The 144,179-nt window shown below is 37.2% G+C and overlaps 11 protein-coding genes, 1 non-coding gene and 6 pseudogenes across 13 annotated transcripts in view; 10 read left to right on the top strand and 8 right to left on the bottom strand.

Annotated features, from left to right (window-relative positions):
* LOC137733358 (glucan endo-1,3-beta-glucosidase-like) overlaps positions 1-1,315 on the top strand; it is a 2,732-nt gene extending 1,417 nt beyond the window's left edge. Inside the window, exon 2 of the mRNA XM_068472510.1 lies at positions 815-1,315. Within this exon, the coding sequence (XP_068328611.1) occupies positions 815-1,159 (345 nt within the window). The 3' untranslated portion in view covers positions 1,160-1,315. The remainder of the gene's footprint in view (positions 1-814) is intronic.
* A 4,034-nt stretch (positions 1,316-5,349) lies between these two features.
* On the top strand, positions 5,350-7,812 carry LOC137735210 (glucan endo-1,3-beta-glucosidase-like). The gene is made up of 2 exons (XM_068474614.1): positions 5,350-6,427; positions 7,090-7,812. The coding sequence occupies exons 1-2, from the start codon at positions 5,408-5,410 to the stop codon at positions 7,546-7,548; spliced, it is 1,479 nt and encodes a 492-aa protein (XP_068330715.1). The 5' UTR covers positions 5,350-5,407; the 3' UTR covers positions 7,549-7,812.
* Positions 7,813-12,306: 4,494 nt separating this feature from the next.
* LOC137735416 (glucan endo-1,3-beta-glucosidase-like) lies at positions 12,307-14,887 on the top strand. Its single transcript, XM_068474838.1, has 2 exons — positions 12,307-13,370; positions 14,485-14,887. Exons 1-2 carry the CDS (start codon positions 12,351-12,353, stop codon positions 14,656-14,658), a joined length of 1,194 nt encoding a protein of 397 aa, XP_068330939.1. The 5' UTR covers positions 12,307-12,350; the 3' UTR covers positions 14,659-14,887.
* A 3,992-nt stretch (positions 14,888-18,879) lies between these two features.
* LOC137733219 (uncharacterized) lies at positions 18,880-19,783 on the top strand. Its single transcript, XM_068472373.1, has one exon. It carries the CDS (start codon positions 18,947-18,949, stop codon positions 19,622-19,624), a length of 678 nt encoding a protein of 225 aa, XP_068328474.1. The 5' UTR covers positions 18,880-18,946; the 3' UTR covers positions 19,625-19,783.
* Positions 19,784-21,718: 1,935 nt separating this feature from the next.
* TRNAK-CUU (transfer RNA lysine (anticodon CUU)) lies at positions 21,719-21,791 on the bottom strand. Its single transcript has one exon. It is a non-coding gene; the product is annotated as a tRNA-Lys (tRNA).
* Positions 21,792-21,869: 78 nt separating this feature from the next.
* On the top strand, positions 21,870-25,242 carry LOC137735011 (uncharacterized). The gene is made up of 10 exons (XM_068474364.1): positions 21,870-22,091; positions 22,193-22,241; positions 22,442-22,548; positions 22,713-22,758; positions 23,021-23,155; positions 23,282-23,371; positions 23,503-23,631; positions 23,734-23,817; positions 23,996-24,060; positions 24,680-25,242. Exons 1-10 carry the CDS (start codon positions 21,973-21,975, stop codon positions 24,864-24,866), a joined length of 1,011 nt encoding a protein of 336 aa, XP_068330465.1. The 5' UTR covers positions 21,870-21,972; the 3' UTR covers positions 24,867-25,242.
* A 3,086-nt stretch (positions 25,243-28,328) lies between these two features.
* LOC137733943 (actin-like) lies at positions 28,329-31,263 on the bottom strand. The gene is made up of 5 exons (XM_068473164.1): positions 31,121-31,263; positions 29,951-30,020; positions 29,421-29,814; positions 28,628-29,241; positions 28,329-28,527 (listed from the first exon to the last, which is right to left on the bottom strand). The coding sequence occupies exons 2-5, from the start codon at positions 30,008-30,010 to the stop codon at positions 28,462-28,464; spliced, it is 1,134 nt and encodes a 377-aa protein (XP_068329265.1). The 5' UTR covers positions 30,011-30,020; positions 31,121-31,263; the 3' UTR covers positions 28,329-28,461.
* Positions 31,264-32,287: 1,024 nt separating this feature from the next.
* LOC137734858 (very-long-chain enoyl-CoA reductase-like) lies at positions 32,288-35,452 on the bottom strand (annotated as a pseudogene).
* A 4,504-nt stretch (positions 35,453-39,956) lies between these two features.
* On the bottom strand, positions 39,957-41,903 carry LOC137734434 (heat shock cognate 70 kDa protein-like; annotated as a pseudogene).
* A 6,472-nt stretch (positions 41,904-48,375) lies between these two features.
* Positions 48,376-55,419, bottom strand: LOC137734432 (heat shock cognate 70 kDa protein-like; annotated as a pseudogene).
* A 19,535-nt stretch (positions 55,420-74,954) lies between these two features.
* On the bottom strand, positions 74,955-76,876 carry LOC137735523 (dof zinc finger protein DOF3.6-like). The gene is made up of 2 exons (XM_068474950.1): positions 76,622-76,876; positions 74,955-76,442 (listed from the first exon to the last, which is right to left on the bottom strand). Exons 1-2 carry the CDS (start codon positions 76,673-76,675, stop codon positions 75,423-75,425), a joined length of 1,074 nt encoding a protein of 357 aa, XP_068331051.1. The 5' UTR covers positions 76,676-76,876; the 3' UTR covers positions 74,955-75,422.
* Positions 76,877-90,271: 13,395 nt separating this feature from the next.
* On the top strand, positions 90,272-92,936 carry LOC137735281 (heat shock 70 kDa protein 4-like; annotated as a pseudogene).
* A 1,422-nt stretch (positions 92,937-94,358) lies between these two features.
* LOC137733798 (heat shock cognate 70 kDa protein 2-like) lies at positions 94,359-98,802 on the top strand (annotated as a pseudogene).
* Positions 98,803-113,082: 14,280 nt separating this feature from the next.
* On the top strand, positions 113,083-114,476 carry LOC137735381 (heat shock cognate 70 kDa protein-like; annotated as a pseudogene).
* An 8,980-nt stretch (positions 114,477-123,456) lies between these two features.
* LOC137733271 (heat shock cognate 70 kDa protein 2-like) lies at positions 123,457-126,416 on the top strand. Its single transcript, XM_068472416.1, has 2 exons — positions 123,457-123,802; positions 124,468-126,416. The coding sequence occupies exons 1-2, from the start codon at positions 123,589-123,591 to the stop codon at positions 126,204-126,206; spliced, it is 1,953 nt and encodes a 650-aa protein (XP_068328517.1). The 5' UTR covers positions 123,457-123,588; the 3' UTR covers positions 126,207-126,416.
* A 418-nt stretch (positions 126,417-126,834) lies between these two features.
* On the bottom strand, positions 126,835-130,367 carry LOC137733273 (uncharacterized). The gene is made up of 9 exons (XM_068472417.1): positions 130,198-130,367; positions 130,048-130,109; positions 129,488-129,578; positions 129,148-129,234; positions 128,873-128,926; positions 128,100-128,284; positions 127,599-127,681; positions 127,403-127,503; positions 126,835-127,308 (listed from the first exon to the last, which is right to left on the bottom strand). Exons 1-9 carry the CDS (start codon positions 130,243-130,245, stop codon positions 127,093-127,095), a joined length of 927 nt encoding a protein of 308 aa, XP_068328518.1. The 5' UTR covers positions 130,246-130,367; the 3' UTR covers positions 126,835-127,092.
* Positions 130,368-132,388: 2,021 nt separating this feature from the next.
* On the top strand, positions 132,389-135,526 carry LOC137734966 (geranylgeranyl transferase type-1 subunit beta-like). Of its 2 annotated transcripts, none has more exons than XM_068474307.1 (11): positions 132,389-132,762; positions 132,847-132,922; positions 133,053-133,117; positions 133,273-133,415; positions 133,511-133,566; positions 133,635-133,738; positions 133,858-133,903; positions 134,107-134,231; positions 134,474-134,541; positions 134,622-134,709; positions 135,139-135,526. In XM_068474307.1, the coding sequence occupies exons 1-11, from the start codon at positions 132,604-132,606 to the stop codon at positions 135,286-135,288; spliced, it is 1,080 nt and encodes a 359-aa protein (XP_068330408.1). In that variant the 5' UTR covers positions 132,389-132,603; the 3' UTR covers positions 135,289-135,526. The 2 variants fall into 2 exon arrangements, with proteins under 2 accessions (XP_068330408.1, XP_068330409.1); XM_068474308.1 differs by having other exon boundaries at positions 133,662-133,738; positions 135,139-135,394.
* A 1,529-nt stretch (positions 135,527-137,055) lies between these two features.
* LOC137735325 (uncharacterized) lies at positions 137,056-138,817 on the bottom strand. Its single transcript, XM_068474744.1, has one exon. It carries the CDS (start codon positions 138,182-138,184, stop codon positions 137,342-137,344), a length of 843 nt encoding a protein of 280 aa, XP_068330845.1. The 5' UTR covers positions 138,185-138,817; the 3' UTR covers positions 137,056-137,341.
* Between the last annotated feature and the right edge of the window lie 5,362 nt (positions 138,818-144,179).

Here is a 144,179-nt window from a genome sequence, read left to right as displayed (position 1 = left end):
ACGCCTGAAAAATAATATAATTCATCCGGTCTCACCAAATAACGTGTAAAGTGATCAAATGATATCAGTTTTCAGGCGGATATTTTTGCTGGCCATTATTATTATGGTGCATGTTTATCATGCGCCTAACCATTTATCAATATTCTTTCATTTAATTTTAGTTAATTTTTATATTAAATGTTATTTTTTTATTTTAAAAATATTAATCTTAGTTAAGTAAAATGACACGGGATAGATAGTGTATGATAAGTATACTCAAAAGTCTGAAGTGGTGAGCAAAAATGTTCCTGGTTTTTAGTTATGATTTTTAGGAAAATCTTAAGCCGAACGAGGTGAACTTTTTTGAATCACAAAATAAAAAATTACACCTAGTTAGAGAGACATAATCAGTTTTCGGTTATTAATTATGTGTAAATTTCTAATTTAAATGTAATAACTATGTGTCAAGAAACAAATAAAACATTGTCATATTAGCTAAATATAGTAAAGAGTAGTGTCATCGGTACTACTCAACCTTATTTGTTGAACAAAATTTGTGGATGTACAAGTAATCACACAAAAATGTTAGAATGTGAATCGCCATTTGATGCAAACACATAATTTTAGTAGTTACTTCATGTTCTTTGTGAGGCTACATATTAACCAAATTGAATTGTCTTCGTACAAATTTTGAATTTGTACCAAAGATGTATTTTTATCGATATTTCAAAGTGGCGGACATACCGTCTTAACATTCTGACTTAACTCACATATGCTATATTGTTATGCTAGAATTACGTTAGTCTTATGTATGCTAAATCGTTGTGTGATTTAGGATGGTGCAACTCCGGGAAAGCCTGCCGGACCAGCGAAACCATCAACACCAGCGACGCCGACAACACCGGTGGCAGGAGGCAAGAAGTGGTGCGTGGCAAAATCAGCAGCCAGCAACCAAGCATTGCAATCAAACATTGACTACGTCTGCAGCACCGGCGTTGATTGCAAGTCCATCCAGCCAGGCGGCGCTTGCTTTGATAACGACGTTAGAGCCCGCGCGTCTTACCTCATGAATTCTTACTACCAGGCTAACGGCCGTCACGACTTCAACTGTGATTTCTCTGGGTCCGGACAAATCACCACCACCGACCCAAGCCACGGCTCTTGTAAATACAACGCTTGAGCTTGAGTAGATGATATGAGGAACGGAAGATATGTTGTTGACCGTGACTTTTTTTCTTTCTAATTTTTTTAATTTTTTTGTGGAATGTTGATGATTATGGTGTATTTGGAATTTAATTAGCATATGATGGTTAAGAGTATTGGTTCATGCGCATGAGATTCTGTGTTTAAATCTTAGTTCTCGTAGTTTAAATGAATTCAATATAATTATCTTATTATTTGTCAAAAAAATAAAGGAAAATTTTTGTTCTGGACCCTAATTAGCTAAAATAGGGCTGAAATCTTTTATTTTTTTATTTTTTATTTTAAGAAGATTAAATAAACTGTGTAACAAGTGAGTGCAACATGCATGTAATTGCTTGTGTTTTGATATTTAATCATTTGATGACTTTGTTAAATCTTTACAATAATATTTTGGTTTACCAAATTGATTTGGTTAAATCTTCACAATAATATTTTGGTTTATCAAATTGGACTTTCCATTTGCATTTTTCCTATAAGTGATAGGCTCACATCAATACATTTTGTTGTAAATAGTTTTTTGGCAAAAAAAAAAAAAAAAAGGTTCTTATATTTCTTTACAAAATCAAATATAAAAATTTGGGAGAACTAAATAGAATATATTGTCATGGGAATTAGCTTGAGGACAAAAATGGTACCTCTAAAGTTGATTATCTTGATAAAATTAAAGATGGAAATTATTGCCCTATTTTTTTTATTTTATAATAATGTTTTCTTGGTATAACTAAATACTTGAGTTTACAATTAAAATGCCATAGATCATGAGTTAAAATCCAAAACTGAGTACAAATTCGAGATAAGGAAATAATTTTTACCCCTGTTTATTTTTTATAATTTAAATTAAATAAATAAAAATTAGGAGACTCAAATAAATAAAAATTTACAGAAGAAGAAAAAGTGTGCAAAAATAATTACTTTTAATGATATTGTATATATGTACATCAAAGAGTTGGGAAAGGTATTAGATATCAAATGATAATTAACAATTCCGAACCTGGATTTTCCTTGAATGCTTTTGTGGATCCACATATTCGTCCATTGTTTTTTTTTTCATTACTTTTCCTCTTGCTTCTACAACTTTTCCCCTCAATTTGTTTTCCCAATCGTTTCACCAATGAGTTTTTAGCGTTAAGGTGTTTGCGTAAATCATCAAATTCTGTCTTCGAATCAAACATTAGTATGTGCTTGTAGTGCATAGGACCACACCACCGCAACAATTTTAGAGCTGGTTTGGTATTGCTGTGCTTTGAAAAAAAACTATTTCTGCTATGCTATGAGAATAAGCAGCTGTGAAATAAAGTAGCAGAGTGTTTGGTAAATTTTTTTGTAAAAGTGCTTTTGAAAAAGAAAAAAAAAAGCAGTATTATATTGTTTGGTAAACTTTTATGTAAAACAGATGTGAAAAAAAAGCCGATTTTTCAAAGCTGGGTTTTGCAGTTTCTTGTTTTTGGCTTTTTTTTCATCCAAAACTGTGAAAAAAAGCTGAAGTTGAATGTTTACTAAACACAAAAACAACTTCCAGCTTTTTTTGATACCAGCTTTTTTTAGAATCACCTCAGTACCAAACCAGGCCTTAATAATCAGGTGAGAGAGTTAGAGTGGTCGGAAGGGTTATGATGCGGTCCTTATATATCATTTTTCTCATGTCTATTTGTCACGTGTTATTCATGTAATGAGTCTATTGTTAGTGAAGGATAACGAATTCTTTTTAACTCATTATAGATTTTTTTTTTCTTTCTGAATCAAGCTTAAGACAGTAATTCTTTTATTCGACTAACCAAACAATCATTTTGTGTTATTAATTCACTCATGTAACCATATAAAATATTAACATTAAAAAAGGACTATAGTTTTTTTTTTGTTGAAAAAAAAAAAGACTAGTTTAATGGACAAGGTTTGGTGTAAACCATTTTATCTTTTTTTTTTTTTGTTCAAAAAACCATTTTATATATAACACAGAGAAAAAGGACTATAGTTTAACCATCACAATAAAATGATTCCAAATTGCTTACCTATGGAATGTTTTGGCCCTTTTTTTCACTTGGAGATTTACAAATACACATAAAGAAGAGGTGGTTATCTCATCCACAAGTCACAGGGGCCACTAATTATTTTTTTATTTTTTTTTAACAAATGATATCATCTATACTAATGAGGAGGGAGAGTGGACTTAGTCTTATAATGGGTTTGCAATAATGTGGTTCAAATTCGCCTTTAGCGAGAATAAAACCTAAGACCTCTTATTTACAGATAAAGAAGAATACAACTAGACCGTAGTACTAAGTGACCATAAATTATTATTGAACTCACTCCAAACATGATTATTGATAAATAAAAACAAAAACTAAATCTTTAAAAGATACACTGCTCAAAATATTATGACGGAGGTAGACAAATAGAAAATACACAAACAATAAGAGTAGGTGCCTTGTAGTCTTGGTGTGCTAGAGCATTCTCAATGGGTGCTTTATCCTTCTTAGAGCTTTTATATTTGAAGTATTATAAAATGAGCAGAAAAATAAGACTACATCTGTCACATAATTTTGCAATTTTTTTACTTGGGTAGTAAAAATTAGGTCACGTCTAGCAACAAAAATCAGTGAGTCAGGCCATACTAAGGGCCCAATCTCTATTTTCTTTGTTTTTTATTTCATAAATGGGACCCGACCTGTGTGTTCTTGGACACTGGCCCTCACCTTCACGAGAAATTATTAGATGGTAACCGTATCACCAATTGAACGGTGATATTTTCATTCAAAATCCAACGTGTGTATGTTATTTTAACAGCTGGATTTGAAATTCATTTTATCCCTTTCAGAAAATAAAATAAAAAATTGGAAAATAAAGTAAAGAAAAACGCCGTCCACCAAAACTCCGTCAACCATCCCTCCTACCCTCCGCTGCCTCTGGACGCCGCACTCTCCATCTCTTTTCCTTCCTCTCTTATCCTGCTCCGTGGATCTCCCTGTTTATCTGCCAAAGTGTCCCATTTTAATTTCAATTTGGTAAAAATTGATGTCCACATTCTTCATGTGCCTTCAACCACAAATTAAGTTAATAAACAGAGATGGGAAGGTGTACAAAAAAACATAGATGGGTTTAGGGTTTAGTACAAAAAAGCTTATGGTACCGGCGAAGTATGACTTCTGTTGAGATATGGATACTCATGCCACTCAAATGTTCATTTAATTAACTATACATGGTTGGGGGACTATGTAATAGGATTTTGATGAGTGAGATTAATACAGTTATGTGATGCCATTAATTCATGCAGCATAATGTAAATAGACGATGTGAATGATGCTTTATAAATTTAAGATATAGTGTTAATAAACATACACATTTTCTAAAAACTATCACTGACATCAACCAAATTGTAAATATAAAAAAAAAAAAAAAAATTGCAACACCATGTGCGACAAATGTTCTGGATGTCAGCTAGTTTTGTCCCTAGCCAAGTGCCAAAGATGAGTTGGCATGTGTCATCAACCCAAAGCCAAAAGTTAACATTTCAATATCTCAACGTCTGCTAGAGATGCTTCTCTATGCATTGCACTTCGTTCTACCTTAAGCTTTTTCAGATGTTATGAGCCCCAAACAATTGACATTTTTCAGATGTTATGAGCCCCAAACAATTTTGACAACAAATTACACGTAACCTAGCTACATTAGGATTCAAGGTAATCAAGCAACAAGCAAACGAAATTATCGTAAGCCAAGTTTGTTACGTATTTTGTCCTTTACGTGATAATGATAGACGAGAGATAAAAAAAATTATATATACATTCATTCCAACTATCTGATACGTTATTTTAATGCTAATACATGACTAAATAGATAATAGAGAAGATCAGTTAGTGGTTTCGCCACGACAATACACATTTCATATACAAAGAAGAGTGATAAAAGTATATCAACCTTCGGACTCTGGACGTGGAGTTATTTTTAGGTTTTGATGTGTAATAAAAAGATAAAATTCCTCCAAATAATTAGCATACATCAAGAAAATCCAACAGAATTTAGCAGTAAATAGAAATCACAAATAAAATAGATATTGACCAACACACGTCACGATCTCATTCGTCCCTTATCTTCTTATTTCCTGTCCTCAATTTCTTTCACCTTTCTCCACTATAAATACTTCGGCCACAAACTCCCAAGTCCTCCAAAGAAAAAGGAGAGCGTCCACCACCTCCCGATACACCACCAGTAAAAGAAAAAAACAACCATGGCTACCGCCAAGCTCCTCCTATCCCTTCTCCTCCTCGTCCAGCTCGCCGCCACAGCCTACTCCATCGGCGTAAACTATGGTACTCTCGCCGACAACCTCCCGCCACCGGCCAAAGTCGCCGACTTCATCAAAACCCAAACCAACATCGATGCCGTCAAACTCTTCGACGCCAACCCAGACATCATCAAGGCCTTCGCCAACACCAACATCTCCTTGACGATTACCGTCCCAAACGGAGAAATTCCGAGCCTCAAAAACCTACAAACCGCTCGCCGTTGGATCACTGATCATGTCAAGCCGTTTTACCCGGCAAGCAAAATCAAATACATTGCCTTGGGCAACGAGGTCCTCCACTGGGGGGACGACGCTCTCAAGTCGAGCCTAGTTCCTGCCATGGAGACCTTCCACAGCGCTTTGGCCCAAGAGGGGATCAAAGACATCAAGGTCTCGACCCCTCACTCGCTGGGAATCATGTTGTCTTCTGAGCCGCCCAGCACGGGCCGATTCAGACCGGAGGTGATTCCAATTCTGACTCAAATGCTTAAGTTCTGTACACAGACCAAGTCGCCTTTCATGGTTAACCCGTACCCGTATTTCGGGTGGTCACCCGAGAAAGAGAACTACGCTCTCTTCAGACCCAATCAGGATGTGCACGATACAGTCACTGGCAAGTTTTACACTAACATGTTCGATGGGTTGATGGACGCGGTTTACTCAGCTGCCAAGGCAATCGGGTTCGGTGACGTGGACTTGATTGCAGCCGAGACCGGTTGGCCTTCGGCTTGCGAGTTCCCAGTGTGCTCGGTTCAGAACGCTGTAGACTACAACGGTAACTTGATCAAGCATGTTCAGTCCGGGAAGGGTACGCCTTTGATGCCGAACCGGAAGTTCGAGACTTACATCTTTGCTTTGTTTAATGAGAATCAGAAACCCGGTCCGTCTGCTGAGAAGAACTGGGGGCTATTCAAACCGGACATGACTCCGGTGTACAATGCTGGGGTTATGCGCAATCAACAGGTTGGTTATTGATTAATCGTCTTTTGATTTTCCATTTTGCTTTTGTTTCTTTATTTAGCTCATCTCATCATTGTTGTCTTAAATACTTAATTGTTAAATGTTGAGCCCAGTAGGGTGGATTTATAACTAAGTAGGGTATTAAAATGATTGGTTGCATGCATAAAATCTAATCAGGTGGGGAGGGTTACTTAGTACTACTATCTAGTGATATTTTTTTTCTTCACTTGTAAGTAAAAGGTCTTAGGGTTGATTCTCGTCAAAAGCGAATTTAAACCACATTATTAAGACTAGTCGATTGTGAGACTCAATTTCATCCCCAACTCCTTTAGTGTGGAGACTTCGGTTGTTCAAAAAATATTTGTTCAATTTAAAATGTCGGGCACATGCACCATAGATTAAGCAAATTTTCTAGATTCGGTGTTTTGTTTCTTGTGTTATATTAAGTAATGTTGCATGAAACATTTCTGCACCCACTAAAAAAATGTGAAAAATAATATAATTCACAAAAAAAATAATCGTAAATTCATCCAATTTGTTATATTAAATTGCTCACCAAATGATGGGCATACTGTCGTAAATCTAACTCACATAAATTATATTCTTATTGCTAGAATAATGTTAGTCTTATGTATACAAAGTTACTAACTTGTTGCATGATTTAGGGTGGTGCGACCCCTGGACCAACAATGCAAATTCCAACACAACCTTCTACACCAGCTGGACCAACTACACCAGCGGGACCAACTACACCAGCTGCTCCCAAAAAGGGGAAAAAGGGAAAGCCTGCCAAACAACCAAAGCCATCAAAACCAGCAACGCCGGCAACACCGACAGCTGGAGGCAACAACAACGGCGGCAAGAAGTGGTGCGTGGCAAAACCAGCAGCCAGCAACCAAGCATTGCAATCAAACATTGACTACGTCTGCGGCACCGGCGTTGACTGCAAGTCCATCCAGCCAGGCAGCGCTTGCTTCGATAACGACATTAGAGCTCGCGCTTCTTACCTCATGAATGCTTATTACCAGGCTAATGGCCGTCACGACTTTAACTGTGATTTCTCTGGGTCCGGACAAATCACCACCACCGACCCAAGCCGCGGCCTTTGTAAATACAACGCTTGAGCATGAGGAGATGATTTGATGAACGGAAGATATGGTGTTGACCATTGTTTTTTTTTTCCTTTCTGAGTTTTTAATTTTTTTTGTGGAACGTTGATGACTATGGTTTCTTTGGAAATTAATTTTTTTGTGAAATCTTGATGACTATGGTTTTTTTGTTAAGAGCATTCGCTCATGCACTCGAGGTCCCGTGTTTGGATCTCTCTTAGATGAATTCAATATAAATTATCTTATCATTTGTAAAAAATAATAAAGAAAAAATTAATATCCCGTCTTTAGTTACTAATGTTCATTGACTAAGAGTTTATTAGTTTTCAGATTTTGATAAAAGTCCATAGCATTAATGTAATAATAAATTTACATGTCAGTTACATAATTTTTTTAAATAAAAATTAGTAATTGATTTAGCGTTTTTATACTCAGACCTTTATTAAACTCCTAATTAATTTCAATTCAAAACGTTTCCAAAATAATAAAGAAAAAGGGATAAGTTTCTACCCATTAGTTTTTAATAAAAAAGTTTTTCAATTTTTCAATCTTAATATACCCATACATATAATTTTACAATTTTTTTTTTTAAATTTTAAATACACCCATCTTAAATATGCCAATTTGTTATATGTAAAATGTACCATTTTTAATATAAATTGTATCCATTTTTTTTATATATAAAATCCATTCAATTTTTAACCCATTTTTAATCTATGGGTACATTCATTTTGACTGTATAAAATATCCATGTCAAGTTTAATCTAAGAAATTTATTAATGTTATTAAGCCTAATATCTATGTTTTTGTGGTTTTGAAGAATGTACCAATGTTTATATACACACACACACACACACAAAATATATTAGAGAGTATAATTATTTATAATTTAATATTTTTAATCCCACAAATTATGAGTTCTATTTAAAATCTCATTAATATAAACAACTAGAAATTTTAAATTTTAATTTAAAAAAAATTAGTAACCTACATAGAAATACATTATTACAGTAATGTCCAGGAATTCGATAAAAATCTAAAAACCAACAAAATATCAGTAAAAGAACATTAATAACCAGAAATCGCATCCAAAATATCCCAAAATAAAAACTCATCTTTAAAAGACACATTGCTTGAAATATTATCACGGAGCTAGCTAGACAAAACAGAAAATACTCACAAACAATCAAAACTATCTGTAATGCATTGCCTTCCAAAAACAAAGAAAACACCAAAGCTAGAGTTTTACACTAATGTTCCATTTTGAAAAGAGGCAAATGCCTTGTCATTCAAGTATGCACAAGGTATAAACTCCTTCTAAGACGTGAAATGTGTGAATGTAATTAATGTGGTCTCATGCACATCAAATTTACAGTCACGATCCAAAAACAAGTTGAATAGTTTGCATGTCAGTCATTTGTCATGTTCTTCAAAAAGAATGAATACGAACAATTAGGGCATGTTTGTTTAGTTTCACTAGGCCTCACTGAATTGGATTAGATTAAAAGCTAGTGTAGTCCAGTGTTTGTTTGCAAGAGGGACTAAGTTTAATGAGACTAGGTGAGATTCGCTTTGACTAAAGCACTCGTTAGGTGGTCTTAGCGAGACCCCTCAAAAGGAGCGGACTGCTAAGACCCTTTCCTTTTTGCTTCGCCCTTACCCAGTCCCCGATTCTCTGTTTCTTTATGTATTTCCTCTCTCTCTGCTTGAAGCTTCAGACGTTCATGGTGGCTAGGCTGCTTGGCATCATTGATCAGAGGTGATGACCCAGATTCTTCCATCACCGACATCAGCCATGGTGGCTGGACAACAACAGCCTCGTTGCTCATGGTGACCCATATTCTTCTGTCGACAGCATCATTGCTTAGAGATTGTGACCTAGGATTTTGAAATTAAAAAGTTTTGGGTGCAAAGGGTTGGGTTGGAAACATAGTTAGGGAAATTTTGTGCAAAGGACTGGTGCAAGATTGAAAACTTTAGCATCGGGTGAAGAGATTTTGAGTGATTTTTCTTGCACAACTATGATTTGTCCAGAAAATACAGGTACTGAATATGAAAAAAATAGCAAAATAAATACAAAGGGAGGGAGGGGAAATGGGACACTGGTACAGAAGTAAAACCGGAGAAAAAATTGAGGGGAATGAGATTGGTACAAAGAAAAGGAGGGACAAAAATGGAAGAAAAGGGGAATGGGGAGGGAGTGGCGGAGAAAAAGATGAATGAAGAGATCGGAGAGGAAGATGGTTCTAAAAAAATAGGGAAAAAGATAAAGTAATACAAAATATTAATTGATATATTAAATTAAAAATAAAATATTAATAAATATAGATTAAATAATATAATATTATAGTCCTGCTTCTTAGTCTAACACTGCATCAAACGTTTCACTAAGTCAGTCCAGTTTAGTCCCTGAAGCTAGTCCAATCTTACACAGTTCTGTGAAACAAACGCACCCTTAGAGTGTATTCGTATAGAATTATCTTGTTTTTCAAGTTTAAACTTAGTGTTGATAAAAGTGTACCCGTATATAGCCACCACCTACGTCAACTATAAAGTAAATATTCAAAAAGAAAACTCACAACACTATGTAACAGTATCATTAACATATACCAGTTTGTGATTTGTGTCAATACATAATCATGTCGCATTCCGTCTTTGCCAAGCGAACTTGGGTCACGATATATTAGTTTTTCTCCAATTGGCACAACTTAAGTAGGGTCCTCTATGGGATTTCAGAACCCTGTGCGAAATTTATAAATGAGCCCCTTCTTAAGATAGTTTTCCAAAAAAATTAGGACAATGTATTGATGCTAGAAAACAATAATTTAAATAAAAAACAAACTTTAGGACTCACTAATCTATGTATACAAATCTTATTAAATAATAAGTAAAAAGAGCTATAAATATAACCTTTACTAAATAATAAAAAAGCAGTTCAATCTTAAATGATCAAACAAGAAAAAATGCTTCAAAAACTCTAATTTTAAAGTTTCATTTAAATATATAGCATTATTAGACAACAAAATTTGAAAAAGAAATCGTTTTTAGGGTGTTATTATTGACAATCTAAACATTTCATTTTGCACTTTAAACTTTTATATTCAGAAAAAAAAATCACATTTATAAAGAGTGCACAATGAAATTTTATGGGGCTAATAAAAGCAATTTTGCAAGTAGCCCCTTACCATAGTGGTGAAAAAATGTTGAGCTTTTGCAAGATGTCATGAGTTCAAACCCCATCGTTAGCTAAGCTAACATCTAATTTAACAAAAATCTATTAGTTGAAAAACACAAAAAATAAATAAATAAAAGGAATTTTAAATATATATCATATTAACATTAGGATTAATCTCAGTTTACTACACTCAAGTTTCTTGATTTTCAACATTTAGTACATCAAGTTTTTTTCATTCCAGAGTGGTACCTAAAGTCAAAATTTTAGAACAGTTTCATACATCATTTAAGGTTGCTGTTAAGTCAGCCATTAACTGGTGACGTGACGCACACATAGACAATGATAATATATATATAAAATATTCTTCTCCCCGTCTTTGATCTCCACCATTAGTATCCCCTTTACCAGGACTCAAGGTCGAGTCCCTCCAGTTCGAGGAAGAAATTCACCGACTCATGACCGTGCTGCCGGAGAACGCTACCCTTAAAGACTGCCCAAGCAAGGACCATATTCCCACATTTCGCATACATGTCAATTAGAGCTGTACCAAGAACTGGGTTAGTGAAAAATTCATCTTTATCCATCAAATTGCTAGCCCAGTCCCTTAATTTGAGCGCTCATAATCTTGCACAAGTAGAAAGTACGCCGACCATGGCATAGCAATTGGGTTTCAAATTCTCCTCCTGCATTTGAAAGAAGAGGTCTATGGCTTCTTTAGGAAGCCCTTTTGATGCATATCCCTGAATCATGCTGCTCCAAGAAACTATATCCTTCTCGGGCATCACATCAAAGACGCGATGAGTTTTCTCCGTATTTCCGCACTTGGTATACATATCAACTGAAGAGGTAGCAACAAACACATTCATCCCCATACCAATCTCCGTTATGTATCCATCAATCCATTCCCCACTACCTATATCCCCTAACGCTCTTCCAACGCCCCTTAACATAAGACCGGGCCGTCCTCTTATTTTATTATGACTCAAAGATGTTTTCAGTCCTACAACGACGGCTCGTTTTGTCCCTAGCCAAGTGCCAAAGATGAGTTGGCATGCATCATTTCAATTTCTCATCTGCTAGAGATGCTTCTCTCTGCACTGAACTTCATTCTACCTTAAGCCTTTTAAAATGTTATGAGCCCCCGAACAATTTTGTAAACAAATTACAGGTAGCCTAGCTGTATTAGGGTTCAGGGTAATCAAGCAACAAAGTCAAGCAAAATTATCATAAGACAAGTTTATGACGTCTTTACGTGATACTAACAGATGAGAGCTAAAAAACTTAAATATACATTCATTTTAACTATCTGATAAATTATTTGTATGTGATACAAGACCAAATAGATAATTCGTTTTAGGGTAGTTATTTTTAGGTTTTGATGTGTAATAAAAAGATCAAATTCCTCCTAATAACTAGCATACATCAAGAAAATCCAACAGAATTTAGCAGTAAATAGAAATCACAAATAAAATTGATATTTGACCAACTACATGTCACGATCACTTATCTTCTTAATTCCTCCTCCATTTATTTCCTCTTTCCCCACTATAAATACTTTGACCACCAACTCCCCAATCCTCCAAAGGAAAAGGAGAGGATCCACCATCTCCCAAAACACCACCACAAAAAGGGAAAAAAAACCATGGCTACCACCAAGTTCCTCCTCTCCCTTCTCCTCCTCGTCCAGCTCGCCGCCACAGCCTACTCCATCGGTGTAAACTACGGTACTCTCGGCGACAACCTCCCGCCACCAGCCAAAGTCGCCGACTTCATCAAAACCCAAACCAACATCGACGCTGTCAAAATCTTTGACACCAACCCTGACATCATCAAGGCCTTCGCCAACACCAACATCTCCTTGACGATTACCATCCCTAACGGAGACATCCCGAAACTCATAAAGCTGCGCACCGCTCGCCGTTGGGTCGTTGATCATGTCAAGCCGTTTTACCCGGCAAGCAAAATCAAATACATTGCCATGGGCAACGAGGTGCTTCACTGGGGGGACGATGCTCTCAAGTCGAATCTCGTCCCTGCCATGAAGACCTTACACAACGCTTTGGTCCGCGAGGGGATCAAAGACGTCAAGGTCTCGACCCCTCACTCGCTCGGAATCATGTTGTCTTCCGACCCGCCCAGCATGGGCCGGTTTAGACCGGAGGTGATTCCAATCCTGACCCAAATGCTCCGATTCTGTCGCCAGACCAAGTCGCCTTTCATGGTTAACCCGTACCCATATTTCGGGTGGTCACCCGAAAAGGAGAGCTACGCTCTCTTTAGACCCAACAATGGTGCGCACGATAAATTCACTGGCAAGTTTTACACTAACATGTTCGATGGGTTGATGGACGCGGTTTACTCAGCTGCCAAGGCAATTGGGTTTGGTGATGTGAACTTGATCGCGGCCGAGACCGGTTGGCCTTCGGCTTGCGAGTTCCCAGTCTGCTCGGTTCAGAACGCTGTGGACTACAATGGTCACTTGATCAAGCATATTGAGTCAGGGAGGGGTACGCCCTTGATGCCAAACCGGAAGTTCGAAACTTACATCTTTGCTCTGTTTAATGAAAACCAGAAACCTGGTCCAGCCGCGGAGAAGAACTTTGGGCTGTTCAAACCAGACATGACTCCGGTTTACAATGCTGGGGTTGTGCGCAATCAACAGGTTGGTTCTTGATTAAATATTTAATTTTTAATTTATACCTTTTTTGATCCGTCACCTGTACCTTAGATTAAGCAAATTTTCTAGATTCGGTGTTTTGTTTAGGGAATTATTATTAGCACTTTAAAAATTTTATTTGGCACTTCTAATAATTGTATTTTTCTTTCTAATTATAAAATGTTTGGAGTGCTAATAATAATTTCCTTTGTTTATTGTTTTAAATTAAATAATGTTGCATGGGACATTTCTACATCCGACTAAAAAATGTGGAAAATAATATAATTAACAAAAAAATAAATGTCTAAAGTGAACCGATGACATCGGTTTTTGGTTTTGATTTTTATTTTTTAGGAAAATAGAATTGTTATTAACACTCCAATTTCTAATTTAATATAAATAATTAGAGGAATATTACGGGGACTCTCTTAATTGTGAGACTTTTTAACACCTCATAGTTTAGAGTAATGTTAGAGAGACTTAATTTGTAGACTAAATTAGTAAACCAAATGAGGTATCACCAATAGAAAATGAGCACGTTTAGCAACGATTAAGTAATAATCCAATCACCAACTTCCATGTCATTTAGTTTATAAAATTTAGTCTCCCTAGCATTACTCCATAGTTTAACTTCTTGTTAACATTATAAAATATCGTGCAAAAAACATGAGATGGTAAAGAGTAAATGTAGAGTCTCATTTTTGAGAAATTCTCCTTAACATTTCTCAAATAATTATGTTTCATGATGAGTCAAAATAAGAAACAAATAAAACGCATCGGTACTAAACATTATTTGTTGAACAATATTTGTGGATATCCAAGTAATCACACAAAAATGTTAGAAAGTGAATTGGCATTTGATGCAAGCGTATAATTTTAGTAGTCACTTCATGTTCTTTGTTAGGGTAAAAATTAACCAAATAGAATTCTCATCGTATCAATTTAAGATGTATTTTAATCGATATTTCAATTTACACTCAATTACAAAAAAGAATTTCGAACTTTTGAGTGCAATATGACAAATATATTGTCTTAACACACTGACCTAACTCGCATATTGTATTATTGTTATTGCTAGAATGATATTGTCTTATGTATACTAAATTGTTGTATGATTTAGGGTGGTGCAACTCCTGGACCAACAATGCAAATTCCAACACGACCTTCTACACCAGCTGGACCAACTACACCAGCTGCACCTAAACGCGGGAAAAAGGGAAAGCCTGCTGGACCAGCAAAATCAACAACACCAGCAACGCCGGCAACACCCGCAGCGGGAGGTAAAAAGCCGTAAATACAACGCTTGAGCTTGAGGAGATGATTTGAGGAACGGAAGAAATGGTGTTGACCATAATTTTTTTTTTTCAAATTTTTTAATTTTTAATTTTTGGGAATGTTGGTGACTATGATGCCTTTGGAAATTAATTAGTATATGATTTAATTTTTAGTTAATTATACTTTACCATCTTGATTTTGAGTCACATTACAAATTTATACCTCATCTTCTTAACATTACAATATCATATATCAACTTAAGGATTCGTTGCAATATCTATTCCATCATTAATCAATGCTTTGAATTGACTGTTAACTGCTGATGTGACATACGCAAAGCCTACTCCCTCGACTAGTTGGATTGAAAAATTAATTAAATATTAATAAAATAACATACAACTTAATTTAAAAACAGCGTAATTAAATATTGATAAAATAATATACAACTTAATTTAAAAACAGCGGGCTCCCACCCCTACCAACCAAATTAGTCACTGACACTGCTTCTATTTTTACTGGTGTGATATGGGGAGAAGAGAAGCGGGGAGAGAGAGAGAGAGAAGAGGGAAAGAGTTTATTTTTAATTAATTTTATTTTTGTTCAGATGAAATAATCTTAATTTATTAATACTTAATTAATTTCTCAATCAAATAGAGCGAGAGGGGGGCCTTCATGTCCTACATCATTATTTAACAATCAAATTGATAGAAATTTAGCGAAGATCGATATTACAACGAATTTGTAAATTGATGTATGATATTGTAATGTTTATAGATAAATTATTAATTTGTTATGCGACTCTAAGTTAAGATGATAAAACATAATTTACTCTTTAATTTTATATTACAAAACAATTTGAGAGGCTCCATTAATTTGAGATCTTTCTTATTGTAATTGTCGGAAACAAAATTTTTGGACCAAAAAAAAGAGTGAAAAAATCGGAAATTATTTGAATTTGTTTCAAATTTCAAACCCTAACGTAGTCAAATTGGCTAAATAGAATGTTTCATCTCTACACTCAAGTTTTGGTCTTTCTTTCCGTACTTATGATTGGAAAAGAATGAACATAAAGCAATCAAGAATTACTTCTTACAAATCTGCCTAAAAAAAGTAACAACTTAAACTTAAAAGCAACATCGCTAAAAGAAAAGGAAAAAAAAAAAAAAAAATCTTAAAAGCAACACTACACATTTTGGGCTGTGCCAACAGTTCTCAAATTGCTTTCTTGAGAATTAAGCAGGTCTTGCCCGCCCAAGACTATTGGTACAAGAGTTATCTTTGGGCTTTGACAACATTTAGACCAAAGGACACTAAAAAAAATATCACTTACTTGTGAATGATATGAAGCAGGATGTCCGAAAAAGATCTCAAGTTTGAATCATCATACGATAAATGAAGTAAATGGTGCGTGAAAGCATAATATATTGCTTACAAACCAAGGGCCCCGTGATAACAACATCCAACCTGCAGCCTACAGTTCTGTCTCTGTATAATGTATTTATATGGATCATACAAATTCATTCACTAATTTCCCTTGAATGAATCATTGCTTTCAAGCTTCTTCTCCATGTTGTCAACGTCGAAGAGTGCCATCGAAGGATGGAAATCTAATCCTAAACTGGATTAACAGTTGCAGACTCATTTTCATGCTGTATTGTACTTGGCATCATCAGGAATAGTTTCTATGTAAGTGGCCAGTTGTTTTCTGGATTGATTGTTATTATTATATGTTGGTTTCTTGTGTTTTAAGCAAGTATAGACATAAAATGCTTCTTTGGTAAGTCGATCTCAATTAATCTGAGATGACTTTGTTAGGATTGTAAACTGCATGCCTCTCATCATTTATCTTCCACATGATATATATTCATAGTTGGTACTCTTGCAATCAATTTAACAACTCAATGAATAAAACAAAATTATGAGGATATCCAGTACACAATCTTATGTATATAGCATGTAATGTTTCTTTACTCAAAAAAAAAAAAAAAAATGTAATGTTTCTTCACATACATTAATTTGGAAAAAGAGAATATAAATACTGCATATATCAAATCGTTAGGTTTCGATCTATGCAAAGTAATTTGATCACGGTAGGAAGTATCATGTACTTATGTGCATATTTGGACGTAGTATTTCTATTTTTGTTATATTCCTTGTACATTTTTTTTTCCGGTTATAATGTTCCTTTATATGTCACTCCGAGAAACGACAAGAGTTGAGTTTTTCTCATGTTGTGAGTAAGTGCTCTATCATTGAACTTATATTAGTAGAGTGACAAATAAGGCGAATCGTGTATATCTACACTTCGGTTACATGCATTGAAGAATCATCTTCAATCCGTGAAATCTCAATATTCACTTACCAAATCATATCACTATCATCCCATTCCATAGTTTAGCCTTAAGAAGAAGTGAAAAAGAAAAACCAGAGTGGAAATCACTACCTCGACGTTCATTCTTATAGATATCTCTTTATCTTTTCCTCTGTTTGAAAAAGGTGGATGCACCATTGACAGATGGACTCCCATTTAACTTCTGAGTTTCATTTTAATAAATATTTTATACACGTGTTGTACTCTTTGTAGTGCTTCAAAATGACAAAGCTATCAAAATAAATTTTGCTAGGCCCTTATTGCCTGTCGGAATATCTTGTAAGAGTTGATTGTTTTAGTTGGTCCTCTCACAAGCTCTAGTCTAGCATATCTTTCCCATGAATTGATTGAAGGCAACGGTGACTTTGGAAGGAAACCACTTTAATATAATGGGAAGACTTTTGGGTTGTCATCGTATGAATCACATATGAGGCAACCATACCTTATCTCTCTACTACATAATGTTAAATATTCTTCATTGAATATAAATCTTTCCTCTCATACTAACAGAAGTTTTTAAGCAAATTGTCGTATTTGTTAACTCATATGTATAGAAATTATATGTACGGCGATCGTCTTTTTTTGTTAAAGAATGAATTTTTGTATCGATAACACACTGATATATTCACTATTGACGTCTTATCAACACAACATCAATAATTTGTTCTTAATTAAAAAACCGAACATCCTATTAAAAAAGAAATGTTAATTCATGTATGTGAATCTCATATTGCATTGCAGTTGAAATTAGGGATTGACGATAAATGAATTTGAGCAAATGGGTGCAATTATGATTGGAGGGGTCTTTAAAATGTGGTCCTATTCTTCTCACTTGTCAAACATAGGAAGGTAAATCATCATTTACAAACCCAAAATCTTCTATTTAGTTGCACATGTTATGTTTCTGAATTGTAGTAAAATGAGAAAAAGAATAACTGCCTTTTGGTTCATCAGAGAGAAGTCAGCTGAATCTTAAGTAGATCAGTTTGGTGTCTTGCCAAAATCCATGCCATCTATTTTGGTGAGCCAAACCCTATATAATTCAAGGACCAACCTGACCTATAACCTATTCCAACTTTACATGAACATAACACTGTAAAGAATGTGTACATAAATTATACATCTTACGTTTACATAATACATGTACAATGTCTTGTGGCATCATCAAACATATATAGAAAGCAATGGATAAGTTTTCTTCGGAGAAAATGTGTCGTATATATCACCAATTTTTATATCTTAATGTTCATTTCTCTCATCATGTACATTATTAGAGAAAAATGTCCTAATTACCATATGACAATTTTATGTAATTTAGTAATGTGAAAAATATACACATAATTATATCCAATCGGTGATATGATAGATTTTTTCTGACTAATGGTTATTCCGCATCATCCATGAACCTCCCCTCTAGAAGGGGTCTCCATGTAAAGAATCAAAGATACAAATAGGAGAAAATATGAAGTTTAAGTAATAAGAGTAGACATGTAATTATATACGACTGGTGATAAACAGAGTTTGGTTATCCTGTATCACCTAAGAATCGATCCCCTAATGAAGGGAAGATTCCCTCATTTCACAAACTTACTATGTATTGAATGAACGATGCACTTTTTGAATACATGACAAACATTTATTAAATAATAATATTTCTAAAAGTAAACTTAGTTGCATGAGAAAATCTTGAGTCTCAATCTAAAGATGCAGTGGCAGCATCATCACCCATTTATTATTCTTTTCCGTTGATTGAATAAAATAAACTAATCACATTTATATAATATTGGATTAGTAAAACTAAAAAGAAACACTAAAACTCCAATACAATATACCATCCGAAGCTATATTTATCATACATTAACAAAAACCCACCAAGCAAAACCCACCAAGCAGCACCCACCAAAACCCCAAGATATTCCTCCTCTACAAACAAATCATGGGAGAGAAAGAGAAGAAGATCAACAACAAAAACAAGAAGCAAAAACACCAACATCCAAATGACCAAACAACAAAAACAGCGTCAGAATTTTCCTTCAAGCCAAGCTCTGAAGTCAAAGGCCTACGCTTTGGAGGCCAGTTCGTCGTCAAATCCTTCACAATCCGTCGAGCAAGGCCATTGGAGCTTTTCCAACTCCTCTCATTCCCACCCAGCAAACCCAGAAACGATAAGCTTCCTTTTCCTTCCACCACAGCTTTTCTCCCCACAAACTTCACTATCTTGGCGCACCAAGCTTGGCATACCCTCACATTAGGCCTTGGCACCAAGAAGTCCAAGGTGGTTCTGTTCGTTTTCGAAACCGAGGCCATGAAGGCCGCCGTGGACCGCCTTTGGCCGCCGGAAATCCCACTTGGGAAAGTGAACAAGCGGCTCATCAGAGGGCTGAGTGGCTGTGAGATGGCTAGGTTTAAATTCAGAAAAGGGTGCATTACTTTTTATGTGTATGCAGTCAGGCAAGTTGGAAACTTGGGTTTCTCAAGTGCTGATGATCTCAGAACAATTTTGCAGTCTGTGGTGGCGCTTCAAGATTTCTTGGATCACACTGCTATGCTTGCCATGCCTAACCAGAGAACCATTAGCTATGCAAATGCTCATCCTGTGGCCATGGCTCACTAGGAAAATTTCCATATTTTTAACTTCTTTTTTCATGAACATTATTATCTTCTATTAGGGTGTTAATTTGCTTAATTGGGTTGTTGACCTTTTTTCTTGGGTTTTGTTATTATGAGGGGGGAATTGGTTTATTTGTTGAGGATATTAAATCGTTAATTTTGTTGGAAGCAAATTGTGTATTTTAGTATGAATAAAGAATTCTGTTATTTATAGTGAATTGAGCTTCCCTATATGTTCATATATCGGTGTTCACTGTATACGGCACATGCTGCTGCAGAATTCTGAATTCAGCAGAGGTAAGTGACAGATTTTGCGACTGTTTTTTTATTGATATTAAAATTTAAAAATTCAAGTCCATCTTTGTAGTTCAAGTCCTATAATTTCATATTTTAGCTCAAATTACATGAGAAAACTTTGCATGCAACGATTTTATATCCTTGCATCTGTGATCCCGTATAGTGAGAATGTGACGAGAGATTGCAGGTAAGTTTTACTCAAATTGTGGAGGATTAGTTGAAGAGTTTGCATGATAATTAGTACCTGAATTATATAAATATTTCTGATTCTGAAACTTGACACAGCTATTTAGTAAATTGTCCCCAGATTTTAACCTCCGTGAACTAAACATCGAAGCTACAAAGCCACACATCCTGCCCATTGGTTTAAAACAACGTTCTGTTTTTATCTTATTATATTTACGGCAAAAATTTCTTGAGAGGTTAAAACTTAAAATGTTCCTCTAAATAAATAAAAATCAATAATTTAGTTATTAATAAGTTCCAATGTATGGTGTATGAATGATCATGGATGTGAATGTGATGTTAATGATCTGATGAGTGATGAGGATGGTTCGTAAAAGGTCTGTTTGGCACGATGGAAAAAGCAAGAAAAATGGGGTAGGGTTTGAAGGTTGAAGGGCCAATTTCTCCACCTATGTGCTCCTTTTTTTTTCCCTAAAATTAATTAATTTCTATTCTTGTGGCTTTAATCATGAGCATTCCTCGAGAGAAGGCCCATCTTCTCAACTACCTTTATTTTCGAAGGAATCGTGGACATCTCTGTCCCCTCCATTCTTGCCAACTTTACTGCATTGAGCTGCTTTATGTATACGGCCACATGTACATGTATCACATATGCGTGGGGGTAATAAGTGTTCTACACCACCTCTATGTTGGACTCATAATTAGGGCATAAGATATCATATGGTGTCACATGCAATACTTCATCTACATAAAAGTTCTTACGCGAAGAGACTTGTAGCTTAGTTAAGAATGTAAACATATCTTCAATTGAAAACAAAAACACTTATTTATATATTTTAGAGATATCATTGGACCGAATTGTAAATCACGGTCATATATTTTAACTTTCTCATATCAAAATACGTTTTACCGTGATAACAACATCTTTGTTGCATGAATGTTGATGTCATATCTTCAATACCACCATCCCCATATCGCTGGTATGGAAAAGAAAAGAGAATACCAAGTTATAAAAGGTTGGTAAAATGATTGCCGGTGCATTGTTTGTGGTTTTAACATCTAAACTTGACAAACGTGTGGACTTTTCGTGTTGATACACCTAGTAGCCTGAATTGTTTTGTTTGTGTCGTGTACAAGTTACAGTAGCTATACAAACACAGAAATGCGGAGAAAACCCCAGAAGATATGGTAATTACCTGTTTGTATGCTAATTTCAGTTGGAACGGAAGAAAGCAGCTCATATACAAAGGCCGAAGAAGTCCTTAACTGGTTTGTAAAGATAGTCCACAGGCTTCTATAGTCAAGACTCAGGAATCAGTTAAAGAGCCAGAGCAATGAGTAGGTTACAGTCAAAATGCGACATTTAGACCACCCAGATAAAATAAAAGTTAGTTGACCAAGATATAGAGGTCACAAAAACACAAGAAGTTAAAAGTACTTGTAAAAACACATGCGAGTTAGATCAGTTTAATCTGACCGCCAAAAAACAAAAAGAATAAGTGAACTCGTCGAACACAATTAGACTAAACGTACTCTTACTTTTTTAAAAACCAAAAAATGTGTCGCTCACTTTTAATAAGAACGTCAAGGAAAATGAAACATAAAAAACGGGAAACGCCCACCGTGGGGCTCGAACCCACGACCACAAGGTTAAGAGCCTTGCGCTCTACCAACTGAGCTAGACGGGCTTGTTAAAGCTAAGCCCATTTTTTCTATATTGGTTTTCATTGCAAGTTTTTTTGGTCAAACATCAAATTGTCCGAGAGGCTGCTGGTGCAGGACTGACTTCATTTTTAAACTCGGAACGAAGGAGCAGAGCCGCCACGTTCGCCCACTTTTGGACCTGCAAAATTCAAACCAACAACAACAATGGAGTTTGTAATTGTATGGGCGATGGTGGAGCTCCTCCTCGCCCTCATTCTCGTCGTCGCCACAGCCTTCATTTCTGCCGTCTTCTTCGAAGCTTATCGCAGAAAAAACAACAACGCGTACGTTCTGCAATCCCCCTTTTAATTCCCTCCCTCTTAATCCTTGCAAAAAGATTACTTCTTTGACTTAAATATGATGTATTTAATTTATATTTTGTTAGGCATGTTGATGCTCCCGCGATCTTCGAGGACCCCAATTCGTTGAAACAGGTACATTTAGATTGCGGTAATTCAATTGGTTCATGGTTGAAAATTCATGTTTTTTGCTTCAATTAGGGTTTGTGGATGTTGATGCAAACTTTTGGATTTGGGTTTTGTTCCCAAGGTTATGCAAGTCAACCCTTTCGATTTCAATTGTAAAATGGTCTTTTGATGTGTTACTGAATCTTCTAGAGGCGTGTCTGTGTTAGGTTCCTTGCCCTTCGATTTTTGATCCGGCAGAGAAGTATTTATCTTTGATTGTCCCTGCATTCAATGAGGAGCTTAGGCTTCCCGGAGCACTTGACGAAACCATGAAGTAAGTTGAAGTTTAGCTAATTGCATTTCACTTCCACTTCATAAATCTATCACGATTCGGTTTTCTTTGTTTCCCTGCACCATTCCCATTTGATGATCATATTGATGGGTGTTTGATAGAGTGATCATATTATATTGTAATGACGTTTAAACCTTACTCTGTAGTTATCTTCAACAACGTGCTGCTAAGGATAAGTCTTTTACTTATGAGGTACTCTCTTGGTTCATTTGAATCCGTTTTGACAGCTGTTTCCTTAGCACCCTAATTGATGGCGTAGTGATATGATGAACTCATAATTTTACCCCCATCTAGTACCTAGATATTCGAAACTTTATTGGTGAACTACTGCAGTATTACTAAAATTTAGTAGTAATAGTTACTGATTAGTAAAAACTTCACAACACAGTTACATTACATGCCTGGTTCTTTATTCAGCTCCTTTGCTTTGCTTGAGATATATTCTTGTGGACAGGTGGTGATTGTTGATGATGGAAGTGTTGATGGGACAAAAAGAGTAGCATTTGAATTTGTAAAGAAATACGGTGTGGATAATGTGAGGATTATCCTTCTCGGTAGAAATCATGGAAAGGGAGAAGCTATTAGAAAAGTGAGTCTAATCTGAACCATGCCCTTGTAATTATGTCGGATGTTATTAAAGGGCCCATCTTTTTCCCCTTACGCGTGACGATAATTGATTGAAGCTTTTTACGTATGTGAAAGCATTGTAAAACAGGGAATGCTACATTCACGTGGTGAGCTACTTCTAATGCTGGATGCTGATGGAGCAACCAAGGTTAATGACGTAGAAAAACTTGAAAAACAGGTTTGTACGAAACCATCCTAGATAAATTTTTCCATCCGACATTTGCTTCCAAGTCTTGATGAAATTCTAACAAAGCTCTTACATACCACCTTGGGGACTCTTAAGTGTGACGATATTTTGTTTCATTCCAGATTCATGCAGTTGCCGAACAGGATAAGTTTAGGGACTCTTCTGCTGGTAATTCAAGTTTTAGAATATCTGATATCCCCATTGCTGCATTTGGTTCTCGTGCTCATCTTGAGGGGAAAGCCCTGGCTACAGTTGAGTCTTGCCTATTCTGCTTGCAGCTATCTGTATATTTCAATTCTCGTCATGCTTAATTTTTTAAATATTTTAACTGATCCAGTTGGTTAATGTTTCAGAGGAAGTGGTACCGCAATTTTTTGATGAAAGGTTTTCATCTTGTGGTACTTTTGGCTGCTGGTCCCGGGATTCGGGATACACAGGTATGACTTTTTCTCCTGTTTTTACATACATTTTGTGCTTTCTTGTATTATTTCTTCTTCCGGTTTGAGAACAGCGCACATGGTTACTATTTTTTGCTTTTTTTCATATATAGCCTACTAGGTTTTAAATAAGGCATGTAGCTGTCAATGCTGACATGGTATTCTTCATGCATGACAGTGTGGTTTTAAGATGTTCACTAGGGCTGCTGCTAGGAAGCTTTTCACTAACATCCGTTTGAACAGGTAAATCCGCATTAGATTGTATATATGGCAATTTGTTTGAATAGGGAACTGCACTAAATATGGAAAAGTGCCATAGTTTATGCTCACTTCTGTTGCTTCCCAATTAAATTACAAGCATTATTTTACTGGTCCATGTTATTTTTCATTGAGTGTCGTGTAGCTTATGCTGCTTAGAGGTTTGGAAGTTGAAGGCTGGCTGTGAGTAGACATTTTTTCAAAACTTTAAGTTTTCCAGGTGGCCGTTTGATAGAGTTTCTTTATTTATTTTTTTAAAGGGAAGGGGAAAAAAGAGGAAAACTGAGCTTAGAAGATGGTGAAGCATTCAGTGTGAGAATAATAAATGCATTCATAGGGTATCACGTATACCTTCTCGAGGATTGTGGGTGATTGAATTGATGAATACCTTCTCGAGGATTTGGTAAAATTTAGTATGAAATGCATGCAGAATGCCACATATTTTGTAGTGGTGCGCAATTTTGAAACCTGATAGGTGCAACAGTTCAATGTTTTGATGTGTTTAATGTTGTCAAAGTGGCTTGTAGGATTACTATATTCTGATTTTCTGTGCTTCTATGATATTAGAGATTTTTTTTACTGATCGGTTGCGGATTTTCTGCAGATGGTGCTTTGATGTTGAGGTGGTTTACCTGTGCAAATGGTTCAAAATCCCAATGCTTGAGATATCTGTAAGCTGGTCTGAAATTCCTGGATCGAAGGTGAACCCGTTGAGCATCCCAAATATGCTTTGGGAGCTTGTGCTCATGTCTGTTGGATATAGAACCGGCATGTGGAAAATTCGTAGCTGAGTATTGTACTTATCAAACGCCAGCGGAAAGCAAATACTCATTAGACAACTACAAGGCACCTGGTTCTTTTCCCTCCAAAGCCTTTGAAGAGATTTATAGAAGGTTTTTATTTCAAGGCCTCTTTGGGCAAAGTCGTGATCTAACCACCACGATTTTAGCAAGTAAAATCATTTGGGGGGCAACTCCAGTTTCTTCTAATCATACATTTTACGTATTCGACTTCACAATAGTGTCCCTTTTTCAATGAGCTTGAAAGTTATAAACTTGTACGTTTAAGAACGATTGGATTATGTTAACAGTATAGTACTTGTACGACTATTCGGTCATGACTGCAAAACTTTCTGAAACATAATTTGGCTTAGCCATTTCTGCTTAACTGGAGTCTACCGGTGGCTCAAACGGTCATAATTTACAAGCGATCGCTTTTTGAAAGGTTGTGATTTACAGGTAAGGAGGAATGTCTTACTTTGCTACGATACAAGTAGCCTGCATCTGGTTAGAATTGTCCAGTTAAAACACGAAAGCTTGTGTAGAGGCATTTCATGTACCCGTAAGGTGAGGCGTAAACCTTTCGAAGAAGAAAAATACAAAATTCAACAAGAACATCAAATTTAAATGTCATCCAAACAAAGCAGGTGTTGCAGCTTATATAGTTTACCTATTGAACTTGCTCTAGTGCCTGTCAATAGGTTTGCCTCAAAGCCCAACGCATCCGAGTCGATGAGATTTCTGATCCTTACGAGGAATGCTTCCGCGTATCCGATTCCTTTCAAATGTCATTCGCCTGAGCTTTGTTGAGAGATTGCTGTTTGATTCCGGCAGCACTCCTCCAAAATTATCGTTATCAATATATAATCCTTCTAAATTGGTGCAATTAACTCGAATATATACTTTTACTTATATGGTGATGTTCCATTCATCATATCACCACGGAAGGAGTTGTAAATGCGTAGTTGTTGCAGGCGGAACAAGCGACCAATTTCTCGAGGGATGGTGTGTCTAAGGCTATTGTTTTGGAGGTTTAATAGCCCGAGGAAGCTCAAGGTTCCAAAGTGGGGAGATTGAGCACCTTCAAGCCGGCTTGACCCAGGGTCAAGCACTGTGACTCTCTGGTGTCTTACGATCGACATGCATGCTTTGTTCTATGAACTGAAGAAGTAAGCCTCTTCCTTCTTGAAGGAGAAGATAAAAACCGCTCGTTTGGCGCTGACTGATGTAACGCCTGCAGAACTGTAAGTCTCTTCTTTGTTCATAGTCTTCCTTCCTTATGTGGGATCTTAAGACTTGAATTTTTAATGAGAGTTCATGCGGATGGAGTTTATAGAATGACAGAAGCCACAAATGAGAATCCATGGCCACCAGACACAGTACGGTTGGAGTAATATCAAGGGCTGCCTTCGAAATTGATGATTATTGCAGGATTGTGGACATTCTACATAAGAGATTTGTCCAATTTCAAAGAGACGGGTGAATGGTCTAAATTGATACGGTTCTCAATTTAACTAGCAGTTGTGAAGTTTTATTCTAAGATGTCTTGGTATTAGAAATGAAATTATTTATCATGTTTACTGTATTAATCCTTCATTATTACTCGCATTCATCGTTTCATGAGCTCGTGCTTGGTGGCATATCATTTAGTTTGCAAATTTAATTTTCAAATCTCTAGCATTAACCTAGGTTTAACTGGGGGTCGAGCCTGAGGAAGTATCGAAAAGAGTACTAAAACTTGTCGAAGGTGAGGTGTTTTTCAAGGAAGAGAGGACTAGAGCTAGGAATCTAAGAGCATTTTCAATGGAAGTCCCTATTTAAAGACTCTCACCACCATTTTTAAGTACTCATTTAAGGACTTAAGGGGAATCCTTGTGTCTCAAAAAGAATATTGCCTCCAATGGTAGAGTTCTTATAGTAAAGTCCCTAAATTTGAAGTTTTTATGATTTTATGTGATAATTTGATTACGTGCACATTTTTTGTTGGGTATATTATCAATTTCCCCCCTGAACTTGTGACCATTAGCCAATTTCCCCCCTCAACTTTAATTTTGGCCAATTTCCCCCCTGAACTCTCATGATTAGTCAATTTCCCCCCTCAACTTTAATTTAGCCAATTTCCCCCCTCAACTCTTATAATTAGTCAATTTGCACCCTACTGTTAAATTTTTAATTTGATCATAATTAAACAAGTGTGTGTAAGAAACTAAATAAGATGTATGTTAATCATGTTCCTATATCTTTATCCTATTACAAATAGATTAAAATTTAGAATTTTACAATTTATCATAGATAGTATTATTAGTCATAATAAATCAGTATGGAGTAATTTTATTTGATTTTTGACTATACAAAATTGATAACAAAAAGGATTGATGTGTAAATTTTTGTATGTGAATACAATTTTCTTTATAAAAGTGAAAGCTAAGTTCAAGTAAATTGCGGAGAATCGAGCTTTAGTAAAAAAATGGCTAGTCTATTCATAATTTTCGACTCCTTATTAAGAATAACCCATTTTATTGAAATAGGTTTGATCCATGAGTTTAGGATTATTATTTCTTCTTCTACATGCTTTAAACCCGATTCATAACTTTTTCTTATAATCAACCCATGTCACATACTAACTGTATTATGTTTTTGTACATTTTACCCTATATTATGCGGGTGAGTTTATGTTAATTTTAGTACTTTGTTGGAAGCTATTAGAAAGATTGAAAATTAAGAAAAGAATAGATGGAAAATTTAAAAAAAAAAAAATTAACAGTATGGTGCAAATTGACTAATTTTGAGAGTTGAGGGGGGGAATTGGCCAAATTAAAGTTCAGGGGGGGAATTGACTAATTATGAGAGTTGAGGGGGGAAATTGGCTAAAATTAAAGTTCAGGGGGGAAATTGGCCAATGGTCACAAGTTCAGGGGGGAAATTGATAATATACCCAAAAACTTTTTTTTTTAATTAATTAAAAACATTAAAATTAAAATCATTAAGATCTTCAAACAAGATTATGGGTCCCGTTTCCACTCAAGGTGCAAATTTTTTTTGTTTATGTTAATTATTTTTAATTAATTAAAAGCATTAAAATTTTTAAAGGCTTCAATCAAGAATGTGGGTCATGTTTTCCACTCAAAGTTGTCCCTATACAGTCCCTATATGTGAGGACATACACTATGTATCCGGTGAGTCCCTATAGTTTAGAAACTCACTTTCCGATCCATTGGAGATTATTTTGTCCCTGTATTTGTTTTATATCCATTTTATACGGTGGTTGTCCTTATTTAGCGAGCCTGCAACGTTCTTTCGTACATTAAAGCTTGAATCACTTGTCTTCTGAAACGTATGAGAGGCGTAATTCTCACTACAACGATCATCAAGGTCATGAAAAGTAAATTCTTCGGCTCAAACAAGAGTTCGTAACGAAACAAGCGATGGAGAAACCGCAGCAAAATGATGATCACGACATCTCAAAACCTGGAATAAAAGCGAAAGAAATGACCCATTTCAAATCTGACTCCTAAGATTCTCAAAGTTATAGCAGTGATAAGTGGAACAGCATAGAAGGATAACAAAGTTAGACATAATTCTCTCCATGATTCTATTGTCGTAAAGTTTAAAAGCATTTCCTATGAACAATAGATGGCCCAGACTCATCGTACTCTGCTTTTGCAATCCACATCTGCAATCAAGAAAATAAACGGAAAGCTCGAATTAGTAATCATCCAAGATCAACTTGGAACAGGATGCAGAAACGCAGAAATGTAGAAATGAATACAAACCTGCTGGAAGGTACTAAGGGAAGCCAAGATTGAGCCTCCGATCCAGACACTGTATTTCCTCTCGGGTGGTGCCACCACCTTGATCTTCATACTGCTTGGGGCAAGGGCAGTAATTTCCCTGCTCATTCTATCAGCAATGCCTGGAAACATGGTTGAACCACCAGAGAGTACAATGTTTCCGTACAGGTCTTTCCTGATATCGACATCGCACTTCATGATGGAGTTATAAGTGGTTTCGTGAATGCCTGCTGCTTCCATTCCAATCATTGATGGTTGGAAAAGGACTTCTGGGCATCGGAACCGCTCTGCACCAATGGTAATGACCTGCCCATCTGGCAATTCGTAACTCTTCTCAACTGCAGAGCTGGTTTTGGAAGTCTCCATCTCCTGCTCATAGTCAAGGGCAATGTAAGAGAGTTTTTCCTTCATGTCTCTAACAATTTCACGCTCAGCAGTGGTAGTGAAGGAATATCCACGCTCCGTAAGAATTTTCATCAAGTGATCAGTGAGGTCACGACCAGCAAGGTCAAGACGAAGGATGGCATGGGGGAGGGCATACCCCTCGTAAATGGGGACTGTATGGCTGACACCATCACCAGAGTCAAGTACAATACCTTCACAGCAAAGCCAAAACACACACGTAAGTAGAGACGAGAAGAAGATGATTTAGATAACATATTTTAAACCCAGGTCAACATGTAAAGACAAACAATCAAGCATGCCATTGTTCGGTTATTGGAGACAATTTCAAATTAACACCCTTTCTGCAGGGAAGACCAATCTATATACTTACCGGTTGTACGACCACTTGCATACAGGGACAGAACAGCTTGAATGGCTACATACATAGCAGGAGTGTTAAAGGTCTCAAACATTATTTGGGTCATCTTCTCACGATTGGCCTTAGGATTCAGAGGTGCCTCAGTTAGAAGAACTGGGTGCTCTTCCGGGGCAACACGAAGCTCATTATAGAAGGTGTGATGCCAAATCTTCTCCATGTCATCCCAGTTGCTCACAATACCATGCTCAATAGGGTATTTCAAAGTTAAAATACCACGCTTGGACTGAGCCTCATCACCAACATAAGCATCTTTCTGGCCCATGCCAACCATGACACCAGTGTGACGAGGGCGGCCTACAATGCTAGGGAACACAGCTCGTGGAGCATCATCTCCAGCAAATCCAGCCTAAACAGTAACATTAAAAACAAGCGTTAAAATACAATGTCCAGAAAAGAAAGAAAAAAAAAAAGGCACAATCATCCAAACCATCTGCACATCAAATTTAAATTCTAGTCAAACAGAAGTAAGCATATTTTAATACCTTGACCATTCCCGTTCCATTATCACACACGAGTGGCTGAATGTCCTCAGCTTCTGCCATCTTCTTCTACCTGCTAGGCACACAAGAATCAATTACATCAGCTCCCTCTATGTTTAAGGCCAAGAAACAATTTCCTCATATGAAAAGAAAAGAAACAGACAACACATCACAACACCAAAATTTTCCCAAGTGCTTTACCAAAAGTTCTCTTGCAGCTAAATATAGAAAACTTAACAAAGAGTTCCATCCAATCCAAATGAAAGACTGCTTGAAAGCAATGGAAAGGAATTCAGGGAGTCAAGGTTACAAGTGGAACACAAACACACACCCACGATGTAGCATAAAAGTAGACCAGAAAAACATAAACCGAAAATAATATGGTTCTTGAAAGAATGTTTGCAAGATGTAAGAAGCCCGAGGCAATCAACAAGCATCCAAGACTAGTAAAAAACCAATCACATCCAAAACAATAATGAAATGATCCAAGATACTGAACAGGATCAAATGGCCGAAGGTGAAACATGTACCAATAAATCTCAATGCAACAACAAAACAAGAGGCAAGAGACCGGACTTCACGGGGTCTAGAATCACCCATTGAACTTGTAATCAACAATACTGACAAAAAATCTATATGGACTAAAAGTTATTCAAAAATGCGAAACAAAGGGACAACAACAACATTGCTAAGTTATCTCTTTTTGTGGGCGTTCCTGATTTTTAATTCTGTGTTCATGTTTCCAGAATCTTCAGTCATTTACGTTTTCTGCAATACCAGTTATGAAATGAAGCAATGTTGTTGTAATGACATGGTGGCAAGAATATTACATCATATATCCAAACATGATTCAAAGCATACACAACCCATCAAATGTTAACACCCATTTTTTTTCAGCAATAAAGGCAAATGGGCAAATCCCAAGTCACCATTTCAGCATACGAACAATTGAAGAAAAAGAACAGTTTTTCAGTCTGAAACGCGATCAAACCCCACAACATTCAAAACCAGTATTCAAAAACTACCACAACAAACAATGCAGCAATGTAATCATAAAGAAATTACACACATGCAAGATGCAACCAAAAAAAAAAAAAAAAGAGGAACCCAAAAACCATTATCTAAAGCACCATGAATCAGAGAAGTAAACCGAGAGGGGGTGAGAAAATTGACCTTTTTCTGGGAATGCGACGAGGGAGATCGAAGGCGAGAGAGAGAGAGAGAGAGAGAGAGAGAGAGAGAGAGGAGACAACGTGTTAGGGACGGACAGAGTGGCGTTTGAGAGTGGCGAAGGACGAGGAGGAGGCCGACTTCAAATTTGGGCCGTTGGATTTTGGTGGAAATGCAGAAGACTTCAGACCGCGTCCAATGGGTTGTGTTGGGCTCCCTCGCCTTCCGTTGTTCCAGTCATTTTTCTCATCTGGTTTGACCCTTCTGCCCCTATTATACCTATTTTCATTATTCCACTACTCCATTAACCTCTACCCTTTTCTTTAAAATAATGAAAAAAAAATGAAAAAAGTAGTTGTCTGATTTCAGTAGGGAAAGTGGGTCCCTTTCTCAGTTTCTTTATCTCGCATTACAGTTAATTCGACTCTGTTTATGACGACGTGACAACAGCTTAGTGATTTGCCTTAAATGTTTGACTCGTTAGCTTAGACTTTCATTTTACTTATAAGCCTCACATCGAAACGTTTAACTATAAACACATAGTATATGAGCAAATGAGTCTACTTCTGTGAAATTAGCTACGTAGTTTCATGAATATCGTCTTTTCAATTCAAAGTCATTTCAGTATTCATTTACGTATAAGCTTAAACTCAATATGATTAACACATGTAAATTGAAAACGTTTAACCATCAACGTGGTATAAGCAAATGATCCTATTGAATGTGCAATAAGGAATCTATTCGTCATTGGTGATGCCATACTGGCAAATGAATAGATTTGGAATGCGCACAAGTAACTCATCATCACTCTCCTTGCATTCATGCTCTTCACGCTTTTCATACCGATGTGGTTTGCTTGCCAACTTGAACAATATTTCAGAAAGCTGTAACGTTGGGCAACAATAAAAAACATTATTGAGTAAAAAGGTAAGGCTATGAACAACATTTTAGATGTCAAGGACGATCCACTTAAAAGTCACACAAATGTTGTTGGCAGAATACAAATCCTCACTGTCACCAGCTAGGCCATGTTCTTCTTAAATGTGTTCTTATAGTGTGGACCGAAGCAAGATTCTAAGCTACTATAATCTACAGAGAAAAAGATTTGAGCTTTCGTGCAAGTTGTTTCTGAAATTATTGATTACGATTAATATAATAAGAATTTAAGAAAAAAAAAAATAGAGAAATGTCATAGATGGTCTAGAAGTTCAAATTACAAAACAGTTCAAACGGGAAGAACAAGATGACCTATGTTTCATAGATCGACAAGCAAATCCTTCGTTTCAAATGAAATGCTAAGATCGTCTGAAATTGACTCTGATTTTAACTTCTTCAAGTTCCATCACCAATCCGGCGTGGGTGCAATCCAGGAGTCATTGGCTTCTACAGGAATGGAGGTAGGATCACCCATCGGCGTGGGTACTTGGGTCTTCCGTCTTTCCCATCAAATATCTGCAATGGCACAAATCGTGTTAAATGCACTCATATTCGATACAAACTTGTATCACAACATTCCGACACCATGAATAAAACCTATAAATGTTAAATATGCTCATCCATCGGATATGGTTTTTCCACATTCCTATAAAATAGAAATAGAACAAAAGCGGCAGGCAATTGTATGTTTGTCACGAAAGCTAATTTTGAACCAATCGAAGTAAAGCACTCATTTAACATAATAAGAACCGATAATCTTGATATCACATCCCATCGAAGTTCAGCTTCTGAAGCATTTATTAATCGTGCACGCAAACTAACCCATCCGTGCAGTGATACACAATCTAAACATGAAACTATCACATAGAAGTATGTAATGTAACTATATATAGAGTTGTTCTCTAACAAGGACTTCAGACGAAGTCCTTAGTTAAGAACTCAATTATCCGCACACTGAGATACAAATATTTCGTCAAGAACCTTATTAGAGAATAAGGATGCATGTAAGAATAAAGACTTTGATTTGTAGAGCACAAAAGTTTATATGATTACCTTCTTAAGACGGCGGTGCTTGGCAAGGGCCCAATTGGTCATGATAGAAGCAGCAACTATGAGAAAGATATAGCCAGCAACTGTCTGTGTTGCTATATTGAAGCCCAACCACTGATAGATCTCTGTAGTGTAATTTGCACATGTCACAATATTGAACAGAAAACCACGTGGGATCTGATATCCTCCATTCCCATCAGGGCTTCGCAGGTTCCTCAAAAGGATATGGCAATAGAAGTTTGAGATTTGACATATTATCCCAATACCAAACCCAATCTTCATTTGGAGGTCACTAACAGGGGTGTAAAGCGGGTGATTCAGGTAGTAAGCTATGAAAGCACCAAAGCTCTAATAGTAAGCACAATTCCGGAATACATTAGAGAGTGGCGAGGTTGCATGGCTGAAGCGATGTACAAAAAATGTTTCCATAATACGTTTGAAGTAGTGGAAGCACCAGTAGAATAGGGCATATGTCTGGACAGGATGGATGACACGGTCTCCTTTGAAGCCCAAATAATCATAAACAGGGAAGTAGTAAAAGATGGGGTAAAGGATCAAGGGGCCCAAATACTCAAAGAAGAAGAGTGTTCTGTATGACACTTGTGGACCTAGGTCCTTGAACACCACAGTTAGGTTGTCTGAGTTTCCGCTGATGTAATCTTGGAGACTCTTCTTGTAGCTAAGGACAACCGGCCTCTCCTTTGATCCTGGTTGGACGGGGAGAGTAAGCCGCTGTCTTGCAGGATAGAACTTTTTGGCTGTTGACATAAGACATGAAATCACTTAAAAAACAATAATCTTACAATAAATAGAGCCACCTATAGAAACACAAATTTCTTTTTGAAGTTTGTAATGGGTCAAGGAACATAAGGATTAAGGATGACCAAGCATCAGCAATGACATAAACCAACCGCCTATAACCAAAGAAAAATACACATGTAAACAACAAATAATTAAGGCCAGGTACCAAAGTTCTGATCTTGCTAACGAATCTAAAAGATCCTACGGGTTTAAATAGTTCTATTTCTAAAACAAAGAAAGTGAACTGCACACCAAAGTTTCATAATTTATTCTTCATTTTCTTTCAAATTCCAATGATATTAATCTTGACGTATATCAGATAGTCTACATATTCAAATAACTGCAAAACAAATAACTCTTGTTTAGTACATTCTCTTTTAGGCATTTAAAGTGTGGATATTGAGGTGAAGCAGCTATCTTATTGGTCCACAATTCAGTTTTCCACAAGCTTTTCATTGATCCTCAATTCAGTTTTCCACAAGCTTTCATACTTTAAATTCTTACATTAGCATCTATACATTATAACTCAAATAGATTAAAGGATGTTACCGTATAGTTTGTTTTACGTGATAATGTAATATTTTCATAAGAAGAGGAATACTTATTTATCTCATGAAAAGACAATACTACATGATTGCGTCTACAAAAAATAATAAAACTAGTTAAAGATGCATATGCAAAACCCTATTCCTAAACTTAAGCAAATATGATGCAGAGCAACTAGCCTTCAAATCACAATTTGTAAGCTATAGATATAGCCCTCAAACAATTTTATCGTTTTCGTTAAAAGACGATAATCAACCAGAAAAAACACTATCAATTCTCAACAGACTGTACTTATTCAGCTATACAAGTTCAAGAGAAAAAGAAGTATATCAGAGCACTTACTTCGCTTATGGATTGCATCCTGCAGATCAGCTACTGTGGCCTGCAACACAAACAGTGACACCAACAAACTCAGAAAAGCTAACAATTAACTAAACTGAACCTAACCCAAATTCAAAATTCTCATCCAAAACTTGAATCTTTAACTAAACTGAACAGAACCCAAATTCAAAATTTCCCATCTAGTGCAATCAAGTAATTTCTTATTCGAAAATAATTTGCTTTGTTTTCTCAGAAATGCAACAGATATTTTGATGAATCACAAATAAGATCAAAAAGAAGAAAAATTCCGGGAAAAAGAGAAGCATACAGAATCACGGAGCTCAAGGCCGCCCTTGACAACTTCTCGGCCACTCCGCGAAACTACGGTCACCTTCATCGTCGAGAGCAAGTGAGAGCGACCCACTTGAGCAAATCGATCAAGCAGCAAACCCTTTTAATTCTTTCAGCAAATTCACGCAATTTCCATTCGAATTTCAGAGAGTTGGGAATCAATCAGAACTCGGAAGAAAGAAAGAGAAATGAGAGTGAGACCCGGAAATGGGCTCTTTCTCTTTAATACCGACGTGAAATGTTGTTTGAGTATGGGAGTTAGAGTTAGCTTGGGGGATAACGGATGGATGGTATAATATTAATGGCGTGTAGTTGGGGTAGGAAATTATGATAGCTAAACTACCAAGGCTGATGAACAACACTAAACCCCAAACTCCTACTAAATATGTACACTAGTGACTAGTCTATGTGAAAAAGTTTGGAAGGGATTTTCCATGATGGGCCCATGTTTTTATATGGTGGGCCATGTTTTTAATAACCTATCCAATTTTGACCCGTGTTGTTTTATTGTTTATGATCAATATCTAAACATGTTTACTTACTTAAAATGAAAGAAATCATGAATCAGAATAATATCATATTGTTAAGTATATTTGTTTAGTTATTGAGTAAAGTACTCAATTCATGATAATTTGTTATATGGTTATTTAGGTATGAAATAATTCCGGGTGAGCATAAATGCACTCTATTACGTACGACTGACGGACGACGTCATCAATCTGATCCTCCTCACAAAAGAATGAGATCGCCTGTATTTAGTCTCACCCAACCCCACACTGGTCTCACTTCTTCGAATTTTGCAGCCCTATACGGGTGCCGCATACTAGACAAGAACTCCTTAGGGTTTGTGGATAGACAAGCGGGGGATTGACATTGACACTGGTACTTTGACAATCCACAGCTTGTCTATATTAGGAGTAATGTAACAGTGTGCTTAGAAGGAGTAATGTCTGGTCCGATGGATTGGTCACTATAAAGTAGGCACATCATCACAGACATCGCATTGAAATTCCTACTTTTCTTCGTCTCTTCTAGGTACTGTAAAAAAATTTCATATGCGAATGCTATATGCAGTGTAAATTTCCGTATAATATCGACGAGTAATTACACTAGTTATGTATATAAGCAGTAAGAATAGACAATTGACAAGAGGATTGTCGCAATCAAGCTATTATGTGTGTAGACAAACTTATATAAACCAGAACTGTTAGTGATTAAAATTGACAAACTTATATAAACCAGAACTGTTAGTGATTAAAATTGCAAAAACGATCTCCAAACTCTCAAGGAATGCTTCCTAGTACTCAACATGAACAGGAAACATACAACGAGAGAGAAGCAATACCATAAAACAGGGTAGCATATCTGAGTTGAAAATCAAAGTACGTGTAACACAGGCGAATGAGCAAATGGATTACAAAACATGAATTATTATTGAAAACAAAGAAACACTACAAATTCACCAAGATGGTTATATAACACAAAGACACTACATTGTAACATACTTGTTATTCTGTAGTGTTACAAAGTATTATTATATATAGAAAACTAACCTAACTCTTATAGACAAGGAAACGAAACCCTAATTATAACATGTTAGGCCCAAAAAAGCAAACATTAACATAAACCTAAATACTAATACTTTCCAACACTCCTCATCAAACTCATGATGGTAAACAACATAAGTTTGTCAACAAGTAAATGTGGATGCAGACTCCATTAGTGAGACATACATTCAGGCTCTGTTGCGTGAATAGATAGACAAATAGGCAGGCTCCGCTACAAGCGAACAAGCAGGCAAGTTCAGACATATGGTAGATAGATATAGACTCAAATGGCGGGTGACAAATAGATTTAGGAAGACATATTCTGTTTCCAGAAGACAGATGGGAGTATGGACCCTATCACGAAACAGACAAGATTCCTATATCTCAACTGCACATCAACAAACAATAAACAATTCCAATCTATTATTAGGTTAACGTCACTTGAGTGGTCAATCTAAACACTCAAGTAACATTGACCACTCAAATGATATTTTCAGGAAACTTCCAAATAGGCCACCAACCCGTGTGGGCCTCAAAAATGCTTAACCAATTGTGTTTCCCCTGAGGGCCCTGACCGTGTGAGCTATAAAACAAAAGGCCAATTTTTTTTTTTTTTTTTTTTCATTTTTCTCTCCTTCATTTTACAAAAATACTACTACCACGTATTTGTACAATTACTTTTCATTTTCTCTGCGTCCTTCTTCGTTTTTTTCTTCTTCCTTTTTCCTTGGCTTTTACCTGTGGTCTTCTCCAGATCGCAGTGGTCTTCTCTAGATCGCAGTTGCGGTTCCAAATTGCAGGCGTTGGGTTGTCAAATGGGGGCGAGTAAGATAAGAGGGTGCAGCTGTGGTTTCAAATAGGTCGTGCAGATTCAAACGGGTCATCTCGTCTTTATCCAACAAGAAGCAGTGGTGGTTTCAACGAGTTCCGATTCAGAGGGATGGCGGTGGGTCTGTGGTGATTCATCAAGTCATATCGTGAGGGACAGGGCAGGTGCAATGCGGTGGGTTCAACTGCAGGTAGGTGGTCACAACGGTAGAAATGGATCCAGATGAGGAAACGGTGCAGGATGCGGGTCAGGTGCAGGTTCGTCAAACAGGTTGCATGGGTGCAGGGAAAACGCTGGAGTACGGGACAAGAACAAACAAATAACACTGAACAACAATTATTTTTTCCTTTTTTTTTTTGGACTACAATGAACGACGGACAATTTTCATGATCAAATAGCGGGATCAAACCTGCTCTAATATCAATTTGAAAATTAGACGCATAACACGAACAAACAAATTACAAAACTAAAAATATCATTAAAAGACAAAGAAACACTACATATTAGCCGAAACGACTATATAACATAAAGAGATTACATTATGATGAACTTGTTATTCTATAATTATTCTATGGAGTTGAAAAGTATCATATATATAAAAACTAACATAATAGGCACAAAAAAAAACAAAAAAAAAACCCCTTATTCTAACGAGCTAAGCTAAAAAAACCAAACAGTATACTAAACCTAAATACTAATATTTTCCAACAATCTAAAATGCAGATGATCATCATAGACAATATGGTTCAATCTTCACAAAACCAAGTATTCTATCAAATTCACTAGCCAAGTTTACAAATATCTTCATACTGGACAGCTTTAAGCACTCTACCATCGTACACGCCCTTCTCTATCTGCACCTTAGCGCAAAAGTTATCTTTGTCGACTGCCAGCAACTTTGCATTTGATCCTATGTAAGCCCCATTGACTATCTTCACAAGGCACCCAACAGTCGGAATCACAGTCTCAAGCTCTGCCTGGTCAACTCTCAAAACATGCTTGCTTTCGAGCATTCAATCTCCCCAACAAACCTATCAATCACTTTCCTCACAACCCTTTTTTGCTTATAGTAACCCTTCTCAGCCAAGGCTTTACTCATGAGTCATGACTTTAACAACGATCCCCTCACGTAACCAATAATCCTTCTTATTAATCCTTTCCTTCTTATTCTCCTCCTTCCTCATCAACTCCTCCAACGACCAGCTCCTTGCATCACCGCCACTTCCATTTTTCGCCTTCTTAACCTTCCTCTCATTCACCTCATCCTCGGCCTCATCAAACACCAATTTTGTTACATACGTAAATTTCTAAAATTGTGTGGAAGCGGTTTAGTTATAAGCTCACAAAGGTTTTATGTTGTAAGCAAGTGATCTTATAAGCTCATCAAAATTTCTTGCTTGAGTGATTGTAAAGGTTAAAGAACACATTTTTTTGTTCTTGATCAGAGAAGTGGGGGAAGAGGAAACAGTCTAAATGGTATCAGGAGTTTGAAGATTTATTGTTCCCAGGAATTAATGTGTTTGCATTCATTCACACAATTTTTGCAGTTGGATATAAATTTTCATTGGAAATGCAGTCTCTAGATATTTTTTTTGGTACTGTGTAATGTCAACGGACCAAATAGTGAATGATAATGTTAAGGATATCAACTATTAAAATTATATTTTATAAATTATATGATGTAGTAGTTGAGGATTGGATACTTGTTTATTAACGTGCTTATTTTCTATTTGTGACACATCATATAATTTGAAAATTTGGTCTAAAAAATTGGTCTTCTTGACATTACTCAACCAAGAAAGCAAATAGAAAATATTTCTACTCTTAAATACAACTCAACACAAATTAAGCTTATCGTCTCAAATTATGAATATTGTAGCATCAACGGAACTATAAAATGATTAATTGTTGGTCAAGCAACTGAGAGCATTTATCCTTGCACCTAAGGTTCTAGGTTCTATTCATCCTTCTCCCACTATCGTTTGTATGAAATATAAAACTACTTACATACTGACATTACTTTTACACATTTCATCCAAAACTAGCATGTCTTTGGAATTTGATGACATGATTAGTTGAATGCACTAAAACGAAAAGATTACGATGAAGAACCCTCATTGATTCAATTTCCATACATGACTCTGACAATTCCTCGACAAGTTCAGAATGACCCTGCTGGCACATAGCAACAAAGGACTAATTTGTGCCTAGTTCAAGATAGAAATATATACAAGATTTTGACTCACATCTCAAATCACCAACCGGCTCTTTCTTGACACTCCAAAAATGTCATCATGCACTCATTTCTCTAAACAAAGAGAAACATGTGGAAACACGAATTCAAAACTAACATAATAGTTGAAACATTATAACCAAATTATCAACAAGAATTACAAAGTAGGACCGGCATAAGTAAAAGAAAATTACCGTTTCAGTCTTTAGCATGGCGTGATCTATGTTACATTATCTTCTCAATTCCCTCACAGGCTGTGTCATTGGTGAGAGTAATCCCCTTCGTCTGCCCAGTCAACATGTCTTCAGCAGATACATTCAAAATCCCATTGGAATCAATATCAAAGATGATATTGAATTTAGGAACACCCCTTGGAGCTGAAGGAATATCTTTGAGCCTAAAATCACCCAGAAAGTAGTTATTCACAGTCGTTGTATTCTCACCCTCATAAACGGCGAATCTAACAACTGCTTGGTTGTCATGGCGAGTAGTAACAGTCTAATTCTTCTTGACGGGCATTTTAGTGTTTCTTGGAATCACAACAGTCATGTCGCGTTCGCGCCCAGTCTCCACCCCGAGTGATAGAGGTGTGACATCCAACAAAGTGAGGTCTTGAAGCTTCTCATTTCCCTTCCCACTTAAAACTGCAGCCTGAACAGCAGCACCGTAAGCTACAGCCTCATCCGGGTTAATGCCTTTGCACAATTCCTTGCCCTTGAAGACATTTTGTAAGAGTTCTTGCACCTTAGGAATTCTTGAAGAGCCACCAACAAGAACAACATCGTGGACGCTGCTAACGTCCATTTTAGCATCCTCCAAACACTTGTTCACCGGCTCCATACACTTGATAAAATAATCTCTATTGAGTTCTTCAAATTTGGCGCGAGTAATAGTTGTATAAAAATCAATACCCTCATGCAAACAGTCAATTTCAATGTCAATCGAAGACGCAAAGGAAAGTCTCCTCTTCGCCTTCTCACAACTATTTTTTAACCTCCTAAGAGCTTTGGAGTTTCCAGTCACGTCTAAATTATTCTTCCTCTTGAATTGCTCAACACAATAATTCACCAGTTTGTTATCTATGTCTTCGCCTCCAAGGTGAGTATCTCCAGCAGTAGCTTTCACATCAAACACACCACAACTAATGGTAACTAGTGACGCATCTAAAGTACCGCCACCAAAAGTCAAACATCATCACATTTCTCTTGCTGTACCAACCGGCCTTCTTGTCGATGCCATAACCAATAGCTGCAGCAGTTGGTTCGTTGATGATATGCATCACCCGTAGGCCAGCAGTGATAGCTGCATTTTTGGTAGATTGGCGCTGCGAGTCACTGAAGTAAGCAGGGACTGTGATCACTGCACTCTTAACTATTGAGCCAAGGAAGGCCTCAGCTGTCTCTCGCATCTTTGCCACAACCATGGATGATATTTCTTCAGCAGAAAACTGCTTCTCTTCTCCCTTATAAGTAACTACAATGATTGGCTTATCATCAGCGCCTTCAGTGACCTTGAAGGGCCAGAGCTTCAAATCATTTTGAACAGAAGGGTCGCTGAACCTCCTACCAATTAACCGCTTTGCATCTGAAATTGGTGCCACAATTAGAAACACAATAAAGCAAAGAAACTTTGAAGAGAAACTGCAAATTTCTGAATAAAACAAGAAAACTCGTGATGGCATATACTAAAACTTCACTGGCTTTTTCATCATTACAATTATTCATATTACAACCATCCCATTAATTAGAATAAATGAACACAATGTGTGTGTGTAAGTATATATAGCGATCGGACGACGGAAGTAGTGGGAAAAAAGAAACAGGATATAAACTGAACAATTACAACATCCACCGAATTACAGGAGATATGCATTTGATTATAAACATGAGGAAAAGGAAAAATATTGTCTTGATGTGCATAAGGCAAAGTTAAACTTACCAAAGATGGAATTGACAGGGTTTCGAATGACCTGGTTAAATGCTGCATCACCTACTAATGTCTCAGTATCATTGAAAGCAACATGAAATGGAGTGGTTCTATTGCCCTGGTCATTCACTATGATTTCAACATGATCGTGCTGCCAAACAGCCACACACGAGTACGTTGTGCCGAGATCAATACCAATTACGTGGCCGCCTTCTCCTGCCATTGTCAGCCCAAAAACTCGAAGAAGAAGAGGAAGACGAATGGTCACAGAGATAACTAGTTAGGTCGGCGTTATAACCAGGGGCAGTGCTGGGGGATGCAATGATCACTTTTTAAAACCACCTTGGAATGCAATGAGTCTCCAGAATTTATGTTAGGTTTTTTTTCTATGCCTAAGATTCATTAATGACAACGCACACATTTGAAATGTTAATATTGTTGGAAATTCAAATCAAAACAGGTTGTAAAATGTTGCTGCTAGCTGTTTGTTTCTTTCCAGCTACAAAGAACAAAGTCTCCTCCATGTGCTAGCTGAAAGGTTGTGATTACAACCTGGAATGGTGCTGCCATGTGCTAGCCGAATGTAGACAACCTGGAATACATTTGGTCTCTTCATTTTTCACGTTCCCATGTGTTAAAGACAGCAGATATGCTGCTGTCTGTGTGCTGTCAATTGATGGTGTAAAGGTGTAGGTTGTGTAGTATTTAAGGAAGCCTCTCGTAAGGCTTTAGATAATAAATCCCAATCCCATTTTCTGATTGTATTCTCTCAGCTTCATAAGCTTGTAAGCTTCTGTCTTTTTCATCAGTTTGTAAACTGACTTTTATTTCATATATCAAGAAAGTGTGTTTTAGTGGAAGCTTGTTATTTCCTATCCCTTCTCCATTTGTTAGTCCAATTTTATTGAGAGTGAAAGTGAGAGGTGTGATAGAGTTTGTAAACTTATCACCCACATATTTTGGTATTGAGTTAGAAAATTTTTTTTCAATACCAACAATTGGTATCAGAGCCAGAATACCTTTCTGGCAAGTGCAGCGGCTATGGCGTCAAATCTAGTGCAACTCCAAGTTCCCGTATTGAAGAAAGAAAATTATGAAAGATGGTGTATCCAATTCAAAGCTTTGTTTGGATCACAAGAGTTGTGGGAAGTTGTCAGTGGTGGGTATGTTGTACCCACTGCCACGCAAGAAGCTGCATATACTGCAGAACAAAGTAGCACTCTCAGGGACTTACGAAAGAAGGACCAAAAGGCGTTGTATCTTCTATATCAAGGATTAGAAGATTCAACGTTCGAAAAGGTTGCAGAAGCAACAACGAGCAAGCAAGTATGGGACACACTCAGTACAATCTACAAAGGAGTAGATCGGGTCAAGAAAGTGAGATTACAGTCACTTCGAGCAGATTTTGAAACTGCTCACATGAATGAAGGAGAGAGCATCTCCGACTATCACTCAAGGCTCATTGTGATAGTAAATCAGATGAGGAGAAATGGCGAGAGACTCGATGAAGTACGAGTTGTGGAGAAGATACTCCGGTCACTCACATCTAAGTTTGAGCATGTGGTGACTGCCATTGAGGAATCCAAGGATTTGGAGGTGATGAGCGCAGAGGAGTTACTAGGATCCCTCCTAGTTCACGAGCAACGCATTCAGAAGAATGCAAACCCCACAACGCTAGAGCAAGCTTTGGAGTCAAAGTTGAATATTGACAAACCAAATGGAGGTCGTGGGCAGTGGAACTCACGTCGTGGGAGTTCATCTAACCGTAGCCGAGGACGAGCTCGAGGAAGAGGTCGAGGCTATGCACAAAATCGAGGTCAGTCTCAAGAGTGGAGATCTACTCGAGGAAAGGCGCATATCCAATGTCACAATTGCAAGCAATATGGACATTATGCCAATGAATGTTCACATAAAAAAGGTGAGCATGTCAACATGGCAGAATCAAGTGGAAATACTGATGAAGAACTTACAGTCTTGCTAGCACACCATGATTCCAGTAGCCAACAAGATATTTGGTATTTGGACTCTGGTGCAAGCAATCACATGTGTGGAAAGAAGGAGTTTTTTGCCGAACTCAAAGATAGGCCTTATGGATCTGTGAGTCTTGGTGACTCCTCAAAGTTGCCAGTTGAAGGCAAAGGAAAGATCAAAATCATCCAGAAGGATGGTAAAGAAGAATACATCTCCGATACCTACTACATACCAGGTATGAAGAGCAACATTCTGAGCATTGGTCAACTGCTCCATAAAGGGTACATTATACATATGGAGAACATGCTTCTCACTCTCAGGAATGCAAGGAGAAAGCTTATTGCATGTGTTCAAATGTCAAAGAACCGGATGTTTCCGTTGAATTTGAACACAAAGATTGGAAGCTGCAACATCGGTGTAATGGAAGATGAGTCATGGAAATGGCATCTTCGATTTGGCCATCTTCATTTCAATGGCCTAAAGTTGCTGTCAAGTGGAGGAATGGTTCGTGGTCTACCCCAAATTGAAGCCACACGCCAAGTATGTGAAGGTTGTGTGCTTGGCAAGCAAGCACGACTATCGTTCCTTGTTGGTGACATATGGAGAGCAAAGGCACCACTGCAGTTGGTGCACACAGATATATGTGGTCCATTGGATCCCATGTCTTATGGAGGTAATAGGTATTTTATTACCTTCATTGATGATTTCAGTAGAAAGACTTGGGTCTATTTTCTCAAGGAGAAGTCAGCAGCCCTAAAAATTTTCAAGGAGTTCAAGGCACTCACAGAGGCTGAAAGTAACCACAAGCTTGTGGCTGTGAGATCAGATAGAGGTGGAGAGTACACCTCCAATGCTTTCCAAGCATACTGCAAGGAGCAAGGAATTAGGCATCAACTTACTGCTGCCTATACCCCACAGCAAAATGGGATAGCCGAAAGAAAGAATCGAACCATCCTTGACATGACAAGGTCCATGCTTAAGGAGAAGAATTTGCCAAAAGAGTTATGGGCAGAAGCTGTAGCTTGTTCGATTTATTTGTTGAATCGATGTCCAACAAAGAGTGTCAAGAGGATGACACCACAAGAGGCTTGGAGTGGATACAAGCCGAATGTTACACACCTAAGAATTTTTGGGTGTGTTGCATATGCTCAAGTTCCAGAAGCTAAGAGGAGGAAACTTGATGATAGAGGTGAGAAGTGTGTGTTTGTGGGCTATAGTGAAGAGTCCAAGGCATACAAGCTCTACAACCCACTAACTGGCAAACTAGTGGTTAGTAGAGATGTCATCTTCAGTGAGGAAGAGACATGGAAGTGGAACAACAAAGAAGTCAGTAAAGAGAAGATCGTCTCCATTGATTTTGAAGAACCAGAAGTTGTACCACCGATTGAGCAACAACCTGCTCAAACAATCACAACAACTCCAGTGCACAGAATTGCAAGGAGTGGTCCTACATTTAGTGAGGAAAGCAGCTCCTCAACTCCAGTGAGGTTAAGGAGTCTCACAGAGATTTATGGACAAGAAGAAGAAGAAGAAACCAACTTTTTCTGCTTGTATGCAGACCACGAGCCTCTCTCATTCAATGAAGCTGTGGAAGAAAATTGTTGGAAGAAAGCCATGGAAGAAGAGATCCATGCCATCGAGAAGAATGACACTTGGGAGCTGACAAAACTCCCACCAAATCAGAAGGCTATTGGTGTCAAGTGGGTTTACAAGATCAAACGCACTGCAGATGGGAGTGTGGATCGATACAAATCAAGGCTTGTAGCAAAGGGCTACAAACAGAAGTATGGAGTGGACTATGATGAAGTCTATGCTCCAGTTGCAAGACTTGACACGGTAAGATTACTAATCTCTCTTGCCGCTCATCATAAATGGAAAATTTATCAACTAGATGTCAAGTCAGCCTTCCTTAATGGAGTTCTTGAGGAAGAAGTGTACGTGGAACAACCGGAAGGCTTCCAAGTACAAGGAGAAGAAGATAAGGTGTATCGTTTGAAGAAGGCTTTGTACGGCCTCAAGCAAGCACCACGAGCTTGGAACTCAAGGATCGACAACTACCTTCACCAAAATGGATTTCAGAAATGTCCATACGAGCATTCAGTTTACATGAAGAATGGTGAAAAAGGGGAGTTCTTAATTATTTGTCTCTATGTAGATGATTTATTGTTTACAGGAAACAATGAGGCAATGTTCCATGAGTTCAAGCAATCAATGTTCAGTGAGTTCGAGATGACTGACAATGGATTAATGTCATACTTTCTTGGCATAAAAGTGAAGCAAGAAAGTGATGGTATCTACATCTCTCAACAAAGGTACATGAGAGACATATTGAAGAAGTTCAATATGGACAAGTGCAACACTGTCAATACCCCAGTCGCAACTGGATTGAAGCTGTCCAAAGGAGGAGAGGGTGAGTTTGTAAACTCAACAGTGTACAAAAGCCTCGTTGGAAGCCTAAGGTACCTCACAATCACAAGACCAGACATAGTTTATGGTGTTGGACTTGTAAGTCGATACATGGAAACACCAAGGGAGTCTCATTGGCTTGCTGTCAAGAGAATTCTAAGGTACATAAAAGGTACTCTAAACTTTGGTCTATTTTATAATTTTGGTGAAGATACAAAATTATATGGCTATTCGGATAGTGATTGGGGAGTTGACCAAGATGAAGGGAAAAGCACAACTGGCTATGCCTTTTTTCTAGGTTCAACAGCTTTCTCGTGGACTTCAAAGAAGCAGCCAATCGTTGCCTTGTCATCATGTGAAGCCGAGTATGTAGCTGTAGCCTCAACCGTGTGTGAGGCAATTTGGTTAAGGAATCTGTTGAAATCAGTGTGTCATTCACAAGAAGAATCGACCTTGATTCATGTGGATAACATTTCAGCCATCAAGCTTGCTAAGAATCCAGTCCAACATGGAAGGAGCAAGCACATCGATACCAGGTTCCATTTTCTGAGGGACCATGTGAAGCAAAAGACAATTGAACTTGTCTACTGTCACACCAAGGAACAAGTGGCAGACATCTTCACAAAGCCATTGCCAATTGAATCATTCCGGCTACTGCGTGAAATGCTAGGAATGAAGGCGTTTTGATTTGAGGAGGTGTGTTGGAAATTCAAATCAAAACAGGTTGTAAAATGTTGCTGCTAGCTGTTTGTTTCTTTCCAGCTACAAAGAACAAAGTCTCCTCCATGTGCTAGCTGAAAGGTTGTGATTACAACCTGGAATGGTGCTGCCATGTGCTAGCCGAATGTAGACAACCTGGAATACATTTGGTCTCTTCATTTTTCACGTTCCCATGTGTTAAAGACAGCAGATATGCTGCTGTCTGTGTGCTGTCAATTGATGGTGTAAAGGTGTAGGTTGTGTAGTATTTAAGGAAGCCTCTCGTAAGGCTTTAGATAATAAATCCCAATCCCATTTTCTGATTGTATTCTCTCAGCTTCATAAGCTTGTAAGCTTCTGTCTTTTTCATCAGTTTGTAAACTGACTTTTATTTCATATATCAAGAAAGTGTGTTTTAGTGGAAGCTTGTTATTTCCTATCCCTTCTCCATTTGTTAGTCCAATTTTATTGAGAGTGAAAGTGAGAGGTGTGATAGAGTTTGTAAACTTATCACCCACATATTTTGGTATTGAGTTAGAAATTTTTTTTTCAATACCAACAAATATACCTGGCTGGCTGGCTGCCGTAGAGCTTTATGAATTCTACAAGCTACCTGGCTGCCGTAGAGCTTTATGAATTCTACAAGCTAGAAATGCTAAGGAAAACTCTTACAAAGTGAGATTCTATATGAACTTTCTATTACATCATAGTTTAACGTTAATTTTTATGTCAACATTATAAAACATTGTGCAAAAACATTAAGTGGCAAAAAATTCATGGAGAGTTTCACATTTGAGAGAGCCCTCCTTAACATTTCTCTTCTACAAACATCAAAGGTAATACCCTAAAACTTAATATTTGTCTGTCTTTTATTTTTATCTTGTGGTAATGCTAAAATATTAACTTTTTAGATCACATTTAATAAATTATATGATGTGGTTTTTTATTATTAATTAATATGTTTATTTTCTATTAGTGACACATACCAAGATTCGGAAGTGGAAATGAGCTATTCAGATGGAGTAGCTAGGTTCTGTGCGTTGCGACTGGTATGATAAGTCACAAAATCGGGTACTCCCGCCATGGGAGTCGAACTCCAATTTGGTTATAAAATTGTCAAACTCAGTTTTTGCACCCTGTAATGGTCTGGGTTTTGGATTGAAGAGACATAAAGAATGAGCCTTTTTGAACAAGGGAGCCCATTTGTTTTTTCTTCCTTATTCTTGAAGAAGTGTGCTATCTATATATCTTTTTTTATTTCTCACTCTTTTAACTTCCGGCTGTCAGGTCGAATGAATCGAAGAATATCAAAGACTAGAAATTAATAAGCGATGTGAGAGAAATAAAAAGGTGTGTGTGGATATCACACCCCATTCTTGAAACCATTTTGTTATCAATTGCAGACACATGTAACTTTTGAATTTTGGAAACAACTTAACATAAAATAAAAAAAACTTCAATCCAATGCTCAACTAGCTTTGCATGAACAAATGTATTGAAAATGGAATGCAGAGACTCAACAAAAGAGAAAAACCCAACGCACCATTATTCAACTAAATTCTAATTAATTATTAAGCAAATACTAATGCTCCAATCCGATCCAGCCGACCATATAGGGCTTTAGTTCACCTTCTCAATTCCTTCAAAACTCACTCATAATTGTAATCCCTTTCTTCTGGCCGGTGGCCTTGTCTTTGGCCGAGACAGTCAGGGTACTATTTGTTAGTGTTCGAATTAGCTATGCAACTGTGAACTATGACTACACAGATTTCCTCAGAGAATAGAAGAAATTACAGTATGAAAATGGAAGAGATGATGGTAGAGAGAGAGAGAGAGAGAGAGAACAAATAATATGACTCTGAATATTCTTCGCACATTCACCATTTCATTCATCTGAGAGAGGAATGGAAAATCCACACTCTTCTAACCGTTGCACACTTTTGACAGTATTCAAATTACAATAATCCCAGCCTTCCATCTTACACCCTATAAGATGAAGATACATGTCTACTTACTTACTTAAGACCTATGAGACTTAAACAAATAAGCATACAACCAATTTAGCTAAACATCCTAGCAATATGAGCTGGAAATGCAACTGCCACATCAGATCACAATTTACACACACTATTGGCATAAATGTTGAAACAAACTTCAAATGAAGGAATATGTTTTGGAGCTGGAGGAATTTCATTGAGAGTAAACTTACCCAAAAAGTTATTGTTTTTTGCTATGCTACTTTCACCCTTGTATACAGGGAAAACTGCTCATAAGCGGTAGTTACTTTAATTTTCTTCATGACTGGAACTATAGAGTTTCTTGAAATTGCAACATTCATGAATAATTCAGATGTACCGGGTCTTTCACTCTCAATTCCAAGTGATAGTGGGGTAACATCCAAGAGCGTGAAGTCTTTAAGCTTACCATTCCCATTCCCACTCAAGACGGCAGCTTGAACTGCTGCTCCATATGCTATACCCTTATCTGGAATAATGCTCTTGCACAGCTCCTTCCCCTTGAATATTTCCTACAATAGTTGCTGCATTTTTGGAATTCTAGAGGAGCCACCAGCGAGAACAACATCATGGACGCTGCCTAGCATCCTTCAAACATTTCTCAACAGGCTCCATACACTTGTTGAAGAAATCCCTATTTAGTTCTTCAAACTTGGCACGAGTAATAGTAGTAGAGAAATCAGTACCGTTATCTAAGCAATCAATTTCAATGTCAGTGGTAGAAGTAAATGACCGTCTCCTCTTTGCCTTCTCACAAGCATTTCTTAACCTCCTAAGTGCTCTCGAGTTTCCGCTAACATCCATATCATGTTTCCTCTTGAACTCCTCAACATGGTAATTCACCATTCTGTTATTGATGTCTTCACCTCCAAGGCGAGTGTCTCCAGCAGTGGCCTTCACTTCAAGCTCATCATCCCCTATGGTAAGTAACGAAACATCTAAAGTCCCAGCGCCCAAATCAAATATCATCACACTTCTCTTGCTGTACCAACCGTCCTTCTTGTCAATGCCATAAGTGCTGGATGCTAAACCATTTCTGGGTTGATTGAGAAGGAATGCAGCAACTACACTACGAAAGCCAACGGCTAGTTTCTTTAAAAATGTAACGGCTAGTTAGTTTTTAGTGATAGTTTTTTACAAGTGTAATGCTTAGATTTAAAAGCTCCAATGAAGGGCCTATACTATCAGGGTTGGTAAGCTTTTGTCAGCTAGCTCCAATGGAGATAAGGGCTGACTGTGCACACCTAAAAACCTAGTGATGTCATAAATATGAGTGCTATGAGCTGCTGCAATAGCATACATTATAGCCGACATTCCCTTCTCAATTTCTGTGCAATCATCATCATTCTCAAAACCTAAAATCTTTCCAAAACAAACATACAAAACATTCCCTTCTCAATTTCTGTGCAATCATCATCATTATAAAATACTATCATGGCCTCAGAGCTTAGTTCTTGATCACTGAAATCTGGGTGCTTGTGGAATCTGTTTTTGGGGTTGCTCAGGTAAAGGCTGAAACCCTAAGTGTCAATACGAGTCGAAGATGAAAGGATTTGGGGGTGGTGACCTCAAAGCTCTGATCTTTGATGGAGAAAACTACGACCACTGGAGGATTCGAATGACAACCATCTTCAAGTCGTATGATCTTTGGGAAATGGTTCAAAATGGATATGAACTACCAGAGATGGAGATTGATGCTCTAGAAGAGGATATCACAGAGAAACAGATAGCTACGCTGAGGGAGAATATGATGAATGATGCTAGAGCGTTGTGAATCATTCAAGGGGCTATCTCAGACTTCATATTTCCCAGGATAGCAAATGAAGAAACTGCCAAGGTTGCTTGGGATGCTTTGCAACAAGAATACAGAGGAGATGTGAAGGTAAGGAAAGTAAAACTTCAGTCTCTTAGACGTGATTTTGAATATACAAGCATGAGAGAAGATGAACCACTTAAAGACTATTTTTCTAGGCTGTTTGATGTTGTGACTCAAATGAAAACTTTGGAGATCTGCCAAATGAAAGAATTGTGCAAAAGCTCTTAATTAGTTTAACTAAGCCTTATGACTCTATTGCGAGTGTGATAGAAGAAACCATAGATAATGATACCCTCAGTGTACAAGATGTGTTGGCTTCTTTAAGAGCTTTTGACCAAAGGCTCGAGAGACATGCTGATGGTGTAACTGAAAATTTTTTCCAGTCACTAAATAGGGTCTTCTAGTCACTCTAATCAACATCAAAACAGACCAAAGAAAGATTGGAAAGGAAAAAACAAGAAGTGGGAAGGAAAATCAAATAGGGAGCATAAATACAACAGTGGAAACAATAGTGGTGGTGGTAAGTCCAAACCATTATGCAAATACTGTGGTAAGGTACACTTTGGTGAATGTTGGTTCAAGGGGAAACCAAAATGTCACAAATGCAACATATTTGGTCACTTGCAAAAGGATTGCAGATCAAATACTACTCAGCAAGTGAACATTGCAAACCAAGTGGAGGAGGAAACAAATGTCTTCTGTGCTTTTAGTGCCAGTGTTGTAAAAGACAATGAAGTCTGGTATATAGACAGTGTGTGCAGCAATCACATGACTGCCTATGAGTCTCTGTTGACAGACATTGACACTACATTTATTGGAAAAGTAAAGATGGGAAATGGCAACATTATGGAAGCAATTGGCAAGGGCACTCTCATCATAGAAACCAAGAGGGGAAGAAGACACATTAAGGAAGTCATGTTGGTACCAGGTCTAAATGAAAACCTTCTCAGTGTTGGACAGATGATGGAACATGGTTACTTTTTTCTGTTTGGAGATACTGTTGTTGAGATATATGATGATATGACTCTGTCAAATCTAGTTGTGAAAGTTGAGATGAAAAACATAACCTTTCCATTATTGCTGAAATGATTGGAAGAAGTGGTAAGGAAGCAAGCACAATTGATTCAGGAAGACTATGGCACAAGAGGTTTGGGCACCTGAATGTGCAAAGTTTGAAAAACCTGCAGAAACATGAAATGGTGCAAGGCTTGCCTCAACTAGATGATATGAATGAAGTTTGTGAAGGTTGTGCACTTGGGAAACAACACAGGGACAATTTTGAAATTGGGAAGGCCTGGAGAGTTACAAAACCACTAGAACTAATTCACACTGATGTGTTTGGTCCAATGAAAAATGCATCCATCAATAGGAACTAGTATTTTTTGACTTTCATTTATGACTACTCAAGGATGTGTTGGGTATATTTTATGAGATTCAAATCATAAGTCTTTAACATCTTCAAGAAGTTTAAAGCAATGGTGGAGTTACAAAGTGGGCATCAAATCAAGAAAATAAGGAGTAATAGGGGAGGTGAGTATACCTTAGTGGAATTCAATGCTTTCTGTGAAGAAATGGGTCTAGAAGGGCAACTCACAGTGGCATACACTCCTCAACAAAATGGTATTGTAGAGAGAAAGAAAAGAACTATAATGGAGATGGCAAAGTCCATGTTACATGAAAAGAAAATGCCTTATTCATTTTGGAGAGAAGCTGTGAATGCTACTATGTATCTCTTGAACAGATGTCCCACCAAGGCTTTAGAGAAACAAACTCCATTTGAAGTGTTAAGTGGAAGAAAACATGCAGTCAAGCATTTGAGAGTTTTTGGCTTTGTGTGTTATGTACTTGTGCCATCACAACTCAGACATAAGTTACAAGAATCCAACAACAAGTGCATCTTTGTTGGATATGGAACTAGTGAAAAAGGCTATAGATTATACAACTTGATAACTCAGAAGATCAATCTCTCAAGAGATGTGATTTTTTTATGAAGAAACATTGTGGAATTGGGAAACAAATGCAGTGGAACAAGACAAAGTATCACTGCAAATTGGTGTCACTGAGCAAAGAACTGTACAAAATGGAGTTGGTGGAAACCATGAATATGAAGAAGGAAACTTGCAGTTTTCTTAGAACTCATCATTTCAAACCTTTCAGAGTTCACAGAGCTCAATTGTAGGTTCAATATCCCAACAGAGAGAGCAACAAAGCTCAAACTCAAGCTCAGGGTTAACACAAATTAGGATGAGAAGCTTGGATGAAATCTATTTTACTTGCAATTTCTATGTCATTGAACCAGAAACCTTCGAAGAAGCTGAGAATGACAAAGCATGGCAGATAGCAATGAAAGATGAAATCTCAATGATAGAGAAAAATGGAACTTGAACCCTAGTTACTAGGCCAAGTGATAAACCTGTGATTGGTGTGAAATGGGTCTATAAAACCAAGTTAAACTTAGATAGATCTGTGCAAAAGAACAAGGCTAGATTGGTGGCTAAAGCCTACTGCCAAAAGCCTGGAATTGACTTTAATGAGACATTTGCACCTATGGCAAGACTGGATACAATTAGAACTCTAATTGCATTAGCTACACAGAAGGGTTGGTAACTACAACAGTTAAATGTTAAGTCTGCTTTCTTGAACGGTGTGTTAGAGGAAAAGGTCTATGTGGACCAGCCACAAGGTTTTGAAGTAAAAGGGTCTAAGAGCAAGGTGTATCAACTAAAGAAGACACTTTGTGGTTCCAAACAGACTCCAAGAGCCTGGTATAGTGAGATTGATTCACATTTCACTAAGTGTGGGTTCAAGAAAAGCCTTAGTGAAGCAACATTCTACACCAAAGTTGAAAAAAAGTCTGATATACTCATAGTATCTATCTATGTGGATGATGTGATCTTTACAGGAAACAGTAAGAGAATAGTGGATGAATTTAGAAATGAAATGATGGGAAAATATGAGATGACAGACTTGGGGTTACTTCATCACTTTCTTGGAATGAGGGTGATCCAAAAATCAGACTACATTTTCATTCATTGGATGAAGTATGCACAGACACTGCTAGATAAGTTTGGTCTCAAGGCATGCAACCCAATAAGCACTATCTTCATTGCAAATGGAAAACTCAAGAGTGAAGATGGAAGTGAACCAGTGGATGCAAGTCTCTACAGAAAAATTGTTGGGAGCTTGCTATATCTCACAGCAACAACACGAGACATCAAGTATGTTGCAAGTCTACTATCAAGATTCATGCACAATTCTCCCAAAATACATTTAAGAATTGCTAAAAAAGTTCTCAGGTATGTGTAAGGAACAATTGATTTTGGGATCAAATATGAGAAAGGACAGTTAACTATATTAGTTGGTTTCTGTGATAGTGACTGGGGAGGCAATGAAGATGACATGAGGAGCACATCGGGGTATGTATTTACCTTTGGCTTTGGTGTATTCTCGTGGGCCTCAGTCAAGCAACAAGTGTTGCACTATCAACAGCCGAAGTTGAGTATGTGAGTGTTGCAGAAGCAACATCTCAAGCAATTTGGCTGAGATTTGTTCTCAAAGATTTTGGGGAATTACAGGTTGAACCAACTAAGCTAATGTGTGATAATTAGCCATAACAATGACAAGGAATCCGGTATTTCATCAGAAAACTACACACATCAAAAGGAAGTTTCATTTTATCAGAGATGCACTATAAGATAATGTCATCAAATTACTGTACTACAGAACTCAAGACCAAATTGCAGATATCTTTACAAAAGCACTACCAAAAGAAAGGTTCACGTACCTCAGAAGCTTGCTTGGAGTCAACACCAGAAATAGTTTAGAGGGGAGTGTTGGATGCTAAACCATTTCTGGGTTGATCGCGAAGGAATGCAGCAACTACACTAAGAAAGCCAACGGCTAGTTTCTTTAAACATGTAACGGCTAGTTAGTTTTTAGTGATAGTTTTTGACAAGTGTAAGGCTTAGATTAAAAGCTCCAATGAAGGGCTAAGATTAGCTTTGTACCATCAGGGTTGATAAGCTTTTGTCAGCTAGCTCCAATGGAGATAAGGGCTGACTGTGCACACCTAAAACCCTATGAGTGCTATGAGCTGCTGCAATAGCAGACATTATAGCCGACATTCCCTTCTCAATTTCTTTGCAATCATGATCATTCTCAAAACCTAAAATCCTTCCAAAACGATCATACAAAACATCAACTTTATAAAACACTATCAATAAGCAATTGCTGCAGCAGTTGGTTCGTTGATGAGACGCATCACCTTTAGGCCAGAAATGAAGCCAGCATTTTTTGTAGCCTGACGTTGTGAATTATTGTAGTAAGCAGGGGCAGTGATAACCGCAATCTTCACAGTTGAGTGGAGGTAGGCCTCAGCAATCTCCCGCATCTTTGTTAGAACCATTGATGAGATTTCTTTGGCAGCAAACTGTTTTTCTTGTCCCTCGTGGGTAACCACAATCAAGGGCTTGCCACCACGACCTTCAGTGACTTTAAAGGGCCAGAGTTTCATATTACTTTGTGCGGTGGTATCACTGAATCTCCTACCAATTAACCGCTTTGCATCTGCAAATTAATTACTAATTAAAAGAAACAGCTATTTTTCAAAAAATAAAAAATAAGCAGATACAATAGGTCGTATATCCAAAACAACACACTGACTGACTTGGTTTAATGAAAAATGTTATTATGCTACCCAGCTCTATGTTACACAAACAGCATATAAATAAGATGGAGTGGTCCTGTTGCCCTGATCATTCACTATAATTTCTACATGATTATGCTCCCACACTATGACACACGAGTACGTTGTCCCCAGATCAATCCCAATTGCGTGACCTTCTTCTCCCGCCATTCTCATCTTGAAAACACGACAGAGAAGAATAAAGGAAGACAAACTGTTGCAGAGAGAGTAATAGGGAGAGTGACGTTGGCAGGGAACAACAATTGCTGTGCAGTGGGGGAAGAGAGAGTTCAGAATGGTGTCTATCTTAAGTTAGTAATGTAGAATCAATAAACAGGTTTATAATCCAACAAAAAATACTACCCAGAATCATAATCAAAACAGTGTATTAACCATAAAACAAAAATGCAAATCCGATGCAAATATTGACCCACACGGTTACATATGAAGGTCTTCCACAATAGTTGAGTTTGATTCCTACATTTTGGAATCAAACACTTTTTGAGTATGATTCCTATAACACTATCGCTATAGTTTGCTGAGTTCTCTCAATTGTGGGGCTCATCTATAGTTCGCCACTGTTACTCAGGAGCACGAAAGATGTAATCAATTACGGCGGTCAGGACCCTCAATACAAGAGTTGTAATCCGGGCAGTTTTGGAGGATAGAATTAATGTTCTCATCTTTGCTTCCTCAGCACCATCAAGGTCTCTGTGTCTGCGTCCAGGGTCCTAGCCTGTGGAACAAAAGTTTGTTCCGATTTCTTGGCCATAGATGATATAGCCTTTTTAATATTTAGAAACAAGGGAGATTAATTAGGACCCTGTATCTGCATTGCCATCGTTTCTGTTTTTAGAGAAAGCACAGGTTTAATTTGTTCCCAAAAATAGTATAAAGAATTTGGAACTGCAACTTCATCGGCCATATTAACGGACCCAAGACTTTCACCTTTTTGTTTCTTTTTTAGAAAAGAACAAAAAAGGAAATATTGTTGCTTCATTTTTCCCCACCAAAGCACATCAGTAAAGGGAACATTTTTGGAACTGCAACTTGAGACCTTGCTATTTGATCTGCTTCTTGAAAGGCTAGCAATTATATGGGGTCTTGCTCGATGAAGCAAGTAATTTTAATTTCAGCATTCAAACATTAGTATAACTTGATTGGTCTCTTGTCTTCAATTGTGAGATCTGGAGGATGAAATTCAAGTGGGAGCTGTTATCAGCCCACCAAGAAAAATATATTGTATTCATCCGAGTGGGAATTAATTTCTCCCTTTTGTTTTTATAAGGGTACTGATTTTCACTATTCTTTTCTATTCTGAACTTATATCCACTTATTTTTGCCTTTTAATTTTCATTTGATTTTTCTTCAAAAAAAATCCTCATTTGATTTAAGAGTATACGAGGAGAAAAATAGAACTAGTTGAAAATCAGTTCCACTTTATAACACAAGTGCATGATAACTTTTTAGATCAAGTGCCAATAAAATTTCAGTTTAGTCGGTTTTCTTCCACCTTTGTCTTTTGAATTAAATTAAGTGGCAACTTACACATTAATATATAGAATAGTACAACAAAATGAAGATATATATAGATTACCAATCCTCATATCCCTCCCAATTATAATAAACCTTCTTGGGGAGTGCATAAGAAGAGAGGACGGATAATATGAAAGTGCAGATGAAGGCAATGAAGACAAGTCTATCTGCTGCATGTGTGACCTCTTGATATATTTGTTTACGTAGTAATCTTTATCTCCCAATTCGTTATGTATTTGTGCGGTCATAACAAATCCTGCAACAGCTTCAGTAGCTAATATATGTGATATAACCTGCCCAAATTAGTTTGACTGATTGTTAATCACATTCAAAGAGTTTCAACTTCAAGAGGATGAACTAACACTACTAGAAATATGCTCATTACACACCATTTTTTGCCCACCCTTTGCAATTGGTGGCCATGGATATAAAGTTGCTACTCTTACTATTTTTTGGTGGCTAAACAGTGGGATTCCACTGATATCAGTGGCCTTAAAAATCAGCCACCAATATTGGTGTCAGTTAGCTAACTTTATTTCTTAAATTTACTTTTCTTCTACTTTTTTATTTCATTATTATTTTGTTCGGACCTGGTGCTGGTTAATTTTTTGGTTTTCAAAGCAGGGATATATATTGATTGGTTCTCAAAACCTATGATGACTTACTAAAGGGAGATAGAGAGGCCAAAACCCATAGAAGGACAGAGCGTTGGACCCTAATCGCATCTCTCGGCCATTATTGCATCGATGATGAAGTCGGGTAGTTCCGTGAACCAGTTGCACTCCCACGATGCGGACAAGGCGTAGCTGTCAAGACTGTGAGCAGCCTCGTTTAGTTGGCGACGGGCGTGGGCAGCGGAAGCTCCACTCCTGCGATGCTGGTTATCTGCTTCTCATACATCGCCCTTTCAATTTCTCATCAGATTAAGCTGCTCGGTTCATTATTTATGTTCGCTTGGGTTTCTTACAATTAATTTGGGGCTGCATCACCTTGAATTGCTTTTAGGGAGTAAAAACAGGTAATTTTGTGTTTCTTATATTTAATTTCAGCATTTTTAAGATCTAACTTTTCAATTTGTTTATTAAGTCTTCGAATCTTTGGAGTTTTTAAAGGTTGGGTTTGAAGTGCTTCTTCTATCTGTTCAAGTTGGATCAAACTGCAAACCATATAGGGTTTAAGCTTATTATTGTTCTTGGAGATATAAGCTAGGTGTTCATTTCTTGTTATATAAATATATGAATTCGTTTACTGTTTCAACGAAAGGACGAGTTAGGCAATCGCAACTACGTTTTTTTTACAAACTACTATCCTTACAGCTTGTACAAACTAAAAGAAAAGGGATATAAGTAGAAATGTCAATGTAAAGTTCCACTGTTGGTTAAGCTTATGCTATACGGATATCGCATTTTCTGTGTATGTTCTGTAAACATCATAAACACAAAAAAAGACTTTGGTAGAGAAAGTGGCTTATTGAAACATGGCTATGAACGAACTTGCATATGATAATTTGTCTGTTTTTAAGTTTTGGTATGCTTTTTAGCTGATACCTACTACCACTGCATGAGAACTAATAGTTAAGCTACATTCCATGCTTCGTTATGTGGTCTACACCTTCAAAACGATGTTATTATTAGTGGACGAGGAAGCGACATTACCTCTGTTGGACAACTCCCTGCTGTTTACCTACGTGCATTCATTTTGTCTCGTCAATAGATATAACTATGCGATTTTCCCTTATTAGAGCTTTTCCACCGCTCTCCAAGAGTGATGGATTAACATTCCATAATCCCATGGGTTGCTGGACACAGCTTTACTAAAGAGTTGTGTCTTTCTTCAGTCACATAGTTACGCATATTCATTAGCTAAATTATGAGTGAATAACAGTTGATATACATTAATTAGATATGTATTATTTATATGAAATATAAACATAATATCACATGGCCGTCCGACAATCATACTGTAAAATTTTAGAAGCACCTGCTAAAAACAACACACTCTAATTTTGGATATATTTTTTTCAGTGTGTTCGTGTTCCATGAAAAGGTATTACTACCATCTTATATGTAAAGAACCAGCTTAAGGTCAAAGTAAGCATCTGTAATGGTTCTGTTTGACAGTCTGAGTCTTCATATTCCAGGTTTGCCTACTAACTGCTTGTAGGCATTGACTTCTTTGTTTAGCAGATGCAGACATCTTTAGCTTGAGCCTGCATTGTTTTTTTTAACCACTTGCGGGGGGTGAGCAAACCCATATGGTCTATTCCTCCATAGATGACATAGATGATCTAATAAAATCTAGAAGTTATAATCAAAGAGCGGTAGAGTAGTACTTCATATCTCTCTCTAACTTCAAGGAGGCTTTTATTGGCACAAACACATTCTCTTTATCAATGACTGTTGGGGTCTCCCTTTTGGTGCTCTCACCTGAGCCAGTTGTCTAAGCACTACAATTTTTTGTCGTACATTGGAACCCAGTTTTTATCATGAAGTATTTGCTTCTATTTATTGCTTGGTTTTCTTCTCATTGCCACTTTTCAGTCCATTTTGAGGTACATTATCTGATGTCCTGATAGGGGCATCACCTGAAAAGGTATGACATGATTTGATTTCAGTTTAATGTTTCGTTCATTGTTCAGGGTTGTTACTGTGAATGTTGAAGTTTTGTTTTCTGTTTGAGGTTCTGAATTAGTTTGATAGAAAATTTCGAGCCTTATGACTTACGATGAAAGAATAATTTTTTACTATTTTCATATGATTTAATTTCTGTTCTTGCAGTTTGTTAGGAGCAAGGTCAGTTGTCGAACCACCATTTGTGAGATTTTGTGCGTCACCTAACATGAAACAAAGAAAGTCTTCACACCAAATGGATGCGAATTAGTAAACCATTCAGAACCTAAAACTCATTTCCTTGGTAATCTCCATTACTGTTTGAATTAGTATTGTTATTATTATTATAATTTTGGCCCACAAAGAGAGCTTCATACTAAGAAAATGAGAAGCTTATGAAACCACAACAGGGTGTAAAAGTGATAATGGTGGTTGGGGTGTTAAAAATTGCATATTCCTTTCTGTTTTCATTAAAATGGTTCTTCAACCATTTTGATAAAATGTGCTATACATGCATAGGTACCCATTTCTCTACACTTTTCGAATATGTTATAAATCTTTTCCTACATTTGTGCTTATCTCTAATATGAATATAGGTTAGAATTCCTTATCTCACTGTTGGATTTCCCATTCAATTCCTTTTCTGACTGTTGGATTTTCCATAGGGTTTGGGTGCGCAATTACAAGGAAAGAGACAGAGAGAGAGAGGGTGGGTGCATTCATTTTTAGGCACCTTATTGTTCCAATTCTGCAAACTATTGATTATATTCAGTAATGATGGACAAAAGTTGGGCCAGTTTGAATCCGTTTACAGAGGATTACAGAACAGGGCTAGCAAAATTTATCTCAAACTCATTGCAAGTTTCTTCTCTTGATGGCAACATCAAATGTCCATGTGCTAAATGCTTGAATAGGTTCTGGTTGAGTAAGAATGAAGTTGAAGCACATCTAATTGTTGAAGGTATGGACCGTTCATACTTGGAAGGCTCGTGGGTATGGCATGGAGAGACATCTGTAGAAGCGTGCTACATCATGTAGAAAGAACAGGAAAGCGCTACAAATAAATTACACGACTGGAACCAAGTCTTTTGCGCAATTCAGACACGAACATGTAAGGCTCTGCCGTGAGTTCTGTGTTATGGTAACTTAACTACATGTTAGTGCACATGGAATGAAGGTGCCGGTCGAAAACAATGTTATGAAATTACTCGTCAATTAGTTGTTTGACAATTTCTGTTAACAGGAACAAGCGAATGGAAGCAAACCAGACCGCATTACATTCTTTACGCTAACACATACTCGGAAGAATGGGGAACCAGTGGATGCTCGATCAGCTGCAATAATTGTAAGTATGCCATCAATTACCGGCTGCTACAATTTATCTGTAGGTGAGATATATAAAAGGTTTGTGGATTGTGAACAATCAGGTGTATTAGATTATGTGCTATTTAATGTCAGTGAAACAAAGAGCATAAGGCAACAGCAGCTTGCATTAGTGAATACAGTGAAGTAATGAAAGATTCTGATGCATATGAGTTTATTGGTAGGCACTGTAGTCTGAATAACAGAACAATAACTAATAGTACTAGTTTTTTTGAGAAACATGGTTGGAATATCTTTGATTTAGAAGGCTTTCAAATGTATATACAGTGCAAATACATTGGTAATTAATTTTGGAAACAACTTGCAGGATGAATTCAATACAAACCTGAAGTTGTACGAGGATAGGAATGAGATCATAACTGATGAGGTTCGGCATATTGTGTACGCTAATGTATTGGGGCCTGAGAGAGACAACCGTGTAAGAGGGTTTGGGACAGGGGTTGTGTGGTCTGATGTGCCAGGTATTATAACTGAGAAAAGGGGAATTTGTAGAGAGGTTGAAGCAATTAAAGCATCGTATGAGGAGCAAAGAAAAACTGCTAACTTTGAAATTGAGAAACTTAAGATGGAGGCAAGTGAGAGAGAATAAAGGCAAAGGATTGAGGCAGCAAATGTGGTTGCACAATTGAGGAAAGAATATGCCGAGTCAATGGTGGCACACAATAGACAGGTGGAATTGGAAGTGGAGAATATGAAGCGTGAAATGAGGGCTGAAATTATGTTCGCGCTGAAGAGGGCTGCTGATAGAGGCATGGTGGAACCAAATCACATTGATGTGCCTCAAGTTTGTGTCAATAGAATTGAACAAGGGAATGGTACAGAGATCCAAGCAAGTGGAGAAGTTGAAGATGAGGGTTTTGTTGTGGTACAGAATAATGGCACAGATGATGAGCTTGGGTATCGTCCATGCATGGTGAATGTCACTGGCTTAAGTAAGTGATAAGCTAACTGTGATACGTTTTTGTGAATTTTGCTTCATGTATATATACAAATGCCATAGGGAAGGCATAGATCCAAGTGGGTGGAGTTGTTTGTTCAGTTTGTTGTTGGTGGATGTGCATAGGTACATAGGTGAAACAAAATGTAATGTCATCATCCTTGGGTACTTGGATGTGTTGGACAACAGACTTGAATGTAATATGGTGTCTTTAATAGAGACAAACCTTGTTATTGATAAATGTATGGGGATATAAAGTGTGGTTGGTTGTCAATGTGAATCCTTTTGAAAATTTAAATTTCTTGCCAATTCTATATTAAGAAGCTGAGTTTTAATAGAGTACATAGCTATTACTAAAATGCATGTAATACAATTCCAACCTACCGGACATTTGGAATGCTATAGATTCACACCAGTGTTGGTGCCTAACTTTAAAAGCCACTGATCCTAATAGAGACACATAGGATTGGTGGGTGTATGAGTATAAAAGCCACCAATGTTAGTCTCAAACCTAGCCACTAATAAGAGAGACAATGACATGCTTTGAAATTTAGAAATAATTATAAAATATAAAAATGTTGTACTATTCACATACCCACCAATGTAATATTGGTAGCCATTGTAACAATAGAGTCCTCTACATAGGCCACACTCTCTAGTTTAGTGGGTGCTTGGTGGCCATACAGGTTTGCCACCAATATGAGTGGCAACACTTGACAATAGCCACCGAATGAAAAGAGTGGCTTATAGCCAAATTTCTAGTAGTGTAATATTTTTTATCCGAAAGTGATTAAAAAAAAGGACCTAAAATGACAAACAATAGCCATTTTTTTATCTAGGTTTTTATTTCTAGCCGCGGGCCGTTTACTTTTCAAGTTCTTAGTTCATATAAGTTTTTTGCTTTAAGCTTTATTGTTTTAAGCACTTTTAATTATCTTGTTATTTGAATTTCATTTTAGCTGAGTTTGTTTATTTCGATTGCACTTTACTTCACGTCGATTTACTTTACACACTTACATTCTTGTTCTTTACGTTATCGTTCTTTATATTAACGCATTTTAATTCCTCCCACCCTTAAATTTCTTTGCATTTATTCAAAAATCAAAAAATATACAAATCCATTCTAACCACTCTTGATCCTAAGGGAGTGAAAAATCTAGGCCAAGAAGAGGTTCCTTGCTTGATCATTCAATCGTTTTGTTAGAAGCTTCACGATGCACTTCAAATACATATTTCGTTTTGGGGTGGCACGCCTACGCTCCAAAGAAAAAGGACAAAATAAATCCCTCTCTTAATCCGACCCGGCTGAAAAGAGGGAAACATAATTATATTGCCCTAGTAACTGTATAAATGACATTATGATTGCACACATGTTTGTAACCATGAATTACACCATGTTTCTCTCTTTTGGGCTGGACCAAGCGTCCTGGAAGGATTTTTTTGTCATTTGGTTTGAATGCATGGACGTGCCACCATGTGGCCTAGATTGGTTGACGTAGAAAACATGTGAGTGTGATTCTGTTTGCGCATTAAATTTAATATTAATCAAACCATGTGCGGCCGAGCAAGGGACCTCGGATTCAAGACTATGAGCGAACAACCAAGTGATAGAATGTATAGGTCAATGTGAAGATGAGTAGACGTGAAAGTAAAAGAAATCGTAAATGAGATTAAATTAAGGAGCAATTAGGTTCCCATACCTATTTTTTCTACTTTATTGATTTAAACCTTATTCCTTTTCAATTTTTGATCAAGATCCTTTGGGTTTTAATAAATGTAATTAATTATTTCAAAAATAGAATATTTACATGTCAAGAAAATTAAATTTTATTTCTTAATATATTCATTTAGTGTTCGAATTAAAAATGTTACATTTGGTATATTTATATTTATGGCTAAACTTGTTATCTGTTGCAATCCTATTAGATTAGGAATGTGATTGTGTAAATCCTAGTATATCTACGGAAATCTCTTATATTCCTAGTAGGAGTTGATTACCTATTAAATGTTGTAATCCTAAATGGTATGAAATTAACATTCCCTACTACTATAAATAAAGGCACAATGGGGTGGAATAGAACACATCCATAATTACACATCTCTCTCTTCTCACTCTATATGCCGCACCCTCTCTCTCCATATGGCCTCCATAATTGTTCAGTAAATTATGCATACAACACGTTATCAGCACGCTCTTGACGATGCGCTAAAGAGAGTTTATTCTTCAATCATGGGAGTATTACGTTTTAATCATTCCTTTTATGATTAATTTATTATTTTATTGAATTGATCTACATGCTATTGATTCAATTTAAATTTTTTTTTTTGTGTTGAACGTGATACAACGCATTGGAGATGCCATTTCGGCTTTCCGAGAAGGATCTTCTACAAATTCAAAGACTTTTGTTGTTTTCTGCCAATCAAGTACGCTTAAAATAAAGTAAGATATTTGAAACAACCATGAAGCATGAAAACATTCCTCATTATGCATGAACCCCATATGTTTATATTTTCCTTCCGATATATATATTGTAGATGTTTATATATTTGTTTCATGCATCGCACAATTAAATTGTTATGTGGAATATGTGAGTCAAAGTATCAAATTAAATTAGAAGCAATTCTAGGGTTTCTTAAACCCTACCTATGTTGAAAAATTTTGGAAATTTGGATTTGGTATGGCACCACCCCTTGCGGCATAAACTGGGCAGCAGCCCTCTGGGCTTTGCTACATTCACATGGACCTTAACAACAGCCTTACTGCGAGCAGATGGTCACCCCAGGCCTTCGGCCTAGTTGGGATAACTCGAGCCCGTAGCCCACATTCATCAAGGAAGCCTGCAGCTTTCCTTTTTGGACCTTTATATGCTATCGACCCATGCCAGCAAGTTATCATGCTTGTTAGGCCCTTGTCCCGCGTGCCACTGGACTGCCAACAGCAAACCCGTGCTGCTTGCTGGGTCATCCTTACGACCCAATTTGATGCCAGTCATTCGGTTGGGCTTCCCCTGCATTATCAAGCCAGAAAATTTGCTAGACCTTGCTCCCATGCCTACCTCCTTGGTCCAAAACGCCAGCCTTAATGGATAGGCCTATACCCCCTGACCTGTGGCTTGCAGCCCACATCCGAGGCTCCTTTTGGGCTCTGCCTTTCACTCAAGGCACCCAACCCGAGGCCAAATATTTTTTGGGGCTATATTTTCGACCCGATAATATTATTCTAATATTATTTAGCTTCTACAATCGACCATATATGACTCGATTTATTGAATTAATTAAAAGTAACCTACAGTCTATTAATCTAATAATGAATCCAAAATTATTGACATGAATATCACTTTTGGACATTAACGATTCAATAATTTATTTTTATACTTTGAACCGTCACATACTTTCATAGTAAAGAAGCTCTCACACTTGAGTTCCCGAAGAACCTCAAATCCACTACACTTAGTTGTATATTGGGTTCTGTGTTTCTTGCAGGAACCTCTATTTTATGAACTAAACGTTCATAAACTAAATTGAACTTATAGTTTCAAATTTAGTGCCTTTGAAGTTTTCATAAAACAATACACCCATGAAAACCCGACGTTTTTCATGAAAATCATGTCTTAGAACTCGAATGTTCTAACTTTGATGCTTATGGATGATTCCTTCCCATAGCACCAATCACAATCTAATTCCTTCCATTCAGTGGATTGTCGTATCGTAACAAGTTCGATTTTCCTGATTTTTATGTGGGATACAAGACGTGAATCTCCACTTGACTATCAAGAAGCTGAGAAACCATTGACGCCAACAATGGCAAGGAAGAGCTGAATAAGCCTCCGCCATGATCTTCATTCGAAGACTTATGCCCGAAGCATTACAAATGGAAATACCTCTTAATCAAGGATTCCATGGTTCTATGGCTCGCTCCTACAGACTGTCTAATCATGAAAGACATTGCATGAAGCATACCATGATTACGTTTATGAATGAGTACAATTCTGAAGTTTATAAATCCAATCGAATTTTGACTAGAGAATACTTTTCTCGTCCTTCCTTGTTTCTAACTCGCTTCTGAAGCAATAATATAGAAAGCTGAAGTTTACCAAATTCTTGGATCTGATTACTACCACAAAAATATAATTAGGGCCTGCTAAGGTGTGGTATCATGCTCGAAGTGTGATCCTTGGTACCTAAGACCTAAAACTTCAAGAATAAGGGATAGTATTCCTAAACCTTAACCCTGCATAATCTACTTCCATCTTAATGGAATAGATCATTGGTTATGCACCTGTTCGTACCCCTACCAATGTTGTTAAGGAGTACCATTCTAGTAGTCAATATGTGAGACTAATTCTGCTCCACCAAACGTCGTTGGAAAAGCAAAATTTTGACATGGATGGCCTTGTTGGCCAAATCCCCTTAGTAAACCATTTACCTTGTGAACATTTTTCTATGTTTTTGGATTCAAATTTGGTGTATGTTTTACTTATGGATAATCTTATTAATGTTGTCATCGAATATGAGTTAATTGAATCATGCTTCTTAAGACATGTGACTAATTCAATTAAACACATGATTAGGTAGGAATATGGGGAAGTTAGTTGTCTGGATGAATGCGTACTACGCACACTAGCTTTACACCTAAATCACATCTCTAACAATGACTTCAGGTCTATCCAACCTGATTAAGAGCATATGCACGCTCCTCGTTGTATGAATGGTACTAAATCACCATTTAAAGGACCTTAAATTCTCCCTGTCGTTGAGTTTTTAAGGATATTCGAGATGACAATGATCATAAATGAAACCACTGAAGAAAATAGAGTGAAATATCTTTTCACTGAAGTCTGGTGATTGAGCAGTTTACTTGCTTTAGCATGACCTTTTGGGATACTTAGGTCGAACAATGATGCTACAACGCATCTCCTTATCTGAAGTAAGGATATTGTGCCTACAAGCACACTTTGCCAAGCATGCTCATTAGGGAAATTGATTTTTAAATTATCCCTCGCAAAGATACGAAACGACCATCTTTTCACAGTGGATTCAAGGGAATATATGTGGACTAATCCAACCAAAATGCGGACCATATAAATACTTATGGTTTTGGTTGATGAATCGACAAACTGGTCACATGTTTGTCCACACACATTGCTGCTAAACCTCATGGCCGATTAAGGGTTCACCACCTTACTTATCCCTTAAGGTCCAGGAAACTGGATAATGTCGGAGAGTTTACATCAACGGTTTTCGATAAAGTATTGCATGTATTTTGGGTTTATAATTGGACATTGAATTCCCATGTTCACCCCAAAGAGCCTCATTTAATGATCATAAAGCGCAATTTAAATGATCGCCCAAATTTTGGTAAACGTACCAAGTTTTCGATTTCTTCCTAGGGCTATGCAATCCTTGTACGCAGTTATGTTGGTCCACCTTGAGGCTCATTGCCACCCAACCTATATGACGTTACAGTTGGTTACTGGGTACCAACCTGATGATTTTCGTATTTACGCATTTGGATGAGCATTCCATGTGCCAAGTTGTGCCACCGCAACGTACCACTATGGGTCCTCAAAGAAAGATGTGTATCTTTTGTCGATCATGACTCTCTTTCACATTAGCTCTCTTCGAGCCCTTGCACGCGATCTCTTTACCACTCATTTGCGGGTTGTCACTTTAATAAGATAGTCTTCCCGCCGTCAGGGGGAGATAAGAACGTCAATGTTCCTGGAGAACGGCATGAATTTACGTGGACGTTACCCACTATGTCTCATCTCGATCCCCATACCGCACAAGCGTGATAAGTAAGTGCGATGAATTCTAGATTTCAGAATGTTGATCCAGACACATTCCTCTGATCTAGCTAAAGTGACAAGATCATATACCAGCTGCAAACATGCCTGCAAGGATAGACGTACTTAACGGACGTCGAGTCAACATCCTTGGAGGGTGTGCCACCCCTGTTAGATAGTTTGGACACCCTTGTTAGACGAACTGGTACATTGGCGGATAACCAATCAATCTGTCTTGGCCTGGAGCACGACAGATCACTTAGTTCGTAGGATTCACTTCCCTAGAAAAGGAAGACGTGGTACAACAATGAATCTAAACTTGATCGCTGTCTCAAATCATTTCCATCTCATGAGATTAATCTAGATTTCTCCCGAGACTTAAAGTTCTTAGTCCAGTATACTAGTTTGGATGAGCTAAATGGAATTGAAATAAGATTATCATCGATGATGTTTTCACTTATATTGTAGCTACCGATATAAATGAAAAGCCACGATATCGAACCGTGTTCAGTTGATTAAGTGACAACGTAGAACTGATTGGACAACAAAAATTACAATCCAGGTCAAATTCCTTACCAAAGTGTGTTTGGACCTGTCGTTCCTACACTGCCTAAGGTAACCTTATTATGTCACAAGTGGGAAATGAAGCGTTATGAGATGAATGAAATAAGTACGATCTGATGCACGCCTTACGGCATAAGGTTTCTCTCAAACGTCCTGTGATTAATAGCAGCATTATGAAATGTGGTTAGTGTTTTCTCCATGGGGATATAGATACGGAGATTTACATGTAAGTTCCCGAAGAATTACATAGACTGGTTCAAATAGTTACAAAACCACGGAACATCCTCTTAACTTGTTTGAGGCGTTCACTTACAATCCGACGGGTGTGGTATAACCGTCTACGTGATTATTTGATCAATCAGGGATATGAATTATGCCCTTACGTGTAAAACTATGAAGTCTTATTCCAAATTGCTAGAGTTACAGTTTGTGTCGTTGACACGAATCTCACTAAGACTCCGGAAGAGCTTCAGAAAACTGCCTCGCACCTAAAAATGGAATTTGAGATGAAGGATCTTAGGAAAACTCATTTATGCCTTGACCTGAAGTTGAAGCATTGTTCTGACGGTATTTTGGTCTACCAGTCGAACTACACCCTAAATATGTCACTTTTGAGTATATCTTTGATCGTCCATACATTATATGCAAATGAGACCCTTGAAGAGGTTATGGAATCCGAAATTTCATATCTAAGTTCAACTTTGTGCTTCGTTGTACTTAGCTCATTATATTTAGACATGACATCTTCTTCGCTGTTGATCTTGGTAAAGATGCAGCATTGCGGCTACACGCAACCACTGAATTGATATTAAAGACGTACCATGCAGGTACTACAGGGGCAATCCCAACGCATCTCGAGCGGATCCAACCCCCTTAATCCTCAAAATGATGTTTGCCTTGTTTGTTATGCTGACGCAGGTTACTTATCAAACCCGCACAAGGCAAAATCCCCAAATGGTTATGTCTTTACCATTAGGGACATTGCAATATCTTGGAGGTCCACGATATGACCTTAGTTGCGAAATTGTCGAAAAGTTCCAAGACTCACCTCACTTCACTACACCACAAGTGAGACATGGTTAGGCGTTCTTGTTGCGCATATTCGAAATACTTGCTATTTTCATCCATCGTTAAGTCCTAACAACGATCCATGAATACTATGCCACATGTATCAACCCGATCAAGCCATGACACATCAATGAAGTCAATACCAAGACATATTACGTCTACATCTACATCAGCAAAGCATCAGGAGATTGAAGTCATGCAAGCCGATCCCAGACAACCTTGCCGACCTCTACACGACGTCACTGCCGAAGTCAACCTTCCAGAAGCTTGTCCGAGGAATTGGTATGCCTAACTATCATATGCAATGCTTGTAATTCTCATTTGTAAGTTCTGTCTCAAGGGGAGTATCTAGAAGTATACTCACTTGATCTTAATGTACTATTTTTCCCTATGATTAGGAGCATTTTTGCACTGAGTTTTTGCTACCTAACTAGGTTTTAACGAGGCACCCATCCTGGGCTGATCATACCCTTATGAGCTTTTCTACTTGCGTCCAAAAGATGTATAGTTTTGACTTAATGCAACTTCTCACTTTTCTCCTTAGTCTATAGGTTTTTCTCCCACCTTGGGTTTTACCATAGCAAGGTTTTGTGAGTTTTATTTTTTATGCATTCTTCCGTTGATATAAGACTCGCATTTGCTCATTGTGCCAACGACTTCATCAACTGTATTTACTTCATCGTTGAAGACCTGATGCGCCATTTACTTGAGTATTTACATACTCAAGGGGGAGTGTTGCAGTCCTATTAGATTAGGAATGTGATTGTGTAAATCCTAGTATAACTAGGGATATCTCTTATATTCCTATTAGGAGTTGATTACCTATTAAATGTTGTAATCCTAAAGGGTAAGGAATTAACCTTCCCTACTACTATAAATAAAGGCACAATGGGGTGGAATAAAATACACCCACAATTACACATCTCTCTCTTCTCTCTCTATATGCCACACCATCTCTCTCCATAGGGCCTCCATAATTGTTCAGTAAATTATGCCTACAACATTATCATATATTTTTACTTTTGTGCCCTTTTTTTAATTTGCAACCCTTTTTTTAAATTGTACCAATTTTCTTTTAAATTTTATTTGTACACGTATATTAATTTCTTTTTGTCTCTTTTTTTTAAATGTTATTAGTACTTATAATTTTTTTAACCTTTTATTTGTACCCATAAATTATTTATAATGTACCCATTTTTCTTTACAAATGTACATTTTATTCTATGCAAACTATATCCTTTTTTTTTTTTTTTGTAAGTACCCTTTTTTATTTAAAATGTACTCATTTTTAATGTAAAATCTATGTATTTTTTAAATCTAAATGTACCATTGTTTTTTTATAAAATGTACCCATTGTCTTTTATATAAAATGCACCCATTTTTTGTTATATAAAACGTGCCTCTTTTTTGTAGAAAATCTATCAATTTTTTGTATGTAAAATGTACGTACCCACATTTTTATAGTGTACCAATTTTTCATATGTAAAATGTAGCCAAATTTTTTATATAAATGTACTCATATTTTATAAAAATAAAATAAAATCCCTTTTTTTCATAATCTAGAATGCACCCCAAAGCAATTTTTTATTTTTTTATATCAAAATCCATAAGCAATTTTGAATAATTGAATTGGTAGTGTAAATGAAAGCAAAAAAACTGTTGAATCTTGGTATTATTGTATCTTTTTAATTATTATGTCATTTAAGTGGCAGGAGACTAGGAGAGAGACTTCAATTAAAAACCTAAAATGCATAAGGTTTGAGTCTATAAGAATTAGGAACGAGGGACCACAACTAAACTATCCCTTAAGTTATTCTAGCTACGAGAAAATAAATAAATTTAGAAGTGATTGCATTAAATAAAGGTGTTTTAACAGTAAATAAAATTGAAAACCAAAAGTAAATGTTTAAAATAAAAAATTGAAAGGCAAGTACGGAGGTAAATTGCATAAAACAAAATAATTAACAACGTAAGTAAATTAAAACTTGTATTGAAATGAAGTATTATTGATCAACGTTTCCTGGTTCTTCTAGTTTAAGTGGTCGATCTCTTAGAAACGGGAGCATTTTCGCTCATCATCATAACTATGGTGTATGCTCATTATACACCTAATCATTTGTCAAGTGTCATTTCATCTAATTCTAGTTAACTTATTAAATGTTCCTTTTTTAATTTTATAAAAAATTAACCAATGTTAAGTGAAATGATATGTAGTAGATGATTAGGTGTATGGTAAGCATATATCATAGTTTATGATAGTGAACAAATATGCTCCCCTTACAAACCAATGGGCAATGGCTAAATCATCAAATTTATGATTAATTAAACTGAAAAATGCAATTAATTAAAAAATCAAAAGTAGGACAGTAGGACCCTAATCTGGGATTGATCCAAGGCCTATTTGTTGAAATCCCCCTGAATTTATAACCTACTGCCAATTTTCCTAAGAACTTTAATTTCAGCCAATTATAGGCCTACCTCCATAAACTTTTATTTATGGCTAAATTACCATCCTCCGTTAAATCTCACACAGTCATCCATGGTTCCATTAGTTTGGAGGGTAAAATCGTCAGTTTGAACCAATCATTTTCTGCCTTTTTGAATTAGCATCTGGGACCTGCCATTGTAGGTTGTGAGCGTGGGCTTTGAAAACAGAGAGAGGGCAACAAGGAGCTATTGGTGTGGCGGTAGGTGAGCTGCATGCGAGAAAGTGGGTTTGCAGGGAGAAGGGAAGGGGGATCTCACGGCTTGAATTGGAAATTTGGGACCCGTGGGTTGGGTGGGTTGTGACGGGATGGTACTAGAACTAAATTTGAGGTAAGTTAGCAGTGAGTTACAAGCTTAGAGAGATTTCGACACATACCTCTTGATCCATAACAAGCAGTATTACCCTACACACACACACACTCTCTCTCTCTCTCTCTCTCTCTTTTTCGACTCTCCAAAACACACATCATATCTCTTACTTTTATAAAGGCTGAGTTACCCTCGGCCACTCTCCCTGATATTAGTCAAACATTCCTCCCCCAAGTGACTCTCTTTCTGTCCCTCGCTCAATAAAATTCAATAAACAACAACAAAAATAAAATTTTGAATGAAATTTAGTGCTTGGTAACGCAAGCTTCCATATATGACTTTATTAATTTTTATGCTATAGATGATGTAATGATCAAGATAAATTGCAGGGAGTATAATATATCAATCAATCAATCACCAATTTTATTAATACAATAATTATGCTCTGCGTCATCCTTCAAATAAGAGTTTATTGGTTCATGGTTTTCCTATTGACTCGTGATAATTGGTAAAAGAAAGTGCTCTCAAACTTCTCTTAGGATTCCCTCATCAACAAGGTTATTTACGTGTCTTCTATAAAATCCTTTTTTTTTTCTTTTGTCTATTATCAAACATCATTATTTTTTTTAATAAACGATACTATTTATACTAAGGAGTTGGGAGTGGATTAAGCCTCACAATGGGCTAAGAATAATGCGGTTCAAAATTGCTTTTGGCAATAATCAAACTTAAGACCTCTTATTTACAAGTGAAGAGGAATATCATTGAACCGTTATACTAAATGACTTATTTATCAAACATGATTTGAATAGCTGGATTTTCACTAAGTGTAGGTTTGAGATTAAATTTTTATTTTTCTTTTTATTAAAGATGACGGGAGATTCAAACTTCCTTCATTATTTAAAAGCTAGTTGGTAATTAGATTTAAACCACTTCTTTTCCTCATTCTTTCTTTCTTCTTTTCACATCTATAATAATAACACACCTAAAGTAATATACTATCTTCTCCGCTGAGAGATGTGTCACGAAGTTTAGAGCTTTTGATAGGTGTGTTATGTATTATAAATATAGCTTTTATGATATTTTCATACCACATTTGTATCACTTCTCTAATAAACGTAGAACTCACCAGTACAAATGGATCATACCTGTATTAAAGAGTGGGACAAATATGGCATGAAAAATGTAGTAAAAGTAGCATTTTTGTATGTTTTATACATGTAGTTACATTAAATGTTACAAAAAAAAATATACCTACAAACAAACCAAATTAAATCAAAATCTAATATAACACAGAAATTTGATGAAAAAGAATACTGAAAGGATGATCTAACATATTAACACTAATACTTATTTGATGAAAAAGCATACTGAGAAAGCATACTGAGAGAGAGAGAGAGAAAGGACAAGGACGTCACAAAAGGGAAGGCTGCCATGGAAACAGAGAGAACGTCTTCACGCCTGTCACATGTGATGTGGCCGTCAACATTTTTACTTAGTAACAGCATGGATTTACGAGCCACGCACCCGTCTTTTTCCCTTCTTTCTTTTTCTTCTGCTCTCATTTCCTTCTTACTCCCGTCGATTATAAACGATGAGGATAATACTTTCCATTTTAGTTGTTACAATATACTCTTTCCATTAATAACTAATAACTAATAAGTTTCATCAGTTGTTTAAGAGTTTTCTTTCTTGCACCCGAAATCTTGAGTTCAAATCTCTCAATTTCATATATAATGTCCAGAATGAGTGCATAGCCTAATAATTATCAATTAATGGACAACAAGTAACCAATTGAATGAAAATAGAACAATAAAAGTTCAGAACTAAAGCTTGAAAATTAAGTTACGTGAGTAATTATTTAAAATTCAAACATCACAGTCCTACCGCAGTCTACGACCGACCAAATTAACAATCTTGACCGTTGCACTCTAGTGAGAAAGGCAGAGACATGGAGTTGCTTTGTTGACGGGTTTATTTGCTACACCTTGGTTAGTGGAAAAGCAAATCCAAACCCAGGTTCCATTCTCTTAGAAATAGCAATCACTAGTTTTTTTTTTTTTTTTTTTTTTTTTTTTTTTTTTTTTGCCTTGTTTTCGCTTAATTACAAAGGAGGAACTAAAAACTAAAACCATACATGTTAAAGAGGCTCTCGAATTTTTCCTTCCTTTTGGTTCTTTCTTAAGCTTTTGACTGATATGAGTAGATAGCTAGTATGGTCCAAGAGCCTCTTTACGTTAGTATTTTCCGACAAAATTCCAAGGACTCATTGCTTGCTCTTTTGCATGGTTTTGAGTGCGATTTTGGCGTTTCTCTTAGTTTCTTTGTAATCACATCCAACAGAAGACTCGTTTTCGACAATTTTTTATAATTGCACAATCATTTTAGTCATAGCACACTACAAACGTAAGTCGATTTCTGATCACACTAAACCCTATTTTGTCCCCTCTCTCTCTCTCTCTCTCTATATTATATATATATATATATATATATGTGTGTGTGTATCTTGGTCTAAATTGAAAACTAGGCCATGAACTTTAGGGCAATGACTATCAAGAGTTAAAGATCCCCAAAAGTATGTGGTCGAAATATCTGCAGTTAACGCTATGATTAATAGAAACCTGATCAAGGTCGATAGTGGGGAGATATGGTGAACACTCTTTCATGTCCTCAAATATCAAACAACAACGACCCAATAATTCAGATAATACGTACTACATACTCAAGAAGTCTGCTTGCAATATTGGCTAAAATCAAAATGATAATATTGCTTCTCCCATTGGAAGTGTGTGTACTTACATGAGAGATTTTTTCGCATCGCCAATTCATCACTTGACAATCTTCTATTAGATTGATAGTGCACTTTTTTTAACACATGTGACATATTTATAAGACAACCGTTGGAACTAAATCTTGGTTGCATACAGAGAGTGTGGGAGCTGATATGTAATTTTCTGATATAATTGTCCACCCTTTCACTGAAATTAATTAATGAGTAGGAGTAAAGATTCAACAAAACTTAAGTGGACACAATTTCATAAAATTAGTGAAGGAAACTTGGTACACATATATAGCTTTCATTCGAGGAATGATAACAATTTGGCCTTCAAAATATCAGATACAAACTACTCCAAGGCTCCATAAAACATGATTAACCATATATATATATATATATATGTATATATATATATGTATATATATATAGCTAAGCTACACAAACCCTCCCAAAAAACTAAAGCAATAAAAAACAACGAACTATTTCAAACTAAAAATCCTACCATTTCATCTAATTAAGATTTTTTGACAAAATATGATGAGACTGTTCCACCTTCCCATTTCATCTCACACGTACTTTTGGACTTGAACCTTCAAAACCCATGAAAAGTTATGGTTGATCGATCGATTGGTTGAAACTCCAATATCTTCGAGAGTACCTGATCATTTCTCTCAGGAACCTGTAGTAATTCAATGAAACCAAGTGACCATGATCAAATATCACAAGAGATGGCTGGTAGAAGAAGAAGTTGTGAAACCAGAAAGATCAGTCCAAGCATTCCCACCAGTACCAGTAGTACAACTACCCCAGTATTGGTGATCATTTCCAAGGCTTCCCAAAAAATTCCTTGACAAATTCAGTGCTTGATTCTGTTCCATTTTCACATTAGCCATCTGAGTACTAGTAACTCCGTTACCCGCAGAATGATCCAACGGCTTAGATATCGGGAGCTGGCCAACATTTTGATGATCTCCACCGTCAAATTGGTACAACCCATGAGTAGTACTAGTTGGTTGTCCCAAATTAACCAAGAAATTAGGAAATTGCTGTTGAAGTAGTGATGATCTCCAATGCTCAGTATTACTCATATTATTCATGCCTAAAATATTTGGCCTTGCACTGAACCGGTCCGAACCGTACTGATGGTGTTGGAATTCAACATCACCAGGTTGATTAATCCCAAAATTATTTAGCCCTAGCATGTCCCCGGAACCATAATCAGGAAGATGGTGTAAGGAGGGCAAAAACGGCAATTGATGTGGTGGTGGTGGATGTGTCAAATGGCCTATGATATTATCACTAGCGCTGCAGCTGTTGGAAGAATTAACCGTACTTGAGCTAGAATTACCAGCTGCGCCTGGTGATTTTGACCTGCTGCTGTTGCCTCCTTTGCTTCTTTTATTTCTCCGGCAGCCTCCTCCCACCGGCACGCTTCTCAAGGCTCCTCCTCTTGTCCAGTAGCGCCTGCACGTCTTGCAAAAGTGGCGAGGCTGGGAAAGGTTGTAATTGTTGAAGTAGCAAAACTTTGTGTTTGTGGATTCACATCGAGGGCATTTCAGTGCTGTCTCTGGCTGCGGCATCTTGGCCATCCGCGCTCGATCACACATCGATCCAGGTTTAATCGAGCCCAAACCACCGCCGCCATCTACAGAAGTGCATCTAGCTTCTGAAGAAGGCACCAATGGAAGCTGAGGATTATTCTGATCACTTCCACCTCCTTGTTGATGATGATTTGTTTGCTATGAAATCAAAAAGGAAAAAAATTCAAATAAATAAAATCAATAATTGGTATATTCAAGAGAAGAGACATAGATTGAAAAAGGGTAGGAATATATTTTATCTTTAAAATCAACTTTTTTGGTGAAGAAGCTAGCTATGGAAAGAACAAAATATAAGGTTGCAGAAATTAAACCCTTACCTGTTGTTGCCAGTTGGGTGGATCCAGATAGACGGGAACGGATGAGAAAACCATGGCTAGCTTTCTCCTTTGTAAAAGTTTGATGTGGGTTTTTAGAGGATGTAATTTTGTTGGAGAATCACATCCACAAGAGATAGTTGCTGCTTCAGAGAGAAAGAGAGAAAAGATCAGAAGGAGACGGAAAGATAAAGAGGTGGGTGTTTATTTATTTTGTTCTTTGTTTCTCTCATCCCATCGATTCCCCCACTACTCTCTTTTGCTTTTTGTTTTATTAATTTTAGGGTTTGAAGGTGAGGAACCATTTTTCTTAGTCTTTAAGCTTCTTTTTGACGCTGCTTAACCCAAAGACATCAGTGACCAATGGCCATGCAGAGAGAGAAAGAGATGGAAGCCCTAACTAGTAGAACTTTAATAATATAATATAAGTTACACAATTAAATAATATTTTACATGGATTTGAAAATGAAAAGGGAAGTAATTGTGGGGGTGTCATGGGTGGAAGTGTCACCATCAAATGTGCCTTTGTTTCTCCTATGTGTTCCGTGCATAGTTTTCATTTTTGCATGGAAATGTATACTACTACTATATAATTTCAATTTTTTTCAATTTTTTTTTTCGAGCATCTTTACGTACGTAGATTATTCTAAGAGAAAGAACCAATGTATCCTTCTGTATAAACTTTTTTAATTGCATAATTGTTATTATCAATTAGTGTTTTGGAATTTGTCTTACCAATTGCTCGTCCAAAGTAAAATCTTTAAGATAAAATATATGCTACAAGCGTATGCCTATGTACACAGAAACAGTGTCTTGCCAGAAGTGTGAAAAGAGATTTAAGTATTATTGCTAGTAGTATTATGCAATATTTCATATCCATCAAAAGGTTGAAGTAAAATTGATGGAAAAATAACCAAAAGAATTACGTAAAAAGATGTATAGAATAGGATGTTAGGTTTCTACTTATGCGTCTTCAGTTCGAAATGCCCTCTCTTCTTTCTTAAGTTATTATAATAGTTTCGAATCCCCTTTCTCTTTTAATAATAATAAATTAAAGAAATAAATACTTGTGGAAGCTTTTAGGATAATTAACTTATCTATCAGAAATTATTACTATTCTAGCTATAGGCCATAGCTAGCTAGCTAGCTAATTTGATTCTTCACCAGTCTAATTAATTTGAGAGAAATGTTAGGTAAATTCAATTTTTAGATCAAATTTGTAAATTTTGTGATATGTTATCAATATGAAATAAACACATTAATTAATATTTAAGTGATAATTCAATGATTAACAAATTAATACGTCATATGATTTACATAATATAACTTAAATAGATGGTATCTCTAACATTACTAATTTGAAGGGTTTAGTTTTAGTTTAATAATGGGGCAAGCTTGCTGCAAACACATGCAACGCCAATACTAGTAATATATTAATTTACCTTCTTCGATCCTTAAAGTAGCAGCGTTTTCTCTTAACATATTTTTTTCGTTTTCTTTGCTTTAAGAAACTTTTTAACATTGGTGAGTTTTAACGTTATAAATAACTAGCATTGATGATTATTATTTAGTTATTAAACTATTTTGTTATTTATATAAAAAAAAATTAAAACTACTTAAATGGTAGTTAATTCCCAAACACGTCACGCATTGAAGAGAGATGGTAATGCTTACCACTTAATAGGAGTGTTGACAAAAATTCAAACTCTTATTTGTTGAAGGAAGCTGATGACCTTTGCAAGAATAACAATAATAAATTTCTCTAAAATGGAAGAGTTTTGAGGGAAGTTTTTTATAATATAATGATATTTTCCCTTCTAAATGTTTGACATTTCTTCGAATAAACATCTTTTTTAACAAAAAAAAAAAATCCAATTTGAATTTCTCATCCTCACTAAGAAAAGTATTGTACAAAAGAGAAAAACATAACAAAAGTATTGTGCATTTTATAAAATATATACTATGAAATTAAATAAGCAAATCAAGAAAGACTAGGTGTTGGTGCCTCGGTGGTGGCCTGGCCAGCCGCGGTTGTGGGCTGGGTGGTCTGGTCGTAATCATATCAGATGCTCGCGGTCGGAGGATTCTTACTTTATATTACCAATTTGCCACGTAAGATAACAGTGGGTCCCATACCCACCTTCTTGTCTTTTTCTCTACGGATTTCTTTTCTTCCCCGGCTGGGTCGCCATAAAAGCAACCTCATCATCCAAATTTTAGGTCCCCACGGATTGAAGTTTTCACGTAACCAAGAAATATTATTCATTTAACGAGCATCAGATTACGACCGTCCAATCGCCACTAATTTGTTGAATGTACCCAACAAAAATGGTGATGTATATAGTTGGCCCTAAGGTACAGAAGACTTTTTTCAGGATATTGGACACACAACTCGATACACTAAGTATATAATTACAATTTGTTAACAATTTAAATTTTTAACCAATTACATATAACATTTAATGTACTGAATTGTGTGCCTGCAATTAATTAAAAAAAAAATCTTCTAAGGCACGGATCTATTATTGGATATACAATGCATGTTCTTGACGATTTGCATGATATTTAAGTCTTGATGGTGATTTTGATTTTTCTCTTCTTTTCTTTTCTTTTGTTTAAAGGAGAATTGAGCGTACGTGGGAAATGCATAGTGCCAAAGTAAAGAAGATAATATGTCTATATTTAATTGTAATTGATATATTTTTATTCTATTAATATAATCGGCATTGTTTATCCTCTCAATTCATCATTTTCTAAAAACATTAATCAAATGGACAATCATTAGTCTTGTATATGTATCAAACAACTTAATGAATAGTTAACTATCAGAATGTGTTAGTAATAATTATATACAGCTCAACAATCTCTAATTTAATTTATAGTTATGTACGATAAAACAATCTCTAATTTGATTGATATTTTGTAGATGTAATTTATCTTCATACAACGTTAATTATTTATACTTAGGGGCGTGAAATTTAGGCTAATTGGTACTGAACTCGCTCCCACATGAGTTGAACTCAAGACTCTTCACTTATAAGTGACGAAGAATATCATTGTACAATAATGTTAGTGGCTTGTAAATGTGATATTTGAATGATGACTAGTTATTACTAAAAAATGAACAGATTTCATTTCTCAGATTTATACGGTCAAAATACTTTATAGTATGAAAGTAATAAAAACAAGAGATCTGTATGATACAAGTAGGAAGGGGCACGCGGTCAAGATTTAATCGAGAACATAAATATGAGGATAATGAAGATGTGGAACAGCTGGAGTGACAAAAACACATTAGCATTAATCAGGAGTCTTAAATATATAAATCAATTAAGCCAGTCACCCAGCTAGCTAGCAATACTGATTACACTCAGCTTAACCCATCAGTATCAATATGGCGACTTAACTGATGATGATCATGAGATGGAACACGTGTATAATGATGGAAAGAAAGAGACCCTTGATGATTTGATTTTCCTGAATAATTTAGGATTCAGATGCACTCTAACAATATTTATCGATCCCTTACGCGTTTACTTACAGTAATATTCCTCCCACACGCCTATAACACAATATAATTAGGACTACTCAAATTCTTGATAACATTACACACACAAAAAAAAGTTAAATAATCTAATAAACCATTGAATGGGCTTTTATCAGAATTAAAAATCAATTAGAGTTTTTTTTTTTTTTCCCATCAATTGAGTTCTTAAAATGTTTTTGTATAATCTCGTATTCATCACAGTTATCAGGATTTTTTTTTCTAATTTAATAAAATAATTTTTTGTTCACTTTAATGCCCTCAATTAGCTATTATCATCTAATGATATATTTTTCTTCCCTAATCTTAAAAAAGGTGTCCCAAATTGGTCTCCACCACCAAGTTCTCCTCCTCCTCCTCCAACCGAAAATATTTTTCGAATAATGATCACAAACCTACCTGCTACCACATCAAAAGTGCAATAAAATTCTCAAACATGTGAAAATTCCATATTTAAATCTCTCTTTTATTTTAATTATGTTCTGATTGGTGTTTGAGCCATAATTAAAAATAAAGTCTGCTATAAGGCCTATTCATTTTTATTTACGTAAAAATTGCACAATTTTAGTCCACAAACTCCAAAGCCCATACCAGAGCTCAAACAAACATCTCACTTCACTTCAGCTTGTCCAAGGCATCAGACAGAAGTCACTTGGAAGTGCATTTGCCACACAGACGACCTGAGCCCGGGAATATCTCAGCCCTTTAAATGCATAGGCATGCGTCATCTGCCACGCTGAGGTCACTATTGCAATCGTGCAAATCGCCTCAAGATATAGTTGAAGGTCACCTACCAGGAATTACAATCACTATCAACGGAAAATTACCAATCTACCCCTCCTGCAGCTCAGTGATATAATCAAGGTTGATCATTCTCCCATGCATATAAATAGAGCCACATGCCTTCAAGCTTAAGACCTTCGTCAAATTCAATCTCTACAATTAAACAAAAATCTTGAGTGATTCTTTAATCAACCTAATTGCTTTTCAGCACAAACCCAATTGTTTTTCCAAACAACTTTCTTATACAGACACAAAAGGTTTAAGCTAAGCCTCAAGGGCAGTCTCTCTATCAGGCCATGCTGCTTCAGTCTCATTCTCTTTATCCGCATTCCCATACTAACTATTCCCGCACTCTCTTCTAGCATTAACTACAATCTCAAAGTCTTCATTCAAAGCAAACACTGCCTACGATCCCTGAGATCTAAAACTTTTACAACTCTACCATCCTAGGGTATGATTCTGTTGGTGTGCAATTCCAACCACCCTGATTTCCTCTCTTAGGCGCATGTTTTGCACTAAGTCCAATCCTACACCAGTGATCTCGGTGGACTCCTCTAGCATTATCATACCCTTCATGGCCTAAATCTTGCTAGAGTTTTCTACTGCTTTCTTTACGTTTCCAATCAATTTACATTTCAAGTCATGTATCTCAGCCCATCAGCCTAGACTTTACTTTTGTAAACGCTTGTAAAACTCCGTAATGAAAAAATTACATTTTGTTCCTCGTTTTAGTTTCTATTTCGCTTTCATTTACTTTTTAGGGAAACATATACGAAACTCGATCGTTTGCTTGAGGCACATGAGAGCTTAACCGAATTAACACCCCACTCGGTGCACAATCATTCAGTTAAGAAGTCAGATTAATGTGCAACTTTCACACAATCAAACACTAACACTATCTATTTCCAAAAATGGTACGCCAATTCTTTTTTTCTCGAGCCACCTTGTGACACTGAGACCAAAAATATACTTGGGACAAATACATATTAAACGTTGTCCAAACTCCGTCCAGTTTTAACACCAGCTGGAATGCAAGATACGTGTTTAGGACCTTAGGTTGATAGACTAGCTGGTATATGCACTCTCATATTATAACATCAACTTCGGGCATGTGTTAACTTCAAATATTGGAAAAATTGTTTGGTTTGCCCATAGGGGCACTCTCACACACACATTATTGGGAAAAAGTTGATTTATTAATTGTTACATTTATAGATACATGTATATCATGATAAGGCTAAAAAGGAGACAGTGTTTCAGTGCTTTCCCAGTTCATCTTTCATTGACAAAGAAGTTACTTAGCTCATATGGTCCTAACACCAACTGCAGCAAACATCAAAAGCTGGTGTTAGTACACTTCTGACTGCAAGGTTACATTTTCAAAAAGAGTAGATATGAGACATAAGTCCGTATGGTTAATCAACTATAATACAAAAAAGGTATGGTCAATAAACCATATATTCCTAGTTCGAATTTATTGCAAATAAAAAGGTATGATCAATAAACCATATTCCTATAGTTTATTGTAGTAATGGTCAAGATACTCAAGTTTCACTTTAGTACTTACCGTCAATTTCACGCATGAAGTTAGTAGTAATCTCACTCATCAGAAAGATATCAGCTTAGCTAGTGCGTGATGTGGTGGTTCACCATCTAGCATTACAGCCAGTGATATCTTTGTGTGATGTGGTATTAAATTATGTGTGAACTAATTTCCATCCTTAATAATGAAAATTAGTACAGCCCTACTGATTATATTTAGAATCCATAATTCCATATATATGTGTGTGTGTGTGTGTGTGTGTGTATTCATGGTTTTCCTGTACATTAAATAATTAAGGTGCAACATCTTATGTTTTCAGGCAGCACAAATTGGACCCCAAGTCATTGACAAAAAAAAAAAAAACAAAAAAAAAAGACCCCTAGTCATGTGCTCTTATGAAAAGGATCAGGGCATGGGGCAGTTTGCTTTCTTAGCTTTTTAGCAACGTTCACCAGACTCAAACCCATTTCTTCAATTCAATTTTAAGGTATTAAACTCATTGTCGGCAAAAAAAAAAAATAAATAAAAAATGATTTTGGGACCTTCTTAAATTTTAGTAGTGGTAAGATATATTGTGTGTGACCATGAAGAAATTAATAACCACTTTAATATAATTTGGTGTTTCATCCTAGCCAGACTCGGACTCATTATTTGTGACTTAAATTAAAGGAAAATTAATAAAAATTGATTGAAAACTTTGAGTTTTAACGATAAGGACAAAATAAAGGGTAAAGTGAATAGTATCAGATTGATTTTTTAATGTAAAAATGTGATTGTTCATTAAATTGAACAATATCAGAAACTTTTCATCAAAATTTCCTTAAATTAAAGCATGTCATTCACACATGTTCTCACTATTTCCTATGGTGCTTCCCTTTAAAAAAAAAAATATATATATATATATTTTTTATTTATTTATTTATGATATATCTGCTAGCTAGGACAAGAAGGGCGCAGATCATAGTGCCCACCACCTCCACCTCTGTGATTACTATTGATCGATCTTGACTTTCCGCGCGCGTATGCATATTGTTAACTTTTTCAGTCATATTCACACTAGGATAGCAAGTTTATTGAGTATGATTCACTGTTCTCATTCACTCTCATTACCATTCATATCTAGGGCCTTCAAAGCCAGATATATTCTTGCAAAAGTCTCGTTCATAGTCCCATATATGGCGGTAGGGTTTAGGCCGGTTCAGGGCGTGTAAGCCAGCTTTGCAAAAATAAGTTATACGCACATGAGCTTGACATAGTACCGGAACGGATGTACTAAAATGAGAAAGGAGGGTCATAAGTTTGAATCGAAGTATGCAGTGTATTATGTACGAGCATATGAGCACCCTATTCAAAACATGTGTAGTATGTGTATTGTATTATGTATGAGAACATGAGCATCCTTTTCTTGTACCCAGCTAGTCTTAGGGCTTTCCTAATTGGAGCTCAATATAAAGTGATTACTTTTGATAAAGGTTAAAGGGGACATATATTCCAAGTACTAATTAGTCTAGTTTTAATCTGAATAGAATGTTGGGGAAATGGGGTATCATAAAAGAGAGTAACATGAAAGAAAACTAATTAAGGTATAACAGCTTCTTTTCCTTTGTTTACACGGCTACAAAAATTGACCCCTGAAAGATACCTTTCAAACCTACGTTCATTGTCTAAGATCTGTCACAAATTCATCCACATATATATGAAATTGTCATATTCATCAAGTCATAAATTTCTATTTTAATTGCACTGTTAAAAAAGAGGGCTTTCAATTCCGGTCCCATTTCATGATATTGTATATTGATCTAATCCAAGAGAAATTTTTTGTGTATCAGGAACATGCCCTGGTGCTCCAAGTATCATAATACAATTCTAAAGTTTTTTGCTCGCAATTGAAGTCAAATCGATGTAAATAAAAAATTGAAACAAACACTTCCTCATAAATCTTGCAATAAAATCATTGTGCAATAAGTTACTAGATTTAAATTCTAAACAACTCAAGGTTTCAATGGGTATCTAAAAAGTATTACAAAAATTTCATAAAAATAGGCTGACTCGTATCTTAAAAAGGAAATTTATTTAGTTTGAATGCATAGCTGCTGAAACTTGTTGATGGATTGTCACAAATTTAGAGCCCCAAACCAGTCACAAATCAAGCTTTAACTGCTGAAACTTGTTGATGGATTGTCACAACGACAATTTGAATGCAATTACTATCTTAACTTTATCTTATCTTATGAGACCCCAAATTTTATTTTCATACTATTGATAAAACAATACTTTTGAATAAAATACATTGTGAATCCCAATTTGCTAACTTGAAGATGTAGTATAACTTATCTTTTTAGAGATGCTTTTAAACTAGCAAGTGAATATTAATAAAAAACCATTTAACTTACTCAAATTAGCTTTTTATCTCCAACAACATCATCTATTAGCAAACTTTGAAATTTTTTTTTTTCAAACAATAGAAACTTTGATTAAATTCAAATCGAAACGTTTACATCAGAAATCAGAGTGTTGAAAAACCACTCTGGTTCAAAATCATTCCAACTATGAAGGTAATTCAAACCCAATCCACTTATTTTCTAAAGAGATATTCATCAATTTACCCCCTGAACTTGTAAGGATTGGCCAATTTTCCTCCTCAAATTTAATTTTGGCCAATTCCCCCCTCAACTCTCATAATTAGTCAATTTGCACCCTACTATTAATTTTTTTAAATTTTCCATCTATTCTTTCATTAAGTAGGTATCTGCATGACTGCCTTTAAGGGGCAAAAAAAGTCATTTTCCCTACACCTTCTATCTTCTTCCTTTTCTTCGAACTTTCTCTTCTTCTTCCTTTTCTCCAAGCCGAGCTCGTGACTGCAGCCAACGCCTCCCTCCTCCGCTGTTTGCAGCCCAGTCGATATGATAAGCTGTTTGTGCAGTTTGCAGTTGCCCACACCCAGTTGCCTCCTCCCTTGGCATCGTCTACCTCTAGTAAGGTGTAGGGAAACCTACTTAACAAAAAATGACAGTGGGGTGCAAATTGAAAAAATGACAGTGGGTGAAAATTGACTTTTTTCCCTTCAACGGCAGTCATGCAGATACCTACTTAACGGAAGAATAGATGCAAAATTAAAAAAAATAACAGTAGGGTGTAAATTAACTAATTATGAGAGTTGAGGGGGGGAAAGTGGCCAAAAAAAAAGTTGAGGGGGGAAATTGACCAATTATGAAAGTTGAAAGAGGAAATTGATCAAAATTAAAGTTGAGGAAGAAAATTAGCCAATCCTTACAAGTTCAGAAGGTAAATTGATTAATACCTCTATCTAAATACCCTTTTAACTTATGTTAAAACGATCGCCGGACTTCAAATTTGCACCAACTTCCAGACTGTATATGCAGAAAAAAAAGTTCTAAGAGAACCTGTTTTATTTATTTAGTAATTATTGCAAATTTTTGTTTTGTATTTTGCTTTTGTGCTGCAACATACCAATCAGATCTCATTGACCCTTTTTATTAATCATCATCTATAGCAGTAGCACGACAGCATGTGACAGATTTAGGAAATTAGTAAAATTTTAAGGTTGGTGGTGTAGGAATCTAATTCCCTTATCTTATCAATCTTTGCAGAATATTTCTTTTACTCATTTTCATGCAGAAAAAGCAACTAGTACTCGCTGTAACAGTTATGCAAATGCAAAGGTAAGCTTATAGCCTTCAGTCATGCAGCTTTTGCACCCATTACTCGTTCACTTGCTGTCGACTCTTTCTCCCACATTATACACATTAAAATTACATGGGGTGTTGTAATTTTATTGCTTTTAGTTTAATTATTTTGCTTATCATATCCTTGTTGTAATATAATACGTGTTTTGTCAGAAGGAGAGGGATTTGAGAACCTGTAAATCTGAGATGAACATGCAGACAAATCCCAACCTTGATCTTCTCACGTTATTTAGCTTTCCCTGCTTAAAGATTGTGGTTTAATATAAAAAATAAATAAATAATCTTTCATGCAATATAACCGGTTGTGAAAATAGATGAAGGTTGAAAAGCGACAAAATCGGTTAACCTGCTAATAAAGTAAAAATAGGGTCCACTTCGTTCAACTCTTCCGTTAAAAAAAGAAAGGAGGATGGCCTACCTGTCTCTCCTCTCTCTCCCTCTGCTTCTCTTTCATCACCATTTTCTTTTTTCTTTTTTTCCTTTTTTTTTTTGTATTGATGCTTACCGCATGTTAAATGTTACAAAGCTTTTCAATGAAGTATGCCAAATAATTCTGCAATCTCATCATAGCTATCTTATGCTAAGATATGAACACTACTTTCACCTCAAAGCTTCGCTGCTGCGCAGGGCAATAGTATGATATTTTGAGTTCATATGTATGAGTATGAAGATACATTGATAGGGGACTGTTAAAGGGCAGAGAATTAACTAGACGAACACTAGCACAACTAAAGAAGGAGACTAAGATAAAGAGCCAAGCTCTGTTCATAAATTCATTCAAAATACCTCCTCCTCAACCTCCAGAATTCTAGCATTTTAAAAAGCCTAGTCTACTGCTTCATTAAACACTAACACAACATCCTAATCCACTAAAACTTCATAAATGATAATCAAGTCCCAACCCAAATACATAATTAAAACAAAACTTACAAAAATACAAATTACTAAAATATAAATTAGCCACTTAATTATGAGAGCTCAATTAATTTCCCTTTCATGCACTGCATCATACATGAACATGTAATAAGAAATTCATCACATTCTAGTAATTATTCAATAAAAAGAAATATTTGTTGAAGCCACTTGAAGATCCATCTCGGAAAGCTCTAGCCAAAATAATTGTTGATCAAGTTATGTATATAAGAATGATCTCAACATAAGATTCATCATGGTGATCATACTTCATACGTATCTATATGGTTACTTCTTGTCATGCTATGTTTGGATTTGATACGGTTGATGGGTTTGATTCTTTGTACCAAAATTTTTTGTTTGACTCTGTATGATCCCAATGACTTAAATGGATTAGGGTCTTAAAGAAGGTAAGAAATAGGTATTATGATTTCAATTAGTAGACATGTATTTTCCAACAAATTATCGACCTTTGAGTATTTCGGGTGGTTGCAGGGCAAGAAGGTGAATTCGATCATAAATACGAACTGCTAAAGAAAATCATGGTTAGCCCTTTCTTGTTAGTCATCATTAACGATGATTTATAAATTAATTACAAGTTTTTGATGGCTGACGTAGAGATTAATCGGGCGATTTGGATATGAACAGGAATCAATGGCTGTTCGAGAAGTTCTGACTGTGATCATGTCATCAGAAAATATCCCTACTCTCTTCGACTAAGCATGCCTGTTTTATAATTTTGCTTCTACTTGATTTATTTTATTTCTTAAGCCTAGAAGTTTATATTTGTGAATCTATCACTTATACCGTGTTGGTGAAAAGTGAATGAGAGTTACCCTTTTCACTTGTACATGTAAATTATACTTGTAATCTGTTTGGAATCTCATGGCCTTTCTTGCTTGCATATGTTTTGATTGATTGCAGGCAAGGCAAAGTTGCAAACACAGAGAGAGAGGGGATGCTAATTGTGCCAAAAGTGATACGGCTTGTTTAGCAGCTTATTTAGAAAAACACTTCAAAAAATTATTGAAAATCCAACTACTTTATGAAAAAAATCACATAGCAGCTTCTTTAGAAAAACAGTTCGAAAGATTTATGGAAAAATCCAACTACTATATGAAAAAAAATTACATAGCAGCTTCTTTAAAAGAACACTTCTACGTCCCATAAGCGGTTTCAAATTAGTTTGATAAATGCAACCAGAAGTCTTTATGTTTGTCAAAAAATCTAATCAGAAGCATTTGTGAACCAGAGAGCATCCAACAGATGATGATTTAGGAAGCACTTCCAAGTGATTTTCAGGAAGCATCTGAACATTCAATAAAAGATCCAATGTTTCTCTATGAAAGCAGTTGTAGAAGAAATGCTTATGAGCATTACAAAAACAGTTGTAAGATCATGCGCAATGGTGTGAGTTAAAGCTTAAAATTTTAAGCCCCAAATTATCAAATGATGATTTTAGTCTACTTATGCCCCAAATTATCAATGATGATTTTAAGCGCCTAGAAACAACTTTTTTTCTTCAATGGTTATGGTTTAAAAGTTCAGCCCCAAATTATCAAATGATGATTTTAGTCTACTTTTTTTTTCTTGGTAACTTAAAAAAAAAATTATATAGATTATTCTAATTAACCTCTACTAATTAATAAAACACTCATTGTCAACCAAAACTCTATGAAATTACTAGTTTAACCCTCTAATTAAAACAGAACATGCATAAGAAATACGGGGCAGAAATATAATTTCACACAACCAAATTTTTCTGTTTTTTTTTTCAAAGTCTCACTTACATATAATCCTAATATATCTCTAATTAAAAATAAAAAATAAAAAAATTCCCGCTCCCACATTCTCTATCACTCTCTTCGTCTCTCCTTCTATTTCAAAAACAAAAAATAAAAATTTTTCTCACACACTTTGTGTGTGCCCATATGCTAGTTTTTATAAATATTTTAACCTAAAAAAATATTAAAATTATGATAAACAATGAAAAATCACACAACCCACTCCACTCCATTCCTTTTTTTTTTTAATTAACAAACAATATTGTCTACCTTAAGGGTACAGGAGTGGGCTAAGCCTGACAATGGCTCAACCATAATAATGTAGTTTAAATTTTCCTTTAGAAAGAATCGAACCTAAGACCGCTCACTTGTAAGTGAAGAAGAATATCACTAGATCGTAGTACTAACTACTAAGTGGCAACCCACCCCATTCTTAAACACAAGTTCATACACACACATGAAAAATTATTTCTACACATTATGTAGATTATCCTAATTGTGTGTGGATGTTTGAACAAATACATAAGTATTTTAGAGTTTTTAGGTGAAATTTGATTTAAATATATTTTTTAATTGATTTAGTTGTTAGGTTTAATTTTAGGGCGTCGGATCTTTTTAACCATTAGGTTTGCTCATATTTCATCTCAACTGTCCAATTTAATATAATTGTAAAAGAAAAAAAATTTGTTCTGAACCATTGGATAAACCGACGATCCAGTTATGCCAGCCGTTGGATCAAGGAAATAGTCATTGGTCTCAAAACTAGTGGTCGGCAAAAGTGTCAGCGCTGGAACCCAACGGCTATAACTTTGTCACGTAGGGTGAGTGAGGCGCGTCTGTTGGTCGCGCAGGTCAATTTCTTCAATGCGTGTACGTGCAGAGTAGGCCCGAAGACTTAACCCAAGGCTTAAATTCTTGGGGGAAGTATGGCCCAAAGTTTTTCTTTGCTCACCAACTTCTGAACCGACTCATCATGTTTTGCACACGCACCATATGGACGGCAGTGGAGCCCGATCCAAACACGTTTGGATCCAAAGCCTTTAGAAAGCCCAAACACAAAACGCCACCGTCCAAGGAAAATGACAAAAAGACAAATTTCCGACGACCATGACAGTAGACCCGAAGAGTCAATAAAAAGGTTAGTCAATGCAAAAATAAGGAGAACCAAACCCCGCGAGAAATATCCAATCGCCTCCGTCCACAACACTCAAATCCAACGGCCGTTGTCAAATCGAACATTTGGACACCCTCCCACCAAAAATCGTAAATTTGCTGTACCAACGTTCACTACTCTCGCTCCAACACTGTTGACTCCGAACAGCCTATCGCCCAAAAATCTCAAAAGCTCTTTACTTTTCTCTGCGGTTCTTTGCTTGTTTGATTTATTGAATCTCAGCGGTTGCAATGGCGGGAAAGGGAAAGGGGCCAGCGATCGGTATCGATCTCGGAACGAGTTACTCGTGCGTCTGTGTTTGGCAACACGACCGCGTCGAGATCATCGCTAATGATCAGGGCAACCGCATGATGCCGTCTTACGTGGCGTTTACTGATACGGAGAGGTTGATCGGCAATGCGGCCAAGAACTAGGTCGCCATGAACCCCGTCAACACCGTCCTGGGTAAGAATCGAGATACTTTCTTTTTCTTGCAAAACTTTTTTATGTGATGTTTTTTTTTTTTTGCCTTGTACTGTTTGATATGTGCTTGTATTGCTGATTTTATGAATTTTACTGTCAATATTTGCTGGTTGTTTAAATTTTGCTGTTTTTAGATTTCTATTGCCTGAATTTCTGAGAAAAAGAGTTCAATTTCCTTGAAAGTAATTATCTTTTTCAGGCCTGGTGTGATAAATTACTATGCAGGTTTTGTTGTGCCTCGAATTTTTTTTATTTTTTATAGCGAATTGATCAATTTATTTTTTATTTTTTTATTTGCAGGATTTGTTTAGTTAATATTACTGGACTATCAAATATTATAATTGGTGGCCAAGGCTATGAGTTTTAGTTAATCTGTTCAAAATTATAATTTGGGTTTTAAGTTTCTTGTTAATTGTTGGATGAAATTTTAAAATAGCTATCCGAGTTTTTAGTGTCTGTAGCATGATCTGTTTGGTTACTTTTATTTTTGATAAGTTGTAATGGATTTAGCTTGATATTGTAGTTTGTTCTGTGTTATGAATTATTAATAAATTAGTATTTTCAAACGAGCTTGGTTAATTTTTCTGATGCCAAGCAGTTGATTGGTAGGAGATTCTCTGACCCTTCTGTTCAGAGTGACATGAAGCACTGGCCTTTCAAGGTCATTCCTGGCTCCGGTGACAAGCCCATGATTGTTGTCCATACAAGGGCGAAGAGAAGCAGCTCACTACTGAAGAAATTTCCTCCATGGTTCTCGTCAAGATGCGTGAGATTGTTGAGGCCTATCTTGGCTCATCGATAAAGAATGCCGTTGTTACTGTCCCGGCTTACTTCAACGATTCTCAGCGACAGGCCACGAAGGATGCTGGGGTCATTGCCGGCCTTAATGTTCTGCGTATTATGAATGAGCCCACCGCTGCCGCTTTTGCATACGGTCTTGACAAGAAGGTCACCAGCGTTGGCGAGAAGCATGTCTTGATTTTCGATCTTGGCGGAGGCACTTTTGATGTCTCACTGCTCACATTTGAAAAAGGCATCTTTGAAGTGAAGGCAACTGCCGGAGACACCCACTTGGGAGGAGAATATTTGGACAAAGAATGATGAATCATTATGTTCAAGAGGTCAAGAGGAAGCACAAGAAGGTTATCAGCAGCAGCCCAAGTGCTCGTAGGAGGTTGAGAACTGCTTGTGAGAGGGCAAAGAGGACTCTCTCCTCCACTGCTCAGACCACAATTGAGATTGATTCTTTGTACGAGGGTGTCGATTTCTACTCAACCATTACCCGTGATAGGTTTGAAGAGCTTAATATGGATCGTTTCAGTAAGTGTATGGAGCCCGTTAAGAGGTGTTAGAGAGATGAAAAGATGGACAAGAGCTCGGTCCATCATATTTTGCTAGTGGGCGGTTCTACTAGGATTCCAAAGGTGCAGCAGTTGTTGCAGGACTTCTTCTATGGCAAAGAGCTATGCAAGAGCATCAACCCAGACGAGGCTGTTGCTTATGGCGCCGCTGTGCAGGCTGCCATCTTGAGCGGTGAGGGTAACAAGAAGGTGAAGGATTTATTGCTTCTGGATGTCATTCCTTTGTCCCTTGGTTTGGAGACTGCCGGAGGTGTGATGACTGTGTTGATTCCAAGGAACACTACCGTTCCAACCAAGAAGGAACAAGTCTTCTCTACCTACTCAGACAATCAGCCTGGTATCTTGATCCAAGTATATGAGGGTGAAAGGACAAGGACTCGCAATAACAACTTGTTGGGAAAATTCGAGCTTTCTAGTATTCCTCCTGCTCCATGGGGTGTTCCGCAAATCACTGTCTGCTTTGATATCGATGCCAACGGAATCTTGAACGTCTCGGCTGAAGACAAGACTGCAGGGCAGAAGAACAAGATTACCATCACCAATGACAAGGGAAGATTGTCGAAGGAAGAAATTGAGAAGATGGTTCAAGAAGCTGAGAAGCACAAGTTAGAAGATGAGGAGCACAAGAAGAAGGTGGAGGTGGAGGCCAAGAATGCTCTGGAGAATTATGCCTACAACTTGAGAAACACGATCAAGGATGATAAGACTGCCTCCAAGCTGGACACCGCTGACAAGAAGAAGATTGAGGATGCGATTGACCAGGTCTTCCAATGGCTTGACGGAAACCAGCTTGCTGAGGCCGACGAGTTTGAGGACAAGCTGAAGGAGCTGGAGAGCATATGCAATCCGATCATTGCCAAGGTGCACCAGGGCTGGCAAACCTGATCTCGGTGGTGCCATGGATGAAGATGTTCCTCCTGCTGGTGGCAGCGGTGCTGGTCCCAAGATGGAAGAAGTCGATGAAGGATGTTTGGTGATCTTGGTCATTTTGTTCAACATCGTATTCTAGTATTTTGCCAACGAAGCCTATTTTCTTTCTAAATTATCTCTCTTAGATTCACTTTTTGATGGCAAGACCGGTATTTTCAGTTTGCATCGCTTTAGTAGCAATCTTCATTTTTATGTTCTTTTTGTCAATGAGTTTATTTTAATTTACTTTAATAAAATTTTCATTTTTGGTTCATGGGTAATTGAATGTTTGAAAATTTTTAATTTGTACAAACAGTTTTGAAGTTGGTTTCACAAGGAAAATACGGAAGAAGTATATTTTGCTCCGTCCAACTATGAAAGGTTTCAGTCCTTTTGTTTGGTCTTCTTTGATGTACGCTGCAAGTAGTATATTTGAAACCATAGAGTCTCCGAAATAAAGTCCTATTCAGTATAGAGTTTCTCAGCTTTTGCAAACTGCTTAAGTTTCGCAAGCGAAGATGTATACTTAGCATCGTTCATTTTGAGTTTCATTTTAGCAATCTAAAATAAGGATTACAGATTTGGACTATTAATATTAAAGAAACTTTAACAAAAAGCTCTCGATACTGTTCACTTTAATGAAAAACCACATTTTTACACTAAAAAGTCAATCATTGTACTATTCACTTTACCCTTTATTTTGTCCTTATCGTTAAAATTCAAAGTTTTCAAGTACTTTTAATTAGTTTTCCTTAATATTAATTCCCATTTACTAATATTAATTTCCAACCTACATTCTCCTCATTTCTTTATGGTTTAATGGGCTTTGGTGCAGTCATTCTGTTCGTATTTTCAATAGGTTACCTTTCTATCAACTTCTTTATTATATACTAATTTAGTAGTTATATAATGGTTTAACAGGTTTTATGTGATTTTCTCAAGTTGAGAGACTTGCAGAATCTTAATTTAAATCTAAGGATGCAAAAGTTCATACAAATTTTCAGCTAAGAAATTAAAATAAAAGAATGTCTCTTGATAAATACAAATATTAAAATTAAACATTGTACATCGTGCTTAGCATATTGTAACTATAAGAATATCATTATAGTCAACAAATGTAAAAAGAAAATATAATTCTGCACGCAGCGAAGCGTCTTTCACACGCTCATGCAGAAAGGAGGAAATATTTTACAAACTGAATTTCTTCCTGACTAAGGGCTGATTTGGTATTGCTGTGCTTTGAAAAAAGCTGCTTTTGCTGTGCAGTGAGAATAAGCAGTTGGGAAATAAAGTAGCAGAGTGTTTGGTAAACTTTTTTGTAAAAGTGCTTTTGAAAAAAATAGTATTATAATGTTTGGTAAACTTTTATGTAAAACAGATGTGAAAAAAACCGTTTTTTCAAAGATGAGTTTTGCAGCTTCTTGTTTTTGGCTTTTTTTACCTAAAATTATGAAAAAAAAAGCTGAAACTGAATGTTTACCGAATACAAAAACAATTCCTAACTTTTTTTAATATCAACTTTTTTTCAAAATTACTTCAGTACCAGGCCTAAGTTTCTTTACCTATCGCCCAAAAATCTCAAAAGCTCTTTACTTTTCTCTGAGGTTCTTTGCTTGTTTGATTGATTGAATCTCATCGGTTGCAATGGCGGTAAAGGGAGAGGAGCCAGCGATTGGTATAGATCTCGGAACTAGTTACTCGTGCGTCGCTGTTTGGCAATACGACCACGTCGAGATCATCGCTAATGATCAGGGCAACCGCACGACGCCGTCTTACGTGGCGTTTACTGATACGGAGAGGTTGATCGGCGATGCGGCCAAGAACCAGGTCACCATGAACCCCATCAACACCGTCCTGGGTAAGAATCGAGACACTTTCTTTTTCTTGCGAAATTTTTTTATGTGATGTTGTTTTTTTGCCTTGTAGTATTTGATCTCTGCTTGTAGTGCTGTTTAAACTTTGCTGTTTTTAGATTTCTTTTGCCTGAATTTCTGAGAAAAAGAGTTCAATTTCCTTGAAAGTAATTATCTTTTTGTGGCTTGGTGTGATAAATATCTTTGCAGGTTACATTTGTGCAGGGTTTTGTTGTGCCTTGAATCTTTTTATAGCGAATTGATCAGTTTATTTATTTTTTATTTTATTTGCAGGATTTGTTTAGTTAATATTAATGGACTATCAAATATTATAATTGGTGGTCAAGGCTACGAGTTTTAGTTAATCTGTTCAAAATTATAATTTGGGTTTTAAGTTTCTTGTAAATTGTTGGATGAAATTTTAAAAAGGGTTTTTATCATAAATGGTCTCTGAAATTGAAAATCAATCAATGTAATCCCTGAAAATTGGTATCATAAATCAATGTGGTCATTCCGTTACCATTCCGTCAAAAATTCTTTGTGGCACATAACCAGGTCCTGCAAATATAATTAAATATTTCTCTTTGGATTTAAAATATTTAAAAAATAAAAAATTTATTTATATAATTAAAAACTTGAAAAAAGAAGAAGAAGATGACTGTATTCCTCCATTAATCTGCTTTTTCTTCCCGTAATTTCACATTTTCTAATTTATTTTATTACATTTTTTATTTAATTTTTGAATTTTGTATTCGAATTCTGGGGATGTGTCATTTCATTGTGTGGTAGATGCAATATTAGGGTCTTTGGGGCTTCTGGATATCAGGCACATAGTTTCTAAATCGGAGCTGAAGTGGAGGGGTGCAGCCAGGGTCGGTCTAGAGATTTTTGAGGTCTAGGGTGACGTCAAAAAATGTGCTTTCACTTTATATAAGAAAATTATTTGTTTTCACACGTAAGACATCGATAAAATTATACTTAGAAAAACACTTCAAACTTAATAATTTGGGAACAAGGAAAAACTAATTTATTTTGTATCGTGAGAAGGAACAAAAAAAACTCTGGTTTTACAAGTAGATAGATATGAGTTTTGTTTTCCATCTAAACTTTTAAAGTGTTTTTGTATAAATCATGAGGTGTTTTTTCTTATTTACTAACCTTGTCAATATGGAACTAAAAAAATAATGATATTTTTGAGTCTTTAATTGATATGTATAAGTAATAAATTGGTACTAAATTAAACTTTTTGATGACACGTTATATGATTTGCAAATTTGGTCTAAAAATTTGGGCAACGCATTACTCTTTGTGGAAGATTAGGAACAAATCTTTAAAAATAACAACTCACATAGCTTCTAGGTATTAATTAAAAATAAATTAACAACCAAACAAAAATTCGTAAAAATTGAAAAGAATAAACATGCACTTGGCATTTCGAACTTAGGACCTTTCGTTAATTTTAAACAACAAAAACCATTGATTCTAATTAAACTTCTTGATCATTTAGCCTAATTTTATATATTTATACTATGAAACGAAATTTGTAAAAAATGAAAAACAAATAGGCACACATCGTGTTTTGAATCCAAGACCTCCTCATTAATTTCAAATGACAAAACTATCGGTTCTAGTTAAACTTCTTTGTCCTTGAACCAAATTTTATAAATTTATACTCTTATGAAAACATATACAAATATATCACCCTAATAATTTTGGTGCCCCTAATTATTTCGGGCCCTGGATGGTCACCCTGCCCGCACTGGGCCTGGGCCGGCCTTGGGTGCAGCCTCCTTAGGTGGGAGAAGAAGTTGACTGTTATTGTTTTTTTTTTTTCTCCAAGTTTTAATTATGCAAAATTATTATTATTTTTAATTATTTTAAGTATTTCTAATCCACATGGCAATATTAATTAGTCTTGTGGGACCCACTTATGTGCCACATCAGCACATAACAAAGTTTGACGGAATTATGACGGAATGACCACATTGATTTCTGACCCCTATTTTCATGGACTACATTGATCGATTTTCAATTTCAATGACCATCTTGATGAGTTGAGTCAATTTCAGGAACCGTTTGTGAAAAAAAAAAAAAAAAACCCAGTTGAAAAGGTTATCCGAGTTTTTAGTGTTTGTAGCATGATCTGTTTGGTTACTTTTATTTTTGATAAGTTTTAATGGATTTAGCTTGATATTGTAGCTTGTTCTGTGTTATGAATTATTAATAAATTATTATTTTTTAACGAGCTTGGTTAATTTTTCAGATGCCAAGCGATTGATTGGTAGGAGATTCTCTGACCCTTCTGTTCGTAATGACATGAACCACTGGCCTTTCAAGGTCATTCCCCACCCCGGTGACAAGCCCATGATTGTTGTCACATACAAGGGTGAAGAGAAGCAGTTCACTGCTGAAGAAATTTCCTCCATGGTTCTCGTCAAGATGCGTGAGATTGCTGAGGCCTATCTTGGCTCATCTATAAAGAATGCCGTTGTTACTGTCCCGGCTTACTTCAACGATTCTCAGCGTCAGGCCACGAAGGATGCTGGGGTCATTGCCGGCCTTAATGTTCTGCGTATTATGAATGAGCCCACCGCTGCCGCTGTTGCATACGGTCTTGACAAGGTCACCAGCGTTGGTGAAAAGAAAGTCTTGATTTTCGATCTTGGCGGAGGCACTTTTGATGTCTCCCTGCTCACAGGTGAAAATGGCATCTTTGAAGCGAAGGCAACTGCCGGAGACACCCACTTGGGAGGAGAAGATTTCGACAACAGAATGGTGAATCACTTTGTTGAAGAGTTCAAGAGGAAGAACAAGAAGGACATCAGCAGCAGCCCAAGAGCTCTTAGGAGGTTAAGAACTGCTTGTGAGAGTGCAAAGAGGACTCTCTCATCCACTTCTCAGACCACAATTGGGATCGATTCTTTGTACGATGGTGTCGATTTCTACTCAACCATTACCCGTGCTAGGTTTGAAGAGCTTAACATGGATCTTTTCAGAAAGTGTATGGAGCCCATTGAGAAGTGTTTGAGAGATGCAAAGATGGACAAGAGCTCGGTCCATGATGTTGTGCTAGTGGGCGGTTCTACTAGGATTCCGAAGGTGCAGCAGTTGTTGCAGGACTTCTTCAACGGCAAGGAGTTATGTAAGAGCATCAACCCAGACGAGGCTGTTGCTTATGGTGCCGCTGTGCAGGCTGCGATGATGATAGGTGAGGGTAACAAGAAGGTGCAGGATCTATTGTTTCTCAACGTCAATCCTCTGTCCCTTGGTTGGGAGACTGCCGGAGGTGTGATGACTGTGTTGATTCCAAGGAACACTGCCGTTCCAACCAAGAGGTTGGAGAAATTCTTCTCTACCGACTCAGATAATCAGCCTGGTGTCTTGATCCAAGTATATGAGGGTGAAAGGACAAGGACTCGTGATAACAACTTGTTGGGAAAATTCGAGCTTTCTGGCATTCCTCCTGCTCCAAGGGGTGTTCCGCAAATCACTGTCTGCTTTGATATTGATGCCAACGGTATCTTGAACGTCACGGCTGAAAACAAGACTACAAAGCAGAAGATTACCATCACCAATGACAAGGGAAGATTGTCGAAGGAAGAAATAGAGAAGATGGTTCAAGAGGCTAAGAAGTACAAGTCAGAAGATGAGAAGCACAATAAGAAGGTGAAGGCCAAGATTGCTTTGGAGAATTATGCCTACAACATGGGGAAGACTTTGGTGATTCATGTTGTCAACATGATGAACACGATCAAGAAGATCAAGGATGCGAGTGACCAGACAAACCAGGCTATTCAATGGCTTGAAGAAAACCAGCTTGCTGAGGCTGACGAGTTTGAGGACAAGCTGAAGGAGCTGGAGAGCATCTGCAATCCGATCATTGCCAAGGTGCACCAGGGCTGGCAGACCTGATGTCAGTGGCGCCATGGATGAAGATGTTCCTCCTGCTGGTGGCAGCGGTGCTGGTCCCAAGATGGAAGAAGTCAATGAAGCTGTTTTTGTTGAGCCAAGATGTGTTTCTTAATTTAAGGTTTGAAATTGGGTACTTTTTTATGGGATTCTAAAATCCAAGATGTAGGATGTTTGGTTATCTAGGTCATTTTGTTCGACATCGTATTCCAGTATTTTGCCAATGAAGCCTATTTTCTTTCTAAATTATCTCTCTTAGATTCACTGTTTGATCTTGTTTGAATTTTATCTTTTCAGTTCTTTTTACCTGTTTACCTTCTCCAAATTCATCCTCTCTGTTCTTCCTCCTGCTCAAGCAATTGGGATTCTCAGAGGCTCCACTTAGGGTGGGAGGGAAAGAATGGCCTGCCGCCATTAAAACTCGCCTTCACCTGCGCAAGAGACTTACATGGCAGTCGAGAGTGACGGAAAGAAGCTGTCGATTACAGAACTAAGTCAGCAAAACAGCAGAGTCTGTTGAGGCTAAGGAGGCTGTTAGTTCTGTAGCAGCAGTCCCTTGACTCCCTTCGGAGTAGCATGAGCGTTTGCCGACTTGTGAGTCCGGCTTATACTTCTGAATGGTTGTTCGATACTCATACATTCACCGGGAGCCCGCCATAACTTTATTATGCTTTCATGGTAGTCGGGATGTAAACATTAGCTAAGCTAGATAAGTCCGTCGCGGATTCAAGGACTTATTCTCGTCTCAATTTAGCAGACGATGTGGTACAGATGCAGATATGGATACGGATCACAGAACTTATCCAAAAGAATACGGCCTGTATAGCAGCTTCTTTAGAAAAACTCTTCAAAAAATCTTATTGAAAATCCAACCACTTTATGAAAAAATCACATGGCAGCCTCTTTAGGAAAAACACTTCTAAGATCCATAAGCGGTTATAAATTATTTTGACAAAGGCAATCAGAAGTCTTTATGGTTGTCGAGAAAGAAAATTGTAATTAGAAGCATTTGTGAACCACTTATGTGGCGTAGAAGCGTTTCATAGAAACACACTTAGCAAGCGATGATTTAGGTAACACTTCCAAGTGATTTTCCAAGAAGCATTTGAACATTTAATAAAAAGAAACTAATGAAAAGGGTTTCAAAACTTTAAATTTTAACCAAAGGCCATGTAGAAACTTTATTTGATGGTTAGGACAAAGCCCAACAATAAACCAGTCCAATTTAAATGGTCCCAATATTGAATTTCCAATTTTGCCCATGATCGTAAACTTTTGTCCGTTTAATATATTTCTTCGTTTATGGTTCTTTCTGCTATTTCGTCTCCCTCCCCCTTTTCTTCCCGACATTCAAAACCTTCCATTTTTTTCTTTTTAATCTTGCATTGCAGCTCCACCTTTGCCACTATGCAAAAACCACATATCAGACCCCCAAACTTCATTTTTGAGCCGTCTCCATCTCGGCGGCGAGACAGTACGGAGTGACCAATACTGATCGCCTAGCCGATGGAAGTCGATATTCAGAGGACATTAGAGTTGGATAAGGTTTGTGATGTCGAATTTGAATCCAATCTAATCTAAGGTTCATGGACATCTACCGCCACAAAATTCAGAAATTCGAAGAATTCGTCGACGAACACCTCAAACTAGACCTCGTTTGTGCCTTTACTCAACGGTACGGTTTCATAGACCCTCTCTCAACTACAATTGCAGCAAATTTAATTGCTCATCAAATTAATTTTTTTTTGGGGGGGGGGGGGGGGTGATTCTTGTTTTGCAGAGTCAAGGTGTTCGAGCTACACAAATTTTAGTATCCTTTTCGATTCTCCCTCTTTCGTTTTGATTAATTAAATTATATCCGAATGTGTTTTTTTTTTAATTCGACAATCCGGATATGCAATCCTATTTGGTGATTTTTGGTTGTTGAAGGTGTTTTCTTGACTTTATTTAAATTAAAACTCGGATTTGCAGAAGAACATATAGAATTTGAGAAACATAAGTGTGACCAGTCTTAGGACTTCGGTTAATCTTGGCTCTGAAGTTCGCGTAAGAGTATAACTTGAACTCATTCAATGTTCTTGTTTTACGACTATGGCTGAAGAAGATGTGGCATATTGACTTGAAAGTTGTAGACTATGTAGTCCATTGATCTTGAAAAATTGTAGTTGTACACCCATGGATATATTTTATATCGATCAATTCTACTTCCATTGACACGGCTAAACATAATCTCACTTTTCACATTCAATAAAATTGAATGATGGAATAATCACTACATTGTTCTTTATCTTAACACACACATGGGGTGAATAGATGATCACCATATTAGATGCTTGTAAAAGGATAGAGATCGAAACAAATAATTCTCACGGTCATGCTGAATGTTGCTTGTTTATATAGGGGTTTCACATTCTTTTTGTCTGCTGCACCACGTATGATGTAACATGCCTGTTCAAAATGATGAGAAACATGTATGTATGTATATGCAAAGTTGCAAACAAAATTGCGACTTCATCTACTAAGGTAGAGCCTTCAACCAAATTGATGACTCTTTGGATCTAAATGTTTTTCTTTAGGTCTTATGTGTTTTCTAACTAGGTTAATCTTGTCAAGGGATCCTAAATCTTATCCTTTTTATATTTTTTTATATTATTCAGAAATTCAATGTTTTTATATTAAGGGATCCAAAATAGTCAGTTTCAGAAATAGTGTACTCATGTTCAGTTTCATAAAGTCATTTCATAAATAGTGTATCCGTGTCCAATTTCGTAAAGTCAGTTTCAGAAATAGTGTATTCGTGTTCAGTTTCATAAATAGTGTACTCGTGTTCAATTTCATAAATAGTCAGTTTCATAAATAATGTACCTGTATTTAGTTTCATAAATAGTGTGTTCAGTTTCATAAATAGTGTACCCATTTTCAGTTTCATAAATAGTATACCCGTGTTTTGTTTCATAAAGTTAGTTTCAGAAATAGTGTGTTCAGTTTCATAAATAGTGTACCCGTTTTCAGTTTCATAAATAGTATACCAGTGTTCTGTTTCATAAAGTCAGTTTCATAAATAGTGTACCCGTTTTCAGTTTCATAAATAGTATACCCGTGTTCAGTTTCATAAAGTCAGTTTCATAAATAGTGTACCTGTGTTCAGTTTCAGAAATAGTGTTCCCGTGTTCAGTTTCAGAAATAGTGTATTCGTGTTCAGTTTCATAAATAGTATACCCGTGTTCAGTTTCATAAATAGTTTACCCATGGTCAGTTTCATAAATAGTGTATCCGTATTCAATTTCATAAATAGTCAGTTTTAAAAATATTGTACTCGTGTTGAGTTTTAAAAATAGTTCATGTTTAGTTTTAGAAATAGTCAGTTTAAGTAAAAGTTAGTGTTCAATTTAAAAATAGTGGTAGTACCAGTTTCAGTTTGAGATATTGATAGTATCCCTGTTCAATTCGAGAAATAGTGATAGTACAAGTGTTCAGTATAAAAAAGTCATTGTTTAGTTCTAGAAATAGTCAGTGTTCAGTTTAAGAAATATTAATAGTATCCGCATTGAGTTCCAAAATAGTTAGTGTTCAATTTTTAAAAATAATTAGTGTTCAATTGATTTAAAGTGGACTTTAGTGAACCACTAATATGACACGTGAACCAACGGGTATAACTTCAACTTTTTGAAGCATATGCATGAATGTATTACCTATGGTTGGTCTAAAAAAAGAATGAGTTATCCCCACCGTTTCTTCAGAGATTGGTCACCCCCTCCTCTTAATAGATGTTGACAATGCACAAATATGTATACTTTCACATTTGGCCAAGAAACACCGAACTATCGACTTGATAATCTTTGGTTTTGCTTACAGATGTTTTGCATCCAAGATTTACATTTATATGGTTAATGGTGTATGATTAATCCTAAGAAGAAAAAGTCCACAAGATCCAAAAGTTTGTATTGGAAAACGAACTAGACAGCAGTTGATATTTCTGCACGTCTTTTATCTTGTTTGTTAGGTTTAATGGGCCTAATTTATTGGTACTCTCATTTCCTTCCACACGTCTTAGAAAAAACTCAAGCCACTCGTCCAGAGCAATTTTGCTTCAAAGCAAGAACTTTGTTTTCTTCTCCAATCCAAAACCACAAACTGAGTGAAACCCTCTTCACTCAACCAAGTGCTCCATTTCTTTGCACGATCAAATGCTCCATTTCCTCTGCCAAAGAACCAAAACGTAGCGCAGAGCACCAGAGCAGAGGGGCGAAATTTGAGTTTTGGGAAAAAATTTCGGCGACCGGAGGTACAGGCGCAGCCCTGCAGCATGAATAGTCAGCCACCGTGTTTTCCTGTTTCCAACCGAACCAGAGGGGCTTAGGACTCAGTCCTGGGCTTGTTTTTTGGCAAGAAAAGGGGCAGCCCCCTCTCTCCTACATAACTCCACCACTGGTTGCCATACCATAGTTTCTGTTCTTAAAACAGACAAATGTTATTTCTCCATCAAGAACAACTCCACGTCTTTTCTACCAGGATTAATGATAATTGTCAGCAGTGCATTTTTAAAAACTTATTTCTAGGTTCGTACCTTTGTCTCTCCAATTTGGACTATGCAAATATATATCTCAACTTTTTTCAGTTTTTCGTCTTCAAATGCAGTTTTTGGGTTGAGGAATTCCGGATTTGATGTGTAGATTATTGTTTGAAAACTTGAATTGAAGTTGAAATTGGTTTGAGAACTTGAGGTTTCGAGCAATGGAGGTTTCAATTTTTTGGTGCGGTTTGAAGGGGTAGGTATGCCGATAGTAATGGCATTAGAGGGATAAGTGATTTTGGGATTGTAACTTTTAGTTTGGCTAATGAGCCTGGGTTAGGCAACGTTAGGGGCAATTTTGGAATATTAATTGTTATCCGGTTTGGGCTTTTTGTTGAGCCCGTGTGTTTTAGTTTTTGTAGGGCCTGAAAGATAAGTTTTGTGTCCTTATGATTAAAACTTAAACCTTTTTTATTAAATAATAGTTTATGATGGTTTTTCATTAAATAAAAATTAGCTCAAACCCTTTTCGTTAACGCTCCCTTTAATAAAAGATCCAATGTTTCTCTATGAAAGCACTAGCAGAAGAAATGCTTATGAGCATTACACATCAATTGAAGACCACGTGCAATGATGTGAGTTAAAGCTTAAAATTTTAAGCCATAACCCATACACAGCTTTGTTCCTCTAACGGTTACGGCTTAAAATTTAATCCCTAGATTATTAAAGAACGATTTAGTCTAATTTTTTTTTCTCGGTAATTTACTTTTTGAACATTTTAACCTAAAAATTTTTAATTCTAATAAATAATGAAAAATTACATAACCCAACCCATTGTTAAACACAAATTCATACACTTATATGAAAGATCATCTCTACACATTATGAAGATTATCCTAATTTTGTGTGGATGTTTGAACAAATACATAGGTATTTATAGAGTTTTTGAGTGAAATTTGGTTCAAATTTTCTTTATAATTATTTTAGCTGTTAGATTTAATTTTGGGTCGTGAGGTCTTATTTTTACCTTTAGATTTGCTCACATTCAATCTCAGCCTTTCAATTTAATGTAATTATAAAATTTATTTATTTATTTTAAATTTGGATCATTAGATCAACCAACGGCACAATCATGGTAATCGTTGGATCAAGGAAAGAGTCGTTGGGCACAAAACTAATGGCCGACAAAACTGTCGGCCCTAGGACCCAACGGTTGCCGCTTTGTTATGCGGGGTGAGTGAGGTGCGTTTGTTGCTTGCACGGGTTAGTTTCTTCAGTGCAAGTACGTGCAGTGGGCCCAAAGACTAAACCCAAGAATTAAAATTGTGGCGGAATCAGGGCCACTGGTTTTTTTTTTTTTTTTCTCACTAAGACTTAATAAAACCTAATGTTCAGAAATGCTTTTGGGGGATTTAAAACTTAAATTTTAAGCTTTAACCCAACCATTACACTCGGACTAAAAACGCTTGTATACTGACTTATCATAATGATACAAAATCTATACCACATTATTGAAACCTTCTTTGTCAACCAAAAGAATGTGAAAAGACATTTGTTTTCTATCACAACAAAATAGTTAAGGACAGTAACGTAATTTCACAAAACAAAATTTTGCTATTTTTTGTTTAAACCTCACCTATATGTGATTTTATCATCTCTAATTTTTTAAAAATATATAAAAATAAATAAATCTCTGTCCCACTCTCCCCATTCCCACGTTTTCTTTCACTCTCTTCCTTTCTCCTTTAATTTTAAAAACAAAAGTAAAAAATTTCACACAATTTGTTTGTGGGCATATACTAGTATATGAAAAAAAAACGTAAGGGCAATTGTGTAAAGAAAAAAATTTAAAATTCGTTTTATTAGAAGAAAAAAAGGAAAAAAAATAAAAAAGGGAAAGACGTGCTGATTAAGGAGAGATTAACCCCACTACTCCTTCATCTAAGATGTAGGAGAGATTAACCCCTCTCCTCCTCCATTTTAGGAGAGATATTAATATCCCATAAAAATTTATAATAATAAGAAAATACAATAAAAAACGCAAGATGATTGTAAACATGAAAATAAAATTAAAAACGGGATGTGATGAACCCTCAATAAAAAAAAATTCGAACATGGAAAATCGAAAAACCGCACCCACGTTGAGCAAAAAGTAATTTCTAACAAACTGAACTGCCGATATATCCTTCCAAAAATCTCATTTCAATCCAGGAATTAGAAAAAATAAACGTGCACAGAGTCTTCATCTTACAAAATTCTCAATTTCTTCTCAACGAGATTTGCTACATATTATTTGATTACATGAATATAATTTTTTAAAATAGAGAATTATTTCTCTGTTTATATGCCTCCGTAAATTTATTGTCTAAATTGGGTTATGATTTTTGTGTTTGTATAGTTTCAGTGGCGGAGCCACATAGAGGCCAGTGATGGCCTGTGCATATCTTGAAATTTTAGGTCTTATATATATTGTCTGCAAGCGTTTACAAAAAGGGATATGCTATCAACACACCCCTTGTTAATTTATGTTCGTTGATCTTCTTCAATTCATCTGATCCGACGGCTGAAAACTAAAAAGGTGTGGGAGAAGTAAAAAGAGGTGTGTGGATATCACACCCCTACAAAAATGAGCATGCAGCTCATTGGATTTGTGTTTTGCAAATCCAAATGGTCTCGGTTCGAGACTTGTTTGTGTTCCGACACTTTTTAGATTTTTTTAAACTGGAAGCAAAAATCCTTATAATTTTGCCTTATTTTTCCCCATAATAAAACTAACCTTTTTTTTTTTTTGTTAGAATTTGCCTTATGTTTTACCATATAAAAATCATACTTTTTTTTTTTTTGGCTAGTTGATATAAATCAAAGGCCTAAACAGTCCAGAGAAAAATCTAATTTTAAGTCATGATCTTAGATTTTTGTTCGATTCTATTTTTTAATTTTTATCAAAACTCGAAACAAGTTTTGTTCATATGAAATTGTTTCAATACTAAGTTTTCCATACAAAATGTAAAGCTCTAACATTCTTGTTTGATTAGAATTTTCCATGCCAATACAAAAAACAAAACCTTTAGTTTATCTTCATTAATTATATTTCAAAGGCTAATTTCTTTCTATGACTAAAAGGCCCCTCCTGTGACATCCCACATCGCCCAGGGAAGTGGATCCTGTAAGCCTTATGTGACAACCCGTCCCGAAATTTACCTTCGATGGCGTGGAATGACGATTTTGCCCTTGGATGTTAGTTGGTGTTTGGGTGATTTGTTTTCTTTTGTTTTGGGTTGGCTGCCATCAGGACACACACACACACATAAACCAACCCATGGACCCTCCCTCTCTCTTCTCCCTCTCGGATTTTTTTGTAAATTCCTTACAAGTCGTACAGATAACCTTTGATTTAGCCATTTTCTACACAGATCGAGACCTTGAAGGTGGATTTCATGTTCCTTGCAAGCTCCTGAGTACATCCATACCATTTTTAGAACTTGAAACCCTTCAAAACCCGAGATCCTAGTTCAAGGTATTGTTCATGCATACGTAAATACGAAGGTTTCAGACCATTCTAAGGTTATAGTGAACTTTAAGACACTCTCACGAAGCTCAGAGAAGCATTTTGGAAGACATTGGATGTCAGGAAACTCGAGAATAGTGAGTTGCAGAGGTGACCGGAATATCGCGATTTTTCTGGCAATATTCCATCGTTTTTTGGGCTTCAAACAGGTAAGGGAATGTTCTACTCGTTGTGAGCTTCAATTTGGTACTGATTTCATGATATTTGGATGAAAAACAACTGAGATATAAAGGTTTAAAGTTTTTCCTAGTTTCCAGCGACGGCAACGGAGTCCAGCGACTAGCCGGAGAAGAAAAGGGAATATTCCATTAATCTTAACAGAATATTCATAACGGCAGTTAACAGCGTCAGGTTAGTTTTAACGAAATATGCTTGCTTTTGGACGGAATATTCCTAACGGCATTAACCACCGCCGTCAGTGTGCCAGGCACGTGCCTGTTCGTGGGCGGCGCGTGTGGTCGTGCCTTGGCCGGCACGTGGCAGCATGTGGGTGGTCGGAAAATTATTTTAAAAATATGAGGATGTTCGTGAGGTTAAGTAGATCACGTTGGTATATTCAAACACCCCATTTGAGCAATGTATGAGAAGTTATTACCTAGTTTTGGGTTATGTGCGTTAACTTGACGTTTATATAGTTGTTTCGCATATAGATGAGATCTATCCTGAGGATGAGTGCAATCACTTGAGGCTAGGAGGCTACGATCCTTCCATATACCAGTGAATAGGTCTTTTCCTTTTATCGTATATATATATATATGACTGATAATTCCACAAACGTTTACAAATTGAATTTCATATAATTTCTGTTAATGCTTTGGAGGACTAGTGTGAACTACGAATGAATTGATCTCTGTTTAAGGTACGTAGGCAGTCTAATGAGACATTAGATGCAGCCATACAATAAACGAGACTAAATAATTGAGACAATAGCCTTGCTTGTGGAATTGAGCAGCGTGAGGGAGATTGGTGAAAAATGTGAGATTTAACCTTAGGTTTTGGTATAACTAATGTTGGTCATAAATTAAGATGTGAAGAATCAAGAAATTGAGGTAAGGTAAGGTAAGTAGTGATAGTTAATTTAATTGGTGTCTATTTGGACGTATCACTGATGATTATTCTCGAAAGTAAATAGTTCAAGAGTGGGGCGTTACAGTTATGCACTTCATGCCATTAGTGTATATGATTATATATCTGGTAATATTATATATATTTGGAAGCACTACGAAATGTTTGGGTTTAGATTGTATCATGGCATATTCATACATATATTACCTGAATCTAATTATTGTGAATGCTTTGAAGTGCCAAATGACACTGCGAACGCTTCGGTAAGATTCAGGTATGTACACTTTGATGGTAATGATGGTAGTGAGTACAATTGTATTCAGATATGTTAGAGCTCATAAACATGCACCCCAATGTTAGTGCTCCCGCCCGTTGCTAGGTCCTAGCCTTCACGTGATCGTTCACCTCCCGCACCACACGCTCACCTTGGATCCAAGGTAGGTGTCAGCCTGTCGTACAGACCACTTTAGGTCGTTCCAACTCATAGGTAACTTGCGATACTTCGCACAGAGTTCATGTGATCGTAGCACTTGAGCGTATTTATTTACACCCAGCCTGTCGTACAGACCACTTTAGGTGGTTCCGACTCGTGTGCAAGATTTGGTAGATAAGTTATTGGCTAGCATATTATTAAGCTATTAGCTAGCATATTGTTGAGCTATTGGCTAGCATGTTGATGAGTTAATGGCTAGCATGTTATTGAGCTATTGACTAACATTGATTGATGAGATACAGATAAGTCATACAAGTCACAATAGGTGACTCCGACTTATATGTTAGTATTGATTGATGTGATATGTGTACAGTTGTACAGGTCACCATAGGTGATTCTGATTTGCATGCTAGTATGGTTTATTAAGCACGTGATTATTTGTATTGCTACTGAGATGCTGGATAGTGGTATATTTCCGGGTCTACTATTAGTATACTTTTGATTTCATACTCTTACGTAATATGATTTGTTGGAAACTATACAGGTCTTACGGCGAAGGGTTACTACCTTTGATAATGGAAAATGATTTTGAAAGTCCTTGTTTCGATCACTCACTCACATTTTCTATTTATGAACCCCTCCAGGTACTAGCAGCAGAGTTTCTGTATCGATGAGGATTTGTGGCACTTCCCAGTACAGGTGGCTTCTTTTGATGGTATAATCATTATCTTACCTTACTGTACTATACCAATGCTTTGTATCACACGTGAAATGGGTCCATACCCGCTCACCGCACACTTGTGTACTTAGGCACCTTAAGATTTTAATGTATTCACATTTTTACATTATCACACTTTATGGCTTCATCACCTTCCTGGTGTCAGGCAGCACGCCTCGATTTAGGGTCCTAATGGACATTCTAGGTCGGGGTGTGTCGCCTTATATGTATATTCCCATCTCTACCTAGCACGAGACCTTTTGGGAGCTCACTGGCTTCGGATTCCATCGGAACTCCGAAGTTAAGTGAGTAGCGCGCGAGAGCAATCCCATGATGGGTGTGACATCCCACATCGCCCAGGGAAATGATCCTTATATGTATATTCTCATCCCTACCTAGCACGAGGCATTTTAGGAGCTCCTGGCTTCGGGTTCCATGGGAACTCTGAAGTTAAGCGAGTAGCGCGCGAGAGCATTCCCAGGATGGGTGACCCATTGGGAAGTTCTCGTGTGAGTTCCCAAAAACAAAACCGTGAGGGCGTTATCGGGGCCCAAAGCGGACAATATTGTGCTACGGTAGAGTCGGGCCCGAGAAGTGGTCCCGCCCGGGCCGGGATGTGACAATTTGGTATCAGAGCCTAACCCTGGTCACGTGTGTGCCGACGAGGACGTCGGGCCCCTAAGGGGGATGGATAATGACATCCCACATCTCCCAGGGGAATGATCCTTATATGTATATTCTCATCCCTACCTAGCACGAGGCCTTTTGGGAGCTCACTGGCTTCGGGTTTCATAGGAACTCCAAAGTTAAGCGAGTTACGCACGAGAGAACTCCCAGGATGGGTGACCCATTGGGAAGTTCTTGTGTGAGTTCCCAGAAACAAAACCATGAGGGCGTGGTCGAGGCCCAAAGCAGGCAATATCGTGCTACGGTGGTGGAGCGGGCCCGAGAAGTGGTCCCCCTGCCAAGATGTGACAATGGGTGACCTATTGGGAAATTCTCTTGTGAGTTCCCAGAAACAAAACCGTGAGAGCGTGGTCGGGGCTCAAAGCGTATCGTGCTACGGTGGAGTCGAGCCCAGGATGTGGTGGGGGCCCAGGCCAAGATGTGACACCTCCTGCTTTGGTTTTCTGGCTCCACCACTGTAGAGATTTGTTGCGAAGTCAAAAACTTTACCTGATGGGACGGTTAATTTTGGTGTTGAATTGCATGATTCCTGGCAAGACCGGTATTTTTAGTTTGTATCTCTTTTGATTAATTCAAAAGGTTGTTTATGCTCCTCTTGCGCATTAGTTTATTTTAATTAATTTAGTAGAAATTTTCATTTTTATGTTCCTTTTGCCAATGAGTTTATTTTAATTTAATTTAATAAAATTTCTATTTATGGTTTCTGGGTAATTGAATGTTTGTTTTTTTTTTTTTTTTTTTGTCAAACAATAGGTTTGGTTAGATTAGATCCTAAGTACACATGTATGCTAAAATGAAACTCAAAATGACCGATGCTAAAATGAAACTCGATACTGGATAGGACTCAGCTTTTGCAAACTGCTTGAGTTTCGCAAGCCAATATAGCATACATGTATACTTAGCATCGTTCATTTTGAGTTTCATTTTAGCATCTAAAATATGGATTACAGATTTGGACTAGTAGTGGGTGTACATTTCATTTAGTTCTTTGCATTTACTAATATTAATATCCTGTCTACATTCTCCTCATTTCTTTTTGGTTTAATAGACTTTGGTGCAAGTCATTTTGTTTGTATTTACAATAGGTTTTCTATTAACTTCTTATTATATACTAATTTATTAGGTAAATAATGGTTTAATAGGCTTTATGTGTCTTTCTCTTTTCAAGATGAGAGGCTTGCAGTATCTTCATTTAAATCTAACGGTGCAAAAGTTCATACAAATTTTCAACTAAACAAATTAAAATGAAAGAATGTCTCTTCATAAGAATGTCTTTATGCATGAACAAATGTAAAAAAAAAAAAAATTAACTCTACATGCCGTGCGTAGCGTGCCGTGATGTGAAAAAAGGTATTTCACCTTCACATGCAGAAAAGAGTAATGTTAGGGAGACCAAATTTGTATATTAAATTTTCGAAACTAAAGGACATGGAAGTTGATGATTGGTTTATTACTTAAGTGTTGATAAATGTGTTCATTTTTATTGGTGACACATCATTTAGTTTACATATTTTGTCTCCAAATTTAATCTCTTGGCATTACCCTGCAGAAAAGGAGGGAAACTTTTACAAACTGAGATTTCTTCCTAGCTAAGTTTCTTTACCTATCACCCAAAAATCTCAAAAGCTCTTTACTTTTCTATGCGGTTCTTTGCTTGTTTGATTGATTGAATCTCAACGGTTGCAATGACAGTAAAGGGAGAAGGGCCATCGATCAGTACAGATCTCGGAACTAATGATCGGAAATGCTTTTGGGGGATTTAAAACTTAAATTTTAAGCTTTAACGCAACCATTACACTCGAACTAAAAACACTTGTATACTGACTTATCATAATGATACAAAATCTATACCACATTATTGAAACCTTCTTTGTCAACCAAAAGAATGTGAAAAAACATTTGTTTTCTAAAAACACTTGTATACTGACTTATCATAATGACACGAAATATATACCACATTATTGAAACCTTCTTTGTCAACCAAAATAATGTGAAAAGACATTTGTTTTCTATCACAACAAAAAAGTTAAGGACAGTAACGTAAGTTCACAAAACAAAATTTTGCTGTTTTTTGTTTAAACCTCACATACATGTGATTTTATCATCTCTAATTTAAAAATATATATATATAAAATAAACATATGTCCTTCTCTCCCCATTCCCACGTTTTCTTTCATCCTTTTCCTCTCTCCTTCAATTTTAAAAACAAAAGTAAAAAATTTCACACAATTTGTTTGTGGGCATATACTAGTATATGAAAAAAACGTAAGGCCAATTGTGTAAAGAAAAAGTTTTAAAATTCGTTTTATTGGAAGGAAAAAAAAAGGGGGAAAAAAAAAGGAGGGGGAGGGGGAGGGGGAGGGGGAGAGGGGGGGAAGACGTGCTGGTTAAGGAGAGATTGACCCTACTGCTCCTTCATCTAAGACGTGCTGATTAAGGAGAGATTAACCCCACTCCTCCATTTTAGGAGAGATATTAATATCCCATAAAAATGTATAATAATAAGAAAATACAATAAAAACGCAGGATGATTGTAAACATTAAAATAAAATTAAAAAAGGGAAATCATGAACACTCAATAAAAAATAAAAAATAAATCGTGGAAAAACTGCACCCACGTTGAGCAAAAAGTAGTTTTTGTCAAACTGAACTGCATCATTCCACAAATTTCATTTCAATCCAAGAATTAGAAAAAATAAACGTGCACAGAGTCTTCATCTTACAAAATTGTCAATTTCTTCTCAACAACGTTTGCTACATATTATATGATTACACGAATAGAAAATTTTAAAAGGGCAAATTATTTCTCTATTTATATGCCTCCGTAAATTTATTGTCTAAATTGGGTTATGATTTTTGTGTTTGTATAATTTCAGTGGCGGAGCCACATAGAGGCCGTGAACCCCGTCAACATCGTCCTGGGTAAGAATCGAGATACTTTCTTTTTCTTGCCAAATTTTTTTATGTGATCTTGTTTTTTTTTTTTTTTTGCCTTGTACCGTGTGATCTTTGCTTGCATGGCTGATTTTATGTATTTGACTGTCAATATTTGCTGGTTGTTTAAATTTTGCTGTTTTTCGATTTCTACTGCCTGAATTTCTGAGAAAAAGAGTTCAATTTCCTTGAAAGTAATTATCTTTTTGAGGCTTGGTATGATAAATTACTATGCAGGTTAATTTTGCGCGGGGTTTTGTCGTGCCTTGAATATTTTTATAACGAATTGATCAGTTTTTTTTTTTTTTTTTTTTTTTTTGCAGTATTTGTTTAGTTAATATTAATGGACTATCAAATATTGTAATTGGTGGTCAAGGCTATGAGTTATAGTTAATCTGTTCAAAATTATAATTTTGGGTTTTAAGTTTCTTGTTAATTGTTGGATGAAATTTTAAAAAAACTATCCGAGTTTTTAGTGTTTGTAGCATGTTCTGTGTTATGAATTATTAATAAATTAGTATTTTTAAACGAGCTTGGTTAATTTTTCAGATGCCAAGCGGTTGATTGGTAGGAGATTCTCTGACCCTTCTGTTCAGAGTGACATGAAGCACTGACCCTTCAAGGTCATTTCCGGCCCCGGTGACAAGCCCATGATTGTTGTCACTTATAAGGGCGAAGAGAAGCAGTTCATTGCTGAAGAAATTTCCTCGATGGTTCTCTTCACAATGCGTGAGATTGCTGACGCCTATCTTGGCTCATTTATAAAGAATGCCATTGTTACTGTCCCGGCTTACTTCAACGATTCTCAGCGTTAGGCCACGAAGGATGCTGGGATCATTGTCGGCCCAAATGTTCTGCGTATTATGAATGAGCCCACCGCTGCCGCTATTGCATATGGTCTTGACAAGAAGGTAACCAGCGTTGGGGAGAAGAATGTCTTGATTTTCGATCTTGGCGGAGGCACTTTTGATATCTCACTGCTCACAATTGAAGTGGGCATCTTTGAAGTGATGGCTACTGCCGGAGACACCCACTTGGGAGAAGAAGATTTCGACAACAGAATGATGAATCACTTTGTTCAATAGGTCAAGAGGAAGCACAAGAAGGTTATCAGCAGCAGCCCAAGTGCTCGTAGGAGGTTGAGAACTGCTTGTGGGAGGGCAAAGAGGACTCTCTCCTCCACTACTCAGACCACAATTGAGATTGATTATTTGTACTAGGGTGTCGATTTCTACTCAACCATTACCCGTCCTAGGTTTGAAGAGCTTAACATGGATCTTTTCAGAAAGTGTATGGAGCACGTTGAGAAGTGTTTGAGAGATGCAAAGATGGACAAGAGCTCGGTCCATGATGTTGTGCTAGTGGGCGGTTCTACTAGGATTCCAAAGGTGCAGCAGTTGTTGCAGGACTTCTTCTATGGCAAGGAGCTATGCAAGAGCATCAACCCAGACGAGGCTGTTGCTTATGGCGTCGCTGTGCAGGCTGCCATCTTGAGCGGTGAGGGTAACAAGAAGGTGGAGGATTTATTGCTTCTGGATGTCACTCCTGCTCCAAGGGGGGTGTTCCGCAAATCACAGTCTGCTTTGATATTGATGCCAACGGTATCTTGAATGTCTCTGCTGAAGACAAGACTACATGGAAGAAGAACAAGATTACCATGACCAAGGACAAGGGAAGATTGTCGAAGGAAGAAATAGAGAAGATGGTCCAAGAGGCTGAGAAGTACAAGTCAGTAGATGAGAAGCACAAGAAGAAGGTGGAGGCCAAGAATGCTTTGGAGAATTATGCCCACGACATAAGGAAGGTTTTGGAGGATTATGCCTCCAACATGAGGAAAAAGATTGAGTAGATCAATGATGAGATTGACCAGGCCATGCAATGGCTTGACGGAAACCAGCTTGCTGAGGCTGACGAGTTTAGTACAAGAAGAAGGAGCTGGAGAGCATCTGCAATCCGATCAGTGCTGAGATGTACCAGGAAACAGGGTGCTGGGGGAACTTTCTGTAAAGTTTCTGATTTCAATAATTAATCATCCTTCCGCAGGCCTTATGGGAAGGCTTTTTATATACACTACAACATACAAACTTTACAATTTAAAACTACAAGTAATTGCACGCTACACATGCAGCAGCACTCGGATGCAATACCAAGCAATAATAAAATGTCCTCCTGCTGTCCTTGAGACAGCAATCACATGTCATCCTTGCTGTCATTCCTTTATGACAATGATGACTCTAGTTTTATATACACCCATGCTTGCGGACTAGGATTCTGCACTACATGTGCATACTGATCTCAACCCATGCTTGTCGACAAGGAATCTGCACTGCATGTCATCCATGCTTGCCGACAAGGAATCTGCACTGCATGTGCATACTGATGCACTGATCTCATTTAACAGCCCCCCGCAAGCTGACAGGTTGTGGAACAACAGGAAGCTTGGAGACAAGGAACTTAAACCGAGACGAAGACAGACCTTTGGTAAACAAGTCAGCAAGTTGATCTTGCGAACAAAGATAATTAACCAATAATTGCCCACGAACCACCTGCTCCCGTACATAGTGATAGTCAACTTCCAAGTGTTTAGTTCGTGCATGAAAAACTGGATTAGACGCGAGAGCGATGGAAGATATATTGTCACACCAGATTTGAGGACGAACCAAATACAAATGCAGATCTTTGAATAATGATCTTAACCAAGAGAGCTCAGCCGCAGTGTATGCCAACTGCCTGTACTCGGCTTCAGCACTAGACCGAGAAACAGTCTTCTGCTTCTTTGAACTCCAGGATATAAGGTTGGAACCAAGATATATACAAAAGCCTCCAGTTGAATGACGAGTATCCGGATTCCCTGCATAATCCGCATCAGAGAAAGCACTGAGTTGAGTAGGTCCAGGTTTATAGAGTAGACCATGAGTATGCGTGGCCTTCAAATATCGTAAAATCCGTTTGACGGCCATCCAGTGAGTTGTTTGGGGAGCATGCATAAACTGGCATACTTGGTTGACAGCATAGGACAAATCTGGGCGTGTAATTGTCAGGTATTGTAGTGCTCCAACCACACTACGATACACATCTGGTTTGTCATACAGTTCGCCCCCATGCGCACTGAGCTTTTGACCGGATGAGACGGGAGTAGATATAGGCTTGGCTTCAGTGAATTTGGTGCGAGATAGCAAGTCCAATGCATATTTAGATTGACAGAGATGCATAGCAGTCCCATAATAGTTGACTTCAACCCCTAAAAAATAATGAAGGGTTCCTAAGTCTTTCATGGAGAACAACGTACCCAAGCGCTGAATCAATCGGGATATTTGGTGAGAACTATTGCCTGTGATGAGTATGTCATCCACATAGATTAGGAGAAGCAAATACACACCGTTGTGTCTGAACACAAATAAACTGTAGTCGCATGTGGATTCCTGGAACCCTAGTTCGAGCAAAAAATCGGAGAACCTCTGAAACCAAGCCCTGGGCGCTTGCTTCAAACCATAAAGACTACGTTGAAGTTTACACACATGATTTGGGAATTGCTGATCAACAAACCCCCGCGGCTGGCGCATGTAAACTTCTTCCTTCAGAAACCCATGCAGAAACGCATTTTGCACGTCAAGCTGCCTGACATGCCATTTGTTAGACACAGCAAGACTTAAAACAAGCCTGATCGTACTGTGCTTGACAACAGGACTAAAGGTCTCACTGTAATCCACTCCAGCCTGTTGATGAAACCCATTGGCGACAAGCCTTGCTTTATGTCGTTCAATCGTACCATCTGCACGTCTCTTCAACTTAAACACCCACTTGTTAGGAAGCAAATTCATGTTGGAATGATGGGGAACCAAACTCCAAGTTCCACATCGCTGCAATGCATTAAATTCTTGACTCATCGCATTTCTCCACTCCGGATACTTAACAGCTTGACTGAAACACGTTGGTTCAACAGGTAACGTGTCAACAGTTAAATGCATGGCATATTTGGGATTGGGTTTATGAATCCCTGACTTGGAACGAGTAGTAACTTGATAGTGTGGAACATCAGGAGTAGCAGGGAGCACAGGTTCAAAATGTTCAGCAACTTGCTCATTTGATGGTGCAACAGACTGGATAGTAGGGGATGGCACAGGTATTGTAGGGCAAGGTTGAGATGAAATAAGGTTAGGATGGGTGTCAGTTGGAGAGAGTCATGTGGCAAGAGTGGTTGGATTAGGGTTAACGTCTTGGGAAAGAGATGAGACAGCAGGATTAGGGTTAAGTGGTTGATGCAAACTAGATCTGCTAGGGGTGTCAAATGTTAATAAGAGATCTGGGGTCAGAAGGGTACCTAAAGATGGGACGCTTTCTGAAGAAGATGTGAGTCCCTGAAAAGGGAAGCAGTCCTCATCGAATAGGACATGGCGAGACACATAAATGCGTCTTGTAGACAGATCCAAGCACTTGTAGCCCTGATGATTCAGTGAATAACCCAAGAAAACACAAGCTTTGGATTTTTGTTGAAGTTTATTTTGTGTATAAGGCACTAACCAAGGAAAGCATCGACAACCAAACACCTTTAAAACATCATACTTTGGTTTTTTTTGAAAAAGTTTCTCATAAGGGGATGCGTAAGACAAAAGTTTAGTTGGCAAACGATTTATCAAGTAAACTGCCGTGGAAGAGGCATCAAACCAAAATTTTTTGGGCATATGAGATTGTGAAAGCATGACTATACTTGTTTCAATAATGTGTCGATGTTTTCTCTCGGCAATTCCATTCTGTTCAGGGTGTTTAGGACAAGAAAATCGTTGTGAAATGCCATTATCATTGAGAAATTTTTGAAAGGCATGGCTTTTATACTCGCCACCTTCATCACATTGAAGGGTTTTAATGGACAAATCAAACATTTTTTCAACTTTGGCCTTAAATGTAACAAAGATTTCGAACACTTCACTCTTGTTTTTCATAGGAAAGATCCAAGAATAACGAGAGTAGTCATCCACAAACAAAACGTAATAACGAAAACCTTCATTAGAATTAATGGGAGAACACCACACATCAGAGTGTAGAAGTTGCAAAGGAAATTGAGACATTGACTCAGACAATTTGAAAGGTAACTTTGTACTCTTGCCTAAGGGACACGACTGACAAAAACTTACATTTGAAGTTCCGTGAATTGGTACCAATTTATTGGAAATTAAAAACTTAATTATAGAAGTGGCAGGGTGACCAAGTCTTGCATGCCATGTATTCACCGAACACCGAAGGCCTACAAATGCTGAAATTGGATGTTTAAGTTGTCCAGTGCCACATGGAAATGGATATAATCCATTCTCACATCTCCCTCGGAAAAGCGTCTTCCGAGTCTTGAGGTCCTTAACAAGGAAATAATAGGGAAAGATTAGAAGATAGCAATTGTTATCCAAAATGAACTTATGCGCAGAAAGTATATTTTGGGAGGCAGAGGGACAATGAAGGATATTATGCATGTCAAACGAGCAAGTTGGAGTATGTAATTTATTTGAACCAGAATGAGAGATAGAAATGCCAGAGCCAGTACCTACACCCCCAATAGCTTCATTACCATTATACTCTTTAGGGTTAACAAGGTTCTGAATCTCAGGAGTTATATGAGCATTTGCGCCAGTGTCCAACAGCCAGGTACCATTCTGTTGTTTGTTGAGAGTGACAGGAGCAGACGTCATGGCTGCAAGGCGTTGAGTGGGAATTCTTCCTTCAAACGCAGCATTCATCCTATTGTAACAATCAAGGGCCGGATGACCTGGTTTGCCACAGATTTGACAAACAATTCTCTCACCATTAGAGACAACCCGCTCTCCGCTGCATGGCATGGTGCGAGAGTTGTTGTTGGTTCGAGGGCCATTGCCTCGTTGGTTGAACACATTACCTCGATAGGATGAAGAAGCACCTCTCCCAGTCCCTCGAGTGCGGCCACCACCTCGACCACGAGAAGCAACAAAAGCATTGACCTGCGCAGATTCTACCAATGGAGCAGTGTACGCAGCCATTCTACGCTCAGTAGTTAACAACAGTGCCTCAAGAGTAGGGTAAGTGATTGGAGAATCACGAGCTTGAGCAGCACTGACAGTCATCTCGAAGGCAGGTCCTAGGTTGTTTAACACAATCTGGACCAGTTCATCATCACACACTGGTTGCCCTGCTAGGGCAAGGTTGTCAGCAATCGCATTCATGCGATCAAGGTAATCGGCCACAGTAAGATCACATTTCTTCGTCTGCAATAATTCATTTCGCAGAAACAAAATCCTGTTTTGTGAAGTAGAGGCATATCGTTGCTCGAGTGCTTCCCAGGTGGCTCGAGAAGTCCTCTTGCTTGCCACGATAGACAGGACAGAAGCCGTCAACGAGCCATTGATCCAACTAAGGATCATTTGATCCTGTTGGACCCATGCAGTGTACGCAGGGTTCACAGTTGTTACACCCGGCAGATGCTTGGGAGGAGACTCCATCGTTCCATCAACATATCCCATCAGATCTCTGCTCTTGAGTATTGGGAGAATTTGGGCCAACCACAGTGGGTAGTTGGTCCTGTCAAGTTTGATGTTAACGACAGTGGTGAAGGGGTGGAACGGATGAGGGGAAGTCTGGTTGAAAGCAGAGGAGGAGGGGACAACATTGTTCTCAGCCATTGAAGCGTGGGAAGAAAAGGGGAATCGATGTCGTTAGACAAAAAAAAAGGCTCTGATACCATGTAAAGTTTCTGATTTCAATAATTAATCATCCTTCCGCAGGCCTTATGGGAAGGCTTTTTATATACACTACAACATACAAACTTTACAATTTAAAACTACAAGTAATTGCACGCTACACATGCAGCAGCACTCGGATGCAATACCAAGCAATAATAAAATGTCCTCCTGCTGTCCTTGAGACAGCAATCACATGTCCTCCTTGCTGTCATTCCTTTATGACAATGATGACTCTAGTTTTATATACACCCATGCTTGCGGACTAGGATTCTGCACTACATGTGCATACTGATCTCAACCCATGCTTGTCGACAAGGAATCTGCACTGCATGTCATCCCATGCTTGCCGACAAGGAATCTGCACTGCATGTGCATACTGATGCACTGATCTCATTTAACACTTTCCTCCTGCTGCTGGCAGCGGTGCTGGTCCCTATATTGTTATCGAAGAAGTTGATTAAGTGGTTTTTGTTGATCCAAGATGTGTTTGTTTTGAAGAAAGTGGTGAATGTGTTTTTCTGTTTCGTAGTTTAAGGTTTGAAATTGGTTACTTTTTTTATGGGATTCTAAAATCCAAGATGTAGGATGTTTGGTGATCTTGGTCATTTTGTTCAACATCGTATTCCGGTATTTTGCCAATGAAGCCTTTTTTTACCTTTTTTTTTTTTTTCAAAATTCTCTCAGATCTCCCGTTTGATCTTGTTGAATTTTGTCTTTACTGTTCTTTTTATCATCTGATATGTTAAATAATAATGTCATTTAAAAAAAAATTAATCACTTTGTGGGGTCTATTTATGCATGCAACCAATCAAATTCTTAGAATACACAACGTTTATTATATTTGCATTAAATTTATTAGAAAATTACTAAATGGATTTGACAGCATAGTATTTTGCCTTTAGTTGACTTAGCACCACATAGGAAATTGAAAGCTCGGTTGGAGAGATTTTGTTACCAATTTTTACTGTTATATGTCTATGTGGTAGTTTTGACATCTGCTTTGGAGAAGCTCTAAGTCATCAAAGCAGCTGAGCTACGGAGGCTATTAGCTCTGTAGCAGTAGTCCCTTGACTCCCTTCAGAGTACAAGTATGAGCATTTGTCTCAATCTAGCAGACGATGTGGTACAAATGCAAACATGGATAAGGATCACAAAACTCATCTAACTATATGGATAAAGAGAGGCATCAAGCACGTGATGATTTAGGAAGCACTTTCAAGTAAATTTTCAAGACGCATTTGAACATTCAATAAAGGATCAAATGTTTCTCTATGAAAGCACTTATAGAAGAAACACTAATGAGCATTATAAAATCAGTTGTAAAACTAGGGGTGGTTTGGTATGGGATATTGAACCGAAACTAGCATCTCGAATCCCAAACCGAAATTTTTCGAGACGGGAATTTGAAGACCAATCCCAAACCAAATTTTCGGAAATCCCGAAGTATTTTCGGGATTTCAGGACAAATTGGGAATCCCAAATTAAAATATGAAATTATGAATTATTCTTCAAAATATATAATTCAAGAACACATTCATGAACTAGGAATGTCATTTCATTCACACTACCATTTAATCGAACATTGGCATGCCTGACTGTTTTTATCAGAGTCAAAATTCAAATTAATTAAACCCTTTTGACAATCTGTTGAGAGACAAAAGAATCAAGCCTTCTGAAATCATCAGCCATGACAGCAGCAATAATAAAATCCAAATGAATATAAAATAGAACATGAAAAATATGCAAGGTGTAAGGCATTCCAGGTTGCAAAGCATGAATTAGAAACTACTAGCATCAATTATAACAGAATAATATATATAATAATTAATAATATTTATTTTCGGTTTGGTATGGGATTCCCGAAATATTGAGAGGCCAATCCCGAATTCCATACCGAAATTTAGGGATTGGTTTGGGATAGCATTCCGAAAATTTTAGGAATTTCAGTTTGGGATCTGAATTTTTTCAGTTTGGTTCTGGATTTTGGGGTTTTTTTTCCACCCCTATGTAAAATAATGTGCAATGGTGTGAGTTAAACATGAAATTTTAAGGCATAACCCATAAAAAGTTTTTTCCTTCCAATAGTTATGGCTTTTTTTAATTGAAGCCTCAAATTATTAAAAAATAATTTTAGTTTAATTTTTTTCTCAATAATTTTTTTTTAAAAAAAATTACGTAGATTATACTAATTTATTTATATTTATATTTTAAGCTAAAAATATTTGAATTCTAATACATAATAAAAAAAAATCACACAAATCCACCCCATTCTTAAACACAAGTTCATACACATATATGAAAAATCATTTCTACACATTATGTAGATTATCCTAATTTTGTGTGGATGTTTAAATAAATACATAGATATTTATAGAGTTTGTTGTGTGAAAGTTGATTACTATAGTTCATATGGTGTGTGTTTGTGCAATACATGATGAGTCAGTTTAGAAGTGCTTTTAGATCAAATGCAATGTCCCTCCCAAACATTTCCAATCATTATGCTTTATTAAGAGCTCTTTTGAAAGTGCTTTTAAAATGACTAAAATGACTTTTAGTGAAAACAATTTTGGGTTCTAAGGCCTCATTTGGCGGCCCATATAAGGAATCGGATAGGATAAGTTACACGCAGCCAGGTGTTTGGTGCAACTATGTACTAAATAGTACCTGTATTACTTAAATTGGGCCACATCTTTTATCCAGTGTATGCCCGCTTATTTATCCTTCTAGAAACCTATGTATTATTAGTCGGGTTCGTGTCCTCGCTCTATCGATCTGGCTCTCTCGCATTGTTTTGCAAACTCACTTCTGTTGCCATCGTCAATCCGAGGTTCTTCTTCCTCCTTCTCCTTTCTTCTTCATCTTCTTCTTCCTTTTGCACTCCATAGCTGTCGCCCTCCTCTTTAGTTTCTCGTCGCGGCCGTCGCCCTCCTCTGCAGTTCCTAGTCGCGGGACCCGCATGGGTTCACTTGCCATTGATCCTGGATTTGAACTAGATCCGACTGAAACCCACGTCGTCGGAGCATCGCCTGCATTCACCTACTGCCCAACATCGCCGCAGCACCGTTGGAATTGGGTTGACTCCTCATGGAAAGAAATGCGAGAGATCAGGGAGCAATCTCACATGCATAGAACATTTGGGAAGTAGTCTCATGCTATTGGGTATGTTGTCTATGCTGATTCTGTTGTCCATCCCATTTAGTGTGGTGAATCCTAGGGAATCCTGTGCGGTGGAGAAGATCTGGGGAAGAAATGATTTTTTTTTTAATAGTTTGATTTAAATAAAGGACAAATAGAAAATGCAATATCAAGATTATTTTTATTTAATTTGATGCATTTGGTTGTTGTGAATTTTTATCAAAAAAAAAAAATCCTTTTTTTTCATTAGTCATCAAATTTTTTTAATAAAAATAATATAATCCGATACGGTAACAAACATATTATAAATAATACGGTCATTAGTACAATATTGCACCAAACATTCAATTAATTTAGTCAGTATAATCCGGTGACAGATTATCCTATCTGACTGAAATAGTCAGTACAATTCGAACTGCCAAACAAGGCCTAAAAGCACTTAAAGTGCTTTCTCATGACTCACTTGCATTTTACCAAGGATTGATGCCAAAAAATATTAAAAGAGAGTAATAATTGGAAATGCCTTGGGGGATTTAAAGTACAAATTTTAGAGGACTTTCACAAAAAGCTCCCGGTACTGTTTACTTTAACGAAAAACCACATTTTTACACTAAAAAGTCAATCATGGTACTATTCATTTTACCCTTTATTTTGTCATTATCGTTAAAACTCAAAGTTTTCAAATCATTTTCATTAATTTTCTTTAAATATTAAGCTTTAACTCAACCATTACATTTGGTCCAAAAGTAATTGTAAACCGACTCATCATGTATTGCGCGCACACACCATAAGGACTGCAGTGCAGCCCGATCCAATTCCGTTCGGATTCAAAGCCTTTCGAAAGCCCAAAAGTCAACTCACAGCCCAAACACAAAACGCCACCGTCCTGTGAAACGTTTTTCAACAAGGACGAAAAGACAAATTTCCGACGACCAAGGGCGTGGACACGAAGTTTCGATCAAAAAGTAAAGAAACCAACCCCGTGAAGCAAATCAGATCAGCACCGTCCACGACACTCAAATCCAACGGCCGTTATCAAACCGAACATTCTGGACACTCTCCCACCAAAAATCGTCAATTTCCTCACGAACATTCTAGACAAGTGTCCTACTATATAGCCCCCCCATTCGCTACTCTAAATCCAACACCTGTGACTACGAACAGCCTGTCGCACAAAAAATCTCAGAAGCTCTTTGCTTTTCTCTGCGGTTGGATCTTTAATTTTCTCTACGGTTCTTTGCTTGTTCGATTGGTTGAATCCCTGCGGTTGCAATGGCGGGAAAGGGAGAGGGGCCGGCGATCGGGATCGATCTCGGAACCACTTACTCGTGCGTCGGTGTTTGGCAACACGATCGTGTCGAGATCATCGCCAATGATCAGGGCAATCGGACGACGCCGTCTTACGTGGCGTTTACTGACACGGAGAGGTTGATCGGCGATGCGGCCAAGAACCAGGTCGCGATGAACCCCGTCAACACCGTCTTTGGTAAGAATCGAAATACTTCTCTTTTCTTGCGATATTTCTGATGTCAAGATGTTTTTTTGCCTTGCATGTTGCGTTTTTTGAATCAATTTTACTCTGTACTGTCTGATCTATATGCTTGTATGGCTGATTTTATGAATTTACTGTCAATATTTGCTGCTGGTAAAAATTTTGCTGTTTTTGGATTTCTATTGCTTGAATTTCTGAGAAAAAGAGTTCAATTTCCTTGAAAGTAATTATCTTTTTGAGGCTCGGTGTGATAAATTACGATGGATGCTAATTTTATGCAAGGTTTTTGTCTGCCTTGAATCTTTTTATAGCGAATTGAAAAAGAAAAACATGGTTGATTTTCTTTTCTTTTTTTTATTTATTGTTATTTGCAGGATTTATTTAGTTAATATTAAAGGACTATCAAATATTGTACTTGGTGATCAGGGCTTTGAGTTTTAGTTAATCTGTTAAAAATTATAATTTGGGTTTTGAGTTTCTTGTTAATTGATGGTGAAATTTTAGAAACGCTATCTGAGTTTGTAGTGTTTGTAGCTTGATCTGTTTGGTTATTTATATTTTTGATCATTTTGAAAGGATTTAGCTTGATATTGGAGCTTGTTCTGTGTTATGCGTAATTAATAAATTAGTATTTTAAACGAGCTTGGTTATTTTTTCAGATGCCAAGCGGTTGATTGGTAGGAGATTCTCTGACCCGTCTGTCCAGGGTGACATGAAGCACTGGCCTTTCAAGGTCATTCCCGGCCCCGGTGACAAGCCCATGATTGTTGTCATATACAAGGGCGAAGAGAAGCAGTTCGCTGCCGAAGAAATTTCCTCCATGGTTCTCGTCAAGATGCGTGAGATTGCTGAGGCCTATCTTGGCTCATCTATAAAGAATGCCGTTGTTACTGTCCCGGCTTACTTCAACGACTCTCAGCGTCAGGCCACGAAGGATGCTGGGGTCATTGCCGGCCTTAATGTTTTGCGTATTATCAATGAGCCTACCGCTGCCGCTATTGCATATGGTCTTGACAAGAAGGCAACCAGCGTTGGCGAGAAGAATGTCTTGATTTTCGATCTTGGCGGAGGTACTTTTGACGTCTCCCTGCTCACAATTGAAGAGGGTATCTTTGAAGTGAAGGCAACTGCCGGAGACACCCACTTGGGAGGAGAAGATTTTGACAACAGAATGGTGAATCACTTTGTTCAAGAGTTCAAGAGGAAGCACAAGAAGGACATCAGCAGCAGCCCAAGAGCTCTTAGGAGGTTGAGAACTGCTTGTGAGAGAGCAAAGAGGACTCTCTCCTCCACTGCTCAGACCACAATTGAGATTGATTCTTTGTACGAGGGTGTTGATTTCTACTCAACCATTACCCGTGCTAGGTTTGAAGAGCTTAACATGGATCTCTTCAGAAAGTGTATGGAGCCCGTTGAGAAGTGTTTGCGAGATGCAAAGATGGACAAGAGCTCGGTCCATGATGTTGTGCTAGTGGGTGGTTCCACTAGGATTCCGAAGGTACAGCAGTTATTACAAGACTTCTTCAATGGCAAGGAGCTATGCAAGAGCATCAACCCAGACGAGGCTGTTGCTTATGGTGCCGCCGTGCAGGCTGCCATCTTGAGCGGTGAGGGTAATGAGAAGGTGCAGGATCTATTGCTTCTGGATGTCACTCCTCTGTCCCTTGGTTTGGAGACTGCCGGAGGTGTGATGACTGTGTTGATTCCAAGGAACACTACTGTTCCAACCAAGAAGGAGCAAGTGTTCTCTACCTACTCAGACAATCAGCCCGGTGTCTTGATCCAAGTATATGAGGGTGAAAGGACAAGGACTCGCGATAATAACTTGTTGGGAAAATTTGAGCTTTCTGGCATTCCTCCTGCTCCAAGGGGTGTTCCTCAAATCACTGTCTGCTTTGATATTGATGCCAATGGTATATTGAACGTCTCAGCCGAAGACAAGACTACAGGGCAGAAGAACAAGATTACCATCACCAATGACAAGGGAAGATTGTCGAAGGAAGAAATTGAGAAGATGGTTCAAGAGGCTGAGAAGTACAAGTCAGAAGATGAGGAGCACAAGAAAAAGGTGGAGGCCAAGAATGCTCTGGAGAATTACGCCTACAACATGAGGAACACGATCAAGGATGATAAGATTGCATCCAAGCTCGACGCAGCTGACAAGAAGAAGATTGAGGATGCAATTGACCAGGCCATCCAATGGCTTGACGGAAACCAGCTTGCTGAGGCTGACGAGTTTGAGGACAAGATGAAGGAGCTGGAGAGCATCTGCAATCCGATCATTGCCAAGATGTACCAGGGTGGTGCTGGTGGACCTGATGTCGGTGGCGGCATGGATGAAGATGTTCCTCCTGCTGGTGGCAGCGGTGCTGGTCCCAAGATCGAAGAAGTTGATTAAGCGGTTTTTGTGGATCCAGGATGTGTGTTTTGAAGGAAGTGGTGGAGGTGAAGCTGGTGAATGTGTATTTTAAGTTTTAATGTTTGAAATCGTTTACTTCTATGAGATTTTAAAATCCAAGATGTAGGATGTCTCTTGGTCATTTTGTTGAACACCGTATCCCTGTATTTTGCCAACGAAGCCTATTTACTTTCTAAATTATCCCTCTTAGATTTTACTGTTTGATCATGCCCTCATGGGCAAATTGCTGCTTGTTTGTTTATCTGTACAATGTTATTTTTACATGTTTACCGTCTCCAATTTCATCGTCTCTCTTTTTCCTCTCGCTCAAGCAATTGGGATTTCTCAGAGGCTCGACTTAGGGTGGGACAGATTGGCTGCTGCCATAACTCGCCTTTACCTGCGCGAGACTTATATGGCAGTCGGGAGTGACGGAAGGAACCTGTCTATTACAGAACGACGTCGGCAAAGCAGCCGAGTCCGCTGAGGCTAAGGAGGCTGTTAGTTCTGTAGCATTAGTCCCTTGACTCCCTTTGAAGTTCAAGCATGAAAATTCGCCGGCTTTTGAGTCCGGCGTTTAGTTCTACATGCTTTAGTTGTTCGATACGCATACATCCACCGGGGGGCCTGCCATGGCAATATTATGATTTCATGGTAGTCGGGATATAAACATTAGCAAAACGAGATAAGTCCGTCACGGATTCAAGGACCTATTCTCGTCTGCCGCGACTTATGCTCGTCTCAAATTAGCAGACGATGTGGTACAAATGCAGGTATGGGAAAAGGATCACAAAACTCATCCAACTATAGGATTCATTACAAAAACAAGTAATGCGTGAATGGTTTGAGCAGTCGAGAAATCTTTCTGCTATGCCTTTTAACCTTTTTATGCTAAACCACCATGGCCTGAAACCTCCTTTACAACCTCCTCTTCCATTTCCACAAGTTGACGGCAGAATGCTTCGACGTCATGTGCCTCTTCCTCCAAAGACAGTCTAAATTCCTTCCACTCGAACTGGCCAAATCCATCCTTAAACCCAGGACTCAGAACCTTGCTCAACACCTCAAAACCCTTACGGTCGATAGACAGCATGTATGCATCCTTCCATGACAACATGTATACAAATGAGTTAATATGTTCCCGATCCTACCTTTGATCTTGTCAAAGAATTAGAAGTTAATAAAAGATTGTCTACCTTTGCATTTGCATTCAAGTATGTACAGCAGAAAAGCATTAGCGCTCTGCGTCTTGGTGCACTTTGATTTATCCCATCAATGAGTTTGGCAGACAAAGGAGCTACATCAAAATTTTATGCGTGTGAGTAAACTGACAAAAGTCGTATCTTCTCAAGCTATAGGAAACCTTTAAAAGCACTTTCAAGTAGGTTCTACCCAACAAATCTGCTTTAGACGCAGCCATATCTTCTGTATCAATCTTATGAGTGTCTCCACTGCCATCAACATACACACACGATCTGGACAATAAATATTTTGAGTCAGAAATATATTCAAAAAACTACACGAATGATTGAACGTATAGCCATAACTGTATTAATGGAATGATGGGACCTATAGCCATAGTTGTATTAATGGAATGCAGCGTAATGCTTTATATGTTGTCCTTCTCTTAAAGATTGAAATTATTGAAACTAGCCAGGAGGTTTTCATATTATCAGGTTGGTTAGACGGCGACAACACGAAAAATTTATTTGGTAATTCAGTTTATAAACAGATGGACCTGACCTCCTCCAATACTTGCTATGAAAATTGTCCAAATTCTAACCTGACCCTAGGATAATCACAATCAGACATACTGATGAAAACACTGGATTCAGTTACCAACAAAATTTAGACAAAGATTTCAATTAAAATTCCAGAAGGCAAGGTTCTTGCCTTTGATTGAACTTGTAAACTATGTAGTTTTCATCGCCTTCCAAGAGCTCCTTAAGGCTTTCGCTTCGTGATGTACAGCTATGATCAGATGAACTTAATACACCTGAAACTGTATAACTGGACTCACTCATTGCTTTCTGCTCCGACCGTATGACTTCTCTAAGGACTGTCCTTGCAGATTGAACCTATAACAAGAAGAATAACATATTATTAAAAGAAAACACTGTAACCATAATACTGAAGCAATTTGAGAGCTCAAATTTCCCGTTATTGCTTATTACTAATGAGGTCAGAAGTTTCAACCTAAAGCAGGATTAGGTGTAATTCAATCACATATTCACAACCAACATATGCTGATGAAAATCATCAATGAAGGTTAATATTTCCAATGTCCTGCTCCTTCAAAACCTGATGAATATCATCAGTGAATGAGGAGTTAATATTCTCAATGCCCCTTTCCTCCTTTGTTTTGATTTTCCTTTATCCAGTGGATTATTTCAGGAACCGGCCTAAAATAACCATGTTAGAGGTGGGACTATACCTAGTACGATTTCAGGCATAGTGAGTTAAGAATGTGTTGAAATTTTTTTTTTTAAAATAAAAGTCAACGGTTGTAGAATCATAGAATCAAACAAAGCATTAAAGTAAACCTACACTTGTAAAAAGAAAAGACACGGTTTTGTGACAAAGAACATGGATCCCATGACTTGGAAATCAAATCTATTCAAGTTCAGAATGTTCAGAAAAGTAAAGTGGGGGTAGAATAAGATTACCTTTTCCTCGGTTAGAGGCACAACTTCGCCAGTCAGGGCAATTCGAGACGGTGTCTGCAAATTTAGAACAATCAACTATTAGATTAATATGCACAATGGAAATACTTGCTCAAATACATGTACCTTATGCAGCTTCACATTGATACTATTCCAAATATTGACATGCTTTAAGGAAGAAAAATCTTTTGACAAATCTTGGGGTAGAAAAAACTGTCCTTAAAGTAGTTATAACTGGGGAAAGAGGGAAGGGGATCACAAAACTCAAAATTGAATACCTTTCTTAATGATCTAAGTAAGCTTGCCAGTGGACCTGGGATGGGATTGGTGACAGCAAATGAACTGCGCTCATCAACAACTACATTCTGCAAGAGAAGGAAAAGAAAATGAGGATAACAGCCTTAATGACTAAAGCTTCATCGCATGCACACGGTGCCTGCTACCAGACAATAAAATTATTTCTCTTTTTTGGAGGACGTGTGCAAATAATCTAAGAGAAATCTCAAGCACACACTACAGAGAAAATACAGCTAACCAGCAGGCAAATAAAGTGAAAACTTAATGACTTCATGTCCGAAAGTAAAAATCATCAGTCTAAACACTATGACATGAGCTTACCACATTATGCAACGCCTTTTCGGGCACCCAAAGGTATGGCTTCCCTCTTTTGCAGATGTACTTAACCTTTGATGTGTATATGTCCTCCTTGCTAACACAACCATACATAGCAAACAGCAAGAAATCCCATTAGTTAATGGATGAAAGTAGCAGTCTTTGCTGCTGCTTTATAGTATAAACATTTGACGGTTACTAACTAAAAGCCCACAAGAAGATGAACAGACACTAAACTTGGGAACTCATATCATTTTACTTACGTAAAACGAAATCTGAAACTCAACTCAATTCCAAACTACCATACAAGCTTATGAAGCAAAAGATAACCTACACGGGGTTGATCCAAATCAGTCGGGTTTTCAATGTGATTTCTTTTCAGTAATACAATCCTTTCGGTAACATCTTTGATAGCTAAATTTTTAACATAACCACCCAACATATAGTATTATACTCAGTTGAGTGAAGGCCTTTTGCAATCGAAATCAATGTAAAAAGCCCGATTATTTAAGCCTTGTACCCACTAAGCATAGCTGAAAAGGAAGAGTTTTGAGGAAATGGGTTACCTTCCTTTAGCATCAGCTTTGATGGTATTGAGTTGCCCTTGCCAGTTGGAAGACAGTATACTCTGCAATTGTTTGAGGTCATGAGATTCTTGTAGCAACAAAACCATGAAAAATAAAATGAATTGAGAAAACTAGAGGGGATATGAATACCTTGCATTTCTCGGCAAATGTTAAGACGGTTGCCTTGTTGGCCTTCATGGGTTCCGCAGTATTGCACCCGAAGTGCTCGAGGAAATTACTCAGGGAAAGAAAGTGTTCGCGCGAGAGAGCGAGTAAGACAGGCGGTGAGCTATGGTCAGGGTTTTAGGGTGGGTTTTGGAATTGAACGAATTCTTCAAAATAATTTGATATTTTTATTCCGTCTTTTGGTTGTGGGTCCAATATATATGAAGTTGTACAATTATGGGATAATAAAAAAAATACTACCACACGCTTTGGTGAATCCGGATCCTCTTTGTGAGGTCACGGGATCCATGAATCGTGTTCAATCATTATACATCGTGCGGTTTTAAATTATTTAAAATATTTTTATTTAAAATTAAACACAAACAATTACTGATCTTCAGAATCCTCACCAAAAAGATCCGGAGAGGATCTTGTTGGTGCTTTGAAAGGATTCGAAGAGGATCTTGTTGCTGCTTTGGTATTGTTAATGCAGGGTGTTTTTGGACCCTCAAAATAGTACAAGTCCAAAAAAAGATCGAGGAAAGCCCAAGAAAGGTTAAGGCCCAAAGAAGGAAAGGAAGTCCAAGGAATTAGAAAGGGGCATTTTGGAGCGTTATAGTCAACTGCTCACTAGTCTTGTTTGACTAACATAAAGCACTTCCCAAATGTCAACGGTACGTGGGCAGACTGACAACTTTATGGCGCAAGACTCCAAGAATAGGCATACTTAGACACCAACCCAGGCAACGTGTCAATCACCAGTAAAGATAAAAGCTTATGATGGGATATAAAGGATACCAGGCCATTGATTGAAAGGAACAATGTTGATTAGTCAAGATCGAACCTTGCGCTTGGTACGCGTTGGCCCATAAAAACATGTAATCGAGTTAAACGACTGTCACTTCACTGCCACATGTCAATTGATGAACGAAAGGATAGTCAGCACTCCAATCTACACTGGTAGCCCATTTAATGCCAGAATAATAAAGTGGATGAGCCTGAGACTTTGTGTGCTCATTGAGGGCATATATAAGGGGGTAAGTACCTCTTGTAGCAGGTCAGACGATTAAGAGACAAGAGAACTTAACCTATAGTCGAGCGCTTCTTATAATCTTGAATTAATATATTCTGGGCGTTATAATGGATGCAGCCCAGTTTTGAGGGGTGAATCAGTTAAATCTTGAGTTCATTATTTCATATCCTTAAACCCGAGCCCATGAAGGATTAATCGTTTGGTTTTTTTTTTTTTTTTTTTGAACAAACGATAAATTATCTACAATAAAGGAGTGAGCTAAGCCTCACAATGGACTATCAATAATTTGGTTTAAATTTTCTATTGGTGAGAATCGAACTTAAGACCCCTCAGTTATAAATGAGGAAAAATACCATTAGATTGTTGTACTAAATGATAAATGTTTAGTTTATTAACTTGCAAGTCTTAAGCATTGAAAGATACATGTTTTTGTTTTTAATTATGTATTGAAATTTTGGATATTCTTTTAAAAGAGTTACGTGCAAATAACACACAACTTTTTAAGAGAAGAAAGTAAATTGAGTCATATTGCACTTAAATTTTAGTTTAGGTGACAAATGGAAATAGCTTTTTTTTCTGAAATGTGACACTGTTACAATTCCCTTCTGAAGTTGATAAACTCGAATGAGGATTCTTGTTAGATTCTCTTTGTGAGGATTTCGAGAATTCTCAAATCACATATGTTCATTATATATCATGTAATCAGAAATTATTGTAAATTTCTTTATTAAAATTGAATATAAACAGGAACCGATGAAAACTGATCACACGATGTATAATAAACGAATGTGATTAGAGGATCTCCGAGATCCTCACAAAAAGGATCCGCTGATAATCCTCTCTCGATAAACTCAATCCCTTTTAATATTTTAATTTTACCAGTTGTCCTTCTATTACGTAGAAGTATGTCCTTAAGTGTGATTACGAAGGAGTAATTAAATTGATGATTAAATTTCAGCAATCTAAGGGTGAATCTAATAGTTAATCTCCTACTAAATAAATCAGTATATTTTAAGTTTATATATAATCGTTTTTTTTTTTTTTCGGTTTAAAGTTAAAATTGATGATGTATTCCACTTTCAAAAAAAAGAAAAGAAAATCATGATATTTGGGCGCCCTTTATTATTTTCCGCGAAAAAAAAAAAAAAGAAAAAAAGAAAAAGGTTGTTTGAAGTTCGAAGATGAGTAGATGACGACATCCGAAAACGCTTTAGAAACGGACTCAACGTATCTCAGCCGTCGACTTCGTACGCCGTACACCTCCGCAGTTAAAAGCCAAAAGCTGGTTGGAGAAACCCAAGTAACCAGTAGGATCTCCGATCTCCAACTCCACCGTCTCCGTCCAATAAAATCGGGCCATGGCTTCGGAGATTTTCGAGCGTGACCGGCACGTGACGTTTCTTCAGATGATGTACCAGCTGCTGCCGTCCCCCTACCAGTCCCAGGAAATCAACCGCCTCACTCTCGCTTACTTTGTCATCTCCGGCCTCGACCTCCTCGCCGCCCCCGATCGCCTCGTACGTCGTCGTTAGTTAATTTTCGTTGTTGAAATTCAAATTTGAAATAAATGATTTAGAAAGTTGCAATCTTTGATTTGGTAGGTTGACAAGGAAGCAGTTGCCAAGTGGGTTCTGTCGTTGCAAGCTCACCCGAGAAGCCAGTCCGAATTGAACAACGGTAGATGGGGCGATTTGTATTTTTGAGTTCGAATTCGATAGAATCGAATCGAATTGAATTAAATTGTTTTCATTTAAGTGTGAATTCTAGTTTAAATGAATAAAAAAATTGATCTTTTGATTTGTTGTAGGACAATTCTATGGATTTTATGGTTCCAGATCTGCACAATTTCCTTCAGAGGATAATGACAATGGGGTATGAAACTATGAACTAGTTTATTTATTGTTTAAGCTTTCTTTCGGGTTTTAACCATTTCGCGTAGTTTAAGCAAATTCTTAGTATAAGAGCATTGAATGATATACTTTTTTCGTGTTTCCGGTTAGTAATTATTTAGTTTGATTTTGATGTAGGCTTTATTAAGTCGCAGTGTCGGTAACTTGGCCAGCACGTATTGTGCTGTGGCGATACTTAAAATCATCGGCTATGACTTGTCCAGTATTGATTCTGAGTCGATACTAACGTCAATGAGAAACCTTCAACAGTCTGATGGGAGGTATTGTGGTTTACAGGAAAGCTTATAGCCATGTCTTAGGGGATGTTATGAGGTAGCTGGACTAATTTCCTGGTATTTTCGACTGATTTTGGCAGTTTTATGCCTATACATACAGGGGCCGAGACTGATCTCCGATTCATTTATTGTGCTGGTAAGACGGTAAAAGCTTTTGTGTAGTTACTTTTGAAGCCGTTTAATTCAATATACTTGACAATGTAGCATCAATTGAGCTGATTGATGTACCAGTGGCCATTTGTCATATGCTGGGAAATTGGAGTGGAATGGACAAGGAGAAAGCCAAGGCGTACATAATAAATTGCCAGGTCTGTATGGCAAATGCGATCATCCTCTTGGGATATTATCTTCCATTTAATCAGTAAATTTCCCAATTCTTGATATATTTTGGAGATATACTTATACAGAAGTGACTTCGTTCTTTCAGTCGTACGATGGAGGCTTTGGGTTGACTCCTGGTTCGGAATCTCACGGTGAGTTCTAACAATTATGAATGTCCCCATTTTTCGATTTCCTTACCAGTTGCTTTCTTGTTAATGTTTTACTCAATTGTTGTTATTTTGTATTTCTAAAGTAAAACAGCATAATTTCTTCTTAGACTAGCCCGTGATGTAAACCCAAAAAGTTTGAAATTTTCTTTTTCTTCAATGATACAATATTCATTTTAGTGACACAGGCGGTGCAACATATTGCAGTGTTACATCTCTCCGGTTAATGGGATTTATTGAAGAAGATATTCTTTCTAAAGATGCAGAGTCTTCCATAATAAATGTGCCATTGCTGCTGGATTGGTGCTTGCAGGTTTGTCTCCTCACCTAATATCTTCAAGCGTTGCCAGTTTTCCCCTTGAGATTGTAAAGCTTTTAACACTCCTGCAAGTAAACACTTGACAGGCATGTGGGCATTAAAAGCCTTAAAATCTGCCAAATAAGTAGATGCATCTGAAACAATGGTCCCGGACTTTGCATTCTGATAAGCAATTTCATGTTCTCGTCCCGTAATAAAGATTTCTCACTTTCAGTCATTCTTTTGTACCACTGCAGAAGCAGGCAGCTGATGGTGGATTTCAGGGTAGACCCAACAAGCCTAGTGATACATGTTATGCCTTTTGGTAGGTGGATGAACATCCTTTGGGCGTTTCATGCCGTGTTTGGAATTTTGTACCCTGACAATGGAAATTTGCTTGTGCAGGATTGGATCAGTTTTGAAGGTTTTAGGGGGCCACAAATTCATTGACAAGAAGGCTCTACATGGATTTTTGCTAACTTGTCAATCCGAGGTGCTTTTGCTTATCTCTCCTCATATTAACCTATGATACGATAGGGGAGAACATGACGTTTCTTTCAGATTTGTCATGGAAAATCTGTTGTTACTTCGGTCATGCATACAAATTTACAAATTTATTGGATTAATCTCCATAAACATAGAAGGATCCTAAGGCTATGATGATAGAAACTAGAAATGCAATTGGATATAAGTTCTTGTTCTTAGGAAAAATAACGGACCAATAAAATGCAGACGAGATAAATTTGATTTTTGTGCTTGATTTTTTTTTGGCAATAGTATCTTTTGTAAACATGAGGAATGTTGTAATTAGGCTACTTATACAATATTATGGAAGTGCCCCGATTTCTGTCAAACTTTTTTCTAAGCTGATAGTACTGCTTATGACTCCCGACTTTGATGTTCGTATTTGTGTTTTCACCAGTACGGTGGTTTCAGCAAGTTCCCGGGGGACTTTCCAGATCTATATCACTCCTATTACGGGTTTACCGCATTCAGCCTCTTGGAAGAACCCGGCCTGAAACCACTCTGTGTTGAGCTGGGAATGTCTGCTATTGCTGCCATTGGAATCTGACCTGATATTTCTTCATATACGTTGGCTTTCTGGTTGATTTTTTTGTGCGTTTCCATGTATTCAACCGTGTTCTTCATAAATTAAAAAAAATTTACCCTTCCTTTTACTGCAAGTTATGTAGAAATAGAGGTAAATTACTTGGCCACATTCAGTGGGTGGTAAATTTTCTTTCCAAGTGACTTGATATTTAGCATGTGATAGCATTTCCATCAATCATCATCACACGTTTTTAAGTTTCTATCAAGTGCTCATGTTTCAATTTTGTACAGAGTCTTTATGATCGTTATGGTTGAACAGTAAAGTTGTGAAATCAAAATTCACTCTTCTTTTTGTTTTTTCTCGATTATTCTTTGATTTATTTTATTTGAATACGAAAGAAAAATAGGTTAGTATATGAGAAAAAATAAGAGTGAAAAAGATTTTCCTATAACGAAAGGTAAAATCATAAAAGGGAGATGACGGAGAGATGGACACAATAAAATATAAAATTGGTTACAACGCAGGTTATCTATGAGGTAAGGGATTTTTGGCTTTGATACCAAATTGACAAACCCCAAATTGGTTATCCACATGGATCCCAAAAATCAAGGCATGCTAGTTGACATTCGAAAGATGATGAAGCTATAAGGTGAAAGTTCTGTATAAACAGTACGAATAAATTTAAAACCAAAGTCTAAGGTAAATTAAAGGAAGTGCACGCAGTGTGGGGAGATAAAGATTATAGCAATGAATTGAGATTATGATCAGTCTAAGATTTGATTCTCTACAAATCATGTTTACTAATGGAAATGAGAGAATGAACGAATTAGACAACTTCGAAATAAAAAATAGGAAATTTATACTTTTTCGAGTCTATGTTAGTATTTATTAAAGAAAAGTTAAGAAGTGAAGTGATTTTCCAACTTGTACTTTAGCAAACGCACGAAACTCAAGAATTAAAACCTCTTAATTCTTGGTAAGTAAACATGTAACAAAGAGAATATACGGATTGTTTCCTTAGTATATGAGTTTGTATACATTGATGGCCATGATTTGAGCCACGAATCTGTCAGTCAGAACAGAAGATTACAAAGGGGATACTAAAAAAGTAAGAGCCTACATGATTCTTCAAGGTGGAGGTGGATGAATCGTTGCACCTTTCGGCAAATTCGCACAAGCCACTTTCACGGGGTAATTTGCTTATCTTTGTTGTTTGGGAAAATGCCCTAAGGCCATAAGGCATCACCTCAACTCTTCCCTTTCCTTTTTCCAACTTTGTCTTGTAATGCAGGTGGTTGATGCTTTCTTAATGTCATGTCACTAAGTCACTTGTACTAAGATATTAAATTCCACCTAGATATTGAGATTTACCAAAACAAGTGGCATAAACATGCCAGAAAACAAAGGCAAGGCAACAATGATTGTTTACGATAAGAGAATGACTTTCATGAAACGGGATGTTAAAAAGACTTGCATATGGTTTGCAAAGTGTTATTGCAGTGTTTTGGGCAAAAAAATAATATCATGTGTTTTAGTTCTCGCATGTTCATTGTAATATTGGTCCATAATACCAAAATGGTATCTTGAAGGTGCATGCAAATTTTTCTCCATTGTGGTGGTATTGTTGCCAAGTCCCTCTCTATATTGTGAGAGTATTTCAAGCAATCATGCGATGCGATGCATAATGTTTGGTGGCTTGAAATACCGACAAGGTGACATAGTGTGAGTTTCTACGAGAGAGAGAGAGAGAGAGAGAGAGAGAGAGAGAGAGAGAGAGAGAGAGAGGACAAGAACATCAGTTGTGTAGCATCATCACACTCACAAGAAGATTACAGGTACGAGACAACTCAGGGGAACATGAAGGCTAAATAAAACAAAGCAACTTCACAGTCACGAGGTCCCCCACTAACAGGAAAACCCATCTCACACCATCATGTTCCTGAATATATGTCCCCCCCACCACCACTAGAACTCATTACATTCCACATTAACCTCTATTACTAATCAAATTTAACAAACTTACCCACAAATAATAATTTTTTTAAAAAAAGCAAAAAAATTGGTTCATCGAACTCTAATGTAAATTGGGTTTCTTCCCAATTGTTGATCTGAATCCTGAAGGTGAAGAAACTAAAGGAAGAACCTGTGAAGTGCTTGATGAATGGCACTTTTCGTTGTTCTTGTCAACAATGATTGTGATGAAAGAACCATCTTCCTCAGCATTTCCATCAATATTCTGAACTTTTTCCTGCAATTTTACTCTAAGTTTCTCCTCGGCAACCTGCAAGAACTTGAATTTTGGAGGAGGAGAGGACCTCAATCTGTTGAATTCTGCATCAGATTTTGACTCAAAGAGTGGGCTGAAACCCTGCGGGGGAGTGAGAGGAGGTGTGAAAAGTGTTGGAGAACCAAGAGGTGTCAGATATGGAGTCTCAAATCCCACAAGCAAATCACTAAGACTCTTGCTCCTAGAACCCTTCTGGCTCCTCCACCCGCCATCCTCTGACTGTTGCTCCAAATCCTCCTTCGTTTCCTCCACAATTGTGAACAGGTGCCTTGGTGGGCCCCCACCAGCATTCTGCAGCCTCATGAGCTCAGCATCCAAATCATCCTCCTCAAATGATTTGAGCACCAGATTGTTGCTGCTTGGTTCATGGACTAGGGTTTCTGACATTCTCAAAGAAGCACAGATACCTGTGGGGTTTCGGGAGGAAGTGCAAGTGCTTCTTCTCCAGCAGAACATGTAGAAGATTTCCTTCTGTGGGCTGCTGCTGTAGCCACTGTCAATCTCTCTGCTGGTAAATCTCTTCTTCCACCACAGTAAATAGTAAAGCTCTGCAATCAGAGCCAAGAAAAGGCAGCCAAAAACCACACTTAACCCAAGTCCCACACTGCTCAAAGATTTCATCTTTGTCATCAAATCTCATCAGAAAGCTACTTATTTCACATCAAAACTACCCAAAAAAAGCTCAAACCAACCACAGTTAATTTTGGGCATTACCCTTTTACCCAATTCACCAGAAGCCCAAGAAACTGAAGGGAAAGGTTGATTTTCTGGGAAAATTCTGTAAAGTTGCAATCTTTTCCATGAACACAGGAGAAACCCAAAAACCGAGATAGTGGGAACTCAGTAACCAAACACTCGTTAACTTGCTGGCTACTTTAGGGGCAAATGAAAATACCCAAATGCCCACCAGCTAAAAATATCTCTCAAAAGGCTTTATCTTCTGAGAAAATCACCCTTTAAATCATGAAACGTGATGACAAAAGCGCTTTTGAAACCCACCAATACTAAAAGCCCACCCGGATGTGGAAATCCCAGAAAATTGGCAAATTGCAGAGGACTAAACCAAAGAAATGAACAAACAAACAACAGGGAAGCTATGCAAAAATGCAGAGTAAGAGAGTCGGCAAATAGGCAAATATGGGTGAAGGAGAGGAGAGGAGAGGAGAGGCGTTGTTCGAGGGAAAGTTCACATGGGAACACAAAGACAAGGAAAGTGACGGGTCGTTTTTTATTAGATGCTAAATTGGCTTTTGTCTAATCCATTCACGCAACTCAGCTCACAGGAAAAGAAGTTGAGACTTGAGTCGCTTTTCTGAGTCCTGAATTTGTAGAGCAAGGCTGGCTATGCGATTCTGTCTTTGACTCTTTGACTCCAAGTCCCAGGGGTGGAAACTGCGTCGTTTTTGTCATTAAATCATAGCTTGGTTGTAGAAATTTTTCGTTGCGACAAGAATACGGATAGTATATCACGTGTTTTTATGCAAATGGTGTAAAATTCTAATTTTTAAGTTATTAATCTTTCAACACACATAACTCACCATTTATATAAAAACATATGATGTACCACCTCATGTCACAGTCATACTAAAAAAATATCCCGCTTGGTTGACGATTCTGGAATTAGCAGAGCTTGCGGAGGCTAATTCTCTGGCAAATGCATATTTCCTTTGCTTTTTATTAAGCAAATAAGTTATTCTCGAAGTCCAACTCCAGGTGTTGTAGGAAAAGAAGTCTCTACGAGTTATTGGATTATTAAATTATTATGTCTTGTTTAACTTCGTTTCATGTAATATAAGTTGTTCTTACGTCAAACAATATTAACATATGACTTTAATTCAACTAAACTATATTGTGTTTATCTTCAACTGGTACTGGCACTTAAAAAACGTTGTTTTGCAGTCGTTCACACTTGTTATTTCTAATATGTAATTTACAAACAAAAAAACAGCATGTGATCTTTGTAGAGTTCTAATAATTATTATTTTATTTGATATGATAAGTAAATACTCAATACTTTCAGTATCTTAACTAATTATCATAAGATAATATAATGCTTGCCAAGATTCGTCATGCTGAGTCAGAAAAATGAGCAACAATTCAACTTAAGTTTGTTGTTCGAGTTTGTAGTCTCTTTCATAAATTTTAAATTTGTTTTTAGTTGATGATTTTTGGTTTAAGTAAGCATATGGTTATCCGGATCTCTTCCACTACGGTCACAGGATCAAGTGATCTAAGCTTTTCAAATTTCATGTAATGGTCCAAAATTATCACAACTTGTAAAGAGTTAAAACATGTGGACTGTTTAATGAAATTTGAAATGTCCAAATCATCAGACCCGTAAGGGCTCTGATACCAAATGTTGGAAACTGGAATTAACTTAAACGTAAAAAGGATGCTTGAACAAATGTTATCAACAAAATCTCAATTGATAAAAACTAAATCAATCGATCAATCAAGAATATTTTCTTGAAAGTTGGGATCCAAGGACCGTGGTAAAATAAAGAGAAATTTTAAAGAAACTCTTGCAAAGTTAAACTCTTTATAGCTCTTTGTCATCTCACAGTTAAAATCAATTTTTTTGTCAACATCATAAAATACTGTGCTAAAAACATAAGATAGTAGAAAGTCTATAAAAATTGAAGAGTTCTAGTTTTGAAAAAGTCCCATTGACATTTCTCAAACCATGCATGTTACCAACCATTATTTTCAGTAGTTTTTTTTTTTTTCTCACAAGTAGACACATTATTTTCAGTATTTAATGGAGGTAAAAATGCTCGTAAATATATGGCACCCTAGAGAAGCTGGAATTTTACCAGGATTCTGGCTTTCCACTGTACTTTTTGTTTTGGGTTGGATCTCCAAATTACAGGCCCATTTTTTGTGGCAACCTTTTAAGCCCAAAACAAAGCCCATTTGAGCAATCACCCCTTTTCATGGCCTCAATCGCAAGGTAAATACATTAATAATTAGAAGACAAACCTCACCATCATATCCAATAGTTAGATTGCATAACTACAATGTCCTTACAATTATTGGCTGCTAAGGCCTCAGAAGAACTTGGATTGTGGTGTCACAACCACCTTATCTTATATTTTGTTTTTATTTGACTATACACGACACTCAGATAATTTTACTAAAATTTATCGGCTCTCTAAGTTACCAGACTCTAAATCAGGCAAACACTGAACTACAAGGGATGAGAGTGTGGCGTCGGCACGGCAAATCGGGCAACTTGAATGAGAAAACAGCCACATGTCAATGCATGAAACGTGAAATGAGTGCTTGCATTCCGGCAAGGTACGAAACTCTTCACCTTCTTCAAAATCACTTATGCACACTGCACACATACCGTCTCCCACCAAGACCAAGCCAACGTCCCTTTGATACTTCCTGGCCGGAATGAGTTCAGATACCGACGAAGGCCACATGCTGCCATCTGTGAGCCCCGTGGTTTCAGGCCTCAAACGGCGTCGTGTTTGTTGTGGTTGGGGGTTGCCGTTGCAGCAACAAATGACTGCGCAATGGTAGAGTATGACAACAAGCACAGCCGAGCTCAGAGCAACTAGAAGAATGTATAATCTGGGATCAGAGACAAAGTTATGGCTTTCAGCCATGGTGGAAAGTCGTGTGTAATGCCAAGGAATTTAAATGGACGTTGAAATTATATATAGAAAAGGCGATTATATCAAGGTTTGCACTTGTCTTATGTGCCTACACAGACAGATGAGAAGATGGAACGAGCTGAAGCTCTGAGTCGGCCTCTTTTTTTATTGTGGAGCACTGAGTCGGCTTTTTTGGAGCACGCAAATTGTTGGTCCTGAACTTTTTCCTGACTTATTTATATAAGCATTTTTCAGTTTTATACCAATAATATTATGAGAATTCATACATCAGGTGCAAGGGTAAATGTTTTTAACTAATTAAACTTCAAATAAAATTAGTGGACCAATTTCGTGAAAGTGATGTTAATGGAGGCAGCCGTAGCTAGCACAATTAATTTTATTGGGTTATTTGGTTCAGTTCTAGCACTAATGTGATAAAGCAAAATGGACTTCTTATGCATTAAACCATCTCCTACTTACGTGAAAGCCATGCAAGGCTCTTATAATGACACACCAGAATCACAAATGATCATATGGGGACTAATAAGATATGGGAAATGTTAACGAGATTATCTACTTGAAGTATATTTTTTAAACTATATAATGCATGTGGCGGTTGATAAATATAGTACTATAAGAAACTAACCATCAACCACCACATCATATGATCTACAAAATACGGTCCATTTAAAAACATAGTCTTCCTAGCATTTTCCCTAAGATATACATAAATACTGCTTATCTTGTTTTAGCCACTGATTATGGACCACCTAATGAAAGATTTTGGGGACTATAAATGGTCAAGACACTTTCAGGAATTAATTATGGTTCAAACTTCAAATACCATTGTCTCGTATTGAAGACGTGAATGTCCATACAAGAGTTTTAACTGTTCTTATTTGCAGAGACATAATAAAAAAAGTCTGCGAAAGGAGAATCAAGAGACATAATATATAGAATGTCTAGAACAAAAAAATGGGTGCTCAAAAATCATACTCGTAAAATAATCTTAATTTAAGGCATTACCAAACATTTTTCCCTTGACCAGATACTGCATATATAGGTTGTAATAGACTAATAGTAGATGTTAACCAACCTTATGGTTTGAGTGAAGTTTTAGTTTGATCTATCATATGTGTGTGTGTGTGTGTGTATTTTTTCTTAATTGCGCCTGAAGTTTACAATTTTTAGTAAGTGATTTTCTCAATTGTGTGAAAGATGAAAGCTCTCAAACCAAAGCATTGTTAATGAAAATGCATTTCTCAAATCATTCCAACAAGGCCTTCGTTTGATGTCTAAGACATCAGTTTCCGATGAACAAGTACGAAATACACCCAATAGTCACTCTCATGGAGGAATATCATGAGTTTTCAAGCTTCTAGGTGTGGATTATATATATTTACCTTCCTCGGCACAAGCATAAAAAATTACTCGTACCCCGGCTGAAATTACAAAAAACAACGCAATGTCTTTTTTGTGCAAAATTTGGTTTACTCTTCCGTGGCACTATCGAGCTCAGATCAGAAACCCTACTACCGCTGAACGACAACCGTGAACAGTGTAGCAGTGGCGCGGCAAACTGGGCAATTCGGATGAGAATAGAGCCACATGTCAATGCATGCAGCGTGAAACGAGTGCTTGCACTCCGGCAAGGTACGAAAATATTCACCTTCTTCAAATTTTTCTATGCATACAGCACACGTACCATCTCCAACCAGGCTAACACCCTTTTCATACTTTTGGATTACCGGTGAAGCAGTAGTAGTCCTTGTGCTGCTTGCTGCTGTGGTCTTTTGCATTTCATCATCTTCCAATTGTCGTTGTATCGGTTCTTCAGGGGGAATATTCTCGCAGCAGCAACGGCAACACCACCAGATGGCTATGACCGCCACAAGCTGAATGATGAGAAAAAGTGCAGGACCATATTCAGACTCTCCGGAAACCATGGTAGAACTTAGAGTCTAAAGAGACTATGAATTTGCTAAAATAGCCATTCATGTTATATAGAATAGGCGGTTAATGCAAGGTTACCATTGTCTTATTCTCATTATTAATTTCACGACACAAAATGTAACGTCGAGTCCAAAGCTATTTGCTTAGAAATGATTCTAATTGATTTCATTTTTTTCCTATGCAGAAAATGTTATGAAAGTTCATATATCTAACCTTACTCCTGCAGCAGATGCTTTAGTAGTTGCAATAGACAACGTGGACGTATTGAACCTCCAAATTAAGGGAATTTTAATTGGTGAATTCCATGTTATATGTGTTGAGAGTATGAATCTCACGTCAAAAAAATAAGGGACCCTGCATGTAAAAGTAATAAAATTGGGCCACTTTTATATTACAAATTAATTTTATAACGAAACCATAATTTTCTTCATAATATCAGAGTATGTTGTCCCTCATGTAAATAAAACAAAGAGAGCAAAACCACAATAACTAGGTATAGGTTACCAGCATATTCCAGGATGGGCTTAGGCCTCACCTGACCTCTATGTGACTCCCCCACTGCTCGAGCGGGTTTTAAAAATTTATTTTTAAAATTGACTACAGTTTTCATTAGTGATTTGCTAGTTTTTCGTGTTATGGGTATCTAATTAAGGCACATGCATGTTGTTTACCTAGAACGAGAATTGGTATAAATTTTGGGGTGTATATTCTGTATATATGCTACTTACTTTTAATGAGTTAGGTTGTACGATCCACAAGTAAATAAACAAATATCGATGCAATTTCTGTTGAATTAAAGAAAACTATCGTATGAACCTAAATAATACTTTGGCAAAAAAAAAATTTCATTCAACTTGCATCATCATTCAACATACATATTACAACTAAAGTACAAAAACATAAAACAAATTGACCAAGGAAATAGGAACAACCATTTTCACGACTCACATGATATCTTCACTATTGGAGCACTCCTAGGCTGCGTTTGTAGCACCGAACTATCTTGGATTAGAGTAACTTCTGGAACTAAGCTAGATCAGCTTAGAATAAACTAAACTGATTTAGTTTGC

The sequence above is a fragment of the Pyrus communis genome, chromosome 5 (assembly GCF_963583255.1).
Source record: "Pyrus communis chromosome 5, drPyrComm1.1, whole genome shotgun sequence".
In the NCBI taxonomy this organism is placed as follows: Eukaryota; Viridiplantae; Streptophyta; class Magnoliopsida; order Rosales; family Rosaceae; genus Pyrus; species Pyrus communis.
The sequence above is the reverse complement of the archived record's forward strand: the minus strand, read 5'-3'. Positions and strand labels throughout refer to the sequence as shown.

Bases quoted from the DNA above. Each gene is read 5' to 3' on its own strand.
- LOC137735210 (XM_068474614.1), top strand. From the start codon at position 5,408: ATGGCTACCGCCAAGCTCCTCCTATCCCTTCTCCTCCTCGTCCAGCTC. The intron at 6,428-7,089 runs GTTGGTTATTGA...TGCATGATTTAG, and splicing joins GGGTTATGCGCAATCAACAG to GGTGGTGCGACCCCTGGACC.
- LOC137735416 (XM_068474838.1), top strand. From the start codon at position 12,351: ATGGCTACCACCAAGTTCCTCCTCTCCCTTCTCCTCCTCGTCCAGCTC. The intron at 13,371-14,484 runs GTTGGTTCTTGA...TGTATGATTTAG, and splicing joins GGGTTGTGCGCAATCAACAG to GGTGGTGCAACTCCTGGACC.
- LOC137733219 (XM_068472373.1), top strand. From the start codon at position 18,947: ATGGGAGAGAAAGAGAAGAAGATCAACAACAAAAACAAGAAGCAAAAA.
- LOC137735011 (XM_068474364.1), top strand. From the start codon at position 21,973: ATGGAGTTTGTAATTGTATGGGCGATGGTGGAGCTCCTCCTCGCCCTC. The intron at 22,759-23,020 runs GTACTCTCTTGG...TCTTGTGGACAG, and splicing joins ATAAGTCTTTTACTTATGAG to GTGGTGATTGTTGATGATGG. The intron at 23,372-23,502 runs GTTTGTACGAAA...GTTTCATTCCAG, and splicing joins TAGAAAAACTTGAAAAACAG to ATTCATGCAGTTGCCGAACA.
- LOC137733943 (XM_068473164.1), bottom strand. From the start codon at position 30,010: ATGGCAGAAGCTGAGGACATTCAGCCACTCGTGTGTGATAATGGAACG. The intron at 29,815-29,950 runs GTATTAAAATAT...GTTACTGTTTAG, and splicing joins ATGGAACGGGAATGGTCAAG to GCTGGATTTGCTGGAGATGA. The intron at 29,242-29,420 runs GTAAGTATATAG...TTTGCTGTGAAG, and splicing joins TGCAAGTGGTCGTACAACCG to GTATTGTACTTGACTCTGGT.
- LOC137735523 (XM_068474950.1), bottom strand. From the start codon at position 76,675: ATGGTTTTCTCATCCGTTCCCGTCTATCTGGATCCACCCAACTGGCAA. The intron at 76,443-76,621 runs GTAAGGGTTTAA...TTGATTTCATAG, and splicing joins CACCCAACTGGCAACAACAG to CAAACAAATCATCATCAACA.
- LOC137733271 (XM_068472416.1), top strand. From the start codon at position 123,589: ATGGCGGGAAAGGGAGAGGGGCCGGCGATCGGGATCGATCTCGGAACC. The intron at 123,803-124,467 runs GTAAGAATCGAA...TTATTTTTTCAG, and splicing joins CCCCGTCAACACCGTCTTTG to ATGCCAAGCGGTTGATTGGT.
- LOC137733273 (XM_068472417.1), bottom strand. From the start codon at position 130,245: ATGAAGGCCAACAAGGCAACCGTCTTAACATTTGCCGAGAAATGCAAG. The intron at 128,285-128,872 runs GTAATCTTATTC...TTCTTGTTATAG, and splicing joins TGCCTCTAACCGAGGAAAAG to GTTCAATCTGCAAGGACAGT. The intron at 127,504-127,598 runs GTAGAACCTACT...ATTTTGATGTAG, and splicing joins GTCTAAAGCAGATTTGTTGG to CTCCTTTGTCTGCCAAACTC.
- LOC137734966 (XM_068474307.1), top strand. From the start codon at position 132,604: ATGGCTTCGGAGATTTTCGAGCGTGACCGGCACGTGACGTTTCTTCAG. The intron at 133,904-134,106 runs GTGAGTTCTAAC...TTAGTGACACAG, and splicing joins TCCTGGTTCGGAATCTCACG to GCGGTGCAACATATTGCAGT. The intron at 134,542-134,621 runs GTAGGTGGATGA...TTGCTTGTGCAG, and splicing joins GATACATGTTATGCCTTTTG to GATTGGATCAGTTTTGAAGG.
- LOC137735325 (XM_068474744.1), bottom strand. From the start codon at position 138,184: ATGACAAAGATGAAATCTTTGAGCAGTGTGGGACTTGGGTTAAGTGTG.